Genomic DNA, 128,985 nt, shown 5'->3' on the forward strand with positions numbered 1-128,985 from the left:
TCTAGGTCTTCACTTGCCCTTCTTCTGCCTCCCATTTTGCCACCACATTTGGCATCTTCATCCCAAGCGGACAAGAACGTCCAGAGCTGTCAGATTCTTTCTGCTCAAAGAAAGTACCTGGGTCACAGAATCCCATTGTAGCAGTAAGTTTAAATGTTGTCCTACATCTATGTAGAGGGCTTCATTCCAGAAGACAATGCCAAGGGCAGGCAATCATAAAGCCAAAGAAGAAATCCATTAACATTGTGCTTAGAGACCTAGGTTGGAGACTTTAGGGACATAGGAGCTGCCCCTGGGTCCTAAGTGATATGTCCATGCCATGGTGGCCCTGGGGTTTGTTGAGATCTTGCAGTGAGATTCTTCATCAATTTATCCATCTAAAATCTACAGTTCCTACCAACACATCTGTATATTGTTCTCTCTTAAATAATTGTCTGTTTTATTAAGAGTGATATTGTTTCAGTGTTCCAGCAGAAAACAGATGATTGGTGTATTCTGAAATTAGGAATTTGAACAGGGTTTAACAAAGGGGTGTATTTATAAAAGTGTGGACAGGGAATAAGGAAACCACAAAATCAAGTGAAGTTTACTCCTGCCCTTGTGAGGGGATCTCTTACCACTCCTAAGCATACTGAGAGCCCAGAACCTAGAAAAGGCCACGCAGAGGAGTGTGGGCTGGGATGTGGCTGCCCCCAGTAGAGCTGGGCCTGAAGGAAGGCTGCCCTCCTCCCTGGGCCCATGTGTGGTCCACTCTGACTGGCCCCCTGGGTCACCAGGCAGGTGGAGAATAGGTCTAGAGGGGCAAAAGGAAGAACTCTGGGACAAATTCTTAAGACAATTGTAAGTTTCTCAAAGGGCACAGACCATTTTCTAAGTCCCTAGCTTGGTAGAGTTAGACAAGAATATAGAAATATTTCTCATCTGTAAATGGGGAGCATAATAGTATGACAGTAATGAGGCCGCAGCCACTGCAGGAGGGCCAGCCTGAAAAACAGTATACTAGAAGAGGTTTACACTGATGAACAGGGTTCAAAGGTGTGTGGGTGATTAGGGGCCACTCTCCCTAATTCCTTCCTAGGGGCAGAGCCTTCATTCTAGCAGCTGCCACCTCAGGAGAGCTGCCTCGGGAAGGTAGCAGGGGGTATAGGAAGCAGCCCACCCTAGCCAGTCTGCCCCAGGTACCTTTCACCAGTTCCTCTTAGTTTGCTGTTCTTGGCAACACCTTTGTCTCCACTCTGTTGTAATTGCCCAAGAGGAGGCCCCTACTACCCCAAAATTCGCTCAGCACCTGTGTGGGTAAACTTGCAACATTTCCAGAATATCTCGCCTGGCCTTTAGTACATCTGCATATCAATAAGGCATCCAGAGGTGGAAAGAAGTATGGCTTTAGTGCACTTGCATCATTCCTCAGGGGTGGAGAGAAGTTCCTCTCCATATCAATGGGTAATTACCTGGGTGAGGAGGGCTTATCTGTACCCAAGGGGTGCGGAGAGGGCCGGTTTTGCTTCTCCTGAAGCACGAGAGAGAGAAGGCCCCAGACTGCAGTTTGTAAGCAATAAACGGGTTTTAAACTTTATTTCTCCCTTTGACTGATTTCAGTTTTCAGAGGTATTCTGCCCCAGGATTTCCTTTCTCTGGACTTACAACCTGTTTGCCCAACCCACTCTCCGTCTGGGGGCCTCCTGGGGAGGAACAGAAACAAACAAAGGGCACCTTCTCCCTCGTGGAGCACCACTGCCCCCTCCCACTTGCTGCTCTTCTTTAACTGATCCTTCAGACTCCTGTGCTGAGCATCTGGGCTGCAGGCAGCCCCCTCTGGAGGCAGAGAGTTGGGTCTCCAAAGAAAGCCTGGTGGTTGATGAGCAAGGCTGGTTCCTCCTGTCCTGTAGGTGCCTGAAGTCCGGGGAAAGGAAATCTTGGGGCAAAATACCTCTAAAAATTGAACTCAGCCAAAAGGGGAAATGAAGTTTAAAATCTGTTTATTGCCTACAAACTGCAGTCTGGGGCCTTCTCTTTCCTGCTCCAGCAGAAGCAAACCGGCCCTCCCCTCACCTCTCAGGTATAGATAAGCCCTCCAGTTACCCAGGTAGTCATACATTGATATGAAGATGAACTTCTCTTCACCCCTGAGGAATGATGCAAATGCACTAAAGCCATGCTTCTTTCCACCTCTGAATACCTATTGATATGCAGATGTACTAAAGCCAGGTGAGATATTCTGGAAATACTACAATTTTACTCACAGTGCCCCAGTCCTGTGCCTGTGCATCTAGGAACGTAGAAGCAGGAGTGTGGGTAGGAAGGAGTTGGTAAGGCCTGAGGTGGGAGGGAGAGAAGGAACCAGAGCCCTAGGTTAATGGATTGACCCACATCATGTTTGCTTTATGCATGTTTCTAGAATCAGGAGGCTGAGATATACAGGATTGTAATTTTCTCTAAATCCAATTTCAGTGGTGCCAGTGACAACAGGCATATAGGGATGGGGAGAAACAAGGACTCTTAAGTCACCATCATCCAGAAGTAAGGCCAAGGCCCCTTGTTGGTGCCATGCAGCCTTGGGCTGGTGCTTTCTGACCCTTGTAAGTGGATGCAGTTTTAGATATCCTCTCTCCAGCCCTCCAGCAAGGCCATTTGTCCATTCAGTGAAGCAAACCTTGTTACTTGCCAAGCTTTTTAAAAATGGCCCTTTAAAAAAAAACAAAAACATTACGAAGGTGTGATTGATACACAAAAAGCTGTACATATTTCATGTGTACAGCCTGATGAGTTGTAAATCTACATCCATGACCATCACCACAGTCTATGCCATAATGTATCCATCACTCCAAGTTTCCTCTCCACTCTCCTTTTTATTACCGCTGAGGAAATGTTACCTGATATTTAGCTGAATAATCAAAAACTGTCTAATGTAATGTTCACATCCAAATAAAATTCTCTATGTCGTTAAGTGGATTAAGAAAATTACAAGCATCAGATATCTTGAACTTAGCCTTGAAAGTTAAAATGAGACTTGATGTCAATAGCAGGGGCCTCTGAGGAAGCTATTGCTTTTGAGATTGTTAAGTACTTAATAACCGTTAGCCTTCACTTAGAAAGACAAGAGAGATTTAGCAAACACGTACATATCTTGGTACTAAGTATTTTAAATTGAATCTATACTTATTTTGTATGTTTTCATTTTTTAAAATGTGTTTATAAGTCTGTTTGGTTAGGACAGAAATTTCTAGGTAATATTGAAAGGTTTGGGTTTTCTTATTGTGTCCACCTCAAGACATGGATGTTTATCATAGGAAATGGTATTTGTTAGATTGCTTGTGGTAGAAAATTATGATGTGCAGGTCAAGCTGTAATCTGTTTGCCACAGAGGTTTGGTCTAATTCCCTAATCATGTAATGACTTGCCTGCTGATTATCACCTTGCTGATCTCTAATGTGTTAGCTTAAATACCAAAAGACTATATTGACCATTTGTAAGTCTGGGGAAGGGAAATCCCAGGGCAAAATACCCCTAAAAACCAAAATCAGTGGAGAAATAAAGTTTAAAACCCGTTTATTGCTCACAAACTGCAGTCCCAGGCCGTCTTCTCTGCTCAGGCAGCCACAACATCCCCCTTACCTTTCACCTCTCAGGTACAGATAAGCCCTCTGTTACCCAGGTAATCACCCACTGATACGGAGATGAACTTCTCCACCCCTGAGGAAAGATGCAAATGCACTAAAGCCATACTTCTTTCCACCTCTGAATGCCTATTGATATGCAGATATACTAAAGCCAGGCGAGATATTCTGGAAATGTTACAGCCTCAACACCCGAAGAGCAAATAACCCAATTAAAAAATGGGCAGAGGATATGCAGAGACAACTCTCCAAAGAAGAAATTCAGATGGCCAACAGGCACATGGGAAGATGCTCCACATCACTAATCATCAGGAGCATGCAAATCCAAACCACAATGAGATACCACCTGACCCTTGTACACTGTGGGTGGGAATGTAAATTGGTGTAGCCACTAAGGAAAACAATATGGAAGTCCCTAAAAAACTTAAAAAAAGAAAATCCAAAATACCAATTCAAAGAGATATGCACCCCCATGTTCACTGCAGCATTATTCACAATAGCCAAGATAAGGAAGCCACCTAATTATCCATCAGTAGATAATTGGATAAAGAAGATAAATTTACACAAAGGAGGATTACTCACCAATAGAAACGAATGGAACCTTGCCATTTGTGACAACATGGGTGGACCTGAAGGGTAATATGGTAAGTGAAATAAATCAGACACAGACAAATACCATATTTCACTTGTATGTGGAAACTAAAAAAACAATACAAAGTAAAACAAAACAGACTCATAGATAAGGAACAAACTGTTGATTACCAGTGCAGGGAGCAGTGGGTAGTAGGTGAAACAGGTGACAGGGATTAAGAGGTAACTATAGTGTGAAGGTAACTTTTATATGCACTGGGAAACCAAAAAATCCATTTCACTTTCTTGCTTGAGATGCTTTATTGTGGTGTGGAACTGAACCGGCATTGTCTCTGAGATATGAGTGTCATTGGATACTGCATGCCAATTATACTAAAAAACAGAAAATAAACCTTGGGAGGAGCTTTTCTGGGTTGTGGGGCTTAGGATCTCTCAGCAAGTTGCAGTCCAGATGTTGTCTTGGGCTCCAGTTATCTGAACGAACGCTTGACTTGGGCTGAAGGATCCACTTCTAAAATGCCACAATCACATGGCTTCCAAGTTGGTGCAGTTCTTGGTTGTCCGTAGTTGGTTTTACTGAGAGCCAAGTGATCCAAGAGAACAAGGTAGAGGCAACAGCATATTTTATAACCTAGTCTGGGAATTTACCTGCCATCACTCTGCCATATTATGCTGGTCATCCGGGCTAACCGTGACACAGTGTGGAAAAGGATTACACCAGGGCATGAATACCAGAAGGTGAGAATCATTTGGGACCATTTTGGAAACTGGCTTCTACCCATGAGTCTGCATATGACACGTATGACAAGTCATTGCAGTGACAAGGAGCTGCAGGCAACTCAAGTTTGCATTCCTAGAGAAATCTGGATGTTACTTACTTGTGATATATCCCTGTGATGGAGTACCTTGCAGCATCAAAGTCATTAACTAGATTTATATATTTTATTCAACTTGAAACAAAAACAGAATGAGGTTTATAGTATAATGCAACTGATAAGTCTAAAAACATTGCATGTACATATATTCTTCACACTATTTTTTTTTTAATTTTAAGGTTATTGATATACTCATAAAGGTTTCAAATGAAAACACAATGTGGTTACTACAGTCACTCATATCAAGTCCCCACCCATACCCCAATGCAGTCACTGTCCATTAGGGTAGTAAGACGCCACAGATTCACTATATGCCTTCTGTGCTACACTATTTTCCCCGTGACCCCCCATACCATGTGTACTAAACATAATACCCCCTCTATCCCCCTTCTCCCTCTCTCCCCCCACCCCTCCCCCCTCTGGTAACCACTAGTTCCTTCTTGGAGTCTGCTGGTCTTTTGTTCCTTCAGTTTTGTTTCATTGTTATACTCCACAAATGAGGGAAATGATTTGGCACTGACACTACATTTTTTTTTTTTTTGAGAGGGCATCTCTCATTTATTGATCAAATGGTTGTTAACAATAAAATTCTGTATAGGGGACTCAATGCACAATCATTAATCAAACCCAAGCCTAATTCTCAACAGTCTCCAATCTTCTGAAGCATAATGAACAAGTTCTTACATGGTGAACAAGTTCTTACATAGTGAATAAGTTCTTACATGGTGAACAGTGTGCAAGGGCACTCATATCACAGAAACTTTCAGTTTTGATCACGCATCATGAACTATAAACAATCAAGTCAGATATGATTATTTGTTTGATTTTTATACTTGATTTATATGTGAATCCCACATTTCTCCCTTATTCTTTTTTTAATAAAATGCTGAAGTGGTAGGTAGATGCAAGATAAAGGTAGAAAAGATAGTTTAGTGCTGTAAGAGGGCAAATGTAGATGATCAGGTCTGTGCCTATAGACTAAGTATTAATCCAAGCTAGACAAGGGCAACAAAACATCCACAGATGCAGATTTCTCTCAAAATGGGGGGTGAGGTTCTAAGCCTCACCTCTGTTGATCCCCAATTTCTCACCTGATGGCCCCCCTGTGACTGTGCCTGTCTTAGGTTGTTCCTCCCTTGAGGAATCTTACCTGTCTCTGGCTAACCAGTCATCTTCCGGGGCCATACAGGGAAATGTAAAGTTGGTAAGTGAGAGAGAAGCAATATTCTTTGAAAAGGTTAGCTTTTTACTTCTTTACAGATTTATGCCCTGTGGCTTCTATGCCCAGCATTTGACACTACCTATTTTTAAAGATACATGTTGCTAAATAAATATATAAAAGGTTGACTGGAAAGACATTAAAGCTATCTATATATGGGGGAAGGAAACTGAAGAGCTCAAGGAAATTAGAGGAATTACCTCAATTTTATATAGTTGAAGTTTAAAAAAAAAATGTTTTTTAAGACAGATGCACCCCTATGTTTATTGCAGCACTATTTACAATAGCCAAGAAATGGAAGCAACCTAAACGTCCATCAGTAGATGAATGGATAAAGATGATGTGGTACATATACACAATGGAGTATTATTCAGCCATAAGAAGAAAACAAATCCTACCATTTGCAACAACATGGATGGAGCTAGAGGGTATTATGCTCAGTGAAATAAGCCAGGCAGAGGAAGACAAGAACCAGATGATTTCACTCATATGTGGAGTATAAGAACAAAGAAAAACTGAAGGAACAAAACAACAGCAAGAGAATCACAGAACCCACGAACAGTCTGACAGAAACCAAAGGGAAAGGGACTGGGGAGGATGGGTGGGGAAACAGAAAGGGGGCCTTACAATTAGCATGTGTAGTGGGGGGGCTAGGGGAGGGCTGTACAACAAAGAAGACAAGTAGTGATTTTACAGCATCTTACTATGCTGATGGACAGTGACTGTGAAGGGGTGTGTGTGTGGGGACTTGGTGAAGGGGGAGCCTAGTGAACATAATGTTCTTCATGTAACTGTAGATAAGTGAAACCAAAAAAAAAAGTCTTTTTTTAAAGGTAGAGTTATAAAACGGCCCAAGCAAGCCTAAGAGATCTTATTGAAGTGAAATTCCTAGTAGATAAGGCTCTACTAGTTTCCCTGTGTTGTATGACAGTCATATTTCTCTGGAAGGAAAATTTTGATTCTCTTAGAATACCTCCCTTAACTTCTAGTTGTAATTAAATTATTTTAACAACACAAACTTCTTTCATTTCTTAAATGGAAATACTTAAGATATAAATAACGTTGAAAGAAGCCCACAAATAAAACTTACAATAAGGAGTAAATGATTGATATCAGATTTCCTTGTTGAGGATGTGTTTAATGAGAGGCTAAATGAATAGGATTTTAAATTTTTTGAAAAGGTATTGGGGGTGGAAGAAATGGAAAAAAGGAGCACAGAGGGGGTGCATAAGGTACCAAAGGCAGATTGGATTCCCTCATTTTAAAATTAGTGCTTTTAACAAATTTCATTTTGAGGTTGAAACAAGGAAAAGAGATCACTGTGCATTTATGATAACTTAATTCTTCTGAGTTCAAGATATCCCCATACCCATGGATAAATTTCACTTGATTTTCACTATGGTTAACAACTAAATAAACATTACTTTATTCTCTACATATTATTTCAAATTGATGATACCCTGGGTTTAACAGTAGAGCACTCATTGGTTATCATTCATTGATTACCACTTGAATGGCAATCGAAATATAAACTTGAGGGTAGGCCCGGGTTCTATAATCTGCAGAGCAATCAGGACTAAAATGATGGTGGTTACGGTGAAGGCCTCGTGCATCCGAATGAAAGTATGCTGTGGATACCTGTAACTGGGTGGCAGCAGAGGCTTAGGAGGACTTTGGTTATTTGAGGAGAACCGTGCCAGGGGCTTGAGGATACACTCAACCTAGGGCACCTCGAGTGCAAGTCAGTCACAGAACAAATGATACCCACAGGTACAGTGACAATGATTACTGGGCCAACTGCCATTTTCATACCATGCCCACTACTTCCTGCCCAGCTGCTCCTGCTGAGTATGTACCACCAGTGATGAAAACACCAGCCCAAAGTAGCCAATGTGCACACCAAGCTTTCCTTTTTTCAGGGATGTTGTATTTGTTTAAAAGAAAATGATCATTCTTGAAAGACTGTTCCGTGTGTGTGTTTAACCACTTTATTTCTTGTTGATGAGACCCCCAGATACCACACGTTATTATAAAGCTGCTTACGCACTTTGAATAACAACGTGTCTTCCATCCCTGAGGCGGAAACGCAGACGACTCCGTGTGCTGCGCTCCGGCAGTTCTACAAAAGGCCGTGCATCTTCATGACTGTCCATTTCAGTAAGGGTACTAGAGAAAGTAATGTTTGAAATCAATATCCATGCTTTAGTTATCTACCTTTAGTAAAAGTTTAGCTTTCATTCTCTTCCAAGTAAAGACAATGCAAATTAATTCATAAAAACACATGAAAGAATACATTTACTTATAGTACACAGTTGACATTACATAGGAAAATTCCTATTTACACAAACGGTCATAAAGTCACTTTTAGTATGGTGGAAGGTTTCTAAACAAATACAATGGTATGTTATGAATATATAGGACAGGGGAACAAAAATTATACCTGGAAAGAGTCAGGTCGGAGTGGTCTTGCTTCATTTTCTTTACAGAATTAAAGCTTTCCTGGTTTGGTAAGTTACTGAAGGTGTTTTCCTCTATTTTTCTTTTTTTCATGTCTTTATTGAGACGAGTTTGCATTTTAGTAGGGCTTGTACTAGAGAAAATAATGTTTGAAATCAATATCCATGCTTTAGAGTTATCTACCTTTAGTAAAAGTTTAGCTTTCATTCTCTTCCAAGTAAAGACAATGCAAATTAATTCATAAAAAAAGATGAAAGGATATGTTTACTTATAGTACAGAGTTTACATTACATAGGAAAGTTCCTATTTACACAGTCAAAAAGTCACCTTTAATATGGTGGACGGTCTTTAAACAAATACAATGGGGTGTTATGAATATATAGGACAGGGGAACAGAAATAATACCTGCCAAGAGTCAGGTCAGAGTTGTCCTGTTTCAGTTTCTTTCCACGAGTACAGCTTTCCTGTTTTACTCCAGTACCGCAGGTGTTTTCCTCTATTTTCCTTTTTCTGTCTTTGCGGCCCCTTTTCAGTGAACTTGCCTTTAATTTAAAAAATAATATATGAGGTATAAGAAAATAACTGTCTATAGACCTTCTATTATTTTAAATGATGAAACTCTGACAGAATAAACAAAAAGAATACTCTTTCTCACCCAAAAAGTTGATAGTTTTATTATTTTCAAGAGAGATCTATGAATTTGATCTCCGATAATACTAGGCTAAAATCTAATGATGCATGAAAACTCTAAAGAATTTTTAAAACTCGAATATGTTGATCTCATGGCACCATGTTTGGTGCTACAGAACTTAGCAGTTTTCCTTTAGACTTTGAACGAATCAAAGATACTATTCTTTTGAATGAACTGAATGTCACTAATGGAATGAATTTAAAGACTATCCTTTAGAGCACAATATAATTAAGAATAAAAGGTGAATATACATAGAAATATAGAGATTACTAATAAGAAAGTTGAGGAGGTTATTAAAAAGGTAGCCGAAACATGAAAGAAGGCTCATGAAGTGTCAAACAGGAAAAAAAGTCTTTTATAAATGGTCAAATCTTCCGGAAACTGTTATTTTTTTGAAAAAAGCATTTGCTGTTAAGAAGAGAGTTCCAGAAACTTGTGGTTCCCAGGTGTGAACAAAGCAGTGTTATTAAAGATGAGGAGAAAAAAAAAAAAGATGTGTTTTTGGGGAAAACAATAAAGAAATAGCATAAAATAGATCATATTTGGAATTAAAGTGTATGAATGCCAGCTATGCTCTGTCAGTAATTAGCTATAGAACTTTGTAAAAAAATATCTGTGAGGCTCTGTTTGCTTATCTGTAGAAGAAGATAAGTCACACAGTTGGTAAGGTCATTCTAGCTCTGAAAGTATATGGAAAAAAACAAACGAACCCCAATGTGGCCCTTATGCAATCTAACAATTTGTAGACAGCACATCAAGGTAACAATGAGAACCCACCCTCCTCCCAACATCCCCCAACTCAGAAATTGGGAAATAAGCATCTATTTTGAGAATTAAAGTTACAATGAATATAATAGATCAAAGAAGAGAAATATGCAAGGTCACTGGTAATATATGGTTTGTGTTTTGATTCTCTACAATAGCGTTTATCCTCTTTTAGGAAATTATTTACTCCTTACTCAGACTGTTAAGAAATCTTGAAAAAAAAATCTTAGAATGTGGAGTTAGATATTCAGTCTAGCCCTAATTATATGTTGCCTATATTCTTGAACTGAACTTGGCGGAAAACATTTCTTTAGAGTATTTCGTATCAATTTCCTCGAGGATTTCATGATTCTTTTAGCAACATTTTTTAAAAACTGCTTTTAAGCAATTACAATTATTTGGTTCTCTATTGGGATGTTAAACGCATAATTAAGGAGTTGTTTTAATGGATTTAAAATAAGGCAAACTATAAATCTAACACCTTTCCCATATCATATCAAAGAATCACTACCTCTTGTCACTGATTGAAATAATTAAAATGTTTTACTAAGTCTCTTCTCCATTTAGTTTATTAATTTTTACTCAATAAAATCGGATGGAGTTTTCATATTATACTGAGCTTTTAGAACCCCCAAATCATAAAACAAAAGAGAAAGGAGAATGCTGAATATATAATGAGGAAAAAGTCCATTTAATTAAGATTAAGTTAGACTGAATAGTTGTCTTACAAAAAAAGAACATTTCATGAATAATGGGCTAAAGCTTCTAGTTCCTATTTGAACTAAGATGTTACTTGAGATCATTTTCTAACAATACTCACAGTAAGAAAACATGAAATTTAAACCACAGAATCCAAAGACTTTTGTTACAAAATGGTAATAAAATCTATTTTTGTTTCTTTAATTATTGATGCTTGTCAGACAACTTCATTAGATTGTGCACATAGATACACTTTTAAAAACAAGCTTTTATTCAGTTACCTGATTACTTTATTAGACAGAGATATTTCCCTTGCACCCTTTCTACCTTGTCAGAATGCACAGAGGACCTTCAGTATGTCTTAAGCAGGACCTATCAGATTGTACATACAATCGCGTATTTGTTTTTGTACATTTATGTATCAGAAGTTGTAAAGCGGTGGCTCACAGACGGTAAACAGCCCACAGCATGTGTTGTTACTATGTTTGGCTCATGCTTGTAAAAATTCTGAATTTGTTGCCAACATTTAACATTTGTGAGGACATGCATAAAGATCCATAATCTTGAAATATTGGTAGATCCTAGAACACTGGACCTACATGTCTACATGACAATTGGCAGGAGTTGAGTGATGACTGACACTTAAATGGGGGCATGACTTCCCTGTTTGCCATAGTCTCAACTCTTCTGTGTTATTTGTGTGGCTTTCATAGGCATTGGACTTTGAAACTTCTTGTGTGTGTGTCTCTGTGAGTGTGTATAAATACGTATACATACACACACAAGGCTTTTTGATTCTATGTATATATCTTGGCATTAATATGCACATACACACAGGATAAAAATACTTAATCACAATAATGTGTATAGAAATAGCCATTGGAGTACAAGGTATACAGCATAAAAATTTGTAAATAACCATGAATTAACTAGGAAGATATTTCTAAAATTTAACTTTAAAAATCCTTATAAATCAAAATAGAATGTTTATTTTTTATTGCTACAAGAAATGTAACATCTAATTCACTACATTTAAAAAACTAAGAAGAGGAGAGAGGCTCAGAAAGCTGTATTTACATAGAAGGGCTTGAATGAGGTTATATTTACATCTCCTGGTCTATACCCTGAATGAGAGATAGCCAGAATACTATTTAACCAAATTTATCGAAACAGAAATCTCCTATAGCCTACCAGATGATACCCCAGGACTTAAAACCCTAATTTGTTAGTAATTCATAAAGTATTAGAGAAACTTTCTATAGCTTGACTATGACTAAACTAAAAGATAATTCATGTACAACCAATAAAGGTTATTATTAAACTATAGTTGACTATATATGACAAAGATGATCAAGTAATAAGAAAGCAACTTAGTAAATATGATGCCATGTGAGACCCTCTGCTATTTTGTAAAACAGTCTGAAATACCATACACATTAATATAAACGTGTCACAGAACTTTAAATTCATAAAAACATTTACACTCGTGACCTTATTTTATCTTTACAAATCCTCGCCAGGCAGATAATATCCCACTTTACAGATGATAACCCTGAAGCTAAGAAAGCACTCCAATGCTTATCGATCAAGAAGGTAAGAAAACCAGCACAGGAAACTGAAAAGGAGCAAAGGCAGAAAGAAAACCAAGTATGGTACTAGAAGCCAAGTGAAAACAGGGTTTCAAGGAGGGTGTGCTCTGGAACTGATGGGTGGGTCAGGTGAGGCCTAAGCACTGATCCCCAGACTGACGAATGGCCACGATAGGAGCACTTTCAGAGAAGCTGTGAAGGTGAGAATCTGACTAGAAAGAGTCCCAGAGCGACTTGGAGAAGAGAAATCAGAGAGAATCAGAACAAAGCTGTCCAGCAGGAGTTATTCTGTAAAGGAAAGGAGAGAAATGCGGGAAGTGGATGCAGGAGAAGTGAAGCTAAGGAGAAGAACCCAGGGGAGGAGGAGATGCTGATGCAGGTGAAGAGAACAAGGGGGTGGGATCTGAGGCACAAGATGGGAACAGGCTTAGGGAGGGGCACTGAGCATGGCACCGAGAGAGGGGTTCTTGTATGAACGCAGTCTGATAATAAGCATATGCATTTTAAGTCTCTTGCCAGTCACATTTAAATTAGAACTGTGAAGGCTCATACCTATTGGTTAAAGCAATATGATAATATAGCAAAAAATGAGTTGGCCGAATTATAAAGTAAGGAGTAAGAAGTGTAAGGGGCAGCATGAACTGAGGGCCAGACTCTTTACTAGATGTTCCCTCCGTCAGGCACTCTTCTCCATGTTTACTCGCCTGACCTCATCAGTACGAGCAACTACCTTTCCATAAACTCAGTCCCAAACATCCACCTGCCCATTGCCTCTTTTTCTTTCCAGACCATTTCCTTTAGCACTTGAAACTACTGTGCTAAGGGAAGGCAGATACAAAAGGCAAACTATTTTATGATTCAGTTTATATATAATGACCAGCAGAGGTAAATCCGTGGAGATAGAAGGTAGATTAGTGGTTGCCAAAGGCTGAGGGAGAAGGGGGAGAGTGACAACTAATGGGTACAAGGATACTTTTTTACGGTCATGAAAATGTTCTGGAGTTTAATAGTGGTGATCATTATATAACTGAATATATAAAAAACCACTGAATTGCACACCTAAAAAGTGAATTTTATGTGAATTCTATCTCAAAAAAATCCTCACAAAACTCTAACTCTATTTTGATCTGGCCATTAAAAGGTTCCGTTTCCGATCCCTCTTACGCGTGACAAGGGCCGTCATATGTACTGCCATAGACCTAAGATTACAGCTATACCAGATGGATACTGCCAGTGTCCTGTATATCTGTATATCCTGGTATAGCTGTAATCTTAGGTCTATGGCAGTACGTATGACAGCCCTTGTCACAGACATCACAAAGGAGGAGCAGTTCTTCATTATCGCCCTTTCAACAGATCTGGCAGTACTATGAAACATGAAAAATCATTTAAAATTAATACTATTATGAAGAACAGTTATTGGGATATTAAACATACCATAATTCCTAATTCATATTAGTAATGAACATTCTGCTTGCTAACAAATATACAGTAGCCATACACATCTATGTATCTCTTGTTACACAGATAGGGACCACATGACGGGGTGAGCAGTTTAGTTGGGGTAAATGCACATTTCAGGTACACTGCAAAGAACAAAGCTAGAGGCTGAATGCCTGTACACACTTTCGAAGCATGTACACATTAACATATGAAATAATTAACAGACATTAGAGCCCATAAAGCGATGAATGGCTTTAATACAGGGTGTGTAAATTTTTTAATATATTTCATTTTTTCCTTATCTTAGCATCCTCATGATCTCCTGAGAAAGAAATAAGAGTTAGAGTAATTTTCAAGATCAAAATTAGGAAACTTGTATTAGTATCAGAACTGTGTGTAATAAAAGGATATTCCTATATTTTGACTAAAATTGTCCACCCATTTGTGATTGATTAAAAAAATCAAACATGTCCAACCCAGGAAACTTGGGGAAATCAACCCATATCAAACAGATGACACAAATGCAGAAAATGGACCCTACAAAATGATTTCTAAGGGAAAAAAACATATAAAAATTAAACCAAATAATTTAAGAAGTCATAGATTTTCTAGAACTAAAAATAAAATTTCTCTCTTGAGAAATTTCTAATACCATTAAGAACTTTAAAATCTGTAAAGACAATGCTTTCTCCCATGCATACATATTCTGTATAACAAGTTTCACAAAGGGAAAGGAGGGAAGTTGGACAGTAAAAACTTTCAAGATGCCTTTAAAAAATGGTAAATAGTAACATCATATATTTTGACACTTCGTTTATACTCCCAGTCACAGTAGAGAATGTTCTGCAACCAGTATTTTCAAATAATGAAAAGACTTAAACTATAAGTTATTTATACGAATTGAAAGTTATGGATTCATATATTCTTATAAGCAAAATAGCTTAACTATTCAAACTTAACTTCAATACACTAAGTCTTAATCCACAAAAGTCTAAATAGTCTTATATAACACAGTATGTACACTAATGATAGCTTAAGAATCTTATCAAAATGGCAAATAGAAAACTATACAATTTAGTAAATACCTATCAACTATATGAGTACATATGTCATACTAAAATTGGCATGTGTACTAAGAGCAAAAGCTGCAGTTTAATGTTCTAACAGTTTTATTTTATGACCCTTCCTAATACCATACCACTAAATATGGTATTATTTCTCCAAAACTGAGTTACATCATTACACGTTCTATTGTAAAAATAGTCGCTGCAAAACATTTGGAAGGTTATACTTCAACCCCTCTAACAACAAATTTAATTCATAAATATTAAGTTAATTGTTTTCTAAATATACTAAAAATACCATGAAGTCTGTTTTACTTCGCACATTTTTCATTTAAAAATAAAATTATTTTCTGACACTTATTAGGAAAGGGTGACAGATAGCAACCTCATATCACTTTTGAAAAATCACAGTAAATAGCTCACAATATGTTAGAACAAATGTATTAATGTTGGTTTTAATTCCTTTGCTGCTACAGTAAAAAATAACAGATGTTGCCTACTGTTTAATATTAGCAACAATATGAAGAACACCTTGGACAGAAAATTATCTAGAGGCAAATTATGCCGGCTCCTTCTTGGTAAGGCTGGTGTCTGGCAAATGGGTACTTCTAAAGGTATTGAGCACTTAAACATTATGCTAGGACTTCGAGGATTATTATAGGCACTGTTACATCTAACTAAAGGTTACAATGTACTCATTCAACTTGGACATGAAACTCTGCCTTCTTTTTAAGGTAGTTTCACAGCAAATACTGTATTATTGAACATTAAAAAGAGAATTATGAGAGATGGTGTTAATGAGAAATGTGTATTAATAATCTGGAAAAGGTTATGAATTTCCAAAAACAGAAAAAATTCTGTAAATTGTAGGAAGTAAGTATACTACAAATAAGCAGCTTTTGGTACCGGTTTTGTTTTTTTGTGTAAAGGTTGTAACAAAACTGACCACATTGTGATGATTCTCTTGGTGGATGAGAAAAATAACCATTCAAATTTAATTGTGTTGTAGGAATTCACTATTTTTTGATCATTATAGCCTAGACTCCACCAAACATATTTGTCTAACGTGACTTTAAAATGGATTTTAATAGTTTTTACAAGAAAATATTTTTACCTGGTAAAAAATGCTACCAGATGAACTGGACACTGTCTTAAAACTCATGGTAAATTCTAGTCTACATTGGGAAAGACCGAAATTTGAGGATACTGTGAAAACTGCAGATTCACTATTCTGTGGACATTTTAGGAAGAACTGAAAAAATACAGAAGAAACCGAATTTATTTCTATAGAATGAATAAGGTCTTCAGTAAAATAAGCACAGATATGAGAATGAAGGAAAGAATGCTAAATTATTTAAGGCTCACTTCTTTTCTTTGGGGAATGACTATTGTTGAGTAATCTTACTTCCGGTCATTCATGCAGACAAATGTCAAATGTTTGAATGTTAAAGCTAATCTATAATTTAAAAGCAAATGGTAAAGCAATTCACAAAAGTCTATGTATAATAAATATTTCTCTATGTGATAAGAGACAAAAGGGACACAGACATGATTTAACACATATTTGGTGCCTGGTACAAAACAGGGGTCACTACATGATAGTGACTAACTGGGCTCAAACACAGAAGATGAAAAAAATTTTTGAATTATTAGACAAAAGACTTAAAAGATCTACTTTTCATGTGAACTGCATCTGATGTCAAATACATGATATTGGATAAAGAGCTCTCTGCTTATTTTGTATTTATTATCTAAGAATTTCTTAGCATTAAAAAAATTAAAATTGATAAAAACATAAGGAACATTTTAGGGATGCAATGAATGTATACTACAGGTAATGTTAGCAACTGCCATGTTTACAAAAGCAAAAGAATATTTGGATTAACAACTTCAGAATATTTACATTAACAACTATGATTAGATTAACAACATAATTAACTATTACGCTGACTGAACACAGAAGACAACTTCAGTCCATTATAAACAATATCTAAAGGAGGGAGAATCGAGATTAAAGATGAACACATTTGATTGATTACTTCAAAAAGCTCACAACAAGGAGGAAAGTATCAAACCATACAGCATTTAAGAACTAAGAAAACTCGGGTACAGCATACATTATTCTGACAGTAAGAAATGTAGAATTAAGAAAAATCTGGAGGTTGGGAAAAAAACAGGACAGAGTAAACTAGTTATAGTATTTCTTAAATAAAAACACTTACAGCTTTCATAATTGATTTTTCCCATGCTATGGATTTCTGTAACTGCTGAATGCACAGAGCCACCTGTGCAGCACTGCGAGCTTCTGATAATGCCCATCGCCATACCCTGAGACCGGGAACAATGTCCTCTTCAATTCTGCATTGAAATATAGAAAAATTAAGTAGGTCATGTCCACACTTACGGTTACTGAATCTGAAACAATCATCACACTGAAAGCCAAGTGATGATGAAACATGTAACAGCCAATAAGTATAAGGTTTAAGCAACTAAATTTGATGTAGTGCACAGACTGTGGCTACGTGCCTCAAAGCTTAGTCACAATCAGGTAAATGTAAGATCACTTCGCAGGATTATCAACACACATAACAAAAGAAAAAACATTTTTTACAAAGCACCATGCAAATAGCATGATCCATGTGGATCACAGACATACAAGAAGATACATAGATAACAGGCAATAGAAAAAAGGCTCCAGTTAGCAAAGAAGCACAATAATTTTTCAAGTTAATTTCAATAACCTACCTGTCATCATCACCACTAATGGATGGTGCAGGAGCAGGGACAGTAACTGTGCCCACATTATCCAGTTTGATCTGAATGGTGGTACTTAAGGGGCTCTTCAGATACCTTCTTTCAATGTTTCGCTCCAACTCAGAGAGCCTGGTTACAGCTATATCTAGGGGGTTGTCACTCTTCCGCTCTAGTGCATGCGCACTGCTTTCTTCTTCGCCAGTAAATTCTCCATCGTGCTCCTTGCACAAGTTAGAAAATGACTTATGTTCAAAATAGACCAAGTCCTCCCTTTCTGATGCCGGTTCTGGACACATCCAACCCTATATACCAAGAGAGTAATGTTATCATGGTTTCCTCTTAAAATGCCTGATGGGTGAATTACCTTTACTTAAAATACAGAGCCGACACCAACAGATCTCAAGGATCATTACTACAAGTTTTTACCTTGTGTTTCCTAATGCTAGGTAAAAATAAGGAAGAAAATTATTAAAAAGTTAGAAGTTCGAAGAAGAAAATTTAACAAGTTTTGATATTATGAGAGGTAGAGTGGAGATCAGCCAAGTATTCCGAGGGACTTCACACCAACTGCTTGTTCTTTCACGGGCCCACTTTAGATGGGAATCTCTCGACAGCAGGGACTTTGTGCCTCCTGTTTTTTCATTCCTTCCGCCACTCCTCCTGCACAGGCCCTTGTACTGCCCATCCTGGCCTCAGGAGCTCTGCATGAGCTGCTACATTTGCCCGCAGAGCTTTTCCCCTCTCCTCTGCACCTAGTTAGTGACTCCACTCAGCCTGTGGCCCTCACGTGAGAATTTATTTCTTCAGGGAACCCTTCCCTGACCTCTTTTAGGAGGCAAGCCTCTCTCTTACAGACTCTCATAGAACCATGTGATATTCCATACCTGTGGCAGTCACAATCTGATACTGCTGTGATTATTTAATTAATATCTTTCTACTTCTAAATTCCTTGAGGGCAGGGACCATGTCTACTTTTACTCATTTCATCTCCAGCAGTGGGAAGGCAAATATTAGACACTCAAAATATATGTTGATCGAATAAATGAATGGTCTTATAATTCAGCTTGCTTACAATGATCCTTTGGCTCAAAACCCTTCAGAGTTCCTAATGTTCAGTCAAGTCCAGTTTACCATGACATTCAAGTACCTCAATCTCCCTCTTTCGCTCATATTCCCATTCAGGCATCCTACACTGCAATCGAATTCCATGACTTGTCACACCACAGACATGTCCTGAGCTTCCTGATCCTGGTGCTCTGCCCAGTTATTAACTCTTCCTAGTAGCACTCCTTGTTCTCTGTCAAAAGCTTCTCCATCTTCTCAAGTTCCATCTGGACTTCTACAGGCAATCTTCCTTGATCTTTCCCCTATCTTCACGAGAATCAGTGTATCCCTGTCCTAAATTCATGAATGACTTTGTACGTCTTCACAATCCGTTACTAGATTCTGCAGGGCTGTATACATGTATTATTGCCCTATTGTACGGAATGCTTTCTGAGGGCAGAAACCACATTTTATTCAACTTTGTGGTGTCCACTCTGATGTAGAATAGGTACTTTGTAAAAGAATATTAAGTAAAAAGTAGAATGAACATGATCCTTTTTATTAAATCTCTTTAGAGATAATTATTTTTCTTATATATCAGAATTCTTCCTCTTTACCTCAAGAGAATATTCATTTTTAGAAAGTATGGATGAATTTATAAAGGGTACATACAACACATTACTGCATCATATATGCCATGACAAATGAACCTCAGTCCCGTATTTTGAAAGGGATCTGAAATTGCTAAATCAAGGGAATCCTATAAATGTAACACATCTTGATTTTTGCAAGGCAAAAGACAAGAAAATGAGGACTGGATTAGAATTTGAGAAGGTGGATGGTTGAAAATTGTCTGCAAAGCCCTGTGACAGACACAGCTTACCACCTCAGAAAAGGTCCTCACTGCCACTCTCTAAGGGCTCTTTCTATATTTGGCTTGTCATGTTAATATACTTGTGAACAGCTCGGTTCAACTATTAAATATGCAGGTGACTTAACTAGGAAGGAAGTTTAATATTCTCTATGACAGGACTGTGATAAAAATAGTTTCATATGCTGAAAAATATACCCAAATGAAATTAATAAAAATAGAACAATGATAAATGTAAATTTCAGCTTTGAAGTTTAAGCAACCAATCAAAGAAATATTGGATGTGATACAACACACTTAAAAGCACAATAAAAGATGCAGAAGGATTTTTTTCTAAGAATGCATACTCAGTTTAGCAACGGTATGGTTTGGATGTTAAAAAGCTAGTACAAATTGGCATGAAGAGAAGTATAGTGCCAGTTTAAGGGAAGTAAAAGTCCCATGAACACATTAGGCATCTCTGTGTATAGTGAGGGGTACATTTTAAGAATATAGACACTGCCGTTTAATCAGAAGAGAATCGTGCGCCTGGAAACCATTTCACTGGACCGATGGCTGAAGGAATTAATCAGCTTATAAAAGAGAAAACTGAAAGAGAGACACAGGAACTGTGTTTACAGGAGCTAGAAGAGTAATTCGGCTTTCTACAGAATCAGAAGTAGATTCTTGCAGATTTTCCTACAATATAAAACAGAATTTCCATATTATCAGCAATATTGAAAATAGAAATGAATGCATCTAAGTAGTACCAAGGCCACCTGCTTAATGTGTCTTCACAATGGCTGGTTCCCAGGGCTGACCACATAAATATTTTGTTTTTAGGAAAAAAAAATCATTAAATCTTTTATAGATGGTAAAATGTTTTGTGGTTATTTTCATCACTTGTTGTTTTAGATTCCTCAAGACTAATATAATTACAATTCATTTCTTTAAAAAATCCATAATAATCCCATAATACTGTATTAATAGGATGTTAGAGCATCTCACTTAAAAAACCAATTTCATTTATCTTAGCTAGTGAGAACATGGGCAAGAACATCTAAGCAGTCGGTAATGTGATAAGGTCAATAAACCAAGATCTCAGTATGTCCCCAGGAAAATGTTAGGCCCACGCTCTGACTTTACATACAATTTCAAAAAGCTGATGATATGCTTTTCCAACCAATGGCCAATTAGAACCGGCAAATTAAAACCAGAGGGGGATGGTTATGGGAGGAAAACAGGGATAGTAGAACTAACCAAATTCAAACCGGCAAGTAGTAACAACCAACCATGAGAGATGATGAAGACAGACTATGGAAAGCAGATGTAGTAGTTTAAAAGGTAAAGCACACTAGGGCCTTTTAAATTACTGTAGGGGCAAAATCCCTTCACAGTCCCTGAGGGAATCATTACCCAATATTTGGTCTTCATACTGATGATCCGGTGTCACCAAGAGAATTTAAATCAAACTCACTATTCTCAATTTAAAAAGGCAGGGTAATGGTAACCTAAGCGATCCAACACACATGCTAAAAAATGATGGCACTAAATAGAATAATTTTCATTTCTCCAGAAAATTAACTTGTGTAGAAGAAAGAGTTCATTTGTTCAAGATGCCAGAAAGGTGAGGCATTTTTATATTGTATTATAGTACCAGGAGGAGGATACATATAGTTTGCTAGCACAATTTCAGTAAATGATAAATTTGTTTCCCTAAGTTGGTAACTATGTCTGTGGTAAAAAAAGGGACATTTTGTTAGCTCTGAAAAAATGACATTTTTTGAGATGAGATCCTCCAGAGTTTCTGAATGCCAGTATTAAAGTAATTAATGCAGCTAGTTTGTAATCATGGTAGAACAGTATCATGGCATAAGTCTCACATTCTGAGTGAAATATAAAATATTCAATCAAATTACACAGAAACTACATTTTCTAAGCCTTTTCAAGTGTCTGTCTCATGCTTATTCATCATCCATCCATTTATTCTCAGAGACATCACATTATCAATTGAGAAGAGACATTTATATTCTTTTTAAAACCAAAAATTTTTGCACAAAGGTGAAGCTTTTCTTTTGTTGTCCTTTTAGTTTCAATCATTGCTGTGACATGGCAATGCCCAGTCAATAAATAATTAAAACTTTACATATATACATAGGATGTGAGTATGTGTAGCACAACGTAACGTATTTTAAAATTAGCAGTTTTAAATCATAGAGTGAAAGTTCAACATGTAACATGGCTATATAACATGGCTTGCATACAAGACAATTACCAGGCACATAGAAACATTGCAGAAGTAGTTTGCCATTACATTTATCGTGGCTGAAACTATGAAATCCTGCTTGTGGTGAAGAACTGCAGACCAGAAATGATATTTCTAATGCCACTGAGGAGGTGGGCAAGGTTTAGTAAGAAGAACTCGGGAGGACAGAGCTGGTTTGATCCCACATTTAGCCACTTACTATATTATGACCACTGACAGGTTACTTACTCTGAGCGTTGTTCCTTACCTGTAAGATGGGGGGAAATTAATCAAAGTGAGAACATTTAGCGCAGTAACTGGCATGTATCAGGCATACAATAAATATTAGTTACCTTCCATTATTCTAAAAACAGATTTTATTACAAGTCAATTTTACCTTTACTTGCAAACTTGCTGATGCGACTCTCCTTTCCAGATCTTCTACCTGTTGAAGAATCCTCAAATCCACTTCCATTGCTTGTTCTTCTACTGACCAGTTCTCCACAATATCTCGAGTTACCTGGTTTTCTTCATTTTCATTTAATTCAATAATGGTAACTATATTTGAAAGGAAATTTATTTTAAAATCCACTTTATCTCTCAATGATTTCTTCCAGAATGTGAATGAAATTCCAGGGGTACCACGTACAAGTACATTTAACACACACAAATTCACTTGTGAATAAGCAAGGCAGCTGACTCTTGCAAAAGGAGCAATAAGTACTCTTCTTTAGAAACAGAACAGTATGTCTGCAGGTTGTAACAAACTATCAAAAGTAGTACCAATTTAAGAAAATGTAAATTGTTTTTGGGCAAGATAGGAAAAAAAAAGCCTATTAGTAAGAAATTAAGATTAAGACATACTAAAATATGCTTTAAGATGAAAGAATTAATTCTCATAACTAAGCAAGAGAGCAGAAATAAATCTCTTTTAGGTGCCCACCATCCTTATTCTCGATGCAGGCTTGAGTGATGTAATCCAGGTGTTTCTGAATTTGTTTTTGTAATGCCTTTTCTCTTATGCCTCTGGGATGTAGCACTTTGAGCAAAGCTTTTAAATCCTCTGGGTCAGTAATTCTCCACCAGCCAAACTGCATTTCTAAGCCAAGATAAACATGTAGGGCATTTACAGATATTCAGAATATGAATTAATGGCATGCTACAAATGAAAAAATTTATAACTATATAAAAGCATCAAAGATTCAGCTATAATATAGAGATCTGTAACAATACAATAAAGTAAGTGGCTACAGCAAACCCTCTCAAGGTACCCACCTTCTGGAATAGGCTTTGGACTAGGATAATCTACTGGTTTGGCTACTTCAAGAGCTGCAGGTGACTTAGAGGGCGGCTGGGCCCGAGGAGTTGGTGAAGAAGCAGCTGGCGCATCGGCTTGGGTAAGGGAAGTGTCCTCCCAAGGTGTTCTTGGCAGTAACAACTGGTCCCTGGGGAGAGGACTGTAGACCTTGCCTGCACCACCTGAACCGGTACTGACCAGATTCGAGTCTGTCTCTTCCACGCTGTTCTGTGTCACCGTTGGCTGCATGCTGCCCGGTGAGTGTCTCCCACGGTTCTGGTGAGGCAGTGCGCACCCATCTGCACCGCTCTTTGGTTTGGGGGTCGTTACATCTGACTCAGGAGGCACCTTAGCTACTTCTAAAAGCTTGCTTAATTTGGAAAAAGAGCCAGGATTCTGAAGAATTAGATTTGTGTTATCTTTTTCGTTAGGATCTTCCTTTTGCTCACAATGATCCGGATTTGAACAATTTAAAGGGTCGTCAGAAGTATCAAATATTTCTTTGGTCTGGATGCTTTCTGCTTTTTTTAGTTTTTTTCTTTCTTTTGCAATTTCTTTCAGCCCTACAAAATCCAAAAGCATTAAGAAGATCAGTTCCTCTAGATCAAACCATACTATATTTACTGCTATTTATCAAATCATATGCATAAATACTTTAACAAATTTCTCTAGCTTAATACTCTTCATTTTTTTCTTTTATACACTAGCTTGTTACGCTCATTGGAAAAAATTTTGTAATTTTGTAACTAACCACAAAAAATTACAATAATAAAAAATATTAAAAGCCATAATATACAAATTACTGCTAACATTTTTGTATTAATTTTTCCAGGAATTCTCTATGCACACATGAAATCCTATTTTACAGATTTCCAACCTGTACGTTTTACTGAATAATACTCTTTAATTATTCTGATGTGTCAATAAATATATACCTACGCCTTAAATTGTAATTACTATATTCAGTGGAATATATCATAAAAAATCAACCTTCTATTGATAGTTATTAATAGGGTCCGATTATTCATTAGTAGAAACAATGCTAGAAATGATGAATGACCTTAGATCTGTGTTAGGATTTTTTTTCTCCTGATTTACTTCCTTAGGATACATTTCCAGAAAAAAACTGAGTCCTAAGATATTACTTTTCAGAGTTTTTGAAATATATTGTCAAATTGCCCTCCAGAAAGTCTAGATCAATATACAATCATACTTACACAAGGGCATCTGTTTGCCTACACCCTCAATGAAACTGAAGACTATCAATAACTTTTGTCTTTGGAAATATCCGGGAGGTGAGAATCTAAACTCTATTTTTTTCTGATCATTAATAAGACTGGATATTTTTCTGTAGGATAATAGGTATTTCTCCTTAGTGAACTTCTTGTCCATATTTTTTACCAGTGTTTTAATAATAATTGATAAGAAGTGTTAGAAAAATATAAACCTACTTTATTTAATTTGAAAAACGATGTATGTTCACAGTAAAATATTCAGTAATAAGAGGCTAATGTAACCCTTTCCTGCCCTACTCCCTCAGTTCCTATTTCTAATCTTCAGATGTAACTGCTTAATCAATCATGTCCATACATCCATCCTTTGGGAAATCTTACATGCATGCATATGACTATTAGTTTGTGCTGTTACATAAATGGGATGCTACTGTTTTCTGCAACATTTTTATTTGGATAAAATTCAAATGCCTAAGCAAGGCCTCCAACACTGTATGATCTGGTTCCTGAAAACCACTCTTGTCCTTGCTAACCTTGCTCACCTTTCTCCCTTTTTTCAGCTTCTCAAACATGGTAAGTTATGTCCTTTCTTGGGGCCTTTGCACTGGGTGTTCCTCTGCCTGAAATCCTGTTTTGTTGACTGGCTCCTTACCCTTCATGTTTCAGATTAAGTATCACCTATTCACAAAGGTTTTCCCTGACTACTCTATTTCAAGTAGGGTCCCCATCTTACTATTCACCTTAGAATATCATCATCCTATATGTTTCTTTTGCAGAATTTACCATTATACACATTAACCTGCTAATTTTTAAATATTTCATTCCATACCCCACCCTACACACTACAATTTAACTCAACAAACGTTACTTAAAGGCAGAGCAATGTTTATATTGCTTTAACAGGATCCCAGCTACCTAACATGGTGGCTGCTATGAAACTGGGGCTCAATAAATACTTTTTGGATGATGAAATAAAAGGATGACTTTACTATTTTCACTATATACCTTAGATTGCTTTCCATGGTGAAACATAGAACTGTACCACATTTTCCTTCAATCAGCTGCATAATATTCTTATATGGATATTATAATTTATTTCATATATCCAAAGCTCGCAAATTTCCTTAATTTTGTACAAGTTACTAGCTAGCAAGGAAGTCCTAATATTTGTGTTTGATTTATTCTGAGAACTAGTATCTCAAAAATCACTTTCATATATCCAAAAACAAACAGATCAACTAACCACACTAGGTCTGAGACTAGTAGGGGATTTCAGAGGTGATACATTTTAATAGCCTATTCATGGGGTCGTTAACTTTAATATCCAAATTCTTACTTATAGACAGTTAAACCTCTCATTAAAATGTAAAAATTATTTTTAAAATCTTGGAAGTTTATAAGGATGTTAAGTACACAGAGATTTTTTTAGATAGTTTTTCTTTCACCAATTTCACACAATCCCCTGTTCTTTCCAGCCCTTACTATGCTTCAACAGACACTTAGATTGGTCCCCTATCTTGGCTATTGCAAATAGTGCTGCAATGAACACGGGGATGCAGATACTGATTTGAGTTTCCATTTTCATTTGTTTGGATAAGTACCCACAAGTGAAAGTGCTGGGTCATATGCTAGTTCTAACTTTTCTGAGGAACCTCTATACTGTTTCCAATAGTGGCCGCAACAATTTACATTCCCTGCAACAGTACCCAAGAGCTCCCTTCTCTCCACATCCTCACCAACACTTATTTCTTGTCTTTTTGATAAGAACCACTCTAACAGGATGAGGCGATATCTAATGTAGTTTGCATTTCCCTGACAGTTAATGATGTCGAGCCTCTTTTCAGGTACTTGTGGCCATCTGTGTGTCTTCTTTGGGAAAATGTCCACTGAGATCTTTAGATTGTTTATTTTGCTATTGAGTCATATTTGCTTTTGAGTTCTTTATATACTTTGGATAACAGGCCTTTATCAGATATAAGATTTGCATATACTTTTTCCCATTTAGTAGATTGCCTTTTCATTCTGTTCATGTTTTCTGTTGCTGTTCAGGGGCTTATTAGTATGACAGTCCCACTTACTTATTGACTTATTAGTTACTTAGTTTATGTTTTCCATGCTTTAAAATATTTTTATGTTTAAATATTTTAAGCAATCAGTTAAAAAAAGAACTCACTACACTCTCCTGTTTAACTAACATTCTGACCCATTCATATCAATCTTTAAAAATAAACACAACTGAAGCCTCTAAGTGCCCTCCCTGATTCTATCTCTATCAGCAACTTTTACCCTGGGAAGGCAGACCATGACTTTCACGCATCATTCCAATATACGATTTTATACCCATTCTTCATATTCTTTGACTCACAAGAAATAAATTACTGTGCAGAAGAGTAACTCTGCTTGTTATAGGCCAACAATATTTACATGCCAGCCACTATTCTAAACCATTTTCAATTATTATTAACCGTCCTTTGTGCCCCAAGGGTACTTACATTGTTATATAGTACCTGTTCTAGACACCTATGTGATTAATCAGTCCCTTCTTTACACTGGACTGTTAAACATCTACATGGATGGCATGGACTAATGTTTTGTTTATCTTTGAACATCCAGTGCCCAGAAATGCCCGACACATACTGCGTATTTAAAAAAAACGAGCTGAAAGAAGTTTTCGCCTCCCTACACCACCCTCGGGCAATGGCTACATGTAAGCACTGACTTGACGCTGTGGCCCCATCAGAATCTAAGCATTTGAAAATGCCCAGACATAGTATTCTGAAACATTCAATTCAAGACAGTTTACCGGGCCTATAAATGCACTGTGTACTGCGCTAGTTAATTTAACAGAAACGGAGCCAGAAAAGCAGAGTCTAAAGGTAGAATATGAAGGATGTGTGATAATACTTAAGAAAGTAAGAAGTTTAATGGAGAAGAAGGTAATCACAAATTTCAAACACATACAAGACTTCAAGATGAATGAGTCTTATGCTAAGGGTCTTAGATTTAAGCAGTTTACCTCCAGGGCTACCGTCAGGATGGATGGTTGCTGCAAAGGTTAAAGAGTAAAGCACATGTTGGAAAATTTGACAGTGCGAAGGAAGAGAAACGGAGCAGCAGCCACACAGTAAAATACAGGTAAACATCTGTGTCCACTAAATGGGTGGATGTCAGAAAGTGCAGAAGAAGAAAAATAATGGACTGGAAAGGAATATTTATCAGTGAAAGGGGCATTATGAGTTCAAAAGAAATGAAAAACAAGGTTTTACAATGTTTATCCACAATGCACATTTGATTCTGAAAGCACACAATATATCGAAGGAGTAACAGGGTTTTAAAACGTATGATTTGTTATATTACTTTGTAACAGATTAATGGCTCCTACCTGCAGCGCTCTCCATGCCTTCTACAAAAATCCCCCCACACTGGGGAAAAATCCAATACCGACGTCTGTAACGATCCTGGCCAAACATCATCGAACGTAAAGAGTGAGACGCATCAAAGAGCTCCCTTCTGTACTGACTCTGTTGCTGTTAAAAAATGATGCATACAATTACGCTATGGGTGTTAAGCACTTTAAAAATTGATATTTAAGTGACTTTATACTTATCATGGCTTTAGAGCAGGTAGATTTCACTATTGAAGAAAGGCAGCAAAAGAACTAATATCACACATCTGACTTCAGTTCCAGTAACAGTTGTAAAGACAGAAATTACTTTGAGGGTAATTAGAATATTTTTGTTGCCAAGGATTAAAAATGTTTTGTTTTATTAGGTATCTTATAGTAAAGCATGTCTTATATTTGGTAATAAACAATGTGATCAAGTGTTTCACTGAGCCAAAGAAAATTGGCTCAATTCTAATGTTACAGTGTGTAACAAATAACACTCACATATACCTGTATTTGCCAATTTTTATACTCATGCTGCAAACCTTAGGCAGCACATCACTAAATTTTGGAATAACTGTGTGATGAATCTAATGACATAAAATGCAGATATCTCATAATACTAATCCTGAAATACTTCACTAATGCTACTGAAATTCAGTTTTACATGAGAAGTACATACATATACAGTTTATAGATCCAGTGCAAATAAAACCCACAAATACACTAATGTAAAATACAACACAGGATGCTGAAACTATTACCATGAAATCTGACTGAATTTTAAAAGTAATGAATTCCAAGAAATAATTTATTGATATTTTGTATTTAAATAAAGAGCTAAAGAATATAGCTCTTGATTAAGTTAGTACCATGTCTTAAGAGGGAGGCCTTTAACATTGGCAAGAAACTTTTACGGTTTAATTGTGAGAATGTTTCTGGAGCTCTCCATTTTAATTACTTACAAGAAGCTTGCTTTTATTTAGCAGTCACAAAAAAGGAATCCCATACAAGGTGGATTTTTAAAACACTGCAAAAATGATGTACGCTATAATCTGAAAAGTGCTTACTTTACTCAGCTTTTCAATCTGTTTTTCTAGCTCTTCAACACTTGCTGCTTGGTCACCTTCATCCTATACATGACAAAATACTGTATCATTTACCGGTTTTAAGATTTATTCAATCAATCAGTGGATATTTAATGAAGGCCTCCTATATGCAAAGCACTAGGATAGGCCCTATGGAAATGAGTAAGCCTCAGCTCTCAGTTCTTTGTAAACTAATAATCTGGTAGGGAGACACATGCACATCACACTATGAAAATAAAAACCACTACACAGAGGAAGCCATAGGGACCCCAAAAGAGGTAGAGATTTAAGAGTCATGGAGTTCAGGAGAGGGTGAGATTACTTTTAGTGGGAATCTTTACCAGGAGAGGCTACATGGAAGAAGTTGTGTCTTAATTAGCTACCGAAGAGTGGTTCGGATTTGATCAATCAGAGAAAGGGCAGGGCATTCCAGAAAGAGTATGATGTATCTTGACATGAAAGGTACACAAAGAGGTAAGACAGGAGATGAGGCAAGGATGAGTTTAGGGTTAAACGATCTAGAGCTATAAATGCTTGACCATGGTCAATAACGTGATCCTTTGAGGGAGGTTAAACGTGAGAACTATGCTTACAAAGATAATACGGCAATAGTTCTAAGATGGCCTGGAGCAGGGAAAGGATTAACATTGTCAAATCTGGTTAGTATTCCACTGCAGTGATTCAAGAGGGAGGGAGAATGTGGGACTTACATAGGTAAAAGAAACAGAAACGGACAAAAACAAATGGATATAAGAGATTATTACCTAATTAGAAATGTTAAGTCATGGCAACTCATGGGTATGAGGCAGAGAGGGGTGAGGGAGACAAAGGAAGGAGTAAATTATGGTAAGAGTTTAAATCTGGGAGACTGCAAAAATACTGGTACCATTCACCGAAGGAGTCATTTTTAGGGCAAAGAAGGTAAATTATATTTTGAACACATTGAGCTTTTAGAAGAAAAATAATCCGTACAATATATATTACTAATTTCATAAGTGGTACTTTACTGGTGATTACATGAAATTTTTCACTCTAGAAAATGAATATAGGAAAACAACCACCAAATTATATGTTTTAGAGGGAAAGCATCAAGTAAAAGGTACATGTCTTTTCTTTGTATCTTAGCCACGCTACTTCCTATGGGCAAACTACTTAACTCTTCTAAGACTATTTCCTTACCTGTAAATTGGTAACAACATTTCCTGTAACATGGGGGCATCTGTGAGGGCTGAGAAGAACAGATCTGAAAGTAACCAGCAAACTTCCAGGCACACAGTGTGCAAACTGGTTACTTTCCCTCTTTCTGAAAATTGTATCTAGAAAATGCAGGTACCTCTTAGGTTTAAAAAAGTAAAATTTGTTTCTGGTGCTCATTTTCTAGAAGCATTTTTAAAAAGCCACACTGCCACCAGCCACTCATGAGCAGGTATTTCTGGATGAGTATAGTTATCTCCGCAACAAAAGGAAAAGAAAAGAAAGCCTCAGTAGCTTTAGTATTAACTATCATTTATCTACTTCTCATCCACTTTAGGGGAGCAAGTTACAGAGGCATTTAGGCATACTATTTGTGCTAACAGTAACACAATTTCTACTTCAGGAAAGAAGCCTTAAAAGAGAACAGGCCCAATGACCCTCAAATAGATAATTACATAATTACATGTCTGTATGGTTCTAAAGTGATCTTTTTGACTCGCAGGGCAAATGTTTGATAATATGCTTACACACAAATACAATTCAAGCAGCAGTAATAAAAAATACTTGCAAAAGACATCAAAGTAACTATGTATCAGTCAAATAAACTTAGTGCTGTTTCTAAGACTCTCCCTAAGATGAAAAGGAAGTAAAGTGTCTACTAAGGTTTGTTTAAAGCAAAGCAGTTTTGACTAATAGTCCTTATAATTTTAAGAGATGTGTAGAACTTGAAAGGTCAGAGAGAAAGGCAAGGAGACTAGGCACAAAGAACTTGTCTCTGCCATGGTTCTCCATGATTTCCCAACCAAAACAGAGGTCATTGTATGTCCTTGTGTGTCAAAGTTCAATCATCCACATAACCTGTTACCAGGCCAACTTGTGAAGTTAGAGCTCACGTAGGTTTCAACACAATTCTAAGGTTTAGGTATACAGACTCCATGTGCTGAAGGAATGAGGAGTGTGGAGAAGAGGGAATCATCTTTGAGACAAAGGGGGATGGACTTAGTCAAGGGCAGGACCTTCTAACTGAAAGCGATCACACGGGTCTCAAGGGAAAGGCTACCTGAAATGCATCTTCCAGGGAGTTTTAATTCCTGGCACTCTCCCTAAACTTTAATCAAGAATCTAAACCTACTTTTTGAGGAATAATGTATCTATCTTTTCATTGGGCTCACTAAATAGTTAAATTTTTTAAGGCAATTGATAAGTGGCTACCAGTTCTTCATCATAACAGATAACTCTAAAATCACTTAAAAGAAATGTTATTTTGACTTGTTAGGTCCTAAAATTATCTTAAAAAGTTTTTAAACTGTTTTCTCACATTAATAACATATACATTTGCCAGGATTTTGCTCAATGAAACCCTATAATCTAACTATAATTCAATTAAAAAGTCACTTTAAATGATATATGTGGTTAAGATTTATCTACCTTGCCCCGTTGATTATTTTCTTTATATTTTCAACCCCCTCTCTTAATGACTCCCTTCAACCCGAAATCATATTTAGCCTTTCACATCTGAGTAATCCTTGGTTATCTGTCCCCCTTCAGGAACCACCTTTTCCTCTGAGGCACAATGCTTACAGAAGTCATCTCACCTCCTCACCTTCTACGGTGCTCGATCCGTCGCCGCCCAGCTCCTGCTCTGACCCGACTAACGACCATGCTGCCACTGGTCCCCAGTGACCTCTGCCTTGCCCGATCCCACGATCCCACAGACACTTTCGATCCTCATCACACTAGACTCCTGCTGCATTGTTTATCACTCCCTCCTTTTTGAAATGTTCAGTTTTCTTCATTTTTGCTACTACTACATGTGTAGAAAAGAGCTGACATTGCAGGTCTGACTGCTCTCCTTTGAAAAGCCTGCGCAAAAGGCTGGTCCCTGGCTGGTGTCTGGGAACTTGGATTTCAGAGGGTTTCCTCCCACGCTGATAGATTGGCTCACTGGAACCCAACTGTGCTAATGGGGTGTATACTGAACACCTGTTTTTCTCCGGGGAGTTTTATACTTGTCATAACTCATTCCTAGAAGACTTAAGCCCATCCTGTGTGATTCCACTGGGAAAAGACTCTTAACAGTGTGGGTCTGGTTTCCTCTGGGCTGTGGCTCACACGCCTTTTCTCTCTGCTGATTCTGATGTGTGAATCTTCCTAGTGAGTCACTGACTCTGGTGATGGCCTCAGAGATCCTTGACCCATTACAGACATCTCCTACCTCTACGACTGCTCCTTCTTCAACAAAAAGCCCTACGGGATCTTCTGAAATATTGACATCCCCTGGGGTTCCAACTTCAGTCTACTACTCTGTTCCCTAAACCAATCCCCCTGTACAGAAATCACCCACCTCATGATTTTAAACTACTGTCTGTGTGAATAACTTCCAGATCTATACGTTCATGACTGAACTGACCTTTACGCTTCAGATTCTTATATCCAACTTACTGCAGAACTGCTGCAAAGGCACCTCAAACTTAACTTGTACAAAATAAACCCACCATCGTTTCTTGTCTTCCATTATCTGTTCTGCACTCCCCTTCTCCTCTATTATCTATTTATTCTGTTCCTCCTGATTTCTCTAACTCAGTTAATGGCAAGAATACCATGCAGCCTCCCAAACCAGATGGTTGGGAATCAATCCTACCCTTCCATCAACCTACCAGTTCAAATACTACTCATTCTTCTTCCTAAGTATTTACTGAAATCTTTTCCTCCTTCTTCCCAACTACCATCGGACTCGTTTTGGACCCTACAACTCATTAAACTCTTGCAACATCTCCTCCTGACTGACCTTCCCACCTCTGATCTTCCCCTACCCCAAATCTACTTCTATTTTCCATGGAGCTGCCACAGTGAGCCACTAAAAAAAGCAAGTGTGACTCTGTCATTCTGTTACTTACAAAGAGGAAGCAATGGCTTCCTCCTACCAAAAAAGTGTAAATCCTAGTTCACAGTTGTTGCTAGGAGGCTCTCTAATAACAATGAAGCACTTGTCAGTCACTTAAGGCGCATCGTGTTTTCAGATTCCTACGTCCGTTTATGCTGTTCTTTCTGCCCGAGCACTTCTCTATGGGTTCTTCCCCAGGTTAACATTCAGCCCACCTTTTAGCCTCAGCCAGTGGGCCCAGAAAGCCTTCGTTGAGGACCTATACCTCATAAAGGTTCAATGCCCTTCCTTTCCGCCTGCCTAGCACAGCGTAAATACCACCGGCAAAGCAGTTAACATGTAGTACATTACATTTTCTTATGGCAAATCTTCCTCAGTGAGACTGCAAGTTGAGAGAGGACTTTCGGTACCTTACTCATCTTTGATCAAAAGTGCCCAGAGCGAGGCACATAATAAACTGATGCTTCTGAAATACATCAGTTTCACTAAATGTGACAATACTTTCAAGGCATCAAGTATTGTACACATATAAGCTAGTATTTTACCAGAATGAAAGAGGATAACTGAAATTAAGAATCTACATGGTTCTTTGAAGAACTCTCAATATGTTCTATAAAAAGAAAAACTTGACTTTGTTTATTCAGTGTAAGCCCATCCCATGTGTGGGCAATTATTAAACCATCACAAAAAACTTTACGAGGTGATTGTTATAAATATTCAGTTTTCAGATGAAGAAACTGAGGCAAGTAAGTGTCAAAATGGAATTCAAACCCAAATCCACCTGACCCCCAAATTCTGTTTTCAGTATGTTATGTTACCTTTGTCAAGTAATAAAATCTACCTAAACTTGATTACCTCATCTTCACAGACATCAGTTTTCTTTCCTTTTTTGTCTTCCTTGTCTTCCTCCTCCTCCTCCTTGTTGCCATCAGCGTCATTGTCCCCGCCCTTCCTTCTTCGCTTGCATCCTGCAGTGGGGGTGGCCGACTCGTGCTGCTCTTCTCCAAGATCGATGCCACCTGAAGTGTCTCTCTTGCCTGCTTTCTTAGCATAAATGATTCGGAGCCTTTAAAATGTAACAAAATTATGATGTACAAGAAAACCTTCTCTTCATACTTTTTAGAGAAAATAATGTGAGTTTTAAGCAAAAATGCCTTATGGTGAGTAATAAGTCAATGGCAATAAAACTAGAGTTAAGGAAATATGTTTCCAGAAATTACAGAATATATTGACTTTTAAGAATTATTCTGGATCTCTTTGGAATTAGAATATATTTAAAAAATAAAACTTAGCTGAAAAAATTAACTAGCAATGACCAATGATAATTCCTGATCCCATGCTATCAGACTGAATAAATTTCTGTTCAAATTATGCAAAGAAATATCCTCTTACATAGAAATTGAGTAATTTCAGCATTACATTTCCTGGCGGGAAACTAATTAAGCTTTAATTGTGAATACATTTGGATATTTTAGACTCTATGAAAGCAAACTTTAATTAGAAAGCAATTTTAAAAAGTGGCAGTTCTAAACAGATTCTACTTATGACAAAAGTAACTTGATAACCAACAACAATCTTAGAAAACGTGATTGCTTGACTTCTTTGGGAGCAAAAATGTAAACTGACTTTTTTCTAAGTTTGAAGCATAAGATGTTCAATGACTCTAATTACAACTTTTGTCCATTGCAGACTCTCACCCTAGGTTTTATTAATTTCTTAATTCATCTTAATTAAGCTTTACCTTTTTTTATTTCTTAGACATAATAAACTTTAAATTCTGTGTTTGGAATTTATGTTTTACTGGGGAATTTATACAATGGGAAACAGTATACTAACTTTAATAAAACAGGACTTACTTGCGGAGTTTACCTTCTACCATCCATTTCTCTCTCCTCAAGTTTGACATATAATCAGTGTTCTTGTCAATTTCACTGTCAATGCAAAAATTTATTAGAAGACAGAAATTAATCCATTATGCAATATGTTAACATGGTGAGTAAACTGTTGCCATTTCTTGCTAAGTAAAAGTGATGTCAATGAGTAGTGAAAACAAGTGAAAAATTATATCAATACAGTATATCACAGCTAGGAGATGTACAGAAGACTTAGTATGTCCACCAATGGTAGTAAATGCATGGCTCTGAAATATACAGATTGATCCTTTTCCTAGAAAGGTAAAGAACTAAAAGTAACAATAATTAAAATATGCAAAATAATGAATAGAAAGAACAAGATGAATATGGATTTGTTCACCGGAACTTGAAATACTAGAGTGCAAAATTTACTTTGACTCTTAAACTTAAGTTTTTAAAAGTACAATACATCAATAAACTAATATTAAATTGTTATTAGCACATAAAAAAACTAAAAAGCTGGATAATTCTATTAATGGCTATGAAGGAAAATCACGTAGTTATTTCTCACTGAAAGATGTCACAGAAAGAAAAAATTCCGGATTCTTGCAAAGGTGCTACCTTCTGGTGCCATAGTAAGAAAAAACTATTTTTATGTTTCCTTATATGAATAATTAACAGAATTAAGTAAACAAAATGGTTGCAAAGCACATGCAGTTAAGATTCAAACTTTCAACAGACTGCAATAAATACATTAAAATAGTAGTAGTAGTAGTAGTCATCTCTGAATGGTGAGATTAAGTGTAATTTTTTTTTCTTTGTGCTTTTCTGTAACTTTGGATTTTGCATTGGTAATCTGTGTTACTTTGTAATATAAATTATTTCGATGAGACAAATTGAGAACAGGAAGGAAGCGCCAGAGAAGTCTAGGCACAGTCTCACCTCACCACCCTCCTGCTGCACGCCAGCTCACTGATCAGGAAGGCCAGCGCCGAGGCTTTCTGGGCCGGAGTGTGGGCCTGAAAAGCCTTGGTCCTCAGGCTTTCGGTGAGCTCAGTCTGTCCACAACGGGCCTCCATAAAGATCTGCAAGATCTCGGAAACATTGTCTCGATTCATACCAACATTCAGCAAATGTTCTCCAAGAGCTGTTTCGGCCTATAAAAGTTTGGCATTTTTGTCAGTATTGATCCTAACCGTACAGAACATAAAAACAATTAAGATTTTTAAATGTTTTTATTATATTATCTATATATTACTGAAAAGGGCTTTATTCAGACTTTAAATGAAGTGAAGATAAAAATAGACCACAGATGACAGACAGGTATTTGAGTACTTGCGTCTTTCTATTCCTTCTTTAGACAGGCAGGAAGGAGAGTATGTGAACTGATGAGTAGATATCATACCTTCTTCGACTATAGAAACTATCTCAAGCTTTCTAAGGCTTTATCTAGGCGTTCTATCAGTACTGGTTGCGGGAGGCCCAGGGGCACTACTGTTGTGTTTTCCAGCTCTAGAGTGTCATGGACTTTATTGTCTGGTATACTAAATAGGAAAATGGAAGAACAAGCAACTGGTGCACCTGGAAACTTCTCTCTCCATCATATTATCTACAGCAAAGCTGACTGAAATGTGTATCTTAGCTGGAATTATGATCCATTTGAATTTCTTGAGTATCCACTGAGAGGTAGAGTCTTAACATGCTGATCTTAGAGGTGCTGCCATTAGCCTCAATTGTTCACAGTGATTGAGAGCACACAGCATAATTTCAAAAGGCATACATAAATTTTAATTCTTTATGATTTATAAATTCTCTTTTGCTAATATCACTTTTCTTAAGTCAGCTTGGTTTTGGCCAAAAGCTAGAGAAAAATAAGAGTCATCTGGGAATATCTACATTCCCTAGGCTTTATGAACCAGGTTTTCCTAGATGTGGACCATTTGCAACTGAAAGCAAATCTACGCTTAACTTTGTGAGATGCGGAAAAAACTAGATCAGTGTATACACTCTTCTGCTAATATGCTAAAGCCAGTTATCAGTGCACTGAGGGTACAAATTAAAATAATTTTTTGTATTTTGTTTTTTTACCTTGTATCCTGTAATTAGACCTGGATCACACACAGCAGCTGACAGGAGCCTCACAAGCAGGTCTTGTACTTTATCCATGCTGTCCCCTAGATTCAGCAATCCCTCTTGAATAATACTCAGGTTTGGAACATCAGTATTTCCATTAAAGCCTAAAGCTTTACCAAACTCTCCTAAGAACTGCAGCACCACGAGACAGTTTGAAAATGTACTTCCAGAGAGAACAAGTCCTGGAATACGAGGCAACTCTGGCAAAGGCTGAAAAATAAAATAAAAAACTAATTAACTAAAAAGGCGATGACTTCAGATCTTCTGAAATAGAACAAGTTGCTGTCTTTCTTTGCTCTTGAATTCTGCCAGTGGTTTTCTGTCTAGACTGTGGATTCCCTGAGGGCATTTCTGCAACCCCATAGTACTAAGCACGGGATTTTGAAACCAAGCAACCATCAATAAATTTTAGTTGAACTCAATACGAACTCAGAATTCTGAAAAAAGAACACAATTTTAATTAACATATTGATAGAACATGGGTTACATAACTGGAGCAACAGAAGAAATAAGCATTTCAAAAGTACTTGGCCATGGACATACTAAGTAGGGCACGTGTACTAATTTCTTCTAATGACAGAGACTGATAATTCACGCTTTTTTGGTAGCTCAGAAACTACCGTGTATCTATGGGCCGATGGGAGGATGGTACCATCTTTGGCTAATTAATGCAGATAAATTATTCGGTCCACATGACCAGAACCCATGATCCTATCAAGAACCCAGTTACACTGCAACTAATAGTCTCTAGGCTTGTAGCAAAACACTAATATTGAATTTCAACACTAAAATTAGAAAGCAGCCTCTTTTGCTACTTCTCAAATATGCTCACATATTAACATTTTAATAACAAAGCTGTAGTACCAGTTGTCATGAATATTTAAGAAGTAAATAAGGCAATAAGGTCCATGAATGAGACTTAATAATAGTATTTTAAATTTTGATTAGAAAAAAATGAACTTTTAAATATTTCTATTTCACTGGTCTTTGTTAAACAATGTTCCTCCACCCTGCAGTTACTGAAACAACTAACCAATGACCTTTTCTAGTAATACTGTGTGGAAACACAGAACGATGGATAATATCTGATAGCATACAAACCTTACATGTTCCATTTGAAAACCATCTAAGTCTGAATCTTTTTTCTTGAACATATCAGACATACACATACCATATGATTAAAAAAATTTATATAACAAAGCTAACAAAAGTAAGGCTTAAAATGGACTTCTATATTTGATTTATTGCATATGGATTTAAACGGAAGTAACAAATTCAAGAAAATAGAGGTCATTTAGGATTTTTTAAATATTGCTCACTGTGAGCCTACTAAATGTGTCAACTAACCTATGTACCCTCTCTGGACATAGGAAAATTTAAACATGCAGTTTTACTAAAACTAGTGTTTATACTTTTATTTGTAGTTAAAAGCATTTGTGCAAAGAATATTATTATCACTAAATCCCCACTAGGATATTTTTGCTTTAAGTGCTTTAGAAAAAGCTGAAAAGAGACAATCACTCTTTGTATTATCAGATGAACATGGCATATAATATAGATGCTATTGACTAACTATAGTATTATCGACAGTATTACACAAATATGTATTATTGACGATTTTCTAGAAATACCATCTTAACTATAGCCAAACATAATTGATTTCTTCTGATAAGTATGTACATTATGCCAGTTAACATGATTATCTCGCTCTTTCCAAATTTCTACTTTTACGTATTTTAGCAACATCTGTGAAAACAACAGGAGAGAAAACACATGAGGTCCTCTGACTGGACACATTTCTTGGCTTTCAAGGTGATAAACAGTATGGACCCTGGAGTTTAACAAATTGGAGTTTGGATCCAAGGTGCCACTTATTAGTTGAGTCATCTTGGGCAAGTTCCTTCACCTCTTTGTGTCAAAGTTTCTCACTTGTAAATGGGCATAAATACCTCTTCTACAGGATTGTGGTGAGGATTAAATGGGAGAATTCATACATAAAAAACACTTAGCACAGTGCCTGGAAAGTAGTCAACATACTCAATGAAAGTTAGCTAACAAGGCTAAAGCACTGAAGGAGGTTACAGATTATAAATCCTGATTTATTTAAATATCTAAGGGGGTTTGAGGAGAAGGTAGATCTTTCTGTATCTAAACGTATAGGAAGGACCAAATGAAACAGAAATCTTATATACTTTTATCATTCACCCTTGTAGATTTGTACAGTGTTTTTATTTCAACGAAAAAGATTGGCAGCACTCCACCACTTATATATTTAGAACTTCCATTTCCAGCGCAGGAGGTTGATAGACTTATTGGTGGCCATCCAGGAGAAGCACACTGACCTAGACTTGGAAATCCACTGCTCAGCTGGAAGTGGAAACCTTCGTACTGGCAGCTCTGGCAGACGAATGAGGTGAGAACACAGCAAATTTATTTATTGAAATGGTTTACATGATAAATTACCTTTTGGTCTGCTAAGCACATGTCTTCATTAGGCTTCTTTAGTTCTTTTGCAATTTCTAATTCTAATCTTCGTTGCTCTAGTTTAAGCTCTTTCTTTAATCTTTTCCCAGCACGTTTTAGTTCTTTTGCAATTTCTAATTCTAATCTTCGTTGCTCTAGTTTAAGCTCTTTCTTTAATCTTTTCCCATCACGTTTTTCTTGCTTCGACCGTTCTTTTTCCTTAAAAAGAAAACCATGCCCACATAGTCTCTTTAACCATTATTAAGTTTGAAAAACCTTTAGTTAAAATTTAAAAAGTGATCTGTGTTATGTCCATGAACAGAACTGTCCAAGCAGGTTTAGCAACAGACATAGGATTGCATAGAAATAACTTATTTTTCTTTTCAGTATTGTCACTCTTTGAATTTCAAAATAATCTTATGACTGTATATATTTTTGTGCAGTTGATCCTTGAACAGCACAGGCTTGGACTGCATGGGTCCACTAATATGCAGGTTTAAAAAAAATACACACACCGGTAACTTTTTGGAGATCTGCAACAATTTGAAAAAAAAAATTTTCTTTTCTCTAGCTTTAGTGTGAGAATACAGCGTATAATACATATAACATACAAAATATGGTTGATGATCTGCTTATGTTATCAGTAAGGCTTCCCAGTCAATGGTAGGCTATTATAAGTAGTTAAGTTTCTGGGGAGTCAGGTGTTATATGCAGAGTTGTTTCCTTAATGTCACATTGTTCAAAGGCCAACTGTGTGTTGTGTGTGTGTGTGCGTGTGTATTCTTGGGCATCATTTTTAACTAGTGATGTGCAGTACTTTTTCCAATTAAAAAACCATAGCTATAATATGGAACAGAAGGTAAGAGTGTGGTCAATTTTTAGGATAAAACGGAGATTTCCAAGAAATCTTTGAAAATAGTAGGATCTTTAATACTTGGTGACAGGCATCCATTTTTGTTTACTAATACAGATACTTCAAGGGAAACATGGCATCTCAAAATTCAGTGAATTTAGTGAACTTATCCACTAATTTATTATTTAGTCAAATTAGTCACTAATTTATTTAGTGAATTTTAATGAATTGTATAGGACTAATGCAAATCCTGCGGTTCTGGAGTAAGATGACTCAAAGAACCAGCTTCAAATGGCATGTGTAGACAGTCACAACCTAGCCCCACACAAGGTCAGTCTCACGTCTTACTCTCAGGGCATTCTCCAGGCCCTAGTCACACTGACACAGCTGGGTTGAGAAAAGTCTGCATGACAGTTGGAGGCACTGCTTGGATGATGATGTGATGATGCTGCTGAAGATGGAGGAGGAGGAGGAGAAAGAGAAGGAGACGCAGCAACAAAGCTAAGACAGGTGTACATACAAGGTTAAAACTGACTCGCTCTGCCCCTTGTCTTCCCCACCCCAAGGGCGCTAACTCAGTCATCAGGCTGTACCTTAGTGTATGTCATCCCCGCCCTGCTTAGAATTCACAGCTCCTCCTCCTCAACACATACGCCTTTTTTTTTTTTTTACTCTTCCCACAACTACTTTAGGCACTTTAATATTTCTTTTTTGGCTTCCACATAATATAGCATTTATTGAACTCTGGGACAATTATTTGTTTAATGTCTCTCATGTTACTATAAACTTAGACTGGTCAGAAGAACTAATTTATTCACCCGTTTCTTTATGCACCTATTCAATTTCCAGCTGTACAATTTGCCAGGCACAGTTTTTAGTGATTTTTATCCTTTTCCCTGACTCTCAAGTCTGTATCATTTCAACATTCCTCACCCACTGGTCTAAATATTGTTTTCATTTCTGATTACAGTAATTATCATCTGACTCTAACAGACATATTTGGTGTGCTTTAGCATATAAAACTTATTTAAGCATGAATTAATGATTAATTCTACAAATGCCACATAAATAAAGATACGTTAACATCTATACTAGTAGTCATTGAACATATTCAATAGCCAGTCTCTTCTTTACTTTTTATACTTTATATCATGGACAAACATAATTGATATTTTCAATTTTCATTTATACACAAACCTTGTATCCAAAAGGAAAGATGAATACATTTGTTAATAATTCTCAAGTTATATTGAGGAATTTTTAAGTATCTGAAATCACAGTCATGAAACCAATTTTTAACCCCTCAAAAGACCCTCAAACAACATCCCGGTAATTAACGGTAACTACTTTTATTATGGGTAAATAACTGATAAGTTAGGTTTTTGTTTCTATAGGCTTCACTTTTTAATACTGAAACAAAGAGAAAGTTATAATCTAAGGACATAATCAGATTTCAGATGCCATTTGAAACTTATAAGCAACACAAAATAGCTTTAGGGAGATCATTCTGATTGACAGAAACACCACACAGTACAAAGCATTATCCAACAGTTTGCATTTCTGAGTTGGGGGGTCTGCTACTTAAAGAGCTAAAGACATCACAAAAAACCCATATATAAACAAATATACACATACAATAAAAGCACACATTATATACATTTATCTGTGCTAAACATTATTTCATATAGTCATTTTGAGTTTTTATTTTTAATATAATTGATACTGGCATACCATGGCAGCGTTTATTTAAAAAAAAATAACATGCTGATTCAAAATGGATCAAAGACCTGAATGTAAGTCATAAAACCATAAAACTCTTGGATAAAAACATTGGGAAAACTCTTTTTGGACATAAACATGAGCGAATTCCTAGTATCTCTCAGGGCAAGGGAAACAAAAGCAAAAATGAACAAATGGGACTATATCAAGCTGAAAAGCATATGTACATCAAAGGACACCTTCATTGGAAAAAAAAGGAACCCTGTACTATGAGAGAATATATGCATAAATGACAGATCTGATAAAGGGTTGACATCCAAAATATATAAAGAGCTCACGCACCTCAACAAACAAAAAGTGAATAATCTAATTAAAAAATGAGCAGAGGAGCTGAACAGACAGTTATCCAAAGAAGAAATTCAGATGGCCAACAGACACATGAAAGGATGCTGCACATCACTACTCATCAGAGAAATACATATTTAAATCACAATGAGATATCACCTCACACCAGTAAGGATCGCCACCATCCAAAAGACAAACAACAACAAATGTTGGCGAGGTTGTGGAGAAAGAGGAACCCTCCTACACTGCTGGGGGGAATGTAAATTAGTTCAACCATTGTAGAAAGCAGTATAGAGGATCCTCAGGAAGCTCAAAATAGACATACCATTCGACCCAGGAATTCCACTTCTAGGAATTTATCCTAAGAATGCAGCAGCCCAGTTTGAAAAAGACAGATGCACCCCTATGTTTATCACAGCACTATTTACAATAGCCAAGAAATGGAAGCAACCTAAGTGTCCATCAGTAGATGAATGGATAAAGAAGAGGTGGTACATATACACAGTGAAATATTATTCAAAAGAAGAAAACAAATCCTACCATTTGCAACAACATGGATGGAGCTAGAGGATATTATGCTCAGTGAAATAAGCCAGGTGGAGAAAGACAAGTAACAAATGATTTCACTCATATGTGGAGTATAAGAACAAACAAAAACTGAAAGAACAAAACAGCAGCACAATCACAGAACCCAAGAATGGACTCACAGCTACCAAAGGGAAAGGGACTGGGGAGGATGGGTGGGAAGGGAGGGATAAGGGCAGGCAAACAGAAAGGGGGCCTTACCTTTACCATGTATAAAGTGGGGTGGGGGCACGGGGAGGGCTGTGCTACGCAGAGAAGACAAGTAGTGATTCTACAACATCTAACCACGCTGTTGGACAGTGACTGTAATGGGGCTTGTGGGGGGGACTTTGTTGAAGGGGGAAGCCTAGTAAACATAATGTTCTTCATGTCATTGTGGATTAAGGATAACAAAATAAATTTAAAAAACTAAAAACTCTGACTGTCCTCTAAATTTACCTGTTTTCGTTTCTCAGCCTCCAAAAATTTGGCTTTTGCAGCTTCTTCCTTCTTTATCCTCTTAGCCTGTGCATATAAAATAGGTCTCAAAGTCATGCAACAGCACCACCACAACCTGAATATAACCTCAGACTTGAAAATGGAGCTCCATGCCTTGCAAGGTACAAAACAGTATGTAACATGTATGTAGACAATTACAGATTTCCCCTCAGTTTGTTACATTTAACATACTAATTTCATTTCTAACGTATAGATTACAATTAAGATATGCAAAAAAATTCTTAAATTTGTAAGAGTATGTCAGGTTTTTTACTTCAAACTTGTAAAAAGTCTGAAATAATTTGAGTGTTATTTTACCTTAAAACTTAATCACAGAAAAAATGATGTTATGGCATTTTTTGCTTTTTCTGATTTTTGAAAGTAAAACATGATCACTGTACAAAGTTTACAAAAACGGGATAGATTTTAACAATAAAGGTTAAAGGACAAATAAGTAGCATTTAAAAATGCATGTGTCTTACTTTATTTGAAGTTTCTTTTGTAATACTTAAAATTTGAGATAAATCCATTACTTAAATAACATAAATAAAACATGAAACCCAGAAATTGGGGATCAACAGAGGTGAGGCTTAGAACCTAACCACCCCTGTTTTCAGAGAAAACTTCTGCATCTGTGGATGTTTTCTTGCCCTTGTCTAGCTTGGATTAATACTTAATCTATAGGCACACACCTGATCACCTACATTTGCCCTCTCACAGCACTAAACTATGTTTTCTACCTTTATCTTGCATCTACCTACCCCTTCAGCATTTTATTAAAAAATAATAATAAGGGAGAAATGTGGGATTCACAAATAAATCAAGGATCAAAATCAAACGAATATTCATAATTGACCTGATTGTTTATAAATCATGATCCGTGATCAAAACTGAAAGTTTCTGTGATGACTGCCCCTGCACTGTTCACCATGTAAAAACTTGTTCGTTATGCTTCAGAAGATTGGAGACTGTTGAGAATTAGGCTTGGGGTCGATTAATGATTGTTCATTGAGACCTCTATACAGAATTTTATTGTTGTTAACAACCATTTGATCAATAAATATGAGAGATGCCCTCTCAAAAAAAAAAAAAAGAAAACTGAAAACTCAGCAAAAATGGCAAATTACAGACCTCCAAAAATTTGCCCCTCCTTTAATAAAAGCAGTAACAACAACAACAACAACAAGAAAAAATACATTAAACCCTATTTAACCTACTGTAGTTAAATTCAAGGTTTTTTTCCTAATATAATAGAAACATAACCTTTAATGAAGCACATTCTGAATATCAAGCTCGTGCTATCAAATTTGAGCTTTATAATCTTCAAGTCATTACCTAGCAGCTTCATAATTATCTAGTAGTAATTGCCAATGTACTTTAATATTTTCAATTTGGAGGGTTTTAAAATTAATTTGAAATGGGTAAGAGAGTATGTGTGTATGTTTTTAGAAGGAAAAAACCTGTAACTGAAAACCTCAGCTAACCGCATTGCTCAGGGAATAACCCAATTTTTATGACAACAGTTTCCTGAACAGCTAAGGGTTTGGGTTATAATAATTTTCAACATTAAAAAGCTTATTTTGGACAAAAGTACTTTGGATGATTTTGAGACATATACACGTACAGCTTAAATAGACACAGTACACTTAACATAATTTGGCTTTTTCTTGAGGACTTGGGCAGTTATTCTTGACATCAGTTACTATACTACACAGTTTGATAACAGAAATGCCTTTGGGCCATTAAGATGTTGAAAATTCCTTCCTACTTAACTACCAGATTACAGACTGTTGCTAGGCTTCAGAGTTTCTGTTTTTCCTATTTTCCCTTGCTGTCTTTTAGCTATTCCTTTTGCTGTTGCCAGCATGTCCTTGAGCCCTATTCTGTCAGCCCAGTTCTGTCCAAACTCAGAAAACAAACCTGCTTAGACTATTTCCACATTAAACACAATTTTACTTTGGTCATGTTTTATTTCTAAATGAAAAGCAGGTATCTGACTATAAGACTTAATGACGTTTTGAAAAGTAAAGAACATGAGTTTTAACGTATGATCTTTATGACTATATTGGCTATTGAGAGGTTTCCCCTTTCTTTTTTTTCCTTTACTTATTTCCTGGATTTTTACTATTAGGATTAGATAAACTTGCCTAGTAAGGTTCAGAGAGGTCCTTATTCTATGCATTATGTTTAGAGATAATCTGTGATGGACATGTTAATTTGTATGAGTGAGAGAACATACTGATAAAATTTTCATTTTTCAGACTTGAAAATACATAACTATATTACTTTAATCATATCAACTTTAAAAATTCTACCTCTAGAATTTGCTGGGCTCGAAGTTCTTTTTCCATTCTGATTTGTTGTATTCTCTTAATTCTTTCCTGTAGGAAAAATTATGACAATTTTAGATAATAAACTAAATATCTAGGTGGAACGTATTTAAGTGTAATCAAATAATTAAAGATATAAGTACAGATTTTCCAAAAGTAGCCCATGCTCGATATAAATTTTAATTATTTACTTTTAACATTATATATATGCCACCTGTCTTAAATTGGTATGACTTTATAAAATGTCTCAAAACAATTTTAAAATACAAATGCTAAATAAGTATATAGAAACAACATAAACCAAGCTGATTAAACTCAAGTCTTTATAAATATTTGCAAGTACAAGTAATACTCATTCGGAAATAAATATTGGACAGACAAGTAGGATAAAACAGTCTATCAGGAAATCAGGACCCCTAAGGATAGTCCTGAGTTACTGTCACTCATTGCATGAACTTGAACAAATAGAACTACTCTTGCATAAAATAGGGGAGGCACTTGCTCTTTTTTCTCACTGTCACAATTATATTAAAAAAGTTTAAAAAAGTGCACAGTACATCACGATTGTGTGAAGTATTAACAATTGCCGTAACATGATAAATGACATTTCTTTCAATAAATGCAGTAGGCCAAATACAGAAATAATTTGTAATAAATTATAAGTGGTGCTCAAATTCTCTAAATGTCATGTACTAGCTATTGTTTGAATTCAGCAATCTAAATTTTGATGTTACATTTTCATTTTAAAAAACCATTCCATATGCTATAAGCACATCGTTAACAATTTTGAATTCATATATCCCTTTGAAAGTTCCAAATTGGCACTGATGAGGATACTTTTAAAACAATACACCTAAATCCCCCTACTTGCAAATTGCAGCTTTCCTAGGATTTTCAGAGCCAACACATTTTATACTACTGTTTATTACAATACTAACCCCTATTTCCAATGCTAGTTGTACCTTTTGAAGCTATACTTTAATACATTTTTATTTCTTTTTTTCAATTGATGTTATTGATCCCCTGCAGGATAATGAGTTTTCTGGAATTTCTGTTGTGATTTTAGAAGTCTGATCACATTGTATGATTTTGCTAATTGTGATCTTGGTTTTGAATATTATAGCTCAACAAAAATAAACATACAAGTGTATCTTTTCTTTTATCTCCAAGTCTTAGAGAAGGTTGCACTGGATACACATTTGAAATATTTATTTAGATTAGAACTTCAGACCAAAGTATACTCTGAATTTAATCTTTAATCAAGTCAACAAAAGGCATTCATTATTCTCTTAAGAACAGAAATAGGTATAGAATCTTGGCCTTTACTCACCCAGTGTAGAGCTTTCTATTAGTCTGAGTGATTTATATGGATATACGAATATATACTTGGTAGTGCTTTCATTAGAAACAGCAGAGATAAGCATTATTTATAAATCATTACAGTGGAAGGAGCCAAGATGGCGGCGTGAGTAGAGCAGGGAAACCTCCTCCAAAAACCATATATATTTTTGAAAATACAACAAATACAACTATCCCTAAAAGAGAGACCAGAAGATACAGGACAACAGCCAGGCTACATCCACACCTGCGAGAACCCAGCGCCTCCGAAGGGGGTAAGATGGAAGCCACAGCCTGGCGGAACATGAGCGCCCCTCACCGCAACTACAGGCGGTAGGAGAGGAGTCAGAGCGGGGAGGGAGAGGGAGCCCAGGACTGCTAAATACCCAGCCCCAGCCATCCGCACCAGGAGCATAGACACACAGTGTGTGGTGAGCTGGATGCTAGAGAAATGGGACAGTAAAACCTGAGAGCTGTCCCTGCAGCCAGAGCCCCTGGGACAAAGAAAAGCGAGTGCTTTTTGAAAGTCTTCAAGGGACAGAAGCCTCACAGGTGGACGGAAACGCCCCGGCGCAATCAGCCCAGTAACTGGGAATTCCGGGAAACTCCGGGCGCCCCAACCCCCTGGGTGGCAGTGGTACTCGGAGGCCCCTCACGGTCATAAACAGGCTCCCTCCCATTTCCACTCCAATGTGGCTCCGCCATAGCAGAACAGTAGCGTGAGGCCGGCCACTCCCACGGAAGCAGAGCAGAGCTTCCTCCACAACCGCCGGGTAAGAATAAGAAACCTCGTCTGCGTGCAGCTGCCCAGCACAAGCCGCTAGGGGTCATCGTTCTCCCAGGAGAGGAAGGCCACAAACCAGCAAGAACGGACCTTCACCCAGCCAACATACACGCCAGCTCTCCACAACTACTTCCATCGCCATGAAAAGACAGAAAAATTTGATACAGAACAGACTAACCCAGACATCCTCCCCTGAGAAGGAACCTGGGGAGATAGACCTAACCAATCTCCCTGAAAAATAATTCAAAATAAAGGTCATAACCATGCTGACGGATCTTCAGGGAAGTATGCAAGAGCTAAGGGGATGAAGTTCGGAGGGAGATTACAGAAATAAAACAATCTCTGGAAGGACTTAAGAGCAAACTGGATGAGGTGCAAGAGGCCGTTAATGGAATAGAAATCAGAGAACAGGAACGCAGACAAGCTGACACAGAGAGAGATAAAAGGATGCCAGGAATGAAAGAATAAATGAGAGAACTATGTGGCCATTCCAAACGAAACAATATTCGCATCATAGGGGTACTAGAAGAAGAGAGAGAAAAAGTGAAAGTGTCCTTGAAGAAATAATTGCTGAAAACTTCCCAAAACTGGGGGAGGAAATAGTTGCTTATACCATGGAAGCACACAGAACTCCAAAGAGGACAACACCAAGACACATAATAATTAAAATGGCAAAGATCAAGAACAAGGACAGAGTCTAAAAGACAGCTAGAGAGAGGAAAAAGGTCACCTACAGGGAAAACGCATCAGGCTATCATCAGACATCTCAACAGAACCCTTGCAGGCCAGAAGAGAATGGCATGATATATTTAATGCAATGAAACAGAAGGGCCTTGAACCAACGATAGTGTATCCAGCACGATTATCATTTAAATATGAAGGAGGGAGTAAACAATTCCCAGACAAGCAAAAGTTGAGGGAATTTGCCTCCCGCAAACCACCTTTACAGGGTATTCTAGAGGGACAGCTCTAGATGGGAGCACTACCAAGGCTAAACAGATGTCACCAGAGAATATAAAATCATAGCAAAGAAACCAAACCAACCAAATACTAACAAAAGGCAAAAAATAAAATCAACTACACACAAAACCATTTAAAGGAAACACAAAAGAGCAGAGAATAAAACACCCAACATATAAACAATGGAGGAGGAGGAATAAGAAAGGAGAGAATTAAACAATCACCACACAGTATCTACAATTGCTCAATAAGCAAGTGAAGTTAGGCAGTAAGATACTAAAGAAGCTAACCTTGAACCATTGGTAACTACAAATCTAAAGCCTGCAATGGCGGTAAGTACAAATCTTTCAATAGTCACCGTACATGTAAATGGACTGAATGCACCAATCAAAAGACACAGAGTAACAGAATGGATAAAAAAACAAGACCCATCTATTTGCTTACAAGAGACCCACCTCAAACCCAAAGACATGTACAGACTAAAAGTCAAGGGATGGAAAATGATATTCCATGCAAACAACAGGGAGAAAACTGCAGGTGTGGCAGTACTAGTAGCAGACAAAATAGACTTAAATACAAAGAAAGTCAAAAGAAATAAAGAAGGACATTACATAATGACAAACGGGTCACTGCAAAAAGAGGATATAACCATTGTAAATATCTATGCACCCAACACAGGAGCACCAGTATATGTGAAACAAATACCAACAAAACTAAAAGGAGGAAATAGAATGCAATGCATTCATTTTGGGAGACTTCAACACACCACTCACTCCAAAGGACAGACCCACCAGACAGAAAATAAGTAAGGACACAGAGGCACTGAACAACACACTACAACAGATGGACTTAAAAGACATCTAGAGAACTCTATATCCAAAAGTAACAGGATACACAGTCTTCTCAAGTACACATGGAACATTCTACAGAATAGACCACATACTAGGCCACAAGAAGAGCCTCAGTATATTCAAAAAGATTGAAATTCTACCAACCAACGTTTCAGACCACAAAGGAATAAAACTAGAAATAAATCATACAAAGAAAGCAAAAAGGCCCACAAACACATGCAGGCTTAACAAAGTGCTCCTAAATAATCAATGGATCAACGACTATATTAATATAGAGATCAAGCAATATATGGAAACAAATGACAACAACAGCAAAAAGCCCCAACTTCTGTGGGATGCAGCGAAAGCAGTCTTAAGAGGAAAGTATATAGCAATCCAGGCATATTTAAAGAAGGAAGAACAATCCCAAATGAATAGTCTCATCTCAATTATCGAAATTGGAAAAAGAAGAACAAATGAGGCCTAAAGTCAACAGAAGGAGGGACATAATAAAGATCAGAGAAGAAATAAATAAAATTGAGAAGAGTAAAGTAGAAAAAAAAAAATCAAAGAAACCAAGAGCTGGTTCTTTGAGAAAATAAACAAAATAGATAACCCTCTAGCCAGACTTATTAAGAGAAAGAGAGAATCAACACACATCAACAGAATCGAAATGAGAAAGGAAAAATCACGAGAGACCCCATAGAAATACAAAGAATTATTAGAGAATACTATGAAAACCTGTATGTGAACAAGCTGGAAAACCTAGAAGAAATGGACTTCTTAGAAAAATACAACCATCCAAGACTGATCAAGGAAGAAACACAAAATCTAAACAAACCAATTACCAGCAAAGAAATTAAAGCGGTAATCAAAGAACTACCCAGGAACAAAACCCCAGGGCGAGATGGATTTTCCTTGCAATATTATCGCACATACAGAGAAGACATAATACCCATTGTCCTTAAAGTTTTCCAAAAAATAGAGGAGGAGGTAATACTCCCAAACTAATTCTATGAAGCCAACATCACCCTAATACCAAAACCAGGCAAAGACTCCATCAAAAAAGAAAATTATAGACGAGTATCCCTGATGAACGTAGATGCAAAAATACTCAAAAAAATATTAGCAAACCAAATTCAAAAATACATCAAAAGAATCGTACACCATGACCAAGTGGGATTCATCCCAGGGATGCAAGGATGGTACAACATTCGAAAATCAACCATCATCATCCACCACATAAACAAAAAGGACAAACACCACATGACTATTTCCATAGATGCTGAAAAAGCATTCGACAAAATTCAACATCCATTCATGATAAAAACTCTCAGCAAAATGGGTATAGAGGGCAAGTACCTCAACATAATAAAGGCCATATATGATAAACCCACAGCCAACATCATATTGAACAGCGAGAAACTGAAAGCTATTCCTCTGACATTGGGAACAAGACAGGGATGCCCACTCTCCCCACTGTTACTCAACATAATACTGGAGGTCCTAGTAACGGCAATTACACAAAACAAAGAAATACAAGAAATCCAAACTGGTAAAGCAGAGGTTAAACTGTCACTATTGGCAGATGACATGATATTGTACATACAAAACCCTAAAGACTCCATTCCAAAACTACCAGAACTGATATCGGAATACAGCAAAGTTGCAGGATACAAAATTAACACACAGAAATCTGTGCTTTCCTATAAACTAACAATGAACTAACACAAAGAGAAATCAGGAAAACAATTCCATTCACAATTGCTTCAAAAAGAATAAAATACCTAGGAATAAACCTAACCAAGGAAGTGAAAGACCTATACCCTGAAAACTGTAAGATTCTCTTAAGAGAAATTAAAGAGGATACTAGCAAATGGAAACTCATCCCATGCACCTGGCTAGGAAGAATTAATACCGTCAAAATGGCCATCCTGCCCACACCAATAAGCAGACTTGTGGCAAGCCCTACCATATTACCAACAATATTCTTCAATGAACTGCAATGAATAGTTCAAAAATTCATATGGAAACACCAAAGACCCCAAATAGCCAAAGCAATCCTGAGAAGGAAGTATAAAGTGGGGGGGATCTCGACTCCCCAACTTCAGGCTCTACTACAGAACCACAGTATTCAAAAATTGGAAAACTATATGCAAGAGAAAGAAACCAGATTATTGTTTAACCCCATACAAAAAAGTAAACGCAGAATGGATCAAAGATCTGAATGTAAGTCATGAAACCATGAAACTCTTAAAAGAAAACACAGGCAAAACTTACTTGGACATAAACACGAGAAACTTCTTCATGAACATATCTCCCCGGGAAAAGGAAACAAAAGCAAAAATGAATAAGTGGGGCTATGTTAGGCTGAAAAGCTTCTGTAGAGCAAAGGACACCTTTATTAGAACAAAAAGGTACCCTGCAGTATGGGAGAATATATTCATAAATGACAGATCTGATAAAGGGTTGACATCCAAAATATATAAAGAGCTCACACCCTCAACAAACAAAAAGTGAATAATCCAATTAAAAAATGAGCAGAGGAGCTGAAAAGACAGTTCTCAAAGGAAGAAATTCAGATGGAAAATCAGACACATGAAAAGATGCTCCACATCGCTTGTCATCAGAGAAATGCAAATTAAAACCACAATAAGATACCACCTCATACCAGTAGGGATCGCCACCATCCAAAAGACAAACAACAACAAATGTTGCTGAGATTGTGGAGAAAGGGGAACCCTCCTACACTGCGGGGGGGAATGTAAATTAGTTCAACCATTGTGGAAAGCAGTATAGAGGATCCTCAGGAAGCTCAAAATAGACATACCATTCGACCCAGCAATTCCACTTCTAGGAATTTATCCTAAGAATGCAGCAGCCCAGTTTGAAAAAGACAGATGCACCCCTATGTTTATTGCAGCACTATTTACAATAGCCAAGAAATGGAAGCAACCTAAGTGTCCATCAGTAGATGAATGGATAAAGAAGAGGTGGTACATATACACAGTGAAATATTATTCAGCCAAAAGAAGAAAACAAATCCGACCATTTGGAACAACATGGATGAAGCAAGAGGATATTATGCTCAGTGAAATAAGCCAGGCGGAAAAAAGACAAGTACCAAAAGATTTCACTCATATGTGGAGTATAAGAACAAACAAAAACTGAAGGAACAAAATAGTAGCACAATCACAGAACCCAAGAATGGACTAACAGTTACCAAAGGGAAAGGGACTGGGGAGGACGGGTGGGAAGGGAGGGATAAGGGCAGGCAAACAGAAAGGGGGCCTTACGATTAGCATGTATAATGCGTGGTTGGGGCACAGTGAGGGCTGTGCAACACAGAGAAGACAAGTAGTGATTCTACGAAATCTTACTACGCTGATGGACAGTGACTGTAATGGGGCTTGTGGGGGGGACTTTGTTGAGGTGAGGAGCCTAGTAAACATAATGTTCTTCATGTTGTTGTGGATTTAGGATAACAAAATAAATTTAAAAAACTGTAAACTGACTGTCCTCTAAATTTACCTGTTTTCGTTTCTCAGCCTCCAAAAATTTAGCTTTTGCAGCTTCTTCCTTCTTTATCCTTTTAGCCTGTGCATATAAAATAGGTCTCAAAGTCATGCAACAGCACCACTACAACCTGAATATAACCTCAGACTTGAAAATGGAGCTCCATGCTTCGCAAGGTACAAAACAGTATGTAACATGTATGTAGACAATTACAGATTTCCCCTCAGTTTGTTACATTTAACATACTAATTTCGTTTCTAATGTATAGATTACAATTAAGATGTACAAAAAAATTCATAAATCGTAAGAGTATGTCAGGTTTTCTTCTTCAAACTCTGTAACAAGTCTGAAATAATTTGAGTGTTACTTTAAAGAAAAAATGATGTTATGGCATTTTTTGCTTGTTCTCTGACTTTTTTAAAGTAAAGCATGATCACTGCAGAAAGTTTAGAAAAACAGGATAGATTTTAATGATAAAGGTTAAAAGACAAATAAATAACATTTAAAAATGCATGTGTCTTACTTTATTTGAAGTTTCTTTTGTAATACTTAAAATTTGAGATAAATCCATTAATTAAATAACTTAAATGAAACATTAAACCCGATTTAAACTGTGGTTAAATTGAAGGTTTTTTTCCCCTAATATAATGGAAACATAACCTTTAATGAAGCACATTCTGAATATCAAACTCATTCTATCAAGATTGAGCTTTATTATCTTAAAGTCATTAACTAGTAGCTTCATAATTATCTAGTAGTAATTGCCAATTTACTTTAATATTTTCAATTTGGAGGGTTTAAAAATTAATTTGAAATGTGGAAGGGAATATGTGTATATATTTTTAGAAGGAAAAAACCTGTAACTGAAAACCTCAGCTAACCGCATTGCTCAGGGAATAACCCAATTTTTATGGCAACAGTTTCCTTAACAGCTAAGGGTTTGGGTTATAATAATTCTCAACATTAAAAAGTTTATTTTGGACAAAAGTATTTTGGATAATTTTGAGACATATACATGTACAGCTTAGACACAGTACACTTAACATAATTTGGCTTTTTCTTGAGGACTTGGGCAGTTATTCTTGACATCAGTTACTATACTACACAGTTTGATAACAGAAATGCCTTTTGGCCATTAAGGTGTTGAAAATTGCTTCCTATTTAACTACCAGATTACAGACTGTTGCTAGGCTTTGGAGTTTCTCTTTATCCTATTTTCCCTTGCTGTCTTTTAGCTATTCCTTTTGCTGTTGCCAGCATGTCCTTGAGCCCTATTCTTTCAGCCCAGTTCTGTCAGAACTCAGAAAACAAACCTGGTTAAACTGTTTCCACATTGAACATTTACTTCTACTTTTGCCATGTTTCATTTCTAAATTAAAAGCAGGTATCTGACTATAAGACTTAATGACATTTTGAAAAGTAGAGGGCACGAGTTTTAGCGTATCATCTTTATGACTATATTGGCTATTGAGAGGTTTCCCTTTTTTTCCTTTACTAATTTCCTGGATTTTTACTATTAGGATTAGATAAACTTGCCTAGTAAGGTTCAGGGAGGTCCTTATTCTACGCATTATGTTTACAGATAATTTGTGATGGACATGTTAATGTGTATGAGTGAGAGAACATACCAATAAAATTTTCATTTTTCAGACTTTAAAATACATGACTATATTACTTTAATCATATCAAATTTAAGAATTCTACCTCTAGAATTTGCTGAGCTCGAAGTTCTTTTTCCATTCTGATTTGTTGTATTCTCTTAATTCTTTCCTGTAGGAAAAATTATGACAATTTAAGATAATAAACTAAATATCTAGGTGGAAGGTATTTAAGTGGAATCAAATAATTAAAGAAAAAAGTACAGATTTAACAAAGGTTGCCCATGCTGGATATAAATTTTAATTATTTACCTTAACATTATATATATGCCACCTGTCTTAAATTGGTATCACTTTATAAAGTATCTCAAAAAAATTTTAAAATACAAATGCTAAATAAGTATATAGAAACAACATAAACCAAGCTGGTTATACTCAAGTCTTTATAAATATTAGCAAGTACAAGTAATACTCATTCGGAAATAAATATTGGACAGACAAGTAGGATAAAACAGTCCATCAGGAAATCAGGACACCTAACGCTAGTCCTGAGTTACTGTCACTCATTGCATGAACTTGAACAAATAGAACTACTCTTGCATAAAATAGGGGAGGCACTTGCTCTTTTTCTCACTGTCACAATTAAATTAAAAACGCTTAAAAAAGTGCACAGTACATCACGATTGTACGAAGTGTTAACAATTGCCGTAACATGATAAATGACATTACTTTCAATAACTGCAGTAAGGAAAATACAGAAATAATTTCTAATAACTTATAAGTGGTGCTCACATTGTCTAAATATAATGTAGTAGTTATTGTTTGAATTCAGCAATCTACATTTTGATAACGTTACATTTTCATTTTAAAAAATCATTGCATATGCTATAAGCACACCGTTAACAATTTTAAATTCATAAATCCCTTTGAAAGTCCTAAATTGGCACTGATGAGGATAGTTTTAAAAAAATACACCTAAAATACCCTACTTGTAAATTGCAGCTATCCTAGGATTTTCAGAGCCAACACATTTTATACTACTGCATATTATAATACCCACCCCTATTTAAAATGCTAGTTGTACCTTTTGAAGCTATATTTTAATATTTTTATTTCTTTTTATGCATTGATGTTATTGATCCCCTGTAGGGATTCACTGCAGGATAATGAGATTTCTGGAATTTCTGTTGTGATTTTAGAAGACTGATCACATTCTATGATTTTGCTGATTGTGATCCTAGGTTTTGAATATTATAGCTCGCCAAAAATAAACATACAAATGTATCTTTTGTTTTATTTCCAAGTCTTAGAGAAGGCTGCACTTGATCCACATTTGAAATATTTATTTAGAGTAGAACTTGAGACCAAAGCATACTCTGAATTTAATCTTTAATCAAGTCAACAAAAGTCATTCACTATTCTCTTAAGCACAGAAATAGGTATAGAACCTTGGGCTTAGCTCACCCAGTGTAGAGAGCTTTGTTTCAGTCTGAGTGATTTATAAAGATGTACATATATATATTTGGTAGTACTTTCATTAGCAATAGCAGAGATAAGCATTACTTATAAATCATTATAGGGGAAGGAGCCAAGATGGCGGCGTGAGTAGAGTGGCGGAAACCTCCTCCAAAAACCATTTATTTTTCAAAATAGAACAAATACAACTATCCCTAAAAGAAAGACCAGAAGATACAGGACAACAGCCAGGCTACATCCATACCTGCGAGAACTGAGCGCCTCCAAAGGGGGTAAGATGGAATCCGCACCCGGCGGGACACAAGTGCCCCTCAGCTCAGCTCACGGGGGGAGGAGAGGAGTCAGAGTGGGGAGTGAAAGGGAGCCCAGGACTGCTAAATACCCAGCCCCAGCCATCCGCACCAGGAGCGCAGACACACAGCGTGTGGGGATCTGGATGCTAGAGAAACAGGACAGTAAAACCTGCGAGCTGTCCCCACAGCCTGCGTCCCTTGGACAAAGAAAACGAAGTGCTTTTTGGAAGTCTTAAAGGGACAGGAGCCTCACAGCTGGAGGGCAGCGCCCCAGCGCAATCAGCCCAGTTACTGGGAACCCCGCAGAACTCCAGGTGCCCCACCCCCTTAGTGGCAGCGCAGCTCGGAGCCCCGTCACAGTGATAAACAGCCTCCCTCCCATTTCCCCTCCGACGTGGCTCTGCCATAGCAGGACAGTAGCCTGAGGATGGCCAAGCCCACGGCAACAGAGCAGAGCTTCCTGCACAACCAACGGGCAAGAATAAGAAACCCCGTCTGCGTGCAGCTGCCCAGCACGAGCCACTAGGGGTCGCCGTTCTCCATGAGAGGAAGGCCACAAACCAGCAAGAAGGGACGTTCTCCCACCCGACATTCACGACAGCTCCCCACAACTACCTCTATTGCCATGAAAAGACAGAAGAATTTCATACAGACCAGACTAACCTAGACATCCTCCCCTGAGAAGGAACCTGGGGAGATAGACCTAACAAATTTCCCTGAAAAAGAATTCAAAATAAAGGTCATAACCATGCTAACGGATCTTCAGAGAAATATGCAAGAGCTAAGGGATGAAGTCTGCAGGGAGATTACAGAAATAAAATAATCTCTCGAAGTACTTAAGAGCAGACTGGATGAGGTGGAAGAGGCTGTTAATGGAATAGAAATCAGAGAACAAGAACGCAGAGAAGCTGACGCAGAGAGAGGTAAAAGGATGTCCAGGAATGAAAGAATATTAAGAGAACTGTGTCGCCAAATCAAATGGAACAATATTTGCATTATAGGGGTACCAGAAGAAGAAGAGAGAGAAAAAGGGATAGAAAGTGCACTTTAAGAAATAATTGCTGAAAGCTTCCAAAAAATGGGAGGAAATAGTTGCAGAGACCACGGAGGCACACAGAACTCCAAAGAGGAAAACACCAAGACACATAATAATGAAAATGGCAAAGATCAAGGCAAAGGACATAGTTATAAAGGCAGCTAGAGAGAAGAAAAAGGTCACCAACAAGGGAAAACCCATTAGGCTATCATCAAACTTCTCAGCAGAAACCTTACAGGCAAGAAGAGAATGGCATGATATATTTAATGCAATGAAACAGAAGGGCCTTGAACCAAGAATACTCTATTCAGCACGATTATCACTTAAATATGAAGGAGGGAATAAACAATTCCCAGACAAGAAAAAGTTGAGGGAATTTACCTCCCGCAAATCACCTTTACAGGGTATTGTAGAGGCACAGCTCTACATGGGAGCACTACCAAGGCTAAACAGATGTCACCAGAGAAAATAAAATCACAGCAAAGGAACCAGAACAACCAAATACTAACGAAAGGAAAAAACCAAAATCAACTACACACAAACCAGTTAAAGAAAACACAAAAGAGCATAGAATAAAACACCCAACATATAAAGAATGGAGGAGGAGGAATAAGAAAGGAGAGAAATAAACAATCACCACACAGTGTCTACAATAGCTCAATAAGCAAGTGAAGTTAGGCAGTAAGATACTAAAGAAGCAAACCTTGAACCTATGGTAACCATAAATCTAAAGCCTGCAATGGCAATAAGTACATATCTTTCAATAATCACCGTACATGTAAATGGACTGAATGCACCAATCAAAACACACAGAGTAATAGAATGGATAAAAAAGCAAGACCCATCTATATGCTGCTTACAAGAGACTCACCTCAAACCCAAAGACATGCAGAGACAAAAAGTCAAGGGATGGAAAATGATATTCCAAGCAAACAACAGGGAGAAAAAAGCAGGTGTGGCAGTACTAGTAGCAGACAAAATAGACTTAAATACAAAGAAAGTCACAAGAGATAAAGAAGGACATGACATAATGATAAAGGGGTCACTGCAACAAGAAGATATAAAAATTGTAAATATCTATGCACCCAACGCAGGAGCACCGGTATATGTGAAACAAATACCAACAAAACTAAAAGGAGGAAATAGAATGCAATGCATTCATTTTGGGAGACTTCAACACACCACTCACTCCAAAGGACAGATCCACTGGACAGAAAATAAGTAAGGACACAGAGGCACTGAACAACACACTACAACAGATGGACTTAAAAGACATCTAGAGAACTCTACATCCAAAAGTAACAGGATACAGTCTTCTCAAGTGCACATGGAACATTCTACAGAATAGACCACATACTAGGCCACAAGAAGAGCCTCAGTATATTCAAAAAGATTGAAATTCTACCAACCAACGTTTCAGACCACAAAGGAATAAAACTAGAAATAAATCATACAAAGAAAGCAAAAAGGCCCACAAACACATGGAGGCTTAACAAAGTGCTCCTAAATAATCAAAGGATCAACAACCAGATTAAAATAGAGATCAAGCAATAAATGGAAACAAATGGCAACAAAACAATGTCCCAAGTTCTGTGGGATGCAGCGAAAGCAGTCTTAAGAGGAAAGTATATAACAACCAGATTAAAATAGAGATCAAGCAATAAATGGAAACAAATGGCAACAAAACAATGTCCCAAGTTCTGTGGGATGCAGCGAAAGCAGTCTTAAGAGGAAAGTATATAGCAATCCAGGCATATTTAAAGAAGGAAGAACAATCCCAAATAAATAGTCAAATGTCACAATTATCGAAATTGGAAGAAGAAGAACAAATGAGGCCTAAAGTCAACAGAAGGAGGCACATAATAAAGATCAGAGAAGAAATAAATAAAATTGAGGAATAAAATACAAAAAAAAAATCAGTGCAACCAAGAGCTGGTTCTTTCAGACAATAAACAAAATAGATAAGCCTCTAGCCACACTTATTAAGAGAAAAAGAGAATCAACACACACCCACAGCATCGGAAACGAGAAAGGAAAAATCACCATGGACCCCATAGAAATACAAAGAATTATTAGAGAATACTGTGAAAACCTAAATGCTAACAAGCTGGAAATCCTAGAAGAAATGGACTTAGAAAAATACAACCTTCCAAGACTGACCAAGGAAGAAACACAAAAATTAAACAAACCAATTACCAGCAAAGAAATTGAAGCGGTAATCAAAAAACTTCCCAGGAACAAAACCCCCGGGCCAGATGGATTTACTTCTGAATTTTATCAGACATACAGAGAAGACATAATACCCACTCTCCTTAAAGTTTTCCAAAAAATAGAAGAAGAGGAAATACTCCCAAACTCATTCTATGAAGCCAAAATCACGCTAATATCAAAACCAGGCAAAGACCCCACAAAAAAAGATTACACACCAGTATCTCTAATGAACGTAGATGCAAAAATACTCAACAAAATACTAGCAAACCAAATTCAAAAATACATCACAAGGATCATACACCATGATCAAGTAGGATTCATCCCAGGGATGCAGGGATGGTACAACATTCGAAAATCAACCAACATCATCCACCACATGAACAAAAAGGACAAACACCACGTGAGCATCTCCATAGATCCTGAAAAAGCATTCGACAAAATTCAACATTCATTCATGAGAAAAACCGTCAGTAAAATGGATATAGAGGGCAAGTACCTCAACATAATAAAGGCAATATATGACAAGCCCACAGCCAACATCATACATAATAGTGAGAAGCTGAAAGCTTTTCACCTGACATCGGGAACAAGACAGGGATGCCCATTCTCCCAAATGCTATTCAACATAACACTGGAGGTCCTAGTAACGGCAATTACACAAAACAAAGAAATACAAGGAATCCAAACTGGCAAAGAAGAGGTTAAACTGTCACTATTGGCAGATGACATGATACTGTACAAAACAAAACCTAAAGACCCACTCCAAAACTACTAGATCTGATATTGCAATACAGCAAAGTTGCAGGATACAAAATTAACACACAGAAATCTGTGCCTTTCCTATACACTAACAATGAACTAACAGAAAGAGAAATCAGGAAAACAATTCCATTCACAACTGCAACAAAAAGAATAAAATACCTAGGAATAAAGCTAACCAAGGAAGTGAAAGACTTCGAACCTGAAAACTATAAGACACTCTTAAGAGAGATTAAAGAGGACACTAGCAAATGGAAACTCATCCCATGCTCTTGGCTAGGAAGAATTAATATCATCAAAATGGCCATCCTGCCCAAAGAAATAATACAGATTCAATGCAATCCCTATCAAATTACCAACAACATTGTTCAACGAACTGGAACAAATAGTTTAAAAATTCATATGGAAACACCAAAGACCCCGAATAGCCAAAGCAATCCTCAGAAGGTAGAATAAAGTGGGGGAGATCTCACTCCCCAACTTCAAGCTCTACTACAAAGCCACAGTATTCAAAAACTGGACAACTACATGTAAGAGAATGGAACCAGATTATTGTCTAACCCCATACAAAAGAGGAAAATCAGAATGGATCAAAGATCTGATTTTAAGTCATGAAACCATAAAATTCTTTAAAGAAAACATAGGCAAAACTTTCTTGGACATAAACACGAGCAACTTCTTCATGAACATATCTCCCCGGGCAAGGGAAACAAAAGCAAAAATGAAAAAGTGGGACTATATCAAGCTGAAAAGCTTCTGTACAGCAAAGGACACCATCATTAGAATAGGAAGGTATCCTACAGTATGGGAGAATATATTCATACATGACAGATCCAATAACAGGTTGACATCTAAAATATATAAAGAGCTCACGCACATCAACAAAAAAAAGCGAATAATCCAATTAAAAAATGAGTAGAGGAGTGGAACAGACAGTTCGTCAAAGAAGAAATTCAGATTGCCAACAGACATATGAAAAGATGCTCCACATCGCTTGTGATCAGAGAAATGCAAAGTAAAAGCACAATGAGACATCACCTCACACCAGTAAGGATCACCACCATCCAAAAGACAAACAACAAATGTTGGCGAGGTTGTGGAGAAAGGGGAACCCTCCTACACTGCTGGTGGGAATGTAAATTAATTCATCAATTGTGGAATGCAGTATGGATGTTCTTCAGAGAGCTCAAAATAGAAATACCATTTGACCCAGGAATTTCACTTCTGGGAATTTACCCTAACAATGAAGCAGCCCAGTTTGAAAAAGACAGATGCACCCCTATGTTTATCGCAGCACTATTTACAATAGCCAAGAAATGAAAGCAAACTAAGTGTCCATCAATAGATGGATAGATAAAGACGAGGTGGTACATATACACAGTGGAGTATTATTCAGCCATAAGAACAAAACAAATCCTACCATTTGCAACAACATGGATGGAGCTAGAGGATATTATGCTCAGTGAAATAAGCCAGGTGGAGAAAGACAAGTAACAAATGATTTCACTCATATGTGGAGTATAAGAACAAACAAAAACTGAAAGAACAAAACAGCAGCACAATCACAGAACCCAAGAATGGACTCACAGCTACCAAAGGGAAAGGAACTGGGGAGGATGGTTGGGAAGGGAGGGATAAGGGCAGGCAAACAGAAAGGGGGCCTTACCTTTACCATGTATAAAGTGGGGTGGGGGCATGGGGAGGGCTGTGCTACGCAGAGAAGACAAGTAGTGATTCTACAACATCTAACCACGCTGTTGGACAGTGACTGTAATGGGACTTGTGGGGGGGACTTTGTTGAAGGGGGAAGCCTAGTAAACATAATGTTCTTCATGTCATTGTGGATTAAGGATAACAAAATAAATTTAAAAAACTAAAAACTCTGACTGTCCTCTAAATTTACCTGTTTTCGTTTCTCAGCCTCCAAAAATTTGGCTTTTGCAGCTTCTTCCTTCTTTATCCTTTTAGCCTGTGCATATAAAATAGGTCTCAAAGTCATGCAACAGCACCACCACAACCTGAATATAACCTCAGACTTGAAAATGGAGCTCCATGCCTCGCAAGGTACAGAACAGTATGTAACATGTATGTAGACAATTAGAGATTTCCCCTCAGATTGTTACGTTTAACATACTAATTTCATTTCTAATGTATAGATTACACTTAAGATATACAAAAAAATTCTGAAATCGTAACAGTATGTCAGGCTTTCTTCTTCAAACTCTGTAAAAATTCTGAAATAATTTGAGTGTTATTTTACCTTAAAACTTAATCACAGAAAAGTGATGTTATGTCATTTGTTGCTTGTTCTCTGATTTTTTAAAGAAAAACATGATCAGTGTAGAAAGTTTAGAAAAACGGGATAGATTTTAACAATAAAGGTTAAAGGACAAATAAGTAACATTTTAAAATGCATGTGTCTACTTTATTTGAAGTTTCTTTTGTAGTACTTAAATTTGAGATAAATCCATTACTTAAATAACATAAATGAAACATTAAACCCGATTTAACCTACTGTGGTTAAATTCAAGGTTTTTTTTCCCTAATATAATGGAAACATAACTTTCATGAAGCACATTGTGAATATCAAGCTCATGCTATCAAATTTGAGCTTTATAATCTTCAAGTCATTAACTAGTAGCTTCATAATTATCTAGTAGTAATTGCCAAAGTACTTTAATATTTTCAATTTGGAGGGTTTTAAAATTAATTTGAAATGGGTAAGGGAATATGTGTATATGTTTTTAGAAGGAAAAAACCTGTAACTGTGAAAACCTCAGCTAACCGCATTGCTCAGGGAATGAGCCAATTTTTATGGCAACAGTTTCCTGAACAGCTAAGGGTTTGGGTTATAATAATTTTCAACATTAAAAAGCTTATTTTGGACAAAAGTACTTTGGATAATTTTGAGACATATACACGTACAGCTCAGATAGACACAGCACACTTAACATAATTTGGCTTTTTCTTGAAGACTTGAGCAGTTATTCTTGACATCAGTTACTATACTACACAGTTTGATAACAGAAATGCCTTTGGGCCATTAAGGTGTTGAAAATTGCTTCCTTTTTAACTACAAGATTACAGACTGTTGCTAGGCTTTGGAGTTTCTCTTTATCCTATTTTCCCTTGCTGTCTTTTAGCTATTCCTTTTGCTGTTGCCAGCATGTCCTTGAGCCCTATTCTGTCAGCCCAGTTCTGTCCAAACTCAGAAAACAAACCTGCTTAGACTATTTCCACATTAAACACAATTTTACTTTGGTCATGTTTTATTTCTAAATGAAAAGCAGGTATCTGACTATAAGACTTAATGATGTTTTGAAAAGTAAAGAACATGAGTTTTAACGTATGATCTTTATGACTATATTGGCTATTGAGAGGTTTTCCCCTTTTTTTCCCTTTACTTATTTCCTGGATTTTTACTATTAGGATTAGATAAACTTGCCTAGTAAGGTTCAGAGAGGTCCTTATTCTACGCATTATGTTTACAGATAATTTGTGATGGACATGTTAATGTGTATGAGTGAGAGAACATACTGATAAAATTTTCATTTTTCAGACTTTAAAATACATGACTATATTACTTTAATCATATCAAATTTAAGAATTCTACCTCTAGAATTTGTTGGGCTCGAAGTTCTTTTTCCATTCTGATTTGTTGTATTCTCTTAATTCTTTCCTGTAGGAAAAATTATGACAATTTAAGATAATAAACTAAATATCTAGGTGGAAGGTATTTAAGTGGAATCAAATAATTAAAGAAAAAAGTACAGATTTAACAAAGGTTGCCCATGCTGGATATAAATTTTAATTATTTACCTTAACATTATATATATGCCACCTGTCTTAAATTGGTATCACTTTATAAAGTATCTCAAAACAATTTTAAAATACAAATGCTAAATAAGTATATAGAAACAACATAAACCAAGCTGGTTATACTCAAGTCTTTATAAATATTAGCAAGTACAAGTAATACTCATTCGGAAATAAATATTGGACAGACAAGTAGGATAAAACAGTCCATGAGGAAATCAGGACACCTAACGCTAGTCCTGAGTTACTGTCACTCATTGCATGAACCTGAACAAATAGAACTACTCTTGCATAAAATAGGGGAGGCACTTGCTCTTTTTCTCACTGTCACAATTAAATCAAAAACGCTTAAAAAAGTGCACAGTACATCATGACTGTACGAAGTGTTAACAATTGCCGTAACATGATAAATGACATTACTTTCAATAACTACAGTAAGGAAAATACAGAAATAATTTCTAATAACTTATAAGTGGTGCTCACATTATCTAAATGTAATGTAGTAGTTATTGTTTGAATTCAGCAATCTACATTTTGATAACGTTACATTTTCATTTTTAAAAATCATTGCATATGCTATAAGCACATCGTTAACAATTTTACATTCATAAATCCCTTTGAAAGTCCCATATTGGCACTGATGAGGATAGTTTTTAAAAAATACACCTAAATTGCCCTACTTGTAAATTGCAGCTTTCCTAGGATTTTCAGAGCTGACATATTTTATACTACTTTATATTACCATACCCACCCCTATTTCCAGATGCCAGTTGTACCTTTTGAAACTATACTTTAATACATTTTTATTTCTTTTTTTGCATTGATGTTATTGATTCCCTGCAGGGATTCACTGCAGGATAATGAGATTTCTGGAATTTCTGTTGTGATTTTAGAAGACTGATCACATTCTATGATTTTGCTGATTGTGATCCTAGGTTTTGAATATTATAGCTCGCCAAAAATAAACATACAAGTGTATCTTTTGTTTTATTTCCAAGTCTTACAGAAGGTTGCACTTGATCCACATTTGAAATATTTATTTAGAACAGAACTTGAGACCTAAGGATACTCTGAATTTAATCTTTAATCAAGTCAACAAAAGTCATTCATTAATCTCTTAAGCACAGAAATAGGTATAGAACCTTGGACTTAACTCACCCAGTATAGAGCTTTGTTTTAGTCTGAGTGATTTATATAGATGTACATTGGTAGTACTTTCATTAGGAATATCAAAAATAAACATTATTTATAAATTATTACAATATGTGTTCACCTAATAATACTGAGTATCCATGCAATGAACTGGGCATTTTATATAAAGTAGCTTATTGATCATTTAAAAAAATAACAATACAGGAGTTGAAATTATCTTCTTTTCACCTAAGAGAATATTGAAGGTCCTAGAAAATAAATATTTTGCCTATAGTCAAGCAGTTAGTGGAGAGCCCTGGTCAGTTCCCACTGCCTCTGCTCCTGCTTCATAACAAGGCCTCTGTACACTTCCGGAAAACTGCCTTGAGGACTGTCGGGTGGTATTTTTGGCCTACTAGGTGGAAAAAAAAATCTTGAGGATGAGAAGCACATGCTATTATTTTAATTATTTTATTCTAGATCTACTGCAACCTTTAAAATAGACTCTGCATGACTTTAATTTACTTTGCTGGCAATTAGGAATAAGTCAGATGGTAATCTAAGACTAGTCTCAGATAAGCATCTTGATCAATATCTAATATCAGTTCACTTGTATTACTGCTCCTGGAAACTTGGAAAATCAATTTTTTTTTTGATGAGTAGCACACTATGTAGGCTTAGGTCACACAAAGCCTAATTTAAAATGCTAATGGAATACAACTGGTCTCAAGCCATTTGGAAATAGGATAAACTATTAAAAACTGTAACAGAAACAACAGTATTTCAGCTTCAAATGAACTTATTTTCACATATACTGTAGTAGGCAGTAAATATTTACAGTATTTTAATAAATATATTCATCACACTATATATTTTAAAGTCAACCTTACAGTGTCTTTAGCAGTTACAATTAACAGAATTCAAGTTTACATTAAATTACAGTAAGAGTATACCAAACATTTTGATGTTTTATATCTATCTTTTAGAAAGCAAGCATTTGCTTTTTTTCCAGTCACGGTGGTAGGCACTTTACATTCATTCAATGTTCACATAATACAATTGTTTTTCTTTTACAGTGGAGGAAATCAAGGCTGAGAGGTTAACTAATTCATCTAAGGTCATGAATTATTAAATAGGAGAGCCGATATTTAACTCTACAAATGACGTGCATGCGTGACTACAAATTCTAAATTCTCTCTCAATTTTACATCAACTCTAATCATACTACTTTAGTCAATACAGAAAGTATTTAAGTAAATGTATTCATTACATTATTAGAGATAACCACATCAAGAACAAGCCAAGCCATTATTTAGCAGCTTCTCTATAAAACAACTGACTCAGAAATAACTACTTGCAGTTTAAAATTTTTAAAAGAATAGTACTTCCCCCCATTTCCTTTTTGCTTTAATAGATGAGTATGTGGAGATAGAGTAGTTTACACATTCCCATCTTAGAGGAAGTTGAGTATATTCCCATGTAGGCTTTATCTGTAAGAGTTAAAAAGTTATTTCATCTATCTATATTTAATTTTAAAAACTACACAGAGGAGAGCACTGGGTAAAACACTGGATATGCAAAAATAATGCTTTCTCATTTTGGGGGATAATTTTTAAACATTCAGAAGCAATGGGACCAAATCTTCAAAGTTGTTCAAGATGTTAATTTACATTCAGTCTATCAGGATACTAAAAGTACTTACATAATTGTATTGTTTGGTATCATTTCTTTAGAGACTTGGTTTAAAATTTAGGTGAATTTTAAATAAAGGAAGATGATAACTCTCTAAATAAGATATATAACAAGTATGAAAGTTATTTCATAAATCAAATAAGAATAATGTACATATACAATAAGTAAATCAACTCCCAAAGTACCACCTGTTATAAAACCAGTTCAGTGCATGAACATACCTGTTGTTTCATAATGTTTATCTGCTCTTTTTGCTGTCGCTTCTCCTCAGCAGCCATTATTGCTATGATGAAAAGCCAAAACACAGGTATCATCAGAAAAGGAACAAAGAAGAGAAGCCTCCTGTGAACTCCCCAGTACTCACTCTTCAAGTTTATGTTTTCGTTTAACTCACTCACCTTGTTGTTTTTTAGCTTCTTTGGCAATGCGAGCCTGTTCCTGCTTTTGGAGTTTGCTCAAAAGCTTTATTTGTGCAGCTTGTCGGGCTTTTTCTGAAAAACACAAAATTTCAAGGAATACTTTTAACAACTTTACCTAACTGTAAACCAAAAAACAATTAACTATGTGAATGGCATCATGATAAAGGACATACTTTTTAAGAAAATTGTTTAAAGTTAGATACTGGTAGAAAAATGGTGTGGCAGAAAGTACCAATGCTTACTTCCTTTAGAAATTGACCAACTTTTTCATCACAGCTCCATACACAGAAGCACACAAAAATGATGCTTCTCTTAATCCTCATCACAGAAGCTAATTTAAGTCCATTTTTTTTCCACATTTCACATAATCCCTGTTTAGGAGGAAAGTAGCTGCTAATATGTAAAAAGAATGATTTAGCTTGTCTTACAAATAACAATAATGCAAAAGAACTCAAAATAGAATACAAAGCCCCCCCGCCAAACATAGTATTTCACTCAGCTATAAAAATGGTAAAGTTTCTGAATCCAGTGATTATTTCATTTATGACACAGAGGGACTAAATCTAAATAAAAATAATACAGAATATCAACAAGGTTTAAGGACAATCTAGTTCTCATTATTTTTAAGGACAATGTATGAAACTGGGAGAGATCTACATAATCAGTGGCCCCAATTCTTCATTCCTCCCTTTATCCATGTTACGTGCAAATGTGACTGCAGTTCCTTTCATCAAGAAGTGAAATTTACTTTCTTGTCCCTTGATACGAACTTCAGACACGTGATCTTTGCCCAACAGGATGTTAGCAGTTGTGACTGCAAGTGTAAGTTTGAGAGTGTACTCTGTACTAGTACAAGTGTAGTTTCACTCTTCTGTCTTGACCTTTATCATCAGGACATGTTAAGGCTGCGCTGCCAGAGGCTGGAACACAGGGAGTCAGCTGACTCCACACACGTGAACAAAGCCAGGTAAGATCAGTAGAGCTGCCTACCTTACCTCCGGTGGACTCTATCAGCCTAACCAATTACCACGTGGCATTGTTCACCACTGAGGTTTTGCGGGTGCTTGTTTCCCAGCATTACTGTGGCAATAGGTGACTGATACAGAAAGCTTGTAATGTCATGCTTTCTTCTGCTGGCAAACTTGGTCAGAATACTTCTAACTATAAAAGTGGTCTATCATAATATCACTTACAAAATCACTCTAGAATACTTAACATTAGATATTGCTTTAAATTTTGTAACAGATGAAGAGTTTTAAGAAACCTATATATTATATTCTCACTAGTAATGAATATACTTGACTAAAACCCAAATCACTTGAACTCCACTAATAATTTCCACCATTTATTGAACTGCCGTATTAAATTTACATGATCTTGTTTAATCTTCATAACAACCTTAGAGGATATGCAACATTACACACTGGTTACAAATGAAATAACTAAGGCTCACAGAGGTTAAATGGCAGAGCCAAGATATAAACCCACATCTTTCTGACTCCAGGTCTATATATGATACTAGTCCTAAAAATCTTTAAGAAAATTTAAATGCCTTGAGATTTTAAAAAGGACTTAACCATATGTTCTGTGACAGCTGAGAAACTCTGTAATGTATATGGTGTGTATTTGTGTGTGAATATATCAGCAATTTCAAACTCTACACAGGTGCACAGTTAACTTTTATTTTTAAACCCTTGGGACAGAAAAACACTAAAAAGTTCAACTCGCTATCTTTTCACTTTAGCAAGGAAGACATAATTTTTGTAAGTCATTAAAAATTCATATAGCTTAAAATTTTTTATTATAAGCAGTTAGAGAAGATGGGAAAAACAGGTTAAAAAATCAGGCACGCTATGGAGGAGGTACGAGAAGTTAAGAGGCACAGAAACTTCACCCAGGCTCTGAGGGATAAGCTACTACCAACGTCTCATTTATTTGGTTTATGATTGTTGAATATTATCTGTTATGACTAACTTTTGAAATGTTAACTTGATAAGTATCTTTTATGGTTTAGGAGATTACTTTCTTAAATATCAAAAAGAAAAGTTTATTTTTGAAATGAAGTGTTTAAACATGTCTAAACCAGCATGTATCTAACAATTGGCAGCACTTTCCTTCTGCACTGGCCTATCTTAAAACAATGAATCATTGTACAGCAATGACATTTCAGATTCTGTGATAAATAAAATTGACTGGTATATTAGATATATTAGAGCATTTCAGATATTAACAGTATTGGTCAATTAACAAGCTAGTTTGTTTATATAGTTTGAAAGACTTTTTTATATTCAAACTGTCAGATTCTAATCTATATTCTCTGAGAAGATAGAGAGCTCTCATTTCACATTCAAAATCCACATTTATTTTATTGTTCTAGACCTTCCTTCAAATTAAGACGTTTTACAAGCCTAGATGAGTCCAACTAGGATAATAAAATATGACAGGAACTCCTAGAATCTCCTCTGACAACACCCCAAAGTGTTAATGTAGAAGTCTTTTAGCAATAAAAGGGGTGATAAGGTGACTCATTTCTACTTTCTTTCCTTCCAAAGAACATGCATATTATACCAAATATATTTGTAAATATTAATAACATTTAGTTACATTAACTATTTAATATTTATATATATATGTTGAGAAAAAATATGTACATAGGTCAAAGGTAACAATTTACGAAATGCAATATAATATAAGGGAGAGCTACGTCATAGAATACAAACCAATTTGAAATCTAAAAGGGGTGAAAACACTGGGCAAAAGTTGAGTAATTACCTTCTATTTTGTTAAAATAAAATCTAGTTAATTTTGCAAATATGAAGTTGCCATTTTGAATACTAAGTATGAATGGTACTTGTGATAGACATGCAAAACAGGCGTGAAAATCCCTTGCTTTGGTTATCAGTTAATTTCAAGCTTTCCTATTTTCATGTAAAAAATGCACACTTCCCACTATTATACATTCTTCAGAAAAGTCAGTGGTTTATTGACAATACTAATTTTAAAAATTCATCATGTATGTATATATCTTCATATATTAACATTTTTTAAACCTTCTCTAGTAACTATTTAGGAGAGATTAAAGTCTTAATAGTAACCCAATGAAATAACACAAAAAGTACTAAATTAACATACTAAAGGAGAGAAAAACTTACAGGACATTAAGTTACAGGCCAGGCAGTTAACTTATATGCCACTGGTGGAAGTATGAATTGGAACAACCTCTTTGGAGACACTATTTGCCTGCTTTCTACCAAAATTGACAATGCACATACCCTTGGAGTAGAGATTCTATCTCTAAAATTTTATACTGTGGATAGCCATACCCGTCAAAGAATGAAGATATGTGTAATGTTTTTATTGCAGCATTGTTTGCGATAGCAAAGATGAGGAAATAGCTGAAACACTCATCAAAGGAGACTGAGTAAGTGAAGTATGGTACAGCCATACTTTGCCTCACCTACTATTCAGCCACTGGAAGTGTAAGGTTGATTTTTAAGTGCTGTATAGAAAGATGCCCAAGAAAAATTAAGTGGAAAAAAACAAAGCTGAATGGTATATACACCAGTAAGTTCATTTATTTTAGAAATCAAAAAGAACATATACATATATGAACATCACATTTGCATGTGTACACATAAGTATGTGTTTGAATGTGTGTCTGTGAGTGTATGTACACACTTCTGGATAGACTACCAAAAGTCTGTTAATTATGATCCAACTTGTGAGTGTCTTCTATTTTAAAGTCAGTGAGAGTCAATGTCTTACTTTAAAGCATTATGCTCTATGAGCTTTTATCATGCATACTTGTTTTATAATGAAAACAACAGAGCTACAGAGAAGTCAGTATTATAATGGTGTATACAATAAATAGAAGTCAGTCAACCTTTCCCTCCCAAAAAAAAAAACTATGAGAAGTAGTAAAATCCTGTCAGTCTTTTAAGTCAGTTTTTATTATTAAACTCTTATGGATATTATGTTTATGATACAAGCACGTATTGATATACATTTACATATATGCTTATGAATATAAGACATGAACACATTGATATATATCGAGACAGCCTCAAGAGGCTTCACACTTGTAACTACTTAATTCAAACTTCATAGCAGAACTATTTTATTGTAGTCAGCATTCTCTGTGTGAGACATAGCATGGGAACTTCATGTTGATAATTCAAGATAATTTTGAATCATGAACACATTTGAGGTTACTTTGAGCACGTTGTACTTGATAAATGATACTTTCTAGTGATCTTAAGATACTTTTTGATGTAAGTTTATTAGTTGGGCATTTTGAAAATAAATGTTATATATCCAGGCTACAGAAGAACCCAAACTAAAACTTACCGCTAATTGGAGTTCTCTGACTGAAAATTTACTCCACAGATCCACATATTTTGGAGTTACTCCCTTGTACCACCACAAGGAATTGGGAGCTGTTCAAATGAGTTTCCAGCCTGAAAAGTTCATCACCTACCTTTGTAATTCTAAACACACAGGGTATGATGTGTTTATGAGTATGACTCTTGAAAGGCGCTTATTAAATCAAAGAACTCCAGTTACCAGTGGGACTCCTTCTCATTTTATTTGAACACAATTACCTACCTTTTAGAAACTGAGAGTAGTTATCAATCATTCCTATGTCAAATACATGTAGAAATAATTAACACATTTTAGTACAGTTCTTACAGTGACTGATGCATGTTCCTACCTTGAGCTTGCAGTTGTCTTAGCAATTTGGCATCTGTGTTATCTACACATTCAGCACCGCCAACATCAGGAGGCCGACCGCTTCGCTGTCTCACGCTGGTATCCTCTCCTGGTCGCTCTCTCTCTGGATCTGGTGGTCTTCCTCCATGAGCTTCCATTGCCCTCACATGGGGAATGGCATCCTCTTCTTTCAAAGGACACCACTGCATTCCCTTTTAATTAACATTTTATAGAAATAAAATATTATGAACAAAATAAACACAAGTGATCAATATGTTGGAAAATTCTAGGTAAACCTGCACATATTAATTTTTATAAAGCTGTTGTAACCTTTAGAAATTTTAGTTTCTAATTCAAGTTACATTTATAATTGTTCATGGCTTTTGGTATATATTTGGTATTCTTACTTTAATGATTTCAACTTTAAATACACTGACAGATATATACCTGTAACTATAAACATATAAAGACATATATCTTAATCACCATTTCTGAACCATAATGACTATAAAGTTGGCAGGTATTTGAAAAGATTAGTTGAGTGATGACACCTCTATGGATTGCTCTCAGGAGTATCAGTTCAACCAAACATGAAGCTATCCAAATAACAACCAAAAGATTCTCTTTATAGAAAAAACACAGCTAATAAATCAAGAAGGAAAGTAAGAGTCAGACTATTAGCATTTTGCAATATCTGATGAATTAATGGATCTAAGCATTACATTTGAATGGTTGCCAATCACCAAAAAAGGGAGACAACTGGACCAACAGCCTCTTGATGGAGGTTCACTTCATCACCTATGAACTAATCCTCCCCCTCCCCAAAAAACCAAACCTGGAAATGATTAAGCCTCTAGATTAAATCACTATAACTTAACAACGGGGAAAATTTATTTGCCGTGTATATTAAATTACATGGCAAAATCCAGTCTGAAGGAAATCCCACAAATTACCCAGTTTATTCAACAAATAAATTTCAAGAAGTGAAAACACTGTGGGAAGATTAAAGGGGCCTTAAGGGATGTATCAAACATGCCCAATGTTTGGATCTTACCTAGATTTTCATTCAAATAGACAAACTGTCCAGGAAATTCTGACAGTTAAGAATTTAAACAATGAAAATTTTAACAATGTCTGATATTTGATGATATCAAGAAATTATCATTTTAAATTATGATAATGGTATTCTTGGTATTCTGATACTTTTGTAGAAAACAAGAATTCTTATCTTTTAGATACAATTACAGATGAAGTACAACGTCTAAGATTTGCTTCATCAAATTATGTAAGAGAAGGAGTAGATGGGAATACATGTAAAACAATATTGTTGATACGATAATTTCTAAAGCTGATGATAGATACATGATGTACATTATTTTGTCTACTTTTGGGATATTTCGGATTTCCCACTTTAAGTCTCCTCATGGAAACACATACACCAGCATAACACCAGTGTATTACAGGAATAAGCCTGCTTAGTGCATAGGTAATAATCAAGAGCTGGTTGTCCTCCGTAAGGCAATCAAAACAAATATACTGTTACATGACCTCATTTAGAGTCCAAAGTAGTATGTCCAGACATAGGAAAAGCATCCTTTCAAAATAACCTTTCTAAAACAATTTTAAATTACCTTATACTTCTTCTCTGACAGAGAATTCATTTCCTGTGAAGGTTAAGAAAATTTCTTTAATGTTTCTTATTCCTTCAAAGAATATCAAAGCAGGATTCAGCCTGAACCTGAACCACTCTGGGCACTTCTGCAGCCAGAGCCAGCAGTCCTGACTGCCCTTTATGCTGTGGTGCCAGGCTCAGAATCATGGCATATGATGACCTCACACAGTGGGTGCCATGGACACAAGCACTGCTCTTGCCCCCATCATGGATGACAGTTACACCCCACAGTCCAAGCACCGTGCTTTGTCCGAGGCATTTTGAATGCACTGTTTATTTTAATCTTCATAATCATTTTACCTAGGAAGGTGGGTTTTACTGTCCCTATATTACCATTGAGGGAATCACAGGCCCAGTGAGGTTAAATCATTCCCTGAGGTACACTGGCAATAAGGAACAGAAATGTGTGATTTGAACCCAGGACTGTCTCTCTCTCTAAAACCTGGGGTCTTAGCCACTACATGTACTTCACTGATATTACAAAGACATTTTTATACTTGATACTGATCACAGTATTCAGGCATGAAAGCATAGTCAAGATGATGCTATGGCAGGGTTACAGAAAAAACCAATGCATATACTCAGTGTCTACATGTCAAAAAAATCTCTATACTAAATCTTTTCAGTAATTCCCATTTTAAATATTAATTCTGAGAGAATTTTTGCTGAGATTTCAAAGGAAGTCAGTAGGATCAGTAGTTGTACTAACTGCATTTTTACACCATAAAACTCTAAGAAGGAAGCCAGCAGAACAGCTTTATGTTCACCAGCATGGGGAGCTTTTGATTGAATTTCAAGGGTTCAATCAATTAATCTTTCTTTTAATCCAGTTATAATATTTAATAGTTATATTTTACTCAGTTAGGAAAATATACCTGTGTCCAAAAAGGAACAGATTATGCTGATGTCCAAAATTCACCTGACAAATGACATCATTTACATTTTTGCTTTTGGCATTTATAAATAAAACTTTCTAAGGGTGTTTCATGTATTGGGCTATCTTCTAACTCCAGGATTTCATAAAATGAGAACTGGACTGTTAGGAAAATCTCAAGCTTGTATTAAAAGTTTAATTCACTGAACAGTCAAAACAATTGTGGGTGAGGAAAAAAAGTATTTTTCTCAGTAAACTTTTTCTTAGAAAAAGCAATACAATTATATCATTTGATTCCTATGCTTTTTCATCATTCAGAAATCATGCATAAAAAGGAGTTTATTCTTTTTTTAATTTCTAAGACTAAGATAGTAAATGGTTCCTGAAAATAATCTTTCTTAAGATTTAAAAGAAACAGGATAAAGACAAAAGATGACTAAGAAGATAGAGATGGTGACAGATCAAGCCTTTTATACCATTATAATTCTCCTTTCTACAGTTACTAATTTAAATCTTTCAGTAACACATTCATTTCTCTAAATACTATGGTGAGAGAGAAGATAAAAAAGGTTGATGGAAACATACACCAGCATAACGCCAGTGTATTACAGGAATAAGCCTGCTTAGTGCAGAGGTAATAATCAAGAGCTGGTTGTCCTCCGTAAGGCAATCAAATCAAATACACTGTTATATGACCTTATTTAGAGTCCAAAGTAGTATATCCAGACATAGGAAAAGCATCCTTTCAAAATAACCTTTCTAGAACAATTTTACATTACCTTATACTTCTTTTTTGACAGAGAATTCCTTTGGTGTGAAGACTTAAGAAAATTTTTTAAATGTTTCTTATTCGTTCAAAGAATATCAAAGCAGGATTCAGCCTGAACCTGAACCACTCTGGGCACTTCTGCAGCCAGAGCCAGCAGTCCTGACTGCCCTTTATGCTGTGGTGCCAGGCTCAGAATCATGGCATATGATGACCTCACACAGTGGGTGCCATGGACACAAGCACTGCTCTTGCCCCCATCATGGATGACAGTTACACCCCACAGTCCAAGCACCGTGCTTTGTCCGAGGCATTTTGAATGCACTGTTTATTTTAATCTTCATAATCATTTTACCTAGGAAGGTGGGTTTTACTGTCCCTATATTACCATTGAGGGAATCACAGGCCCAGTGAGGTTAAATCATTCCCTGAGGTACACTGGCAATAAGGAACAGAAATGTGTGATTTGAACCCAGGACTGTCTCTCTCTCTAAAACCTGGGGTCTTAGCCACTACATGTACTTCACTGATATTACAAAGACATTTTTATACTTGATACTGATCACAGTATTCAGGCATGAAAGCATAGTCAAGATGATGCTATGGCAGGGTTACAGAAAAAACCAATGCATATACTCAGTGTCTACATGTCAAAAAAATCTCTATACTAAATCTTTTCAGTAATTCCCATTTTAAATATTAATTCTGAGAGAATTTTTGCTGAGATTTCAAAGGAAGTCAGTAGGATCAGTAGTTGTACTAACTGCATTTTTACACCATAAAACTCTAAGAAGGAAGCCAGCAGAACGGCTTTATGTTCACCAGCATGGGGAGCTTTTGATTGAATTTCAAGGGTTCAATCAATCTTTTTTTTTAATCCAATCATAATATTTAATAGTTATATTTTACTCAGTTAGGAAAATATACCTGTGTCCAAAAAGGAACAGATTATGTTGATGTCCAAAATTCACCTGACAAGTGACATCATTTACATTTTTGCTTTTGGCATTTATAAATAAATACTTTCTAACGGCGTTTCATGTAACCGGCTATCCTCTGACTCCAGGATTTCATAAAATGAGAACTGGATTGTTAGGAAAATGTCAAGTTTGTATTAAAACTTTAATTCACTCAACAGTCAAAACAATTGTGGGTGACAAGAAAAAGAAGTATTTTTCTCAGTTAACTTTTCCTTAGAAAAAGGAAATACAATTTATATCATTTGATTCCTATGCTTTTTCATCATTCAGAAATTATGCATGAAAAGGAGTTTATTCTTTTTTTAATTTCTAAGACTAAGATAGTAAATGGTTCCTGAAAATCTTAAGATTTAAAAGAAACAGGATAAAGAGAAAAAAGATGACTAAGAAGATAGAGATGGTGACAGATCAAGCCTTTTATACCATTATAGTTCTTTCTACAGTTACTAATTTTAATCATTAGCAGTAACACATTCATTTCTATAAATGCTATGGTGAGAGAGAAGAAAAAAAAAGGTTTATGTTTTTCAGACAGAATGAAATAATCACAGTAAATGAGTAAAATTCACTCTACACTGTAACACATACCAGTATACTATTAGCCTGTAATGATAAAGACAGTTTCCGCTACTTAAGACACTTGAGGCACCTACTCTATAAAGGCACATTCTCTACAGAGGTTAAGTTGGAGAGCGTCCTCTCCTCAAAGGACAAGCATCTCTAACTGGGAGCTCAGACTAGGGTCACTCTGACTCAGGCGATCCCAGAACCTCACCTTGAGTAGGTGATGAGACTGAAAAAGGATACAGAGGTCGGGACAGAAAGTTGTCTCAAATGTCCACTTAACAAAATAAAGATGGTCTGACTTAGGGCCTGAGAACTAGAGCTAGAAAAGCAGGTAAGTAATGAGGCTCTTTTCTTGGAGAGAGGACTGCCTGGATGTGACGGAGAGAAGCCTGACTGGAGACCAGGCAGGTCTGAAGTGGCCTCTCAGTAACATGGAAAAGGGAAAAAGTAGTAAAGTTTTCTTCCTGAACGAAGTTAAGATAGAAGATGGAGAAATACTTGAGGAAAATGGCGAATAAATTTATTGCTTTCAAGTATTTCAAGATTTTTAAAATTACCTCAAATGAATTGATTTTAGAATGTTTCCATTATTCAGAATTTTTTTAAGATTATGAAATTTTATTTAAATATGAGTTTCTATTTCAACACTCCCGTTACTCTTCATAAATGATACTCCAAATATAGCTAAACGTCTCATGAGCAACTGGTCTGTGTTCACTGTGCCTTCTGGATACTGAGCTGTCTAAGTAACTGGACTTCCTGTCTCACTGACAGCCGGAGTCCCCTGTCCACCGGCCCATGTTCAGGTCTTAATAGGACGTGTGCTCAAGTCTCACTTGTGCTTTTATATCATCGCCGTCTTTATGTTCCTTTTGTTGCTCCCATTTTTGTTTGAGTTTATATACTTCAGGATGGTTTAATGTGGGGGGAGGGGAAGCAGTAAATAAGTAAATGAGGAAACACAATCCACCAAAAGTCAGCTTTCACTGAATGATTTGCCAACTTATTGAGATTTTTTTTGCTGTTGTTTTGTTCTTTAAGTTTTAGTATCACCAAACCTTTGCTTCAGGTATTTCCTCTCAGATCTGCAGTCCTAGGGAACTGTCAATTTCTCACATTAATATTTGGGATGCCTAGCACTTCCTGACTGATCAATGTTATATAAATGAATGAATGAACTTACATTTTCCAGAATTGGGAACTGTACCTATTCTAGGCCTGTTTCTTAGAGAAAATAAACAAAATAGGTAAGTCCCTAGCCAGACTTAAGAAAAAAAGGAGTCTACACAACTAAGCAGAATCAGTAATGATAAAGGAAGAATCACTATGGGCACCACAAAAATACAAAGAATGATGATAGAATACTATGAAAAATCATATGCTAACAAACTGGATAACCTAGAAAAAATGGACAACTTTCTAGAAAAATACAACCTGCCAAGACTGACTCAAGAAAAACAGAAAATCTGAACAGACCAATTACCAGCAACAAAACTGAACTGGTAATCAAAAAACGACCTAAAGAACAAAACCCCCAGATCAGATGCCTAAACCACTGAATTTAATGAAACATTTAGAGAAGACCTAACACCCATCCTCCTTAGTTTTCCAAAAAGTAGAGGAGGAGGGAATACTCCCAAACTCATTCTATGATGCCAGCATCACTCTAATACCAAAACCAGGCAAAGACACCACAAAAACAAGAAAATTACACACCAATATCCCTGATGAACATAGATGCAAAAATACTCAACAAAATATTAGCAAACTGAATTCAAAATTATCATCAAAAAGATCATCCACCATGACCAAGTAGCATTTATTCCAGGGACTCAAGGATGGTACAATATTAGAAAATCCATCAACAAAAAGAAGGACAAAAACCACATGATCATCTCTATGGACACTGAAAAAGCATTCGACAAAATTCAACATCCATTCATGATATAAACTCTCAACAAAATGGGTATAGAGGGCAAGTACCTCTACATAATAAAGGCCATAAATGACAAACCCACGGCCAACATCATACTTAACAACTTACTACTTTTAAGATCGGGAACAAGACAAGAATTCCCACTCTTCTCACTTTTATTCAACATTGTTATGGAAGTCCTTGCCACAGCAATTAGACAACACAAAGAAATAAAGGGCATCCAGATTGGTAAGGAAGAAGTTAAACTCTCACTGTTTGCAGATGACATGATATTGTACATAAAAAGCCCTAAATAATCCACTTCAAAACTGCTGGATCTAATATCTGAATTCAGCAAAGCTGCAGGATACAAAACTAATACACAGAAATCTCTTGCATTCCTATACACTAACGATAAAAGAGCAGAAATAGAAATCAGGAAAACAATTCCATTCACATATACACCAGTAAGAATAAAATACCTAGGAATAAACCTAACCAAGAAGTAAAAGACATATACTCTGAAAACTACAAGACACTCATGAGAGAAATTAAAGAAGATACCAACAAATGGAAACACATCCTGTGCTCATGGATAGGAAGAACTAATACTGCCAAAACGGCCATCTTGCCTAAAGCAATCTACAGATTCAATGCAATCCCTATCAAAATACCAACAGCATTCTTCAATGAACCACAGCAAATAGTTCTAAAATTTGTATGGAACAATAGAGAACCCAAATAGCCAAAGCAATCCCAAGAACAAAGAATAAAGTGGAGGGTTCGGGGGATCATGCTCTCCGACTTCAAGCTCTAATACAAAGCCACAGTAATTAAGACAATTTGGTACTGGCACAAGAACAGACCCATAGACCAATGGAACAGACAAGAGAACCCAGATATTAACCCAAGCATATATGGTCAATTAATATAAAATCAAGGAGCCATGGATACACAATGGGGAAATGACAGCCTCTTCAACAACTGGTGTTGGCAAAACTGGACAGCTACATGCAAGAGAATGAACTTGGATTGTTGTCTAATCCCATACACAAAAGCAAACTCAAAATGGATCAAAGACCTGAATGTAAGTCATGAAACCACAAAACTCTTAAGAAGAAAACATAGGCAAAAATCTCTTGAATATAAACCTGAGCAATTTTTTCCTGAACTCATCTCCTCAGGCAAGGGAAACAAAATAAAAAATGAACAAATGGGACTACATCATGTTAAAAAGCTTCTGTACAGCAAAGGATACCATCAGCAGAACAAAAATGCATCCTACAGTATGGGAGAATGTATTTGTAAATGACATATCCAACAAGGGGTTAACATCCAAAATACAGGACTCACACACCTCAACACTCAAAAAGCAAATAAACATTTTAAAAAATAGGGGGAAGATGTGAACAGACACTTCTCCAAAGAAGAAATTCAGATGGCAATCAGGCACATGAAAAGATGCTCCACATTGCTAATTATCAGGGAAATACAAATTAAAACCACAATAAAGTATTCACCTCATACCAGTTACGATGGCCAACATCAAAAGATTAGGAACAACAAATGCTGGCGAGGATGGGGAGAAAGAGGAACAGTCCTACACTGCTGGTGGGAATGTAAATTAGTTCAACCATTGTGGACAGCAGTATTGGAGGTTCCTCAAAAAACTCAAAATAGAGATACCATGTAACCTGGGAATTCCACTCCTAGGAATTTACACAAAGAAAACAAATTCTCAGATTCAAAAAGACACATGCAACTCCCCCCTGTGTTTATTGCAGCACTATTTACAATAGCCAAGAAATGGAAGCAACCTAAGTGTCCATCAGTAGATGAATGGATAAAGAAGAGGTGGTACATATACACAATGGAATACTACTCAACCATAAGAAAGAAGCAAATCCCACCATTTGCAACAACATGGATGAAGCTAGAGGGTATTATGCCCAGTGACATAAGCCAGGTGGAGAAAGACAAGTACCAAATGATTTCACTCATCTGTGCAGTGTTAACAACCAAGCAAAAACTGAAGGACCATAACAGCGGCAGACTCACAGAACCCCGTCACCAAAGGGAAAGGGACTGGCGAGAGTGGGTGGGAAGGTAGGGAGAAGGGGAATAATGGGCATTACAATTAGCACCCATAACATAGTTGGGGGAACGAGGAAGACAGTATCACACAGAGAAGAAAAGTAGTGACTCTAGCATCTTAGTATGCTGATGGACAGTGACTGTAATGTGGTATGTGGTGTGGACGTGATAATGGGGGGAATCTAGTAAGCACAATGTTGCTCATGTGATTGTATATTAATGATACCAAAATAAAATAAAGTAAATATTTGATGAAAGAATAAATGAATGAAAAAAAAGACAGAACACTTGCTGTACAAGAGATTCCGGTAACTGGAGAGCTTCGCTGGAGAATTCTACCAAACTCTTAAAGAATTAATGTCAATCTTCCTCAAAATCTTCCAAAAAACTGAAGACAACAGAACACTTCCAAGCTCACTCTATGAGGCCACCACTACCCTGATATCAATCCAGATTAGTATGCCATGAAAAAACACGACTGCAGACCAATATTCTTATTGAAAATAGATGCAAAATTCTTACTATGCTGATGCACAGTGCCTGTAAAGGGGTATGTGTTGTGGACTTGATAATAAGGGGGAATGTAGTAACCACACTGTTGCTCATGTGAAACATTCGTAAGACTATATATCAATGATACCTTAATAAAAAAAATAACAATAAAATAGACGAGCATTTTCGAAAAATATTAGTAAACCAAATTCAAGGTCACATTAAAGGATTCCCCACATGACCAGCTGACGCTTATCCCAAGGAGGCAAGGATGGTTCAATATGCAAATCATGAGATTAGTAGAAGTAAATGAAAAAAATCACATCATCTCAGTAGAGTCAGAATAAGCATGCTACAAAATACAATATACTTTTACCATAAAAACCTGCAAGAAACAGCAGAGAAGGAACAACCTCAGCATGATAATGTCCATATACAACAAACCTATAGTTAACATTATACTCAGCAGTGAAACATTGAAAGCTTCCCCTCTAAGGCCAAGAAGACAAGGACTCTTAAGCCTGCACATAATGATGTTGGGAAAACTTTGGACTCTAACCCAACTGAGGTGACAAAAATGACAAAGTCTAAGGACCAGAATGCAGACATATTTTTCTCATAGTTGATGTACTTGCTGATACTTAAAGCTTGTCTGCAGGTAAGAATTATCAACAATTTTGATTTCCTAATGTGGGTCATGTAATATTTCTGTGGTAAATTGTGCCTCTAACTGGAAAAATACAGTGGACAATTTTCTATGATGGTGCAAATGTAGTGGTGCAGTGACCACTGGAAAATCTGAATGAAGGAATATCAGGGATATTGCAGGTTTTCTCTAAGTCTGAAATTATCTGAAAACACTCTTCTAAATGACTGTGTTCATACTATGCCATTAAGCCAATCTGACCACAAAATGTTACAGATGAAGAGCTTGATTTACCCCAGATGAACCAAGTTATAAAGCTAAAGCTAATCAACCTTGTAAGAAACTGAACATTTAGAAGGTAGTACATGAGTATTGTATTAATGTTACTGTACCTTCAGGGTGACGGATAATTTGTGGAGCCTGGGGAAACACTGAGAACTTTAAACCCCTTTTTCTATCATGATGCCTTTCCTCACCTGGTTACTATGAAAACTCTCTAACCCTTGCCACAGGGCACAGGACAGGGACAAGGGCATTCCCTCTTACCGCCGCTCCTCCCGTTAAGGCCCATGGCACCCCCAAACTACTGCATCCTGTCCTCTCCATCAGGCTGACGGAGGACGGAAGCTGGGGTCTCAGCTGTCATTTTGATTCTTGCGTGGTGCTGCTCTGAGTCTGTCCCTGCAGGTATGACCCAGCAACATGAAGAGGGGACTGGAGAGAGAGAATCACCACTCCGGCTCTGTTGGGGTGGGATTCTCTTAGGACAAATTACCAGGTAAGCGGCAGGAAGGAGCAACGTGACCTTGCAGGGAATTCATGGTGCAGAGGTATGTGGGCTATGTGATGGAAAAGACTAACCCCTGTGCTGCCGTAGGGGACTATATGTAATTGGTGCACTATGACACAGGTTAACATGACTCACAAGTTAATATATGGAATATCAAAGAATATACACTATGCTGAATCCAAATCTTGATACAAAATCATTATTAAATTGTATGCAAATTAGCACTGTGGAATGATATTTTGAGTACTGGAAATAAATTTTAGGTGTCTCCTGACAATTTTAAGACTCCTGAAAACTGAATTTAATCAAGCAGCATGATTATTAGTTTACTTGTTTTTAAAAAAACAATGAGAGGATATAAATTTGGAAGCATGTTGTATGAATGTAAAACTTTAGTAAGGCACACATATATACTTTATGAATTTGAAAATTAAAAACAGTAAATTGAAAATATTTCTGGCTTTATTTAGTATACAAATATGTATACTTGAAATATTACATTGTGAGATATAATACATACACTCTTTAAATATTTAAGAGAATTTCAATTATTCCAATGTCATAGGAAATTAACCATTAAGAGAATTAATAGAAGCATTGGTAAAAAGCATCTGAATTCCATGGTCAGATACTGCCCACAATTGAAGCAGACAATCCCCTGAATGTACACCTACTTCCCCTGTATGTGAATCTGTGTCAGGCTTCCTCCATGAAAACAATTAAGAAGTAAAACCTACAGCATGCTAATAGGTTTTATATACAGACACCCTTGTAAAATAAAGATTCTATACAATAGTTATGAGAAACTAAAACAAAACCCCTGTTAGTAGTCCAGAAAATTTTAGATTCCTTAAGTAATTAAGAAAACTTCCTCAGGAGTTGTAACACATAAAATACACAGTGCTAAACTCAGAAGCATGCTGGCACAGATAGACTCTCAAATTTAATGCAATTCATCATGATGAGATCATCATATGAATCATAAGCAAATGGTTAAAAAACAGCTCTAGTGAAAAACCAGGACAATATGTAATTCCTCATGCTTATTAGAATGCCTGTCGTCTAGCATACCAATAAAGAACATTAGGTAGAAAGTATAGTAGAGGAATGTAAAGCTAAAGCAAGGTTTATGCACATTTTTTTCTGAAGCTCAAAATAGACCAAAAAAGTAAAGGAATGAGCATGCTAAAAAGAAACTTGAATTTTCCATTATTACAAGAAGGAAGCACATAAAAAAGGAAGGAGATTAGAAACATCTGTTATCTCAGAAACCAAGATACACAAAAGTAAAGTACCTTCAGATTTTCTACTTAGAACCTGAGAAAATCTGTTTTCCATAAATGCATCTCATTTAGAAAAAGCAGCCAATGTTTTGGCTCTTAAGCGTTAACGGTGATTTCAGTCCTAAAGATGTTTTGTAACTGTGCAGGTATTCCCTGTCTAATAAAGGCCCTCAGACATGTCATTGATACAGAAGACTGGGTCCATCAATTATCTCCCACAGTATGGGAATCAGAATGTATAAGTTAAGATTAAACAAAATGGGAGTTTGCAAACCAAGGTAAAGCGAACTAAAATGGCCCAGGACTCTGGTTTCCCCCTCAAGGCCACAGACAGACTCTTGACTCATGTATCCTTGACTTGTTTTCCAGGAATTTAGGCCCCACCAGACGAGCCACCTCCTGACAATGAGGAGCACGTGGACTCTAGCCTCGGTGGAGCCAGAAGGCTGACAGCTAACACTGCTCAAACAGTCCCCTGTCACCTCACCACGGACCCGTCAGAACAATGCCACAAGCTCATCACACATCCTGCAACCCTTTCCCATAACCTTTATAAGCCCTTGCTTAGAAGCCAATAGTGAGTGCAGGGCTTTAAGCTTTAGCTATCCACTCTCCTTGCTTGGGGAACACCCACCTTCTTTCCCAATGTCAAAAAAGCCACATCCCAAAGTCAGGGTTTGGTTTCACTGCTAGGTCAGTGTTTGGCTTTGCTGTATGTTGGCTGAGTGGAAACAGGTTTGTTTCATTTGGTAACAACTTCACCTTAGATGGTTTTAAGCAGCAAGCAGTAGGTGGCATGAAGAGAAAAGACATCATATTTTGATCTTCTAAATCTGATTCATGAAATCTGCTCACTCCAATCATGTATCAAAATAGACAGATGTTCCCTTGGTTAATTTATGCATGTTTTAACAAATACATTCACACAGAGGTCTGGCAAAGAACATATTAGTGGATGAAGATAACTTTTAAAAATTATGATCAACACTAATTCAGGAGAAATCATCAAGCACAATGATAATCCCGTTTGAAAATGACAAGCTACAAGGGATATTAACATATTGATAAGTTAGCTTTTTGAAAGCTAGGGACATTAAAGCATACTAAATTCTGGTTTGGCATCAATAAAATAGTAGAACTCAAAATAATGTTCTGAATTTTAATGTACTTAAACTTCCACTTTTCAGTGGATCCCAATTACTTTAATGTTGGAAAAGTAACAATACAGGTGAGTGAAGGGACTTACTAGGGTATGACATTTTTCTCTTTGCCTCAGGTTGCAGGGAAGACTGGCTGGTCCCATTTCTTGATATGAATTTTATGACTGTGTATATGATGCTCAAGTGGGATTTCTCTACAGAAACAATCCTGAATCAAAATGATACAGAACAATATAAAGTTAATCCTTAGAAACCCTCAGTGAATGAGGAACATTGCACATTAATTATTACAGGGTCAGATCTTTAAAGATGATTCACAGAAGGGCACAAAGCTCTAAGAGCTGGCTCATTCCTCACTTGATCTGCTTCCATAAAGCATTTCAAATTCATGAAATATTATTCTTTCTGGGCACACACTATGCCCCAGACCCTGGAGGTATTATGTAATCTAATTCTGGTCTTTCGTAACAGTTTTATTGTATAGATAACACCAGCCCTATTTACCTTTCTAAGAAATTTTATGTAACACATGTAAAAAAAAAAATGTTACAATACTATATGAGAATTTAATAAAGAAAGCATTTAGGTATGATAGAAAATGGCAGGTTCTGTACTCACTCCTTACAGAAACATCCAGAAGAAATAATGGCAAAGCCCCATGTGCAGGTGTCAGGACCCCACGCGGGAAGCATTTTCCTCCTGGTGGACTGCGCTCCAAGTCATCCCAAAGTTGCAGCCCAGCCTCCTGGGTCCTGCAGATACAAAAGCTCAAGTCTTCACTCTAGCAAACATACCAGAGCGCACAGGAGGAGCACACATGCTCAATGCGTGCCAGAAAAGGCAGGTTCAGGCATCCCATAGCTCAAACATAGTCACTACTGATGGTTGGGCCCCTTCTTAGAAGTCCTGGTAAAGGGCTCAAATCCAATATATGATTATTCAGTGAAAATATATGGTTAAGTTCAAACAGAAATGGAGCCTGATGTTCTGTGCCCAGATGGGATTTTACACATATACCATAAACTTAAGATCAAAGTGAACATAAAAATTTCTGATTTTCAGTCAACCATTAACATATGATTGGAATATGTAAGAAACAGTATCATTTATATACACCAAAACTAAAAAATGCAAAAATACAAATGCTCAAATATAAATGCAACAAAATACTTGTAGATCTCTGGGGAAAAACATGTAAAACATTTTTGACAGCAATGAAAGAAAAAACAAAACAACAGAGATATACTGTCCATGATCAAAATTCCATTACTTAGATGTCCATGTTCCTCAAATTGACTTAGAGACCCCAAGTAATCCCAACAATACCCTTACCACACTATATTGCAGGAATTGACAACTCATTTGAATACCTGTTCATCTATACAATGATAAAGAAAAAGGTGAACTCAAATGTTAAAATTTCAAGCTACAATAATCAAAGGAACATATTTAAAATGAATACACACAGGGACTCTATTCTCCCCACCTGGTGTGAGCCAGGAGTTCTTTATCTCTAAATAAAAGCCTGTACCTTGCTCTCCTACCATGAGAGTTTATGAAGCTCATTCTTCGGCTTCGTGAACAAGAACCCCGGCATCAGAATGACCCAAAACAACAAGTCTCCTAACAACAAAAGCACTGACTTTCTCTGCCCTGATAGAAACCACTGAAGAAACAGAACTTGACAGCCCTTGACTGAGACTTCATGGTAACTGTCCAAAGCAGCAATTTCATCCTAATGGATCCAGAAGATGACCGAGAAATTAGATTTTGCCTTGCTATTAAAAAATCATCAAACTAACTACCAAACTTCTAGAAAAAAAATAACAGAACACATCTTATTAGTTGCCCTCTTTGTTATCTGTGCTCCAACAACAAGAATCCTCTTGGCTGCAAGTGGATAACAGACTTGCCAAGCATGTTAACTCCAATTTCAGGAGGCAAGCAACTTACATATTAGATAGTTATAAAACTGCACTAGATTAAGTGAACAAATTGCATTTCCATTCTACGGTATTACCTGATCTGTACACCTGTCTTCATTAGCCTGAATATTTTCAAACACCTAAAACTCAACTAGTTCTAATCATCTGCTTTACCAGTCAAAACCAAATGTGTGCTTGACACCCTCCATTTAAAAACCCCAGCTCTCCTGATGTTGATGTCTAGAACAAACACTACCAGAGGGTTCCACAGGTCATTCACACTTCTATTGGGCAGGTGTGTTTAGATGAAAACTTCTGATTTAAATGACAAGCCACACTATAAATTACACTTCTTTTCTCCTGATTAATAAAATAAAAATAAAATAAATAAATGAATACACACAAATAAATGAAATAGAACAGAGAGTTCACAAATGGAACCAACAAAATTACAGAAACTTGGACCTCGCCAAAGAAATGAAAGCACTTCCACATAGAAAACAGGACCTTTAGACTTTATTCTTCCATTTTCTTATTTAGAGTTCACCACCATCAACAAATGGAGACGAGGCAAAAGGATGGCCATATGTAAATGAACAGACAACTCAAGTCAGAAATGAAAGTGACAACTGACACAAAAGAAACACAAAGGACTGCAAGAGGCTGTTATAAAAAGCTCCTAGAAATGCACAATATTCCAAAACTGAACCAGACAGAACAGAAAATCTCTACTGACAGATTGACAGTAATGAACTGCACTGATAATCAAAAAAAAAAAAAAACAATCCTTACAAAGTCAAGGACCACATGGTTTTCAAAATTACTTCCATCAAACATTTTAAGTACAGTTAATATTTACCTTTCTCAAACTACTTCTAAACCTTGAAAAGGAAGGAAAACTTCACACCTTTTTATTAGATCAGCATCACCCCAATACCAAATCCAATAAAAACAGTACAAAAAGGGAACACTAAGACACCACCATCCTTGGTGAACACATTTGTAAAAATCCTCAAAAAAATTAGCAGCAAACTGAATTTAAAAATACATTACAAAACTCATTAACCAAGAAGAAGAAGTAGGATTTAGTCCAGGGATGCAAAGATGGTGAAGTCTCTGCAAATCAATGTGACACATCCCATTAACAAAAGGAAGGATAAAAACTATCGTCATCACGATAGGTACTAAAAAGGATCACAAAACCCAACATGCTTTTATGCTAAAAACTCAACAAAGTGTGTATAGAGGGAACATACATCAACATAACAAAGGCCATATATGACAAACTCACAGCTGCCATCACACTGAATTGCAGGTCAGGAACAAGACAAGAATGCCCACTGTCACCACTTTTATTAAACATAGTCCTGAAAGTCCTAGCCATGGCAACCAGACAAGTAAAAGGCATCCAAGTTGGTAAGGAAGAAGTCATATTTCCCCTACTTACAGGTGACATGATACTGTATAGAGAAAACCCTAAAAACTGCATAAAAAAACTACTAGAATTAATAAATGAACTCAGTAAAAGTCACAGCAAACAAAACCAATGTGCAAAAATCTGCCACATTTACACATACAAATGAACTACTAGAAAGAGATTTAAGAAAGAATCCCATTTATGATTGCCTCAAAAAGGATAAAATCACTGGGAATAAAATTCAACCAAGGCAGATAAAGACGTATACTCTCAAAACTCTAAGACACTGATGAAAGAAATTGAGGAAGACACAAATAAATGGAAAGCTATCCCATGCTCCTGGATAGGATGAATGAATATTGTTAAAATGGCCATATTATCCAAAGCAACCTACAGATTCAATGGAATCCCTATCAAAAAACCAATGGCATTTTTCACTCAACTAGAGGAAAAGATCCTAAAATTTATATGCAACCTCAAAAGACCTTGAAGAGTCAAAGAAATCTTGACAATGAAGAACAATGCTGGGGGTAAAAAGCTATACTACAAAGCTGCAGTGTATTAAACAGTATGGTTGCAGTGTATTAAACAGTATGGTACTGACACAAGAATATATGAATCAATGGAACTGAACAGATAACTAAGAAACAAACCCACACGTATATGGTCAGTTAAAATATGACAAAAGAGGCAAGAACATACAATGGGGAAAAGACAGTCTCTTCAATAAATGGTGCTGGGAAAACCAGACACCTACATGCAGGAGAATGGTATTGAATTGCTGTCTAACATCATGCACAAAACTTAATTCAAAATGGATTAAATACCTAAAGGCATGAAAGCACAAAGCTTTTTAAAGAAAAGATGGGCATGAATCTCTTGAAAATCAGCAAGAGTAAATTTTTTCGACACACCTCCCCAGGCAAGGGAAACAAAAGAAAGAATAAACAAGAGGGGCTTCATCGATCTAAAAAGTTTCTGTATAGTAAAGGACAACATCAACAAAATGAAAAGACAACTTACTGTAAGGAAGAACATACCTGAAAGTGATATATCTGATAAGGGGCTGACATTCAATATATATTGGATAAATGCACCACAAAACAAAGAACCCATTAAAATATGGGCAGAGAACCTGAATAGACATTTTTCCAAAGAGGGCACACAGATGGCCTACAGTCACATGGAAAGATGTGACACATCACTAATCATCAGGCAAACGCAAATTAAAACCACGAGGGGACTCACTCAAGATGGAGATGTGAGTAGGGTGGCAGCAGTATCCTCCCAAAACCATACAGATTTTGAAAATACACCAAATGCAACTACTCCTAAAAGAGAGACCAGAAGATACAGTACAACAGCCAGGCTACATCTACACCTGCGAGAACTCAGCATCTCACGAAAAGGGTATGATACAAAGCTGTGATACGGTGGGGCCAGAGGACTCCCCCCAACCCCAGCTCACTAGGGTGAGGAAAAGAATCAGACTGGGGAGGGAGTGGAAGCACAGGACTGCTAAATAACCAGCCCTAGTAATCTGCATTGGGAGCACAGACACACATTGCATGGTGTGCGGGATATGACAGAAATGGAAAAGCAAATTCCGAGATGGAGACCACGAACAAGTCCCCACAGCCGGCTGCCCTGGAACAAAAGAAAAGCGGGTACTTTAAAAGTCTTAAGGGGACAAGGGTTTAACAGGTGGACTAAATCGTCCTGGCACACTCAGAAAAGGAGGCTGGGAACGTGAAGGACCTCCAGGCGTCCTAATCCCCTGGGTAGCAACACAGCTCCGAAGCCCGTCACAGCGATAAGCAGCCTGTTCATTCCCCCCGGTGGGCACTGCAAGCAAACTGCTGACGCACCATTGCTGCAGAGCAGCAGGGGAGCAGCCCCGCTCACAGCAACCACACAGAATCTTCTCCCAGTGCTCAGCTAAACAAGTCAGACCCAGAAACTGCCCCCTGTGCGCAGCAGCTGCCTGGCACAAGCTTAATGAAGCCGGCGCAAAGTCCGGAAGTCATGAAGGGGTGCCATTCTCGCAGGAGAACACATGCGGTTTGCCTGCAACCCCTGCCAGTGCCTAAGGCTATCCTGAGGGCCGCCCCACCCAAGGTAGCTCAGGGGATTAACCCAGAGACTGCTCCCTGTGTGCGGTTAACTGGCACAGGAAGCAGAGAAGAGCAAGGTGACCAGAAAACAGGAAAGGACTTTGTTCTCCTACCTGACACACATACCACTCGCCAGGGATCACTTCTATCACCATGAAAAGGAAGAAGAACCTGGTTCAGTCCAAAATCACTCAAATGCCAGAGAGAGAGCCTGGTGAGACCAGTATAACCAGTCTTCCTAAAAAAAGAAGTCAAAATAAAACTCATAACCAGGCTGATGGAGCTGCAGAGAAAAATGCAAGAGCTAACGGACAAAGTAGGGAGGGAGACTACAAAAATAAAACAATCTCTGGAAGGACGTAAAAGCAGAATGGATGAGATGCAAAAGGTCATTGATGAAATAGAAACCAGAGAACAGGAATGCATAGAAGCTGACACAGAGAGAGATAAAAGGACCTCCAGGAATTAAACAATATTAAGAGAACTATGTTCCCAATCCAAAAGGAACAATATCCACATTATAGGGGTACCAGAAGAAGAGAGAGAAAAAGGGATAGAAAGTGTACTTGAAGAAATAATTGCTGAAAACTTCCCCAAACTGTGGGGGGAAATAATTGATCAGACCATGGAAGTACACAGAAATCCCAAAAGAAGGGACCCAAGGACGCCAACACCAAGACACATTAATAAATAAAATGGCAAAGATCAAGGACAAGGGGAGAGCTTCAAAGGCAGCTAGAGAGAGGATAAAGGGCACCTACAAAGGAAAACCCAACAGGCTATCATCAGACTTCTCAACAGAAACCTTAGAGGCCAGAAGAGAATGGCATAATATATTTAATGCAATGAAACAGAAGGGCCTTGAACCACGATTACTGTATCCAGCACGATTATCATTTAAATATGAAGGAGGGACTAAACAACTCCCAGACAAGCAAAAGTTGAGGGAATTTGCCTCCCTCAAACCACCTCTACAGGGTATTTTAGAGGGACTGCTCGAGATGGGAGCACTCCTAAGGCTAAACAGGTATCACCAGAGAAAATAAAATCACAGTAAAGATAGCAGACCAACCAAATACAAACTAAAGGCAAAAAATAAAATCAACTATTCACAAAAGCAGTCAAAGGAAACACAAAGGGGCACAGAATAAAACACCCAACATAGAAAGAATGGAGGGGGAGGAATAAGAAGGGAGAGAAATAAAGAATCACCAGACAGTGTTCATAACACCTCAATAAGCGAGTTAAGTTAGACAGTAAGATACTAAAGAACCTAACCTTGAACCTTTGGTAACCACAAATCTAAAGCCTGCAATGGCAATAAGTACATATCTTAAAATAATCACCCTAAATGTAAATGGACTGAAGGCACCAATCAAAAGACAGAGTAATAGAATGGATAAAAAAGACAGACCCATCTATATGCTACTTACAAGAGACGTACCTCAAACCCAAAGACATGCACAGACTAAAAGTCAAGGGATGGAAAAACACATTCTATCCAAACAGGGAGAAAAAAGCAGGTGTTACAGTACTAGTATCAGACAAAATAGACATCAAAACAAAAAGAGTCACAAGACATAAAGTAGGACATTACATAATGATAAAGGGGTCAGTGCAACAAGAGGATATAACCATTACAAATATATATGCACCCAACACAGGAGCACCAGGCATATGTGAAACAAATACTAACAGAACTAAAGGAGGAAATAGAATGCAATGCATTCATTTTAGGAGACTTCAACACACCATTCGCTACAAAGGACAGATCCACCAGACAGAAAATAAGTAAGGACACAGAGGCACTGAACAACACATTAGAAAAGATGGACCTAATAGACATCTATAGAACTCTAAACCCAAAAGCAACAGGATACACATTCTTCTCAAGTGCACATGGAACATTCTCCAGAATAGACCATATACTAGGCCACAAAAAGAGCCTCAGTAAATTCAAAAAGGTTGAAATCCTACCAACCAACTTTTCAGACCACAAAGGTATAAAACAAGAAATAAATTGTACAAAGACAGCAAAAATGCTCACAAACACACGGAGGCTTAACAACACGCTTCTAAATAGTGAATGAATCAATGACCAAATTAACATGGATATCCAACAATATATGGAAATAAGTGACAACAACAACACAAAGCCCCAACTTCTGGGGGATGCAGCAAAAGCAGTCTTAAGAGGAAAGTATACAGCAATCCAGGCATATTTAAAGAAGGAGGAAGAAACCCAAATGAATAGCCTAACGTCACAGATATCAAAATTGGAAAAAGAAGAACAAATGAGGCTTAAAGTCAGCAGAAGGAGGGATATAATAAAGATCAGAGAAGAAATAAATAATACTGAGAATAAAACAATAGAAAAAAATCAATGAAACCAACAGCTGGTGCTTTGAGAAAATAAAAATAGATAAGTCTCTAGCCAGACTTATTAAGAGAAAAAGACAATCAACACACACCAACAAAATCAGAAACGAGAAAGGAAATATCACGATGGACCCCATAGAAATACAAAGAATTACTAGAGAATGCTATGAAAACCTATATGCTAACAAGCTGGAAAACCTAGGAGAAATGGACAACTTCCTAGAAAAATACTACCTTCCAAGACTGACCCAGAAAGAAACAGAAAATCTAAACAAACCAAATACCAGCAAGGAGATTGAAGCGGTAATCAAAAAACTACCCAAGAAAAAAAACCCCGGGCCAGATGGATTTACTTTGAATTTTATGAGACATACACAGAAGACATAATATCCTTTCTCCTTAAAGATCTCCAAAAAAATAGAAGAGGAGGGAATACTTCCAAACTCATTCTATGAAGCCAACATCACCCTGATACCTAAACCAGGCAAAGACCCCACCAGAAAAGAAAACTACAGACCACTATCCCTGATTAACGTAGATGCAAAAATACTTAGCAAAATATTAGCAAACCGAATTCAAAAATACATCAAAAGGATCATACACCATGACCAAGTGGGTTCATCCCAGGGATGCAACGATGGTACAACATTTGAAAATCCATCAACATTATCCACCACATCAACAAAAAGGACAACAACCACATGATCATCTCCATAGATGCTGAAAAAGCATTCGACAGAAGTCAACATCCATTCATGAAAAAGACTCTCAACAAAATGGGCATAGAGGGCAAGTACCTCAACATAATAAAGGCCACATAAGACAAACCCACAGCTAACATCATATTGAACAGCGAGAAGCTGAAAGCATTTCCTCTGAGATCGGGAACTAGACAGGGATGCCCACTCTCTCCACTGTTATTTAACATAGTACTGGAGGTCCTAGCCACAGCAATCAGACAAAACAAAGAAATACAAGGAATCCAGATTGGTGAAGAAGAAGTTAAACTGTCACTATTTGCAGATGACATGATACTGTACATAAAAAACCCTAAAGACTCCACCCCAAAACTACTAGAACTGATATCGGAATACAGCAAAGTTGCAGGATACAAAATCAACACACAGAAATCTGTGGCTTTCCTATACAACAACAATGAACTAATAGAAAGAGAAATCAGGAGAACAATTCCATTCACAATTGCACCAAAAAGAATAAAATACCTAGGAATAAACCTAACCAAGGAATTAAAAGACCTATACCCTGAAAACTACAAGACACTCTTAAGAGAAATTAAAGAGGACATTAGCAAATGGAAACTCATCCCATGCTCTTGGCTAGGAGAAATTAATACCGTCAAAATGGCCATCCTGCCCAAAGCAATATACAGATTTGATGCAATCCCTATCAAATTACCAACAACATTGTTCAACGAACTGGAACAAATAGTTCAAAAATTCATATGGAAACGCCAAAGACCGCGAATAGCCAAAGCAATCCTGCGAACGAAGAATAAAGTGGGGGGGATCTCGCTCGTCAACTTCAAACTCTACTACAAAGCCGCAGCAATCAAGACAATTTGGTACTGACACAAGATCAGAGCCACAGACCAGTGGAACAGAATGCAGACTCCAGACATTAACCCAATAATATATGGCCAATTAATATATGATAAAAGAGCCATGGACATACAATGAGGAAATGACAGTCTCTTCAACAGACTGATGAATGTAGTGCTGGCAAAACTGGGCAGCTACATGTAAGAGAATGAAACTGGATCACTGTCTAACCCCGTACACAAAAGTAAATTTGAAATGGATCAAAGACCTGAATGTAAGTCATGAAACCGTAAAACTCCTAGAAAAAATACAGGCAAAAATCTCTTCTATATAAACATGAGCAACTTCTTTATGAACATGTCTCCCCGGGTAAGGGAAACAAAAACAAAAATGAGCAAGTGGGACTGTATCAACTGAAAAGCTTCTGTACAGCAAAGGACACCATCAATAGAACAAAACGGTACCCTACAGTATGGGAGAATATATTCATAACGACGTATCCTGTAAAGGGTTGACATCCAAAATATATAAAGATCTCATGCACCTCAACAAACAGAAAGCAAATAATCCAATTAAAAAGTGGGCAGAGGAGCTGAATAGACAGTTCTCTAAAGAAGAAATACAGATGGCCAACAGGCACATGAAAAGGTGCTCCATATCGCTGATCATCAGAAAAATGCAAATCAAAACCACAATGAGATATCACCTCACACCAGTAAGGATCGCCACCATCCAAAAGACAAACAACAAATGTTGGCAAGATTGTGGAGAATGGGGAACCCTCCTACACTGCTGGTGGGAATGTAAATTAGTTCAACCATTGTGGAAAGCAGTATGGAGGTTGCTCAGAATTCTCAAAATAGAAATACCATTTGACCCAGGAATTCCACTACTAGGAATTTACCCTAAGAATGCAGCACTCCAGTTTGAAAAAGACAGACTCACCCCTATGTTTACCGCTGCACTATTTACAATAGCCAAGATATGAAAGCAACCTAAATGTCCATCAGTAGATAAATGGATAAAGAAGATGTGGTACATATACACAATGGAATATTACTCAGCCATAAGAAAAAAACAGATCCTACCATTCGCAACATGGATGGAGCTAGAGGGTATTATGCTCAGTGAAATAAACCAGGCAGAGAAAGACAACTACCAAATGATTTTACTCATATGTGGAATATAAGAACAAAGGAAAAACTGAAGGAACATAGCAGCAGAATCACAGAACCCAAGAATGGACTAACATTTACTAAAGGGAAAGAGACTAGGGAGTATGGGTGCGAAGGGAGGGATGAGGGCAGAGAAAAAGAAAGCGGGTATTACGATTATCATGTATAATTGGCATGTACGGGGTAGCATGGGGAAGGCTGTGCAACACAGAGAAGACGAGTAGTGATTTTACAGCACCTTACTGCACTGATGGACAGTGACTGTAATGGGGTTTGTGAGGAGGACTTGAAGGGGGGAGCCTAGTAAACATAATTTTCTTTATCTAATTGTAGATTAATGATAAAATAAAAAATAAATAAATAATTTGAAAAGTGCAATAAGGCCACAGCTATCAATTATCAGAATGAAAGGACAGACTTTCAATGCTCCAATCAAAAGACACAGGGTTAAAAGAAGGGATGAAAACTCAGGACCACCTACGTGCTCCCTTAAGGAGACTCACTTGAGATCCAAGGACAGAGACAAACTACAAGTCAAAGGGGTGGGGAAAGGTACCCTACACAAGTGAAATTGAAGGAAAAAAAAGATGGACTGATGGGATTAAAGACAGCGGCATGAGAGGGAGGCAGAAACCTCCTCCCAGAACCACATACATACGTACAATATGGAAATAGAACAACTACCCCAAATCCTGGAAGAGCAGCAGGGAAGAAGGCTGCTGCAGCAGGCTTGTCACCTCAAGGAGAAGGTTGACGTACAAAGCCGTGATCCAGACGGACCCCAAAGCCCTTCCCACACCTGAGCTCACAGGAGGGAGGAAGAGAAACGGAACCGGGGAGGTGGGTGGAGGCCTAGGACTGCTGAACACCCAGCCCTGGAGATGTGCTCTGGGAGCACAAACCTACCATACATGGTGCGCTCTGGAGGATCGGTGGGGTTGGAAAGCCAAGACAGGCAGAATACTTCCAGAGACTTGAGATTCCAGCCACTTGTGGGACAACACAGGGATCCACATCCGGCCGCTGTGGGACAAAAGAAAGGCGGGCAGTCTGAGAGACTTCCTAACAGCGAGACAGCTGCTAAAGGGACAAGGCTTCCAGAGCTTGCCACTAAGGAGAAAGGACAGGTGCACCAAACTGCCCAGATGCACTCTGCCCAGCAGGCGGGAGAACTTTTAGGAGCTCCAGTCGCTCCATCCCCCTGGCTGGCCTCGCAGCTCCGAGGCCCCGTACCGTGCTGTGACTGATACACGGCCTGCCTCCCCACCAGCACTGGCTTGCTAACTGGCAGCCCCCACCATTGCACCAGGCCAGCGAGAGGACGGCCCCACCTACAGCAGCTTCTCCCTGCGTGCTCCACAAACTGGCCCTGGCAGTGGAGACACGTGACCGGGAAGCAGGAGAGACCTCTTTCCTCCCGGCAGGGGAGGGCACCAGCGCCGCTCCCATGACCCCTGCCATCCCCCCAAAGGGCTGAGCAGCTCCAGACAGTAAATCTGGGAGCTAGAGGGCACCACCTACAAATATGAACCGTCAAAGGAACCTGGTAACAGGACTCAAATCAATCTTCCTGAAACAGATCTCAAAATAAACATCAGGAACATGCTCATGGAGCTACAGAAAAAAACTGCCCATCTCTTGAGCGTAATTCTGTCTCTCTCTCTCTCTCTACCAGGAGCACTGCTGAGGCCTTGTTCTGAGAGGGATGATGGAACAGCCCAGGAGGAATGGCAGAGTTCTCAGGTCCACCCCCACCGGTGCCAGGACAGTACCACACAGGGTCTGACAGAACTGCAAATGGGGGATGCCGCACGTCTAACTCTGCAGGAAAGATAACAGTGCCACATGCTAGCGTTCCCATTAATGGCTAGTGACTAGGTGGCTCCACTGATACCAGGTGATGTCAACACCCCGGGCTTTATCTCCTTAGCAACCTTTTTTTGCTATGACCCTTGAAAGCAGCACATGGAAAGATACTACCTACCAGTCTCCACACCATCTCACTTCTCAGCTTAGGCTCGATGTTCCTGTATCACATCTTCTCCTCTTCCTAACAGTTTTCTCGGTCAGTTGGTGTTCTGGAAAAAAAAAAATTAGAATTGGAATGAAATGGCAGGGGGTATAAGATTCTGTTTGGAACACCATCAGTAGAACAAAAAGACATCCTACAGTATGAGAGAACATATTCATAGGTAACATATCCGATAAGGGGTTGCCATCCAACATATGTATTAAGAGCTCACGCACCTCAACACACAAAAAGCAAATAATCCAATTACAAAATGGGCAGAGCGTCTGAACAGACACTTCTCCAAAGAAGCAATTTCAGGTGGCAGACAGGTACATGAAAAGATGCTCCACATCGCTGATCAGAGAACTGCACATTAAAACCACAATGGGGTATCACCTCACACCAGTAAGGATGGCCACCATCCAAAAGATAGACAACAACAGATGTTGGTGAAGATGTGGAGAAAAGGGAACCCTCCTATACTGCTGGTGGGAATGTCAGTCAGTTCAACCATTGTGGAAAGCAGTATGGAGGTTCCCCAAAAAACCAAAAAACAGATACACCATTTGACCCAGGAATTCCTCTCCTAGGAATTTACCCTAAGAATGCAGGAGCCCAGTTTGAAAAAGTCAGATGCACCCCTATGTTTATCACAGCACTATTCACAACAGCCAAGAAATGGAAGCAACCTAAGTATCCATCAGTAGATGAATGGATAAAGATGTGGTACATATACACAATGGAATATTATTCAGCCATAAGAAGAAAACAAATCCTACCATTTGCAACAACATGGATGGAGCTAGAGGGTATTATGCTCAGTGAAATAAGCCAGGTGGAGAAAGAAGTACCAAATGACTTCACTCATATGTGGAATATAAGAACAAAGAAAAACTGAAGGAACAAAACAGCAGCAAAATCACAGAACCCAAGAATGGACTCACAGTTACCAAAGGGAAAGGAACTGGGGAGGATGGGTGGGGAGGGAGGGATAAGGGCAGGGGGAAAAAGAAAGGGGGACTTACGATTAGCATGTATAATGTGGGGGGGGATGGGGAGGGCTGTGCAACCCAGAGAAGACAAAGTAGTGATTCGACAGCATCTTACTATGCTGATGGACAGTGACTAATGGGGCATATGGGGGGGACTTGGTGAAGGGGGGAGCCTAGTAAACATAATGTTCTTCATGTAATTATAGATTAATGATAACAAAATGAAAAATAAAAAATTAATTAATTAATTACTTCTGGCAAGTAAATTGTAAAGACAAAGCAAGATTTGAAAATAAACTAAGAACAACTGTTCAAAACCTCCTAAATATAAAAAAAAGCCTCTAAATTTCAACTGCTTGATGAAAGTAGAAGTTGTAATCAGAGAGACCAAAAATAAAGCATAATAAGCCTATTTTTTTTATTAAGAGAAGTTCCTGAAAAATAAGATACTTTGATTTTATGTGGGAATCTTTAAGGAAAAAAATCTCAATTACACAAATCAAAAAGTCACACACCTAGAAGCTATTGTTGGCATCATTTTAAATTCATACTTCAGAAAAACAAAACTTAAAATATTTACCTGTGAGCATTAAAAAATCAAATACTTAATCAGGTTTACATTTACTGTTTGCAAAATAAAATTCTAATGTACTGATACAGAAAACAAAAATGACAATAAAATCAGTAACAACAAAAATAACACCCAAGTAGATATGACTGCAGCAGGAGTACAGAATCTCAGAGCAGGTTTCATTACAAACACTTAACTGTGTGTCATTTGAAAAGAGTATTCAGTCTTGAATAACTTTGATGCAAGTTGCTAATCACCACCTTTACTATGATGATACATTAATAACAAATTTTCAGAAAACTATGACTAAGTAGTTAAGAGTTCCAGCTGAACAAATCAAATTAAATACTTCAAACATCCTATTGCTACCTGGAATGCAAACACAACCTTTATTTCCTTTATAGAAAATTTGATATAATTCTTACTAAATAGGTAGCTTTGATTATGTAATGCATGTAACAAAACAAAATTTTAAATTAGAAAATTATTATTTCAACTATTTCAAAGATCATGACTATCTTAGTTCAACACAATGAGTCAAATTTAGAGGGTAATGGAATAGAAATAAACGGGTGAAGAAAATTAATTTGAACTTTTGCTTCATTCAAGGTAACTTTTATCATTAGTCATCAAATTTTAGTATTAGTTTATAACTCAATCAAAAGGGCAGGGACAAAAACCAAATAATATCACCCTGTGAGTTAGAAAAAGACCCTTTCTGAGCCAACAAATGAGAATAAATCACCTTTTCCTTCTCTAGGATGTATTTTAGCCCTACTTGTTCTCTCAGTCAGGCACTTTCGTGTAGGGCACACTTAGCCTAACAAACTATACCTGGTAACTCGGTACAAGCAAAAAGCTTCAGAAAGGAGTTCACTGCCTCCTTGCAAGTCTGAGAAAGTACAGAAGAGTTCAGTCCTCCATGACTTAAGAAATTCGTGCAAGATGAAGGAGGGAGGATGCCGGGAAGGGAACACAAGGAAGAAGAAAGGCTCCTCCTCTTATTTGCTCGCCTTCTCCTTGAAATAAATAAGCTTCACATAGTTATTTATATCCCATGTTACTCCAAAATTATTTAGTGTAACTTACAGAAATATTAGTAGTAGAATAGAATGCTTTTGAAATACAAATTAGTATGAATAAAGGGAAAATAAGAGGATGCAAGAAAGATGAAACACAAGGTAAAGTTGGACCACAGAAACACCCAAGGCCTTGCACAACTCTAAAATGTGGGTGGTTCAGCTCTTAGCTTCTCAGCAACCCATCAAGTGGGAAACAAGATCTAATTACAAAATTTTCATTCCATATACGAAGTAATTTACAAATAAGCACCAGAACTTTTCCTAGTGCTCAGAAGTAAGAGAAATTTCTTCTATAGTTTTCAGTAACAGGACACTGGACAGTACTGTAATTTTCTAAACAGCATCTTTATATAAATTAAGTAATAGATTTCCTATGAAAGTTTCTTTTAACATTTCCTCAACACAGCTAGGGTCATAACATAAGGAAAGTTATCCAGAAAATGAACCATCTTGCTGCTAAAACCTTTTACAATTTAATCTGGGGTTATATGTATTCATTTATCAGCTTTGAAACATTTTTTATAGTGTGTTGCTTTTAGTAAATAGTTACACGAGAAAGTATTCATCTGGGACTTTAAACAAATACTAACAATCCTCAGGATATTTGTTACATAGTCCATTTTCATATTCCAAAGTCCTATTTCATTTTCTACATTCAGGTTCTTCTGATGGATGAGTAAGTAAAATGGTCATGCAAGCGACAACTGTGGCTCCAGGTCAGATGAAGATGACACTAATACATAGGTCCAAACACTACAAGGAGACCTCTTTTTAAAACTTAAAACAGTCCCTGTCTTACTTTCCCAGGGGGCCTTCTATCATCCTGCTTAATTCAGCAAGTGGGAGCCCAATCTGTGATGATTTTTATTCCTCAATTTGGTATTTCTAACCAAGAAATGGTAAAGTTTCTAGATTGATATCTTCCCATTCAGTCTACAGCAATTTAGGTTCATTTTAGAGTAAGAATCTTTACACACTTTGTGGCAGGTTTTATTTTTACGTTACTGGTGGGGGAGAAAAGACAGTAAAATTAGTATCAAAAGAATTTCCTATCTCCCATTTTGTCATACAAGAAAAAATAAGGTCCACAATGGCAGCATCTCAATATACCATATGTCTGGACTTAATACTACTAAAATTTAGCAAAGCTACAATCTGATATTTAATAAATAGGCAGTAGTAAATTGTATCTTCCATTACAGTTGGGTTTCCTCTTCTCTGTCTCCAGAGATGCCAAGTTTATATTCTCCTACCGCCTACTTTATGGTCATGTTATACCCCGTTGCTTTCCTACCTCATTATCAGTTTGAATCTCATCACTTTCAGGATGCTCCTCTCTCATAAGCCTGGCTATTTGGGCCCACATAACCTTCTCATCCTACTTGATTTAGCCCTATATTACTCTCTAATTATTTTAGTATTTCCCTTACTAGATACTGGAATTCCTAGTTTTTACGTTACCCACTATGAATAATGAAATGCAAATGCTCTAAGTACAAATTAACTTAATATGATGCATTAATCAACTACATACTTATAACAGTTTATAACAAATTAACTTAATATGATGCATTAATCAACTACATACTTATAACAGTTTATGGTTGTTCAACATAACTAAGATATTTATTAGGCTTTCATCAAGTAAGCCAGAGGCCAATTTTTTACCACAAAGGTAATTTCCAAATGGCATACAATCAACCCATATTACATCAAACCTTAGGCTTTTCTACTTTCAAGATTGTCAGAAGAATTTTAGTTGTGAGGACAACTTTTGAGAACACTACCAAAAACCAAATAGATTTTGTGAATTACTGTCAGACCTCAAAATGACTAGATTAAATGACAGTGGTATCCAATACATTTTGATCCATATTTGAACTCATATACATAACCCAGAGTCAGGCAACCTCTTCTACTATTAAATGAACTCTTCCAGTGTGTAGCCACTGAAATTTGTTATTTCTGAATTTCCTATTTTATGAAAATTCAAACCTTAGTGATCTCAACATACAATTTTTAGTACTGCAAAAGGTAGCGGCATTTACATTTGGCATAATACGTACACTTGCTTAACATTTTTCTTGCAATTAAAAAAATACTCCTACATTTAAAAATATATTGGAAAGCATAAGCTTAAGAAGCTCAGTATTAATTATAAGCTTAAATCAATCAGTATTATATTCGATTAATTTAGAAAGTTATAGGATAATTAGAATTTTATATTAACCACATAAAATTGTTTACTTCAGAGAAAGTAGGAAACATCTATAATATAAATTGAAAAGCTTTTACCAATTTAACGAGAAAGAATGTAATTCAATTTTTCTTTTTCTTAAAAGACAAACTGTAAAGAATAAACCAAAGAAAGCTACAAATATGTATGTATTCATTTAATGCAACATTAAATAGATACACAGAGCCTGTGAGAATACAATATTTATTTTGCTGCAGAAGAACAGACATTGCACAACAATGAGATTTGCTAATGAAATCAACCATCAACCTGGATGGAATACATATGTATTAAACCAAGAGCTCAGTGTCATTTTCTTTTTCTTTCATTTTTTTCTTGACCTTGTCAGCATTTCTGTCCTTTAGATTTTGGAACTTTGGTAAAGAAAAATCAAGGCTATAATGCAGTGTAGTGCTTTTTATTCATCACATTTATTTTTAAAGTAAATTCTAACTGTTCTGCTTCTATCAGCACTATTAAAGTATCTTTGAGAAAAAAAAAATCAATGGATGCTACCAGAACAAAGGAAGTTTATTCCTATTCAGAATTGCAACATCTGACATAAATTCCACACGAAAACTTTTATAGCAATGTTAGTACCTACTTGACAAGGAATATGAATATTTTTAAGTCACTTTTGTAATAATGCAATTCCTCCAGCAATTTCTACTACTGACAATTATTAAGTGAAATACTGTAGGGCTGACATAATAACTATCAGTATGAAAATTATTCTAATGTGTTTAGATAAAAATTCTGATTTTCCCCCCAAAACTGCTCTGCGGTCCTGATCTACAAAGTTAATTACTAATTTCCATTTATCAAAAGTAAATAATTCTGAGAGTTTTCTTTAAAAACTATTATTTAAATCTATGATTTAGTTATAATTTTCTATAAAAGCCCAAAAGACTATGAAAATGGTTGATATTACATATTTTAAATAAAATAATTAATGACCCTCAAAACTGATTTCTTTTTGAGTATAAGCTATTTAGCTAAATAACTGTCTCATTGGTTGTTTACACAAATTAGGTTTTCAATTCACATGTGCTACAGATAAAATTAACAGCTTAACTTGCTGTGGCATATAATTGCTGTTAATTCATGATAATAACAATTGCTTAAAAAAAAAAGCAGTACTTATACCAATACCAACTAAAACAGCCTCAGCCAAACAAAATAAAGCGCATGTGTGCAGTGGCCAAGAGGACACCTGAAGCTGTGAGCAGTAACAATGATTTCTCCCAACCTGCCCTTTCCCTTGACTTACTTTGGTTTCACTGGAATTAGTTTCTGGAGGGGAGCCCCCCACCCCTTACTCCTGGAGCTACAGCCAAAAATTTCTATCAAAATGGCAAAATATAAATCAGACTGTAGAGAAACAGGCAGTTTAAGCAAATGTCTACTGTAATAATGAAACCCTGCTATCTAGTGCCAAGACTGCAGTCCTAAAATGTGGTGATAGGCTTTGGGAAGTCAGCTAGCTCCTTGCTACTCAAAATGTGGCCCACAATCCAGCAACGCTGAAACTTTTTTTTTTTTTTTTTTTTTAAGAAAATCAGAATTTCAAGCCCCAGCCTACATGTACTGAATCAGAATCTTACACACATTAAAATTTACAAGCCATGATATAGAAAATTCTTCAGCCTAGCTAACAATTTGTATACCAATTCCCGTAATTTCTGATATTCTAACAACTCAGAAATTCACATTCAGATACAGAATATTCAGAAAACAGACAGCTTACTTGCTATACCCAAAGCCCATTACATATCATTTGCTTAACTTTTTCAAGTCTCGTATTCACTATAAACTACTGATCTGCAGTTTGCGGTAATAAAGGAGTAAGAGGGAAGGTCTTTTTGTAAGATCTTGGAAAACCTTAAATATATGGATAAACTTGAAGTATTTACACTCAGCGATTATTTTAAACAATTTCATCAGAAGAGTCTTTCCTAAATAAAATCTTGTTTAGGAAGGAGCCCAGCATAGTAAAATATAAATAACGGGCTGTGCTTTGGGGCAAGGAAGGCATCCAGCAGTAGCCAAAGCATCTCAACAGAACCAAGTGATTGGATTCCTCAGAGTGCACTTTGGAAAACTCGGCCTTAAAGGAACTACTTAAAAGTCTAAAAAACAAACTGAATAACTGTTACACTAATCACAAGTAAACTTCATTATTGATCAAAGTGAGCCCTAAAGATTTCTTTATAGAAACCTACTATTCTATTCAGTTTAATTTATTCTATGGTGTTTTAAAGACCACTACGTGTAATTATATAATTAAGCATCTTTTCTAATTCAAATTGATCTCTTCCCAAAATACTCCAATTGCTGAGGTTGGTTTTAATCAATATATTATTTTCAATTAAATTATTTTAGTTAATAGTATGCCTACCATATATAACACATTATGTTAAGTTTTACAAAGACAATATAAACAAACGAATGGACAAAGTAGTCTACTTAACACCTTGGGAAGATAATACATTGAACATAGCAAGTGCCAAAAAATCTATAATATAAATATAGTACTATGGGAGCAAAATTAACTGCAGGTGTTAGAGCAATTTAATTACTTCTAGGCAAACAGTGAATCTGTGGCATCTTACTACACTGATGGACAGTGACTGCAGTGGGGTATGATGTGGGGGGGACTAGATAGTATGTGTGAATGTAGTAACCACACTTTTATGTGAAACCTTCATAGGAGTGTACATCAATAATACCTTAAAAAAAAAATCTTACCGGTTTAACATCCTGGGTGTTAAAGTGCAATCTTATCTTTTAGATGAGATGCTTCCTGCCTTTTATTACATTGTCTGTGGCTGGGCTTACTTGCCATATTAATTGCCCAGGTTATATGTCACTTGATTAAGGGCTGGAGGAGGAAAAGCAGCATCTGGGCAAAGTTAAAGATAAACTGGGCCTTTTAGTGGGCTAAAATAAATTTCACAACAGCCTCATTTAATCGACACAATGAAGTCACGGGCCACTTAACTTCCTGGATGTTAAAATGCAATCTTATCTCTACGACAGGATGCTTCCTGCCTTTTACTATGTTGTCTGTGGATGGGGTACTATACATTGCTTGATTAGGGGCTGGGGGAGGAAAAGCAGCATCTGGACAAAGTTAAAGATAAACTAGGCCTTTTAGCAGACTGAAGTAAATTTTACAACAGCCTCATTTAATTGACACAATGAAGACGTGCGCTATGTGGCGGTATTTTCTTATCTGGGGGATGTTTAAACATACATTCCAGTCCGGGTTACTCCTGGCTTTTTAGTTTTAACTAATCTTCACTGAAAAATGCTTATACTCCCCCTAATTTGGTATTTTACGTTAGAGAATTAATGTGAATCTGACTTTGCTGAATTGTTTATTATTTGCTAGTTTTGGTAGGGGTCTTTTTCCAGAGGCCCTCACGCTACTCTGACTACACCCACGGTCCCTGTCTCAATTTTTGTGGCTAGTTATAAATTACTCGGCTGCAGATTACAAACAGAAAAGACAGAAAGATATTAATTTCTAAATACAAGAAAATGCACTGACAGTTCCAAAGTAAAGAACCTTCATTCAAAAAAAACACACGGGAGGTGCCTCGTGAAAAATTTTAATTCTAACGGCGCTGCGTATGGGCGGCCTCTCATCCGCCGCGGGTCACACTTGAACCTCAGCCCGTCCGGCCCGCGCCGTCGAGGACCCTGCCGAGAAAATCCACACACGGCAAAACGCTCACCGGCCTCCCCGTCTGCGCGGCGCGGCCCGTCCAGTCCCCTCCGCCTGCGGCCCCGTCCCGGACGGACGCGTGCCGCGGGGCAGAGAGCAGCCACCCTCACCACCCGGGCCCAGAAGGAGCAGCGGCTCCGGCGGACCCCCTCTCCCCCCGCCCCGGCGAACTTCGCCGGCCGCTCGGATGTCTGCCGCGAGCCCACCTGCTCCGCTCCCTCCCTTCCTGGGAGGCCCCTCCAGCGGAACACGCGAACTCTAGGCCCCCGGCCGGGCCCCGCGAACCTACCACGCGCGTTAGCCGCTTCCCATACCAGCGGGCCACGAGCTGCCCACCGAGCAACGTGCACGGTCGACCCCATGTCCGGCCCCCGACACCTTCACGCGGAGGCAGTGGTTCCCGCGCCCCGTCGGGTTCCCGCTGTGCCCCGTGGCCACGTAAGTTCCAACCCGCAGAGGTGTCGCTGTCGCCTTCACTCCTTAGTAGGGCACGATCTGGACCCTCCAACGAAGATGCGCGGCAGTGGGAGCCGTTTCTCCGCCGAGCTCTCTGAAGTCCGGACAGGGCAGCGGCTCCAAGTCCGGGCTGATCTCCACCACGCGCGGGGCGGCGCCCAGGCTGACAGCCGCCCTCCGCCCGCCGCGGGAGAGCCAAGAACGGGCGACTGCAGGCAGCGCTGATGATACCAGCGGGCGCGAGGCGGAGATACGACGCTGGGAGAGAGGTCGGTGCCGCCCCCGCATGCGCGCCGAGAGGATGGCGCCGCCGAGCACGCGACACATCTGGTCTCCGCGGACCCACTGCGCGGAAGGGACGGCGCGGGCCGCTCCTGCCCGGGCCGGCCAAACGAAGCACGGAGGAGCTGCCAGGAGCTGCTTCTCTCAGCGGCGCCCGGGACACTACTGATGAATACAGCGGCGGCGGCGCCTGCAGCTACTGCGCAGCCGCCGGACTTACGCTTTATGCGCCCAATGGCTGCCCGTCCCCGACAGACGGCCCTCACGGCCAATGAGCGCGAGGCGCCACGGCGCAGGCCCGCCCCCGACCAACGGCAAAGTTAGAAGATACAAAGAAGGAAAAAAATTAAATCACAGTGCAAGTAAATGAAATAAACACTTAAAAAAATGTAAAAGAACAATGAAACTAAGAACTGATTCTTTGAAGGCAAACAAAATGGGTAAACACTTATCTAGACTTATCAAGAAATAAAAAGGACAGGACTCAAAATCAGAAATAGAAATTTAAAGAGAAGTTACAAGTGACACCACTGAAATACAAAGGATTGAAGAGATAAGTATGAAAAATTATATGGCAATATATTTGGCACCCTAGAAGAAATGGATAAGTTCCTAGACTCATGTGATGTTAAAACCTGTTCTGGAGAAAATAGAAATCTGAACAGACTAACAACTAGTAACCAAAAACTCCACACAATCAAAAGTCCAAGATGTTTTCATAGAATTCCACTCAAACATTGAAATAAGAGTTAATACCTATCCTTCTCAAACTATTCCCAAAAATTGAAGAGGAAGGAAAGCTTACAAATTCATTTCTATGAGGCCAAAATCACACTGTTACCAAAACAAGATTAGGACACTACCAAAAAAAAAAAAGACAAGAGAGGAGCTGAAGAGACAGTTCTCCAAAGAAGAACTTCAGATGGCCAATAGACACATCGAAAGATGCTCCACATCGCTTGCCATCAGAGAAATGCAAATTAAAACCACAATGAGATATCACCTCACACCAGTAAGGATCACTACCACCCAAAAGACAAACGACGACAAATGTTGGCAAGGTTGTGGAGAAAGGGGAACCCTCCTACACTGCTGGTGGGAATGTAAATTAGTTAAACTATTGTGGAAAGCAGGATGGAGGTTCCTCAAAAAGCACAAAATAGAAATACCATTTGACCCAGGAATTCCACTTCTAGGAATTTACCCTAAGAATGCAGCAGCCCAATTTGAAAATACAGATGCACCCCTATGTTTACCGCAGCACTATTTACAATAGCCAAGACATGGAAGCAACCTGTGTCCATCAGTAGATGAATGGATAAAGAAGAGGTGGTACATATACACAATGTAATATTATTCAGTCATAAATGAAAACAAATCCTACCATTTGCAACAACATGGATGGAGCTAGAGGGTTTTATGCTCAGTGAAATAAGCCAGGCAGAGAAAGACAACTACCAAATGATTTCACTCATACGTGGAATATAAGAACAAAGGAAAAACTGAAGGACAAGAGAGCAGCAGAATCACAGAACCCAAGAAAGGACTAACAGTTACCAAAGGGAAAGGGACTGGGGAGGATGGGTGGGAAGGGAGGGAGAACGGGGGTGGAGAAGAAAGGGGCCTTACAATTAGCATGTATAATATGGGGGGGGCCACAGGGAGGGCTTTGCAACACAGAGAAGACAAGTAGTGATTTTAAAGCATCTTACTACACTGACAGACAGTGACTAATGGGGTATGTGGGGGGGACTTGGTGAAGGGGGGAGTATGGTAAACATAATGTTCCTCTCATGTAATTTTAGATTAATGATACCAAAATAAATAAAACAAAATAAAAGATTCTTACTTCTTGGCAAATAGTGAATCTGTGGCATCTTACTACACTGATGGACAGTGACTGCAATGGGATATGAGGGGCCTGGACTAGATAATATGGGTGAATGTATTAACCACATTGTTTTTTCATGTGAAACCTTCAGAGGAATGTGTATCAGTAATACTTAGTTTTAAAAAAAAGTATCTTGTTAACTTCCTGGCTGTTGAAATGCAATCTTATCTTTAAGATGGGATGCTTCCTGTCTTTAACTTTGTTGTTGGTGACTGGGCTTATTGCCATATTAGTTGCCCAGGTTATAAAGTACTTGATTTGGGGCTGGAGGAGGAATCTGGGCAAAATTAAAGATAAACTGGGCCTTTTAGCAGGCTAAAGTGAATTTTACAATAGCCTCATTTAAGGGACACAATGAAGACATGGGCTATGCTGAGGTACTTTCTTATCTGGGGGATGTTCAAACATTCCAGGCCGGGTTACTCCTGGCTTTTTAGTTTTAACTAATCTTCACTTAAGAATGCTTATACTCCTAGTTTGATATTTTACTTTAGAGAATTAATGTGACTCTGACTTTGCTGAATTGTTTAATACGGAGTTTTGGTAGGGGTCTTTTTCCAGAGGCCCTCACGCTACTCTGACTACACCCATGGTCCCTGTCCCAGAATCTCTGTGGTTAGTTATAAATTACTCAGCTGCGGATTACAAACCGAAATGACAGAAAAATACGAATTTCAAAATACAACAAAATGCCCTGTCAGTTCCCAGATCAAAGTAAAGAAACTTCATTCCCAAATAAAAAAGACGAGAGGTACCTCAAGAAAAAATGTTTTATTTTAAAGGCGCTGCCTCCAGGCGGCCTCTCCCCCGCCGCCCCGCCGCCTGTCACTCCTGAACTTCAGCCGCCCGGCCCTCGCCCTCGAGGCCCCCGCCGAGAAAATCCAAACACGACAAAACGCCCACCGGGGCCACCCCATCTGCGCGGCCACGTTTCGGGCGGCGGGGGCAGGTCGGCGGCGCGGCCCCGGGCCGGGCGGACGCGCGCCGCGGGGCGGGGACCTGCCGCCCTCACCACAAGGGCCGGGACCGAGGAGCAGCGGCTCCGGCGAGCTCCTCCCGCCCTTCCCCGGCGAACTTCGCCGGCCGCTCGGACTTCCGCCCCGGGCGCACCTGCTCCGCTCCTTCCCTTCCCGGGCGGCCCCTCCGGCGGAGCGCGCCTACTCCAGGCCCCCGGCCGGGCCCCGCGAGCCCACCACCCGCGTCGGCCGCTTCCCGGCCCCACGGGCCACGCGCTGCCCGCCGAGCAACTCGCACGGCCGCCCCCTTGCCCGGTTTCCCCGTGCCCTCAGGCGGAGGCATTGGTCCCTCCGCGCCCCGCGGCCACGTACCTTCCAGCCCGCAGAGCCGTCGCTGTCGTCTTTTCCCCTGAAGCGGGACCCGCTCTGGACCCTCCACCGCAGATCCGCGGAAGAGGGAGCCGCTTCTCAGCCGAGGTCTCTGAAGTCTGGCCGGGCCAGCGGCTCCAAGTGAGGGCCGATCGCCGCCCTCCGCCCATCGCGGGAGAGCCGAGAAGGGGCGAGTGCGGCGCCGGGAGCCCAACGGGTGCGAGGCGGCGATCCGACGCTGGGGGCCGAGATCGGGAGGAAGGCGCAGCCAAGCACAGAGCGGGCCCAGAACTTCGCGGGCCCATCATCTGGTCTCCGTCGGGCCGCCACGCAGACGGTACGGCGGCTCGAAGCACGGAGAGCGCAGCAGCCGCTGGTGTCCCTGCAGCGCTCAAGATGCTACTGACGGTTGAATAAAGGCGGAGGCGGTGCCTGCAGCTACAACTCCGCCCCAGGCTTACGCGTCTGCGCCCATTGGCTGCCCGTTTCCGACTGACGGCCCTCAAGATCATGTTCGGCTTGCCTGCCAAATTAAGTTCTGATTTTATTCTTTCAGAGATTGAAGGGTTTTAGATCAGGGGAAAGGATTCCATTTTTAAATGATCACTCTGGCCTCTCTTTGGAGACTGGATTCTTGGGGGCAAAGTGATAGCAGAAGGACTACTCAGAGGATGCTACAGGCATTCACAAAAGATTTGATGGGGTGATGTACAAGGGCGGTTGAATGGGTATACAGAGCTTAGACTGCAGAGATGTTTAGGAAGTAGGGTGGGTAGGACTTGGTGACTGGTGGGAGGGAGAAGGCACTCCTGCTCTAACAGGAGTCCACAGACTAGGTGGCTTAGTCAACAGAAACTAATTTTCATGGCGTTCTGGAGCTTAAGGACCAAGATCCACAGGCTGGCTGGGTTGGTCTGGCCCAAGGCCTCTCTCCTTGGCTTACAGACGGCTGCCTCCTTGCTGCACCTTCACATGGTCTTCGTGTCTGCCATGCATATACCTGGTGTTTCTCCATAGGCCCCAACTTCTCATAAGGACATATGTTGGAGTGGAGTAAAGCTCCACCCGAATAGCCTCATTTTTTTTTGGTATTATTAATGTACAATTACATGAGCAACATTATGGTTTCTACACTCCCCCTATTATCTAGTCGCCACCACATACTCCATTACAGTCACTGTCCATCAGCGCAGTAAGATGCTATAGAATCACTACTTCTCTTATGTGTTATAGTGCCTTCCCCGTGCCCCCGAGCCCCCAAATTATGTGTGTGAATCGTAATGCCCCTTTTCCCCCCTTACCCCATCCTCCCAGGTCCCTTTCCCTTTGGTAACTGTTAGTCCATTCTTGGGTTCTGTGAGTCTGCTGCTGTTTTGTTCCTTTAATTTTTACTTAGTTCTTATACTCCAAAGGTGACTAAAATCATTTGATACTTGTCTTCCCCACCTGGCTTATTTCACTGAGCATAATACCCTCTAGCTCCATCCATGTTGTTGCAAATGGTAGGATTTGTTCCTTCTTATGGCTGAATAATATTCCATTGTGTATATGTACCACATCTTCTTTATCCATTCATCTACTGATGGACACGTAGGTTACTTCCTTCTGGGCTATTGTAAATAATGCAGCGATAAACATAGGGGTGCATCTCTCTTTTTCAAACTGGAGTGCTGCATTCTTAGGGTAAATTCCTAGAAGTGGAATTCCTGGGTCATATGGTATTTCTATTTTGAGCATTCTGAGGAACCTCCATACTGCTTTCCACAATGGTTGAACTAATTTACATGCCCACCAGCAGTGTAGGAGAGTTCCCCTTTCTCCACAACCTCGCCAGCATTTGTGGTTGCTTGTCTTTTCGATGATGGCGATCCTTACTGGTATGAGGTTATATCTCATTGTGGTTTTAATTTGCATTTCTCTGATGGCAAGCGATGTGGAGCATTTTTTCATGTCTCTGTTGGCCATCTGAATTTCTTCTTTAGAGAACTGTCTATTATGCTCCTCTGCCCATTTTTTAATTGGATTATTTGCTTTTTGTTTGTTGAGGTGTGTGAGCTCTTTATATATTTTGGATGTCAATCCTCTTTCGGATCTGTCGTTTATGAATATGTTCTCCCATACTGTAGGATACCTTTTCTATTGGTGGTGTCCTTTGCTGTACAGAAGCTTTTTAGCTTGATATAGTCCCACTTGTTCATTTTTGCTTTTGTTTCCTTTTCCCGGGGAGATATGTTCATGAAGAAGTCACTCATGTTTATGTCCATGAGATTTTTGCCTATGTTTTTTTCTAAGAGTTTTATGGTTTCATGACTTACATTCAGGTCTTTGATCCATTTCAAATTTACTTTTGTGTATTTGGTTAGACAGTGATCCAGTTTCATTCTCTTTCATGTAGCTGTCCAGTTTTACCAGCACCATCTGTTGAAGAGACTGTCATTTCCCTATTGTATGTCCACGGTTCCTTTATCGTATATTAATTGGCCATATATGTTTGGGTTAATGTTTGGAGTCTCTATTCTGTTCCACTGGTCTGTTGCTCTGTTCTTGTGCCAGTACCAAATTGTCTTGATTACTGTGGCTTTGTAGTAGAGCTTGAAGTTGGGGAGCCAGATCCCGCCCACTTTATTCTTCCTTCTCAGAATTGCTTTGGCTATTCGGGGTTTTTGGTGGTTCCATATGAATTTTTGAACTATTTGTTACAGTTCATTGAAGAATGCTGTTGGTAATTTGGTAGGGATTACATCGAGTCTGTATATTGCTTTGGGCATGATGGCCATTTTGTTGATATTAAATCTTCCTAGCCAGGAGCATGGGATGAGTTTCCATTCCTTAGAGACCTCTTTCATTTCTCTTAAGAGGGTCTTATAGTTTTCAGGGTATAGGTCTTTCACTTTCTTGGTTAGGTTTATTCCTAGGTATTTTATTCCTTTTGATGCTATTGTGAATGGAATTGTTTTCCTGATTTCTCTTTCTGTTAGTTCATTGTTAGTGAATAGGAAAGCTACACATTTCTGTGTGTTAATTATGTATCCTGTAACTTTGCTGAATTCCGATATTATTTCTAGTAGTTTTGGAGTGGAGTCTTTAGGGTTTTTTATGTACAATGTCATGTCATCTGCAAATAGTGACAGTTTGACTTCTTCTTTACCAATCTGGATTCCTTGTATTTCTTTCTTTTGTCTAATTGCCGTGGCTAGGACCTCCAGTACTATGTGGAATGACAGTGGGGAGAGTGGGCATCCCTGTCTTGTTCCCGATCTCAGAGGAAAAGCGTTCAGCCTCTCGCTGTTCAGTATGATGTTAGCTGTGGGTTTATCATATATGGCCTTTATTATGTTGAGGTACTTGCCCTCTATGCCCATTTTGTTGAGAGTTTTCATCATGAATGGATGTTGAATTTTGTCGAATCTTTTTCAGCATCTATGGAGATGATCATGTGTTTTTTTTCCTTCTTTTTGTTGATGTGGTGGATGATGTTGATGGATTTTCGAATGTTGTACCATCGTTGCATCCCTGGGATGAATCCCACTTGGTCATGGTGTATGATCCTTTTGATGTATTTTTGAATTCGGTTTGCTAATATTTTGTTGAGTATTTTTGCATCTATGTTCATCAGGGATATTGGTCTGTAGTTTTCTTTTTTGGTGGGGTCTTTGCCTGGTTTTGGTATTAGGGTGATGTTGGCTTCATAGAATGAGTTTGGGTGTATTCCCTCCTCTTCTATTTTTTGGAAAACTTTAAGGAGAATGGGTATTATGTCTTCTCTGTATGTCTGATAAAATTCCGAGGTAAATCCATCTGGCCTGGGGGTTTTGTTCTTGGGTAGTTTTTTGATTACTGATTCAATTACGTTGCTGGTAATTGGTCTGTTTAGATTTTCTGTTTCTTTCTGGGTCAGTCTTGGAAGATTGTCTTTTTCTAGGAAGTTGTTCATTTCTCCTAGGTTTTCCAGCTTGTTAGCATATAGGTTTTCATAGCGTTCTCTAATAATTCTTTGTATTTCTGTGGGGTCCGTCGTGATATTTCCTTTCACGTTTCTGATTCTGTCGATGTGTGTTGACTCTCTTTTTCTCTTAATATGTCTGGCTAGAGGCTTACCTATTTTGTTTATTTTCTCAAAGAACCAGCTCTTGGTTTCATTGATTTTTTTCTATTGTTTTATTTTTCTCAATTTTATTTATTTCTTCTCTGATCTTTATTATGTCCCTCCATCTGCTGACCTCAGGCCTCATTTGTTCTTCTTTTTCCAATTTTGATAATTGTGACATTAGACTATTCATTTGGGATTGTTCTTCCTTCTTTAAATATGCCTGGATTGCTGTATACTTTCCTCTTAAGACTGTTTTCGCTGTGTCCCACAGAAGTTGGGGCTTTGTGTTGTTGTTGTCATTTGTTTCCATATATTGCTGGATCTCCATTTTAATTTGGTCGTTGATCCATTGATTATTTAGGAGCATGTTGTTAAGCCTCCATGCGTTTGTGAGCCTTTTCACTTTCTTTGTACAATTTATTTCTGGTTTTATACCTTTGTGGTCTGAAAAGTTGGTTGGTAGGATTTCAATCTTTTGGAATTTACTGAGGCTCTTTTTGTGGCCGAGTATGTGGTCTATTCTGGAGAATGTTCCATGTGCACTTTAGAAGAATGTGTATCCTGTTCCTTTGGGTGTAGAGTTCTATAGATGTCTATTAGGTCCATCTGTTCTATTGTGTTTTTCAGTGCCTCTGTGTCCTTACTTATTTTCTGTCTGCTGAATCTGTCCTTTGGAGTGAGTGGTGTGTTAAGGTTTCCAAAAATGAATGCACTGCATTCTATTTCCTCCTTTAATTCTGTTAGTATTTGTTTCACATGTATTGGTGCTCCTGTATTGGGTGCATATATGTTTATAATGGTTATATCCTCTTGTTGGACTGAGCCCTTTAACATTATAGTGTCCTTCTTTATCTCTTGTTACTTTCTTTATTTTGAAGTCTATTTTGTCTGATACGAGTATTGCAACACCTGCTTTTTCCTCCCTCTTGTTTGCATGAAATATCTTTTTGCATCCCTTGAGTTTTTTTTTAATTTTATTATTTTGGTATCATTAATCAACAATTACATGAAGAACATTATGTTTACTAGGTTCCCACTTCACCAAGTACACCCACATACCCCTCCACAGTCACTGTCCGTCAGTGTAGTAAGATGCTGTAAAATCACTACTTGTCTGCTCTGTGTTGCAGAGCCCTCCCCTTAACCATTGTGGAAAGCAGTATGGGGGTTCCTCAAAATGCTCGAAATAGAAATACCATTTGACCCAGGAATTCCACTTCTAGGAATTTTTCCTAAGAATGCAGCACTCCAGTTTGAAAAAGACAGATGCAACCGTATGTTTATCATGGCTTCACTTTTAATCTGTGCATGTCTTTGGGTTTGAGGTGAGTCTCTTGTAAACAGCATATAGATGGGTCTTGCTTTTTTATCCATTCTATTATACTCTGTGTCATTTGATTGGTGCATTCATTCCATTTACATTTAGGGTGATTATTGAAAGATATGTACTTATTGCCATTGCAGGCTTTAGATTCGTGATTACCAAAGGTTCAAGGTTAACTTCTTTACTACCTTACTGTCTGACTTAACTTGCTTATTAAGCTGTTATAAACACAGTCTGATGATTATTTCTCTCCCTTCTTATTCCTCCTCCTCCATTCTTCATATATTGGGTGTTTTGTTCTGTGCTCTTTTTAGGAGTGCTCCCATCTAGAGCAGTCCCTCTAAGATACTCTGTAGAGGTTGTTTGTGGGAGGCAAATTCCCTCAACTTTTGCTTGTCTGGGAATTGTTTGATCCCTCCTTCATATTTAAATGATAATCATGCTGGATACACTATCCTTCGTTCAAGGCCCTTCTGTTTCATTGCACTAAATATATCATACCATTCTCTTCTGGCCTGTAAGTTTTCTGTTGAGAAGTCTGATGATAGCCTGGTGGGTTTTCCTTTGCGGGTGACTTTTTTTCTCTCTCTGGCTGCCTTTAATACTCTCTCCTTGTCCTTGATCTTTACCATTTTAATTATTATGTGTCTTGGTGTTGTCCTCTTTGGATCCCTTCTATCGGGAGTTCTGTGTGCTTCCGTAGTCTGAGCAACTATTTCCTCTGCCAGTTTGGGGAAGTTCTCAGCAATTGTTTCTTCAAAGACCCTTTCTATCCTTTTTCTCTCTTCTTCTTCTTCTGGTACCCCTATAATGCAGGTATTGTTCCTTTTGGATTGGTCACACAGTTCTCTTAATATTGTTTCATTCCTGGAGATCCTTTTGTCTCTCTCTGCATCAGCTTCTATGCGTTCCTGTTCTCTGGTTTCTATTCCAACAATGGCCTCTTGCATCTTATCCATTGTGCTTATAAATGCTTCCAGAGATTATTTCATTTCTGTAATCTCCCTCCGGACGTCATCCCTTAGCTCTTGTATATTTCTCTGCATCTCTGTCAGCATGTTTATGATTTTTATTTTGAATTCTTTTTCAGGGAGACTGGTTAGGTCTGTCTCTGCAGATCCTCTCAGGTGTTGTCTGAACTATCTTGGACTGTACTAAATTTTTTTGCATTTTCAAGGTGATAGCAGGGGCTGTAGGCAGGTTGCGTGTGTGTCAGCTGGAAGAAGAAAGTCCTTTCCTGCTTGCTGGATGCCTTGCCCTTCTCGGCTGCCTGTGTCGGTTACGCGCACTCCTGCAGCAGCCACTGGGTTAGTCCCCTAAGCTGCTGTGGCCGTCTCTGTCAGAGCAACGCGGAGCTCTGCGGGGAGCGGCAGGCACACCAGGTGCACTCCTCTGTGATAGCGGTGCCCCTGCAGGGCAGCTGTGTGCCAGCAGCGGCCTTTGGGTCTGGCCCAGGTGGCTGTGCATTGGGCTGGGATTCCGGTTAGTTGCTGGGAGTTTGGCTGCTCCCTCTGGCACCGCTGCAGGGTTGCACAGGCCTCTCCCGCACAGACCTCTACTGGGCTCCTCTGGCGCCACTGCCACTGGCATGCGCAAGCTGCACCCAGGCTGTTCAGTCGCCACCGCTACGGGCTCACATGAGCCTCTCCCGGTCCCCTGTGTGTGTGTGTGTGTGTGTGTGTGTGTGTGTGTGTGTGTGGTGCTGCCAGCGCACGCGATCTGCTCCCGGTCCCTTCCGGCACCGCCGCCCCCAGCGCGCACTGCCACTCTCCCACTACTGGGCCGTTTTGTTGGGGTCTGTGCCTGTTGGAGGAATGACTGGCAGGCTGCTTAGTGCCGTCAGGGACGTCAGAGCTGCGCCGCGTCCCCGGGGTTTAGGGCACCTAAAGTTCCCCGGGAATCCCAGCTGCTGGCTAAGTGTGCCGAGATGACTTTGTCCAGCTGTGGGGTCCTTGTCTCTTTAAGACTTGCAGAAAGCCCTCGCTTTTCTTTTGTCTCGGAGGCACCAGTTGTGGTGACCTGCCCACAGGTTTTGCTTTTCCGTTTCTCTAATATCCAGTACCCCGTGCACCTTGTGTCTGTGCTCCAGGTGCAGATTTCTAGAGCTGGTTGTTTAGCAGTCCTGGCCTTTCACTGCCTCTCCGTTCCAACTCCTTTCTTCCTACCCGGGTCTGGGGTGGGGTAGCGTTCGGGTCCTGCCTGGCAGTGGCTTGTATGTTCCCCCCACCTTCGTGTGATGTTGAGTTTTCGCAGATATAAATGTATCCTGACTGTTGTACTGCATCCACTGGTATCTCTTTTAGGAATAGTTGTATTTATTATATTTTCATAAATATATGTTTTGAGGAGGACATTTCCACTGAACTACTTATGCCGCCATCTTCCCGTGATCTCCGTTTGTGTAATTTAGATTACATCTTTCAGCACCCTGGAAAAACAACAGTGGTCTCTGTTTACAGGTAGCAGGTCAACAGTCTTACCTTTATGTAGTAAATAAAATGAATTTCAGTGCACTTAAAATGGAAGGGTGGAGGTCCTTTTAAGGTAGGGCTGTATTGGCGTTTGGTTGGTCTCAGACTGGCCTACAGACTGAGCCTAGCGTCTGGCCTGGTCAGCAGTGACAATTCCTATGTATCATTATAGAAGACTCCTTTATAAGCAGCAGGACAGATCAAGCTCAGAAGTTACCCCATGATTACATAGTTTGGATGTTTAAATTTTTGAAATAAGGTCGGTTTCAGCCCACCTGTTAGGGGGGTGCAAAACTAAGTGGCGAAGGATTGTGGGAGAGGGGGCACCAAGCTGCCTGGTTATATTTGCAGTGTCTAATGTTTAACCCAGAACATTTCTCTCCAGGGAATTTCTGATGGCAGCCTAGGTGGCTTTTTGTTTTCCTCTCACCTTCTGGCAGTAAATGCGAACTTTCTGAGTTTCAGAGATTTATGAGCCTCCTTGTCCATCTTTGCTATTTCAAATATACCCCCTAATGTAACTGAGAAGCCACCTCTTAGAAAACGTTATAAAACAAGCCATTAATATTATCCAAGTTGCACTTTATAAACTTAATGTTAATTGATAAAATTCTGTATTCACAGACTGTTTTCCTAGAAGTAAAAAAATTAACACAATTTCCAGCACTACAAGTTTTGCATTAGCTAATATGGAATCTTTCACAGCTGGTTTTTAAAAGCTAGATTTTAAAAAGTGGTTTGAAATATCAATGTTTAAGTCATAGATGTAGCAAAGAGACTCTTTTAGTATGTCTTTTGCAAATATATGCAAATATATAGCTTATTTCTAACAAATGCTCAGTTGGTTAATATTTAATTTAGTCAAATAGTGTACAGAAATTGGACTAAATTACCTTCTTCTAGCTGGCACTTCTACTAATTAGATTGCTATTCCCTTGTGTTATTCCTGTTTCAATTATTTTATCAATTATATTGATTAACTTGGTTCTTCTCACCTATCAGTCCATCTAAACGCATTTGCGTGGGTGTATATGTATGTGATGAAGTATGGGCAATGTGATCTGCCCTTCAGGATTTTCAGCATTATTACTTAGTGACTCTTACTTATTTCTAAACTCCCTTCCCTTCCTCCACTCCCCTAATTCAGTTGCTTATATACAACCATGTTCAAATTGTGGTTCCCCATCAGTTTGGGAATTCCCTGTGCTTTCTGTGACACGAGTCAAGTCAGCGGAGTGGTGTGCACTGGACTGGGTGTCAGGAGTTCCTGTCCAATGGTTATTGTAAATAAGTTCATTCCTGGAAATAACAGCCTTCATTAGGGTATAGCTTGTGTGTCCCAGGCACCATGCGATTACTCTGAACATATGGACAGAATTAGAAATCACAATGGCATTCTTCCTCTCCCATTTAGGTGCTCCTAAAGGATTACAGTAGATGTCTTTGTTCGCGGTATCTGGGAAAGGGGAGTCTGGAGGTGAATTGCTCTGTCTCTGCTCTTATTTTAGGCATATTTTCATGTGGGAGGGTTTGGAGCTCAAGGAAATTTTACTAATCACAAATTTATGGCTCTTTTTGGTAAGAAAATATTAATATCACACATTTTTTTCATCAAAAAAGTTTTGAGCTCGGATTTATGTGCCAGGCTTCATGCTAATTATGTTTACAGTCGTGAGGAAGCCAGACAAGGTCACAGCCTTCGTGAAGCTTGTGGTCTAGTGGGAAGGCAGGTGAATAAATAAGCCATCATAATGAAGCACGCTGTATAGGGGCAGTACAGTGGCACAGGTGCCCAAGGGGCAGCTCCCACAGCCTAGGGGAATCCCCAGAAGCTTCCTGGAAGAAGTGGCTTTTGAGTGGAGATCTAGCGGGGATGAGTAGATTGCAGCCAGGCAGATGGGGAGGAAGAGGGTTCCAGGCAAAGGCAGCAGCATGTGTGTATGTCTGCAGATGAGGGAGTGCATGGCACATTCACAGTCTTGCACAGATCCTGTTTGGCTGAAGCGTGGGAGAGCACTGGGCTGCAAGGGTGGGGATGGAGGCATCAGAAAGGGACCAAGGCTTTTAGGCGTTTTGACTTTCTCTGAAACAGATTGGAAGTTATGGAAGGGGTTTTAGCAGGGAATTGATATTATCACTCTTGCTGCTGCAGCAAGTTTGGTGGCCAGAAGACCACGCGATGGGCATGAATGTGGTACTTGTGACAGGAGAGGCTGTGGAAATGGTAGAAGGATCAGCTTTGAGAGGCAGGACTTAGTGACCAGTGGATGTGGGAATAATGAAAAGAGATTCACTGGACGATTCTTGAATTTCTGTCTTGGGCAGCTGGGTTCACTGAGACAGGGACAATGTTTGTTCCTAGGTAACAGTGGCAGAAATATTTGAAGTTTTAACTGTGAACATGGAGTCAATCCAAATGCTGGAAGATGTCTGAAACCAAACCTCACCATGAGTGTGTGACTGTGAGTGTGTGAGTGTGCATGAGTGTGTATTTCTTTACTGTGTGCTTAGTAGGGCTTAGGCACTTTACAAATACTACCTGATTTAATCTTCCCAACAACCTTATGAAGTAGGGATTGTTTTTATCCCATTTCATAGAGGAGGAAATTGGTGACTAAGTCATGGTCTTGCAAACCTCAGTCAGGAGGGACTGTGTGTTAGTATATTGTGAGTTAGTGCAGAGAGAAACATTTTCTACTGAGCTGACAGAATTAAATGGAGATGATCACTGGATGTCTTCTTGTTCTTAAAAGGGCATTTTGAGGGTGACCGGTTTTATTTATTTATGCTTTGATTTAATGATGATAGGAAGGAAAAGATATATAAAGGAAGACTAAAATTAGGAATTGAATCCAAAAAAGGGGCACAGTTTTCTTTCATTTTTCTTAATGTTCTTCTTTAACAAGCCGTCCTTGCCTAGAGTTATTTTAGTTGTATTTTCTATTGACCTTCTTTTTGCCTTTGCTAATATTCCCCATAGGACAGGCTATTTCTGTTGAATGTTTCCAATACAGCACTTGAAGTGGCTTTTACATGTCTGCTTATAAAAGGACTCTCACAGGAAACTAAAGATATTTTTACATGGAAATTTACTACAGAGTGCAAAGAGATTAAAGAAGAGATACTGAGCCAAGAATCACGAATTATTTATTTTTGTTTTCATGATGTTTACTGTCAAAAGGCCATTTTGTTTCTTTAGCATTTCTGACCAGATGGTTTGAGTAACATCTCCCAAGTCACTAGGCAAACAAAGCAACTTTGTAGGATTGGGAGAAGGGAAGAGGGAATGCACCGTGTGTTGGAGACAAACTGCAAACTGCATCGCCCCCCCAACCCCCCAGTATCTCAGGGTATAAGTCACTTGATCTCTATGGACTTCACATTCTTCATCTGCAGTATGAAAATAATAATACCTTCTTAAAAGAACTGTTGTGAAGATTAAAGACACGTAGATGTATACTAAATTCCTGGCACTGTGCCACTTACATTGGTGGAACTCAATGGATGGAAGTTTTACCACATTGCTTCTGCTGGTAATAAGGCTCATATGAATCGAGTAGCTGGTAAATGGAATAAGACATCATACTGGCTGCTTTTGCAGACCATGGCTGAAAGGAGAGGATGCACACATTTAAGTGCCCGATTGACTGTAAAGCCCTCTGCAGATGCTAGGTGATACTTACCAATCCTTCCCCCTGGAGTGACCATAGAGTAGGTGTTTTAAAAATGGTTGACATCATCATTACATAAATACATGAAAAAGGAAATATATCAGTAAGTAAAATAGCATAACATGAACTTTTTTGTGTTATTAAATCTTTGAGTTGTTCTTCAAATATTAAGGTTTTAAAATCTTCAGTGACTTCCTTTTTCTTGACATAGAGATAAATGCCTTAACATAGCCCATAATGCCGTAGGTTGGTGTTTTCCAAACATCAGGTCATGATGCTTTAGTATGTTGAAAGTCAATTTAGTTGTGACAAATATATACAAAAATTAAGTAGACAATATTAGATTGCCATTTGGTAGCAAGGGTTATGTACTGTTTTGTGAAATGGTGATTTTGAATAAGTGTGTGTGTATGTGTGCGTGAATCAGGTTGCAGTGTAAGACGTAGTCCTTGCTTTGAGTGGTGGTTAGTAAAATTTGAACAGTGCTGTCCTGTGCCTCATACCCTTCCAGACCCACTCTTCCACCACTTCCTTTGCTTTATGTTCTCTGCCATTTACCACTCCTGCAGTAAGAGGTGGAGTCTGTTTTTCTCTCACCTGAACCTGGATAAGACTTTTGACAGCCTGGAAGAAAAGAAAGCAGCGGACACAGTGCTGTGGGACTGCCGGCCTTTGGCTCACGGTGCACCTCTTGGAGCTCTTATCTTGGGGCTTTTGCCTTTGGCTGTTCACTGCATTTGGCCCAACCTTCCCCATTCCTCCCTCTGCCTCTTCCACACACACTTACCCCAGCCAAACGCCACTTCCGCAGGCACGCCCTCTCTGACCGTCCTGACTGGACCTTGTCCCCAACTGTTGGTGCACATGGGGCCTTTCTCTTTTTTAGCACTTGTTATGAATGAACTCACCTTTGTGAGGTGAAGTAGTGGATTGAAATGTATCTCTCCCCTTAGACTGTGAACTCTAGGATGTCAGGTGTCGTGCCTGCTTATACTCCTCTGTGTACCACGCCAGGCATCAAACACAGTGCCTGGCACACAGAATTATTTATTTAATGAATACTAATCATGCTACTTTCTTGGTATATGAAAATGGCTATAGTCAGTTTTTGCCTTAAATACTTCTGTTTCCTTCATGTTTAACTTCTTATGATTATTTTTTAAACAAGGCATTCCAGTTATTCAGGGTGCACAATAAATTACCCCAAATCTAGGAGCATAAGGCAGTGATTTATTTTGCTTATGGACGCTGTGTGTCAGGAATTCAGGGAGGGCGTAGCAGGGATGGTTTTTCTCTGCTCCATGATGCCTGGAGCCCGAGATGCAGCTTTGAGAGTTGCAGGCTGGGATATGTTGAGGGCTTGTTCGCTCACGTGGGTGCTGGTGGCTGACGTGTGCTGTCAGCTGTGCCTCAGTTCCTCCTCCGCTTCCCTGCCCCATGGGGTCTCTCCCTGTGGGGAGCCAGATTTGGCTTCTTCACAGAATGGTGGTGGCTTCCCAGGATGAGTGCTGAGTGAAAGAGAGGATGGGAGAGGAGGGAGGGGGGCAGGTGGCAAGGCTCGGGAGAAGGATGTGGGTCAGAAATACTGCTGTGGCCATTTTTAGGAAATGTAGTCTTCTACACCAGGAATTTGTTTCACTTCCAGCATTTAGACACGGTTTTGCACACCTTCAGGTGTCGGTGTGTTTGATGATGACTTGTTGGTTTAGCACAGAGGCTCTCCTTTCCTTATCTTATCCTGTAGCATCCCAAAATGAAGAATGGATTTTTCACTTAATTGCTTTTAGATTTAACTACACTATATAATTAATTGGTTCATTCTAATCCATAAACACTTTCTCATTCTTGGTTTTCTGGTTGCTGTGGAAGCACCACTCTGCTCTGGGAAGTTTTTCCTGTCCTGTAGAATATTGCCAATACAAGGAAAAGAACAATAAGGAGCCATTTAATTGATATTCTGCAATATAATTTGTCGCTTGGACTCAATAAATATATTACTAACATGTAACACTTAGTCTTGATAAAATTGAACATTCAAGATACAGATAATCTAAAAGAAACACTTCATATAATTATGACAAAAATACTGAAAAGCATTTAAATATGTCCAGATATCGCTAAAAATTTTACGATCAGATATTTCTAAATATGTCTAAATATTATGTACAAATATATGTATTTAGATTTAATATAGAGGTTAATTCTAAATACAATTGTTTAATAACTTACATGCTAAATTTTTTTGTATCATAATATACAATTACATGAGCAGCATTATGGTTACTAGACTCACCCCATTATCAAGTCCCTACCTCATACCCCATTATAGTCATTGTTCATCAGCATAGTAAGATGCTATAGAATCACCACTTGTCTTCTCTGTGCTATACTGCCTTCCCCGTGTGACCCCCCCAACATTATGTGCACTAATCATAATGCCCCTTTTCCCCCTTATCCTTCCTTTGCCACCCATCCTCCCCAGTCTCTTTCCCTTTGGTAACTGTTAGTCCCTTCTTGGGTTCTGTGAGTCTGCTGCTGTTTTGTCCCTTCAGTTTTTACTTTGTTCTTATACTCCACAGATGAGTGAAATCATTTGATACTTGTCTTCCTCCACCTGGCTTATTTCACTGAGCGTAATATCCTCTAGCTCCATCCATGTTGTTGCAAATGGTTGGATTTGTTTTCTTCTTATGGCTGAATAATATTCCATTGTGTATACGTACCACATCTTCTTTATCCATTCACCTACTGATGGACACTTATGTTGCTTAAATTTCTTGGCTATTGTAAATAGTGCAGCAATGAACATAGGGGTGCATATGTCTCTTTCATACTGGGCTCCTGCATTTAGGGTAAATTACTAGGAGTGGAATTCCTGGGTCAAATGGTATTTCTCTTTTGAGTTTTTTGAGGAACGTTCATACTGCATTCCACAATAGTTGAATTTACATTTCCACCAACAGTGTAGGAGGGTTGCCCTTTCTCCACTTCCTCACCAACATGTGTTGTTGTTTGTCTTTCGGATGTTGGCCATCCTAATTGGTGTGAGGTGATATCTCATTGTGGTTTTAATTTGCATTTCACTGATGATTAGCAATGTAGAGCATCTTTTAATGTGCCTGTTGGCCATCTGAATTTCTTCTTTGGAGAACTGTCTGTTCAGATCCTCTGCCCACTTTTTAATTGGATTATTTGCTTTTGGTTTGTTGAGGTGTGTGAGCTCTTCATATATTTTGGATGTTAACCCTTATCAGATATGTCATTTATAAATATATTTTCCCATACTGTAGGATGCCTTTTTGTTCTACCGATGGTGTCCTTTGCTGTACAGAAGCTTTTTAGTTTGATACAGTCCCACTTGTTCATTTTTGCTTTTGTTTCCTTTGGCCTGGGAGATATGTTTATGAAGAAGTTGCTCGTGTTTATGTCCAAGAAAGTTTTGCCTATGTTTTCTTCTAAGAGTTTTATGGTTTCATGACTTACATTCAGATCTTTGATCCATTCTGAGCTTACTTTTGTGTATGGGGTTACACAATAATCCAGTATCATTCTCTTACATGTAGTTGTCCAGTTTTGCCAACACCAGTTTTTGAAGAGGCTGTCATTCCCCCATTGTATATCCATGGCTCCTTTATCATATATGAATTGACCATATATGCTTCGGTTAATGTCTAGACTCTCTATTCTGTTCCACTGTTCTGTGCCTCTGTTCTTATGCCAGCACCAAACTGTCTTGATTACTGTGGCATTGTAGTAGAGCTTGAAGTTGGGAAGCGAGATCCCCCCTGCTTTACTCTTCCTTGTCAGGATTGCTTTGGCTATTCAGGGTCTTTTGTGGTTCCATATGAATTTTAGAACTATTTGTTCCAGTTCATTGAAGAATGCTGTTGGTAATTTGATAGGGATTGCATTGAACCTACAGATTGCTTTAAACAGGATGGCCATTTTGCCAATATTAATTCTTCCTACCCAAGAGCATGGTATATATTTCCATTTATTAGTGTCCTCTTTAATTTCTCTAAAGAGTGTCTTGTAGTTGTCAGGGTATAGGACATTCACTTTCTTGGTTCGGTTTATTCCTATGTGTTTTATTCTTTTTGATGCAGTTGTGAATGGAATTGTTTTCCTGATTTCTCTTTCTGCTAGTTCATCATAAGTGTATAAGAATGCAACAGTTTTCTGTGTATTAATTTTGTATCCCACAACTTTGCTGAATTCAGACATTTGTTCTAGCAGTTTTGGAATGGATTCTTTAGGGTTTGTTATGTACAGTACCATGTCATCTGCAAACAGTGACAGTTTGACTTCCTCCTTACTCATCGTGATGCCTTTAATTTCTTTGTGTTGTCCAATTGCAGTGGCTAAGACCTCTAGTACTATGTTTAACAAAAGCGGGGAGAGTCGTTATACTTGTTTTGTACCGGATCTTAACGGAAAAGCTCTCAGCTTCTCGTGTTAGGTGTAATGTTGGCTGTGGGTTTGTCATATATGGCCATTATTATGTTGAGGCACTTGCCCTCTACACCCATTTTGTTGAGAGTTTTTATCATGAATGGATGTTGGATTTTATCGAAAGCTTATTCAGCAGCTATGGAGATGATAATGTGATTTTTGTCCTTCTTTTGTTGATGTCATGGATGCTGTTGATGGATTTTCGAATGTTGTACTATCCAAGCAGATGAATCACACTTGATCATGGATAAAATTCTTGATGAATTTTTGAATTTGGTTTGCTAACATTTTGTTGAGTATTTTTACATCTATGTTCATCAGGGATACTGGTCTGTAATTTTCTTATTAGGTGGTGTCTTTCCCTGGCTTTGGTATTAGAGTGATGCTGGCTTCATAAAATGAGTTTGGGAGTATTCCCTCCTCTCTATTTTTTGGAAAACTTTTAGGAGAATGGGTATTATGTCTTCTCAAAATATCTGATAAAACTCAGCAGTGAATCCATCTCATCCAGGGGTTTTCTTCTTGGGTAGTTTTTTGGTTACTGATTCAATTTCATTGCTGTTAATTGGTCAGTTTAGATTTTCCTTTCATTGCTTGGTCAGACTTGGGAGGTTGTATTTTTCTAGAAAATTTTCATTTCTTCTAGGACACCCAGGTTACTAGCACATAGATTTTCATAGTAATTTCTAATAATTCTTGGTATTGTTGCAGTGTCCGTAGTGATTTTTCCATTCTCATTTCTGACTCTGTTTATACATGTTCAAGCTGTCTTCCAGCTACTGTGCACTCTCAGAGTGACCGTGTGGACTTTGATCCATATTTGTTTGCTTGTTGCTGAACTTTATATAGGAAGAATCATTTTGCCTGTCCTTTTGCGTCTGTCTCCTTCCACTCCAATCTATGTTTGTGAGATTCATCCATCCATGTTGTTGAATATAGTTTTAAATTGTTCATCTCTATTGTTGTATAATATTTCTTCATGTGAATACATGTAATATATATAAATGAAAACACCATGATGTATTTATTCATTCGACTGTTTTGACAGATGTTTGAGTAGTTTCCAAGTTTGGATCTATTGCAAATAATGCTGCTATAAATGTGTTAGTGCTGTATGTGAACACATGTATACAGTTCATCGGTGTGTGGACATACATATGCAGTTCTGTTCTGTATATTCCTGGGAGTGGAATTCCTGGTTCATAGACTAAATATATGTTCGGCTTCTGTAGATACTGACAGGTAGTTTTCCAGAGCAGCTGTAGTAATTTGCAATCCTATCAGCAGTGTATCAGAGTTCCAGTTACCCACACTCTTCCCAGCACTTAGTATTTCCTACCTTATTTCTTTAGCCAAACCGGTGTGAGTGGCATCAAAGCATGATCTCCACTTCCATGATGACATAGGAGGCTGAACACATTTTTGGTACCTTCATTGGTCGTTTGTATAGCCATTCTAGTTAATTGTGTCTTTGAGCCTTTTGCCTTCTTTTCAATGGGTTGCTTCTTATTTTTCTGATATCGTTAATGTACACTTACTAGAACAACATTATGGTTATAGACTCCCCACATCATAAAGTCCCCACCACATACACCATTACAGTCACTGTCCATCAGCATAGTAAGATGCTATAAAATCACTACTTGTCTTCTCTGTGTTGTATAGCCATCCCTGTGCCCCACTCACATTGTGTGTGCTGATTGTAATGCCCCTTTCCCCACCTTGTCAATCCCTTCTCACCCACCCTCCCCAGTCCCTCTCCCTTGGGTAACTGTTAGTCCATTCTTGGTTCTGCGTGATGCCTGGTGTTTTATTCCTTCAGTTTTTTACTTGTCCTTATACTCCACGTATGAGTGAAATCATTTGATACTTGTCTTTTTCCGCCTGGCTTATTTCACGGAGCATAATACCCTCTAGCTCCATCCATGTTGTTGCAAATGATAGGATTTCTTTCCTTCTCGTGGCTGAATAGTATTACATCCTGTACATGCACCACCTCTTCTTTATCCATTCATCTACTGATGGACACTTAGGTTGCTTCCGTATCTCGGCTCTTGTAAACAGTGCTGCAGTAAACATAGGGGTGCACATGTCTTTTTGAATCTGGGAAGTTGTTTTCTTTGGGAAAATTCCTAGGAGTGCAATTTCCAGGTCAAATGGCATTTCTATCTTCAGTTTTTTGACGAACCTCCATACTGCTTTCCACATTGGTTGAACTAGCTTACATTCCCACCAGCACTGTAGGAGGGTTCCGTTTTCTCCTCATCCTCGCCAGCATTTGTT

At 38.0% G+C, this 128,985-nt stretch overlaps 2 protein-coding genes across 2 annotated transcripts; one reads left to right on the forward strand and one right to left on the reverse strand.

The window, feature by feature from the left end:
• Positions 1–8,262: 8,262 nt before the first annotated feature.
• Positions 8,263–110,733, reverse strand: LOC118930936 (bromodomain adjacent to zinc finger domain protein 2B-like). The gene is made up of 29 exons (XM_057493935.1): positions 110,698–110,733; positions 98,103–98,196; positions 97,025–97,141; positions 86,168–86,301; positions 85,636–85,757; positions 72,312–72,522; positions 67,580–67,672; positions 67,403–67,464; positions 64,156–64,221; positions 62,446–62,511; positions 54,874–54,939; positions 53,185–53,250; positions 45,727–45,792; positions 43,373–43,438; positions 39,433–39,651; positions 36,925–37,179; positions 35,779–35,993; positions 34,840–34,914; positions 33,839–34,049; positions 28,888–28,950; positions 27,815–27,959; positions 23,179–23,763; positions 22,847–23,002; positions 22,301–22,461; positions 17,756–18,066; positions 17,233–17,368; positions 9,165–9,301; positions 8,743–8,892; positions 8,263–8,468 (listed from the first exon to the last, which is right to left on the reverse strand). Exons 5-29 carry the CDS (start codon positions 85,690–85,692, stop codon positions 8,342–8,344), a joined length of 3,765 nt encoding a protein of 1,254 aa, XP_057349918.1. The 5' UTR covers positions 85,693–85,757; positions 86,168–86,301; positions 97,025–97,141; positions 98,103–98,196; positions 110,698–110,733; the 3' UTR covers positions 8,263–8,341.
• LOC130681260 (basic proline-rich protein-like) lies at positions 107,750–111,111 on the forward strand. The gene is made up of 2 exons (XM_057493894.1): positions 107,750–107,797; positions 110,152–111,111. Exons 1-2 carry the CDS (start codon positions 107,750–107,752, stop codon positions 111,109–111,111), a joined length of 1,008 nt encoding a protein of 335 aa, XP_057349877.1.
• Positions 111,112–128,985: the final 17,874 nt, after the last annotated feature.

Source organism: Manis pentadactyla, chromosome 16 (genome assembly GCF_030020395.1).
Source record: "Manis pentadactyla isolate mManPen7 chromosome 16, mManPen7.hap1, whole genome shotgun sequence".
NCBI lineage: Eukaryota > Metazoa > Chordata > Mammalia > Pholidota > Manidae > Manis > Manis pentadactyla.

Coding starts and splice junctions, on each gene's coding strand:
- LOC118930936 (XM_057493935.1), bottom strand. CDS start 85,692: ATGGGACCAGCCAGTCTTCCCTGCAACCTGAGGCAAAGAGAAAAATGT. Junction 67,673..72,311: donor AAGACAACTGCAAGCTCAAG/GTAGGAACATGC, acceptor TGTGTTTTTCAG/AAAAAGCCCGACAAGCTGCA. Junction 54,940..62,445: donor AGGCTGAGAAACGAAAACAG/GTAAATTTAGAG, acceptor TTTTTCCTACAG/GAAAGAATTAAGAGAATACA.
- LOC130681260 (XM_057493894.1), top strand. CDS start 107,750: ATGAGCGCGAGGCGCCACGGCGCAGGCCCGCCCCCGACCAACGGCAAA. Junction 107,798..110,151: donor CGCCCCCGACCAACGGCAAA/GTTAGAAGATAC, acceptor TTTATTTTAAAG/GCGCTGCCTCCAGGCGGCCT.